The sequence below is a fragment of the Pristiophorus japonicus genome, unplaced genomic scaffold (genome assembly GCF_044704955.1).
Source record: "Pristiophorus japonicus isolate sPriJap1 unplaced genomic scaffold, sPriJap1.hap1 HAP1_SCAFFOLD_251, whole genome shotgun sequence".
Classification (NCBI taxonomy): Eukaryota; Metazoa; Chordata; class Chondrichthyes; family Pristiophoridae; genus Pristiophorus; species Pristiophorus japonicus.
Window position 1 is genome coordinate 771293 of NW_027252241.1, and position 144179 is coordinate 915471.

General features: G+C 47.2%; 1 protein-coding gene and 6 non-coding genes across 7 annotated transcripts; all 7 read left to right on the forward strand.

Annotated features, from left to right (window-relative positions):
- Positions 1-45870: 45870 nt before the first annotated feature.
- On the forward strand, positions 45871-109510 carry LOC139247009 (probable G-protein coupled receptor 139). Its single transcript, XM_070871471.1, has 3 exons — positions 45871-45947; positions 104450-104526; positions 108618-109510. The coding sequence occupies exons 1-3, from the start codon at positions 45871-45873 to the stop codon at positions 109508-109510; spliced, it is 1047 nt and encodes a 348-aa protein (XP_070727572.1).
- trnas-aga (transfer RNA serine (anticodon AGA)) lies at positions 80855-80936 on the forward strand. The gene has a single exon. It is a non-coding gene; the product is annotated as a tRNA-Ser (tRNA).
- On the forward strand, positions 93708-93790 carry trnal-uaa (transfer RNA leucine (anticodon UAA)). The gene has a single exon. It is a non-coding gene; the product is annotated as a tRNA-Leu (tRNA).
- On the forward strand, positions 96114-96196 carry trnal-uaa (transfer RNA leucine (anticodon UAA)). Its single transcript has one exon. It is a non-coding gene; the product is annotated as a tRNA-Leu (tRNA).
- Positions 98518-98600, forward strand: trnal-uaa (transfer RNA leucine (anticodon UAA)). Its single transcript has one exon. It is a non-coding gene; the product is annotated as a tRNA-Leu (tRNA).
- On the forward strand, positions 100921-101003 carry trnal-uaa (transfer RNA leucine (anticodon UAA)). Its single transcript has one exon. It is a non-coding gene; the product is annotated as a tRNA-Leu (tRNA).
- On the forward strand, positions 103325-103407 carry trnal-uaa (transfer RNA leucine (anticodon UAA)). The gene has a single exon. It is a non-coding gene; the product is annotated as a tRNA-Leu (tRNA).
- Positions 109511-144179: the final 34669 nt, after the last annotated feature.

Below are 144179 nucleotides of genomic sequence, written 5' to 3' on the forward strand. Positions count from 1 at the left end.
GTGCCATGCCTGCAGGGAGGTGGGGCATGTTCTTAAGAACTGCCCCGCCTCCAAGGCCGCCAAACCACCGAAGGCGGCCAAGGCTGGCGCCGCCGCCACCCCTCCCCCTAGTTGCGTCCGCGTGCCGGGAGCCGTAGGTGCGCGGGCATCGTCGGAGGCCTTTGTTTTCAGGGCCTCCGGCGGGGGGGAGGGAGAGCGTCCGACCGGAAAGAAGGCGCGGAAGAAGGCAAAACATCTAGAGGCGGGACCCCTCGGTGCGCCAGATAATTTGACCACCGCGCTCAGCCCAACCCAGTCACCGGCGAGCGCGTGGTGCCCCGAGCCCATGCCCGAGCACTTGAATAACACCACAGAGGGGCCCGGGCGCGGGAAAGGAAAGGAAAAGGGGGGGGCGGAGCGGGAGGCCTCGGCAGACATGGGGGTCTCCCTGCCTCCGCGCGCCCCCAGGAACAAAAGGAGGCGCGGCTCCGATGAGGCGGAGGGGGAACAACATCCCTCTGCGGAGGAGTCGGTGCCCGCCGCGTGTCCCGCGTCCCCCACCAGCGCTCCCAAATTGCGCTGCAGGCGTGAAGAGTCTGTCCCCGGGGAGGGTGAGGCAGTCGAGACTTTCCAGCCGCTGCCTCCTGGGGATGGCATGGAAGATCTGTCTGTCGTGGGGGGCGTGGGGACCGCGGAGGAATGCGTAGCTGCCGGGCCGGGCGTCCCGGGGACTGAGGCGGGCGAGGCCGAAAAGGCCGAACCTGAGCCCGCCCAGCCAATACCCAACTTCCCCCGGGAGTCGCTCGACCCGGCAGAAACACAAACTGATTTTAATGAAACTGTAGATGCTGGGCCGGGGGGTGGCAGCGGGGAGGGGGAGGAACACCCACCCTCGCCTCTTACTTTGGAGCTGGTGCACTTGGGGAGCCTGGGGATTTCCCATGGTCGGGTCTCTCCTTGTTCCCCAGTTCCTGGGGCGGCGGGGGAACCCCTTCTGCTGTCATTTCCCAAACCAGCACCATTTTTAAAAGAGCCCAGTGGGGACTCCTCTGCCGACGATCCTGGGGTGGGATCGGGGCAGAGCCAGGGCCGGTTGGAGCGGCCGGTTCATTTGCCGTACGTTGTGCGATCGATGGGCCGGCTGCTGGCGGCCACCTCCCGGAGGAGGACGGGGACTCGGTGGGGGACGCGGGAGAAGAACTAGAGACCACCGCCAGCGAGGCGGTGGATCTGCTCGAGGCCGCCGCCGAGACCATCCTCATTCCTGCAAAGGAACTCCGGGACTTTTTGGCCCAGAGCCGGGGTCGCTGCAACCAAGCCCGACTGGCCCTGGAAAAATGGTCCGAGCCAGAGCTGATCAAGGCGTCCGTCCGCGCCGCCGTTAAAACCTTGGCCGCGGGCGGGCCCTTGACAAAGGCGCAACACCTTGAGCTGCGCGAGCTCGAGGGACTCCTCGCTGGGCTGCGGAGGGAGCGGAGTTCAACAAAAGACTCCGCTCCCTCCCCCACAATAGGTTAAGGTAGAGGTTGCACTATGCTTTTGCCATGAAGATAACCATAGCCAGCCTCAACATCAACGGCGGCAGAGGGGCACGCCGTAGATTTGACAATTTTTCGCTCCTGCGGGAGGGGAAATATGCGGTGTGCTTCCTGCAAGAAACCCACACCGTTCCGGGAGACGAAGCCACGTGGCTCCTGGAATGGCAAGGAGAGGTCCGCATGAGCCACCTCACCGCCATTTCTAGTGGGGTGGCCATCTTGCTGGGCCCGCATTTTCAGCCGGAGATCTTGGGGGACGAGGAGCCCGTGCCAGGCCGCTTGCTGCACGTAACGGTTCGCCTGGGGGACGTGCCGCTCCATCTCGTGAACGTGTACGCCCCTCATCCCGGCCCGCAGCAAACGCGCTTCTTTGAAGAGGTGTCCGCTCTTCTTGGCTCCGTCGACGTCGGCTACTGCATTGTCCTCGGGGGGGATTTTAGCTGCACCCTCGAGGCGAGGGACCGCTCCGGTGCCCCGCAGTGCATGACGGCGACGGAGAAGTTGAGGGACCTGGTCGGGTCCTTCGACTTGGTGGACGTCTGGCGAAATCTCCACCCCGACTCCAGCGCCTTTACTTGGGTGAGGCCTGGAGTAGAATGGTCTAGAGTCGACCGCCTTTACGTGTCTCGGGCGTACGTTTCCTGCGTCCCGGCGGCCTCCATGCGGCCGGTGCCGTGTTCGGACCACCACCTGGTGTGGGCGGAGTTCGCTTCGCTCCGCGCGAGGACGGGGTCCGCGTACTGGCACTTTAACAACCAGCTGCTGGAGGACGTGCGGTTCCAGGACTCGTTCCGTCGATTCTGGTCCGACTGGAGAAGGAAGCAGGGGGGCTTCCCCTCCTTGAGGCTATGGTGGGACGTGGGCAAGGCTCACGTCCGCGTCTTCTGTCAAGAGTACGCGAGGGGGTCGACCAAGAGGCGGGCGGCCAGAGTCGGGCGCCTAGAAAAAGAGGTGCTCGACCTGGAAGCCTGTCTCGGTCAAGTCGTCCAGGACCCGGCCCTGCGGACGGTGTACGAAGCGAAGAAGGCCGTGCTGAAGGACCTGCAGCTCGTCGGGTCCCGAGGCGCGTTCGTGAGGTCGCGGATCCGGTTCCTGCGGGATCTGGACCGCGGCTCCCCCTTCTTCTACTCGCTGGAAAAAAGGCAGAGTGTCCGTAAGCAGCTCTTGACGCTGCTGGCCGACGACGGCTCTCTCGTCTCGGATCCGGAGGGCGTCAACAACAGGGTCCGTGAATATTACGGGGCTCTGTTCTCTCCGGATCCGTCCAGCGAGGAAGCGCGTAGAGTTTTGTGGGAGGACCTGCCGAAGGTCAGCCCGGAAGGCGCCGAAAATCTGGAAGCTCCGCTAAGCCTGGCGGAGCTGACCGGTGCCCTCGCCCGGCTCTCGAGGGGAAAATCCCCGGGGCTGGACGGGCTGACCGTGGAGTACCACAGGGCGTTCTGGGACGTCCTGGGGAGCGACTACGCGCGGGTCCTGGGGGAAAGTCTGGCGACCGGGGAGATGCCCCTCTCGTGGCGCAGGGCAGTCATCGTCCTGCTGCCTAAGAAGGGCGATCTCCGCCTCCTTAAGAACTGGCGTCCGGTCTCCCTCCTCAGCACGGACTACAAAATCTTCGCCAGGGCGATGTCTGCTCGCCTTGGTGCCGTGCTGGACCACATGATCCACCCCGACCAGTCATACACGGTCCCGGGCCGGACAATCCACGATAACATCCATCTGGTCCGGGACCTCATCCATTGTTCCCAGGAGGCTGGTCTGTCGGTCGCCTTCCTATCCCTCGACCAAGAGAAGGCGTTCGACAGGGTGGATCACGACTATCTGCTCGGAACTCTGCGCGCTTTCGGGTTCGGGACGCATTTCGTCGCCCGGATCCGACTTTTGTACGCCGCCGCGGAGTGTCTGATTAAGGTTAACGGGTCCTTGACGGCGCCCCTTCGCTTTAGGAGAGGGGTGCGCCAGGGATGCCCCATGTCCGGCCAGTTATACGCCGTTTGCGTGGAGCCTTTCCTGCGCCTCTTGCGGACGAGGTTGACGGGACTGGCTCTGCAAGGGCCGGGCGTGGAGGTCGTCCTCTCGGCTTACGCCGATGACGTGCTCCTCGCGGTAGAGGATCCCGCTGACCTGCGGAGGATGCGTGAGTGCCAGGAGATTTACTCGGCCGCGTCCTCCGCCAGGATCAACTGGGAGAAATGTTCCGGACTCCTGGTGGGTCAGTGGCGGGTGGACTCCCTGCCGGAGGAGCTCAGGCCTTTTGCCTGGAGCACGACCCATCTCCTCTATCTGGGAGTCTACCTTAGCCCCGACGAGGGAGCCTGGCCGGCGAACTGGCAGGAGCTGGAGGCCAAGGTCGCCGCTCGCCTAGGGCGCTGGACAGGACTGCTCCGAGTGCTGTCCTACAGGGGTCGAGCGCTAGTCATAAACCAGCTGGTGGCCGCAATGCTGTGGTACCGGCTGGTCACTTTGACCCCTCCCCCTGCGTTTGTCGCCAAGATACAGAAGAAGCTGGTGGACTTCTTCTGGAACAACAGGAAGCACTGGGTCTCTGCCGCGGTCTTGAGTCTCCCGCTTGAGGAGGGCGGTCAGTCGTTGGTGTGCGTCAGCGCCCAGCTCGCGACTTTCCGTCTTCAGACCCTGCAGAGATACCTTTACGTCGAGCCCCCTCCTAGGTGGTGCGCTCTGGCAAGGTATTTCTTCCGCCAGCAGCTCGACCTCAATTATGACACGCAGCTCCTGTTTGTGAACTTGTGGGGTGCCAGGACCGCCCTCCGGGAGCTGCCTGTCTTTTACAGGGAACTCATCAGGGTCTGGAACAAAGTCTCCACCAAGCGCAGCTCTCCGCCGGCTGGAGTGGCGGCCGTCCTGCAGGAACCGCTGCTCGGGAATCCGTACCTCCATGGCCGAGGCTTTATGTGGCGGTCGGAAGAGAGGGCTGTGGCTGGTGAGGTGACCAGGGTCAGGGACCTGCTCGATGGCGGAGGAGCGGGCTGGATGGCGCCAGACACGCTGGCGTGGCGCCTAAATTCTGCCAACGTCCGCCACGCGGCCGATGCCATCGAGTCGCTAAAAACAGCTCTGGGCCCTGACTCCGTTAGGTGCATCGAGGAGGCTCAAGCAGGTGGGGAGATCCCGTCCGAACTGACCCCCGTCCGGACGGAATTCCTCATCGGCGCCAAACCCCGGAACCTCCCTCGGGGGCCGGCGCCTCACAACTTGAGCCGCCTCGGGGAAATCCCCTCCGTGCCTTTCAGTTCCGCGCGGACGGGTTTCCTGTACGGGCTGCTCCTGCACACCCTCAACTTTGCCATCCTCGCCGGCCGTCCGGACACGCCATGGCGTACCATCTTGCCGTCTGGAGGAGGCGGGGGTCCCCGATGGAGGGCACTCTACGCAGGGGTCCTCCCACTATTCATCGGGGACTTGGCCTGGAGGGTGGTGCACGGAGCAGTGCCGTGCAATAAATTTTTAAGCCGGTTCACGGACTCCCAGGCCGCCTGCAATTTCTGCGGTCTGGAGGAGTCCGTGTTCCATGTTTTTATTGAATGCACAAGGTTGCAGCCCCTGTTTCATTATTTGAAGGGGCTGCTCCTGAAATTCTGGCTGCACTTCAGTCCCACTCTCCTGATCTTTGGGCACCATGTGCGGAGGGGAGCGGGTAGGTCCGAGGGCCTCCTCGTAGGACTGCTCCTGGGCACGGCCAAGGGTGCCATCAGCCGGTCCAGGCAGCGGGCGGTCGAGGGGGTCGTTCAACCTGACTGCCTGCCTCTCTTCCGCTCTTACATCCGGTCCAGGGTGTCCTTGGAGATGGAGCACGCGGTGTCCACCGGTATGCTCGCGGCCTTCCGCGAGAGGTGGGCACCGGAGGGACTGGAGTGCATCATCACGCCCGGCAACCAAATTTTAATTTGATTTTACGTTTTAAAGTTTAATTTGTTTTAATTGCCGGTGCTTTTAGTGTCCCCCTCTCCTTTTATAGGGGGCACTGGAAAAAGGAAAAATTTGATTTTAGTGCCCAAAAAAAAAAAAAACACAAAAAAAAAAAAGGGCCTTGTAAATGTCTTGTGTGTGTCATCCAGGTCGGGTGGCACGGATACATGTTTTATGTTTTACAGGTTAACTCAAAAGAGTTTCATGCACAAGGAACCAATGGTAGAGCAGTGGAGGCGTGTCCTGCTCAGTTGGAGCTGTGAGCAGTGAGAGAGGCAGCTATCAACTTGTGCTCCTGCCTGGAGAGCCCTGAGACCAGCCCAGGAAGAGAAGGAAGGAAGGGGCTTCACCTTCAACTTTTATCCAGAGGGAGAGGAGGAGAACAGAAAACTTTAAACATTTTTTACCATTCTGCAAGGAGTTGGAGAGAGGGGGAAAAGACAACAACATCCAGTGTGGAAGGAGGGAGACTCTACACTTTCTACAGGTGGGTGTGGGTGCATTTCCCAAAAAGACTTTGTTGTATCGGTGGGGGGAGGAAAGAAGACCACTGAGGGCCGGAACATCGCGGGGGGTGTGCGTGTGTGTGGGAGTGTGTGTGGGGGCCGTGCTTACAACTAGGCCGCCCCCACAATTGGAACCCCCCCCACCCCCCACATTTGCCTAGCCTGGGATAGCTGGAGCTACCAAGCTGAAGATTGTTTTCTTAATCATCCAATTAAATATCGTTAGTAGTGTGTGCCTGGTGGCTCCAGCTACCCCAGGTGAAGACATCTTCTCCCCCCACCTGAAGACCAACCCAAAGACTTTTTGTTTTGCCATCTGGGGAGTGCACCCACCCACAGCTGCGAGGGGAGACCTGCCCTCGCAGTCCCCCCCTCCTTCCCACCCCCCTCTCTCTTTCTCTGTTACACTGTTTCTCCCCTCTCTCTCTGAGAGCCCTTCCTTCCAAATTTAATTAAAAAAAAAAAAAAAAAAACAACTAAGACAACTGAGCAGAGGGAGCAAGGCCCCTCCCCAATTGCCAACTAGGGGAGAGGTACCTCGTTAAGAGCTCCTCTGCTTCAGTCTTTTAGATAAGAGGGCTAATTAAGACCATTAAGGCCTGTGACTTTGGGGTGGGTGTAGCCCTTAAAGGGACCCCGTGATGGCGACCCCATCCACGCCGGTGGCAGGGCCAGCAAGGACGTATGCGCAGGCGGTGTCCACATCCACGGCACCTCCTGCGCCACCCGCTGCCCTGCCACCATTTAGATTAATTACTAAAAAACACGGGGTCAAGAGCTACACTCACCCCACAATGATCATCGAGGAGTGCGTGCGGGCGATGGCTGGGGTAGTCGGCCCCTCGGCCATTGTCGCAGCCTCCAAGATGTCTGGGAAGGCCGTGTTCTTCCTGGGGTCGGAGTGGGCGGTGTCCCTGGCCCTTGAAAAGGGGCTCACGGTGGGCGGGACGTTCCTGCCGGTGGACCCTCTCGAGGCCACCACACAGAGGGTCATCATTTCAAACGTCCCGCCCTTTGTTCCCGCTGAGCTCCTCCTCCCTCACCTACACCAACTGGGGGAGGTAAGGTCGGGGATCAACCCCATACCGCTCGGCCTCAGGGAGAACAGCCTGCGCCACGTGTTCTCCTTCCGCCGCCAGCTCTTTGTCCGGCTGGCGCGGGAGGAGACGACGGAGGGGAACTTTAATGTGGTGCACGAGGGGACTGCCTACCGCGTCTTTTGGACGTCGGACGGCGTGCGATGCCATGCCTGCAGGGAGGTGGGGCACGTTCGCAAGAACTGCCCCGCCTCCAAGGCCGCCAAACCACCGAAGGCGGCCAAGGCTGGCGCCGCCGCCACCCCTCCCCCTAGTTGCGTCCACGTGCCGGGAGCCATGGGTGCGCGGGCATCGTCGGAGGCCTTTGTTTTCAGGGCCTCCGGCGGGGGCGGAGGGAGAGCGTCCGAGCGGAAAGAAGGCGCGGAAGAAGGAGAAACATCTAGAGGCGGGTCCCCTCGGTGCGCCGGAAAGTTTGACCACCGCGCTCAGCCCAACCCAGTCACCGGCGAGCGCGGGGTGCCCCGAGCCCGTGCCCGGGCCCTTGAATAACACCACAGAGGGGTCCAGGCGCGGGCAAGAAAAGAAAAAGGGGGGGGCCGAGCGGGAGGCCTCGGCAGACATGGGGGTCTCCCTGCCTCCGTGCGCCCCCAGGAACAAAAGGAGTCACGGCTCCGATGAGACGGAGGGGGAACAACATCCCTCCGTGGAGGAGTTGGTGCCCGCCGCGTGTCCCGCGTCCCCAACCAGCGCCCCCAAGCAGCGCCGTAGGCGGGAGGAGTCTGTCCCCGGGGAGGGTGAAACAGTTGAGGCTGCCCAGCCTCTGCCTCCCGGGGATGGAGTGGAAGATCTGCCTGTCGTGGGGGGCGTGGGGACCGCGGAGGAATGCGTAGCCGCCGGGCCGGGCGTCCCGGGGACTGAGGCGGGCGAGGCCGAAAAGGCCGAACCTGAGCCCGCCCAGCCAATACCCAACTTCCCCCGGAAGTCGCTCGACCCGGCAGAAACACAAACTATTAAATATGACACTGTAAATGCTGAGCCGGGGGGTGGCAGCGGGGAGGGGGAGGAACACCCACCCTCGCCTCTTGCTGTGGAGCTGGAGCACTTGGAGAGCCTGGGGATTTCCTATGGCCGGGTCTCTCCTTGTTCTCCGGTTCCTGGGGCGGAGGGGGAACCCCTTCCGCTGTCATTTCCTGACCCAGCACCATTTTTAATAGAGCCCAGTGGGGACTCCTCTGCCGACGATCCTGGGGGTGGGATCGGGGCAGTGCCAGGGCCGGTTGGAGCGGCCGGTTCATTTGCCGTACCTTGTGCGGTCGATGGGCTGGCTGCTGGCGGCCACCTCCCGGAGGAGGACGGGGACTCGGTGGGGGACGCGGGTGAAGACCTAGAGACCACCGCCAGCGAGGCGGTGGATCTGCTCGCGGCCGCCGCCGAGACCATCCTCATTCCTGCAAAGGAACTCCGGGACTTTTTGGCCCAGAGCCGGGGTCGCTGCAACCAAGCCCGACTGGCCCTGGAAAAATGGTCCGAGCCAGAGCTGATCAAGGCGTCCGTCCGCGCCGCCGTCAAAACCTTGGCCGCGGGCGGGCCCCTGACAAAGGCGCAACACCTTGAGCTGCGTGAGCTCGAGGGACTCCTCGCTGGGCTGCGGAGAGAGCGGAGTTCAACAAAAGACTCCGCTCCCTCCCCCACAATAGGTTAAGGTAGAGGTTGCACTATGCTTTTGCCATGAAGATAACCATAGCCAGCCTCAACATCAACGGCGGCAGAGGGGCACGCCGTAGATTTGACAATTTTTCGCTCCTGCGGGAGGGGAAATATGCGGTGTGCTTCCTGCAAGAAACCCACACCGTTCCGGGAGACAAAGCCACGTGGCTCCTGGAATGGCAAGGAGAGGTCCGCATGAGCCACCTCACCGCCATTTCTAGTGGGGTGGCCATCTTGCTGGGCCCGCATTTTCAGCCGGAGATCTTGGGGGTCGAGGAGCCCGTGCCAGGCCGCTTGCTGCACGTAACGGTTCGCCTGGGGGACGTGCCGCTCCATCTCGTGAACGTGTACGCCCCTCATCCCGGCCCGCAGCAGACGCGCTTCTTTGAAGAGGTGTCCGCTCTTCTTGGCTCCTTCGACGTCGGCGACTGCATTGTCCTCGGGGGGGATTTTAAGTGCACCCTCGAGGCGAGGGACCGCTCCGGTGCCCCGCAGTGCATGACGGCGATGGAGAAGTTGAGGGACCTGGTCGGGTCCTTCGACTTGGTGGACGTCTGGCGAAATCTCCACCCCGACTCCAGCGCCTTTACTTGGGTGAGGCCTGGAGTTGGATGGTCTAGAGTCGACCGCCTTTACGTGTCTCGGGCGTACGTTTCCTGCGTCCCGGCGGCCTCCATGCGGCCGGTGCCGTGTTCGGACCACCACCTGGTGTGGGCGGAGCTCGCTTCGCTCCGCGCGAGGACGGGGTCCGCGTACTGGCACTTTAACAACCGGCTGCTGGAGGACGTGCGGTTCCAGGACTCGTTCCGTCGATTCTGGTCCGACTGGAGAAGGAAGCAGGGGGGCTTCCCCTCCTTGAGGCTATGGTGGGACGTGGGCAAGGCTCACGTCTGCGTCTTCTGTCAAGAGTACACGAGGGGGTCGACCAAGAGGCGGGCGGCCAGAGTCGGGCGCCTAGAAAAAGAGGTGCTCGACCTGGAAGCCCGTCTCGGTCAAGTCGTCCAGGACCCGGCATGCGGACAGTGTACGAAGCGAAGAAGGCCTCGCTGAAGGACCTGCAGCTCGTCGGGTCCCGAGGCGCGTTCGTGAGGTCGCGGATCCGGTTCCTGCGGGATCTGGACCGCGGCTCCCCCTTCTTCTACTCGCTGGAAAAAAGGCAGAGTGTCCGTAAGCAGCTCTTGACGCTGCTGGCCGACGACGGCTCTCTTGTCTCGGATCCGGAGGGCGTCAACAACAGGGTCCGTGAATATTACGGGGCTCTGTTCTCTCCGGATCCGTCCAGCGAGGAAGCGCGTAGAGTTTTGTGGGAGGACCTGCCGAAGGTCAGCCCGGAGGGCGCCGAAAATCTGGAAGCTCTGCTAAGCCTGGCGGAGCTGACCGGTGCCCTCGCCCGGCTCTCGGGGGGAAAATCCCCGGGGCTGGACGGGCTGACCGTGGAGTTCCACAGGGCGTTCTGGGACGTCCTGGGGAGCGACTACGCGCGGGTCCTGGGGGAAAGTCTGGCGACCGGGGAGATGCCCCTCTCTTGGCGCAGGGCAGTCATCGTCCTGCTGCCTAAGAAGGGCGATCTCCGCCTCCTTAGGAACTGGCGCCCGGTCTCCCTCCTCAGCACGGACTACAAAATCTTCGCCAGGGCGATGTCTGCTCGCCTTTATGCCGTGCTGGACCACATGATCCACATCGACCAGTTATACACGGTCCCGGGCCGGACAATCCACGATAACATCCATCTGGTCCGGGACCTCATCCATTGTTCCCAGGAGGCTGGTCTGTCGGTCGCCTTCCTATCCCTCGACCAAGAGAAGGCGTTCGACAGGGTGGATCACGACTATCTGCTCGGAACTCTGCGCGCTTTCGGGTTCGGGGCGCATTTCGTCGCCCGGATCCGACTTTTGTACGCCGCCGCGGAGTGTCTGATTAAGGTTAACGGGTCCTTGACGGCGCCCCTTCGCTTTAGGAGAGGGGTGCGCCAGGGATGCCCCATGTCCGGCCAGTTATATGCTGTTTGCGTGGAGCCTTTCCTGCGCCTCTTGCGGACGAGGTTGACAGGACTGGCTCTGCAAGGGCCGGGCGTGGATGTCGTCCTCTCGGCTTACGCCGATGACGTGCTCCTCGCGGTAGAGGATCCCGCTGACCTGCGGAGGATGCGAGAGTGCCAGGAGATTTACTCGGCCGCGTCCTCCGCCAGGATCAACTGGGAGAAATGTTCCGGACTCCTGGTGGGTCAGTGGCGGGTGGACTCCCTGCCGGAGGAGCTCAGGCCTTTTCCCTGGAGCACGACCCATCTCCTCTATCTGGGAGTCTACCTTAGCCCCGACGAGGGAGCCTGGCCGGCGAACTGGCAGGAGCTGGAGGCCAAGGTCGCCGCTCGCCTAGGGCGCTGGACAGGACTGCTCCGAGTGCTGTCCTACAGGGGTCGAGCGCTAGTCATAAACCAGCTGGTGGCCGCAATGCTGTGGTACCGGCTGGTCACTTTGACCCCTCCCCCTGCGTTTGTCGCCAAGATACAGAAGAAGCTGCTGGACTTCTTCTGGAACAAATGGAAGCACTGGGTCTCTGCCGCAGTCTTGAGTCTCCCGCTTGAGGAGGGCGGTCAGTCGTTGGTGTGCGTCAGCGCCCAGCTCGCGACTTTCCGTCTTCAGACCCTGCAGAGATACCTTTACGTCGAGCCCCCTCCTAGGTGGTGCGCTCTGGCGAGGTATTTCTTCCGCCAGCAGCTCGACCTCAATTATGACACGCAGCTCCTGTTTGTGAACTTGGGGGGTGCCAGGACCGCCCTCCGGGAGCTGCCTGTCTTTTACAGGGAACTCATCAGGGTCTGGAACAAAGTCTCCACCAAGCACAGCTCTCCGCCGGCTGGAGTGGCGGCCGTCCTGCAGGAGCTGCTGCTCGGGAATCCGTACCTCCACGGCCGAGGTTTCATGTGGCGGTCGGAAGAGAGGGCTGTGGCTGGTGAGGTGACCAGGGTCAGGGACCTGCTCGATGGCGGAGGAGCGGGCTGGATGGCGCCAGACACGGTGGCGCGGCGTCTAAACTCTGCCAACATCCGCCACGCGGCCGATGCCATCGAGTCGCTAAAAACAGCTCTGGGCCCTGACTCCGTTAGGTGCATCGAGGAGGCTCAAGCACGTGGGGAGATCCCGTCCGAACTGACCCCCGTCCGGACGGAATTCCTCATCGGCGCCAAACCCCGGAACCTCCCTCGGGGGCCGGCGCCTCACAACTTGAGCCGCCTCGGGGAAATCCCCTCCGTGCCTTTCAGTTCCGCGCAGAGGGGTTTCCTGTACGGGCTGCTCCTGCACACCCTCAACTTTGCCATCCTCGCCGGCCGTCCGGACACGCCATGGCGTACCATCTTGCCGTCCGGAGGAGGCGGGGGTCCCCGATGGAGGGCACTCTACGCAGGGGTCCTCCCACTATTCATCGGGGACTTGGCCTGGAGGGTGATGCACGGAGCAGTGCCGTGCAACAAATTTTTAAGCCGGTTCACGGACTCCCAGGCCGCCTGCAATTTCTGCGGTCTGGAGGAGTCCGTGTTCCATGTTTTTATTGAATGCACAAGGTTGCAGCCCCTGTTCCACTATTTGAAGGGGCTGCTCCTGAAATTCTGGCTGCACTTCAGTCCCACTCTCCTGATCTTTGGGCACCCTGTGCGGAGGGGAGCGGGTAGGTCCGAGGGCCTCCTCGTAGGACTGCTCCTGGGCACGGCCAAGGGTGCCATCAGCCGGTCCAGGCAGCGGGCTTGTCGAGGGGGTCGTTCAACCTGACTGCCTGCCTCTCTTACGCTCTTACATCCGGTCCAGGGTGTCCTTGGAGATGGAGCACGCGGTGTCCACCGGTACACTCGCGGCCTTCCGCGAGAGGTGGGCACCGGAGGGACTGGAGTGCATCATCACGCCCGGCAAACAAATTTTAATTTGATTTTACATTTTAAAGTTTAATTTGTTTTAATTGCCGGTGCTTTTAGTGTCCCCCTCTCCTTTTATAGGGGGCACTGGAAAAAGGAAAAATTTGATATTAGTGCCCAAAAAAAAAAAAACCACAAAAAAAAACAATAAAAAAACAAAAAAGGGCCTTGTAAATGTCTTGTGTGTGTCATCCAGGTCGGGTGGCACGGAGACATGTTTTATGTTTTCGCAGGTAAACTCAAAAGAGTTTCATGCACAAGGAACCAATGGTAGAGCAGTGGAGGCGTGTCCTGCTCAGTTGGAGCTGTGAGCAGTGAGGAGAGCAGCTAGAAACTTTTGCTCCTGCCTGAGAGAGCCCTGAGACCAGCCCAGGAAGAGAAGGAAGGAAGGGGCTTCAACACCAACTTTTATCCAGAGGGAGAGGAGGAGAACAGAAAACATTTAACATATTTTTACCATTCTGCAAGGAGTTGGAGAGAGGGGGAAATGACCAACAACATCCAGTGTGGAAGGAGGGAGACTCTACATTTCAACAGGTGGGTGTGGGTGCATTTCCCAAAAAGACTTTGTTGTATCGGTGGGGGGAGGAAAGAAGACCACTGAGGGCCGGAACATCGCGGGGGGTGTGTGTGTGTGTGGTAGTGTGTGTGGGGGCCTTACTTACAACTGGGCCCCCCCCACAATTGGAACCCCCCCCACCCCCCCCCCCAATTGCCTAGCCTGGGATAGCTGGAGCTACCAGGCTGAAGATTGTTTTTCTTAATCACCCAATTAAAGATCGTTAGTAGTGTGTGCCTGGTGGCTCCAGCTACCCCAGGTGAAGACATCTTCTCCCCCCACCTGAAGACCACCCCAAAGACTTTGTGTTTTGCCATCTGGGGAGTGCACCCACCCACAGCTGCGAGGGGAGACCTGCCCTCGCGGTTCCCTCCCCCTTCCCAACCCCCTCTCTCTTTCTCTGTTACACTCTGTTTCTCCCCTCTCTCTCTGAGAGCCCTTCCTTCCAAATTTAATTTAAAAAAAAACAATTGAGACAACTGAGCAGAGGGAGCAAGGCCCCTCCCCAATTGCCAACTAGGGGAGTGGTGCCTCGTTAAAGGCTCCTCTGCTCAGTTAAATATACAAGGCCAAGTAAGACCATTAAGGCCTGTGACTTTGGGGTGGGTGTAGCCCTTAAAGGGACCCCGTGATGGCGACCCCATCCACGCCGGTGGCAGGGCCAGCGAAGACATATGCGCAGGTGGCAACCGCTTCCACGGCCCCTCCTGCGCCACCCGCTGCCCTGCCACCTTTGAGACTCATTACTAAAAAACACGGGGTCAAGAGCTACACTCACCCCACAATGACCATCGAGGAGTGCGTGCGGGCGATGGCTGGGGTAGTCGGCCCCTCGGCCATTGTCGCAGCCTCCAAGATGTCTGGGAAGGCCGTGTTCTTCCTGGGGTCGGAGCGGGCGGTGTCCCTGGCCCTTGAAAAGGGGCTCACGGTGGGCGGGACGTTCCTGCCGGTGGACCCTCTCGAGGCCACCGCGCAGAGGGTCATCGTGTCAAACGTCCCGCCCTTTGTTTCCGCTGACCTCCTCCTCCCTCACCTACACCAACTAGGGGAGGTAAGGTCGGGGATCAACCCCATGCCGCTCGGCCTCAGGGAGAACGGCCTGCGCCACGTGTTCTCCTTCCGCCGCCAGCTCTTTGTCCGGCTGGCGCGGGAGGAGACGACGGAGGGGTCTTTTAATGTGGTGCACGAGGGGACTGCCTACTGCGTCTTCTGGACGTCGGACGGCGTGCGGTGCCATGCCTGCAGAGAGGTGGGGCACATTCGCAAGAACTGCCCCGCCTCCAAGGCCGCCAAACCACCGAAGGCGGCCAAGGCTGGCGCCGCCGCCACTCCTCACCCTAGTTGCGTCCGCGTGCCGGGAGCCGTAGGTGCGCGGGCATCGTCGGAGGCCTTTGTTTTCAGGGCCTCCGGCGGGGGGGAGGGAGAGCGTCCGAGCGGAAAGAAGGCGCGGAAGAAGGCAAAACATCAAGAGGCGGGTCCCCTCAGTGCGCCAGATGATTTGACCACCGCGCTCAGCCCAACCCCGTCACCGGCGAGCGCGGGGTGCCCCGAGCCTGTGCCCGAGCCCTTGAACAACACCACAGGGGGGCCCGGGCGCGGGCAAGAAAAGGAAAAGGGGGGCGCGGAGCGGGAGGCCTCGGCAGACATGGGGGTCTCCCTGACTCCGCGCGCCCCGAGGAACAAAAGGAGGCACGGCTCCGATGAGGCGGAGGGGGAACAACATCCCTCCGCGGAGGAGTCGGTGCCCGCCGCGTGTCCCGCGTCCCCAACCAGCGCCCCCAAGCTGCGCTGTAGGCGGGGGGAGTCTGTCCCCGGGGAGGGTGAGGCAGTCGAGGCTGCCCAGCCGCTGACTCCTGGGGAGGGCATGGAAGACCTGCCTGTCGTGGGGGGCGTGGGGCCAGTGGAAGAATGCGTAGCCGCCGGGTCGAGCGTCCCGGGGACCGAGGCGGGCGGGGCCGAAAAGGCCGTACCTGAGCCCGCCCAGCTATTATCCAACTTCCCCCGGGAGTCGCTCGACCCGGCAAAAACACGAACAAATATTTATGACACTGTAGATGCTGGGCCGGGGGGTGGCAGCGGGGAGTGGGACGAACACCCACCCTCGCCCCTTACTTTGGAGCTGGTGCACTTGGGGAGCCTGGGGATTTCCTATGGCCGGGTCTCTCCTTGTTCCCCGGTTCCTGGGGCGGAGGGGGAAACCCTTCCGCTGTCAGTTCCCGACCCAGCACCATTTTTAAAAGAGCCCAGTGGGGACTCCTCTGCCGACGATCCTGGGGGTGGGATCGGGGCAGTGCCAGGGCCGGTTGGAGCGGCCGGTTCATTTGCCGTACCTTGTGCGGTCGATGGGCTGGCTGCTGGCGGCCACCTCCCGGAGGAGGACGGGGACTCGGTGGGGGACGCGGGTGAAGACCTAGAGACCACCGCCAGCGAGGCGGTGGATCTGCTCGCGGCCGCCGCCGAGACCATCCTCATTCCTGCAAAGGAACTCCGGGACTTTTTGGCCCAGAGCCGGGGTCGCTGCAACCAAACCCGACTGGCCCTAGAAAAATGGTCCGAACCAGAGCTGATCAAGGCGTCCGTCCGCGCCGCCGTCAAAACCTTGGCCGCGGGCGGGCCCTTGACAAAGGCGCAACACCTTGAGCTGCGCGAGCTCGAGGGACTCCTCGCTGGGCTGCGGAGGGAGCGGAGTTCAACAAAAGACTCCGCTCCCTCCCCCACAATAGGTTAAGGTAGAGGTTGCACTATGCTTTTGCCATGAAGATAACCATAGCCAGCCTCAACATCAACGGCGGCAGAGGGGCACGCCGTAGATTTGACAATTTTTCGCTCCTGCGGGAGAGGAAATATGCGGTGTGCTTCCTGCAAGAAACCCACACCGTTCCGGGAGACGAAGCCACGTGGCTCCTGGAATGGCAAGGAGAGGTCCGCATGAGCCACCTCACCGCCATTTCTAGTGGGGTGGCCATCTTGCTGGGCCCGCATTTTCAGCCGGAGATATTGGGGGTCGAGGAGCCCGTGCCAGGCCGCTTGCTGCACGTAACGGTTCGCCTGGGGGACGTGCCCCTCCATCTCGTGAACGTGTACGCCCCTCATCCCGGCCCGCAGCAAACGCGCTTCTTTGAAGAGGTGTCCGCTCTTCTTGGCTCCGTCGACGTCGGCGACTGCATTGTCCTCGGGGGGGATTTTAACTGCACCCTCGAGGCGAGGGACCGCTCCGGTGCCCCGCAGTGCATGACGGCGATGGAGAAGTTGAGGGACCTGGTCGGGTCCTTCGACTTGGTGGACGTCTGGCGAAATCTCCACCCCGACTCCAGCGCCTATACTTGGGTGAGGCCTGGAGTTGGATGGTCTAGAGTCGATGCCTTTACGTGTCTCGGGCGTACGTTTCCTGCGTCCCGGCGGCCTCCATGCGGCCGGTGCCATGTTCGGACCACCACCTGGTGTGGGCGGAGCTCGCTTCGCTCCGCGCGAGGACGGGGTCCGCGTACTGGCACTTTAACAACCGGCTGCTGGAGGACGTGCGGTTCCAGGACTCGTTCCGTCGATTCTGGTCCGACTGGAGAAGGAAGCAGGGGGCCTTCCCCTCCTTGAGGCTATGGTGGGACGTGGGCAAGGCTCACTTCCGCGTCTTCTGTCAAGAGTACGCGAGGGGGTCGACCAAGAGGCGGGCGGCCAGAGTCGGGCGCCTAGAAAAAGAGGTGCTCGACCTGGAAGCCCGTCTCGGTCAAGTCGTCCAGGACCCGGCCCTGCGGACGGTGTACGAAGCGAAGAAGGCCGCGCTGAAGGACCTGCAGCTCGGCGGGTCCCGAGGCGCGTTCGTGAGGTCGCGGATCCGGTTCCTGCGGGATCTGGACCGCGGCTCCCCCTTCTTCTACTCGCTGGAAAAAAGGCAGAGTGTCCGTAAGCAGCTCTTGACGCTGCTGGCCGATGACGGCTCTCTCGTCTCGGATCCGGAGGGCGTCAACAACAGGGTCCGTGAATATTACGGGGCTCTGTTCTCTCCGGACCGTCCAGCGAGGAAGCGCGTAGAGTTTTGTGGGAGGACCTGCCGAAGGTCAGCCCGGAGGGCGCCGAAAATCTGGAAGCTCCGCTAAGCCTGGCGGAGCTGACCGGTGCCCTCGCCTGGCTCTCGAGGGGAAAATCCCCGGGGCTGGACGGGCTGACCGTGGAGTTCCACAGGGCGTTCTGGGATGTCCTGGGGGGCGACTACGCGCGGGTCCTGGGGGAAAGTCTGGCGACCGGGGAGATGCCCCTCTCTTGGCGCAGGGCAGTCATCGTCCTGCTGCCTAAGAAGCGCGATCTCCGCCTCCTTAAGAACTGGCACCCGGTCTCCCTCCTCAGCACGGACTACAAAATCTTCGCCAGGGCGATGTCTGCTCGCCTTGGTGCCGTGCTTGACCACATTATCCACCCCGACCAGTCATACACGGTCCCGGGCCGGACAATCCACGATAACATCCATCTGGTCCGGGACCTCATCCATTGTTCCCAGGAGGCTGGTCTGTCGGTCGCCTTCCTATCCCTCGACCAAGAGAAGGCGTTCGACAGGGCGGATCACGACTATCTGCTCGGAACTCTGCGCGCTTTCGGGTTCGGGACGCATTTCGTCGCCCGGATCCGACTTTTGTACGCCGCCGCGGAGTGTCTGATTAAGGTTAACGGGTCCTTGACGGCGCCCCTTCGCTTTAGGAGAGGGGTGCGCCAGGGATGCCCCATGTCCGGCCAGTTATATGCTGTTTGCGTGGAGCCTTTCCTGCGCCTCTTGCGGACGAGGTTGACGGGACTGGCTCTGCAAGGGCCGGGCGTGGAGGTCGTCCTCTCGGCTTACGCCGATGACGTGCTCCACGCGGTAGAGGATCCCGCTGACCTGCGGAGGATGCGTGAGTGCCAGGAGATTTACTCGGCCGCGTCCTCCGCCAGGATCAACTGGGAGAAATGTTCCGGACTCCTGGTGGGTCAGTGGCGGGTGGACTCCCTGCCGGAGGAGCTCAGGCCTTTTGCCTGGAGCACGACCCATCTCCTCTATCTGGGAGTCTACCTTAGCCCCGACGAGGGAGCCTGGCCGGCGAACTGGCAGGACCTGGATGCCAAGGTCGCCGCTCGCCTAGGGCGCTGGACAGGACTGCTCCGAGTGCTGTCCTACAGGGGTCAAGCGCTAGTCATAAACCAGCTGGTGGCCGCAATGTTGTGGTACCGGCTGGTTACTTTGACCCCTCCCCCTGCGTTTGTCGCCAAGATACAGAAGAAGCTGGTGGACTTCTTCTGGAACAAAAAGGAAGCACTGGGTCTCTGCTGCGGTCTTGAGTCTCCCACTTGAGGAGGGCGGTCAGTCGTTGGTGTGCGTCAGCGCCCAGCTCGCGACATTCCGTCTTCAGACCCTGCAGAGATACCTTTACGTCGAGCCCCCTCCTAGGTGGTGCGCTCTGGCGAGGTATTTCTTCCGCCAGCAGCGCCACCTCAATTATGACACGCAGCTCCTGTTTGTGAACTTGGGGGGTGCCAGGACCGCCCTCCGGGAGCTGCCTGTCTTTTACAGGGAACTCATCAGGGTCTGGAACAAAGTCTCCACCAAGCGCAGCTCTCCGCCGGCTGGAGTTGCGGCCGTCCTGCAGGAACCGCTGCTCGGGAATCCGTACCTCCACGGCCGAGGCTTTATGTGGCGGTCGGAAGAGAGGGCTGTGGCTGGTGAGGTGACCAGGATCAGGGACCTGCTCGATGGAGGAGGAGCGGGCTGGATGGCGCCAGACACGCTGGCGCGGCGCCTAAGTTCTGCCAACGTCCGCCACGTGGCCGATGCCATCGAGTCGATAAAAACAGCTCTGGGCCCTGACTCCGTTAGGTGCATCGAGGAGGCTCAAGCACGTGGGGAGATCCCGTCCGAACTGACCCCCGTCCGGACGTAATTCCTCATCGGCGCCAAACCCCGGAACCTCCCTCGGGGGCCGGCGCCTCACAACTTGAGCCGCCTCGGGGAAATCCCCTCCGTGCCTTTCAGTTCCGCGCGGAGGGGTTTCCTGTACGGGCTGCTCCTGCACACCCTCAACTTTGCCATCCTCGCCGGCCGTCCGGACACGCCATGGCGTACCATCTTGCCGTTTGGAGGAGGCGGGGGTCCCCGATGGAGGGCACTCTACGCAGGGGTCCTCCCACTATTCATCGGGGACTTGGCCTGGAGGGTGGTGCAAGGAGCAGTGCCGTGCAACAAATTTTTAAGCCGGTTCACGGACTCCCAGGCCACCTGCAATCTCTGCGGTCTGGAGGAGTCCGTGTTCCATGTTTTTATTGAGTGCACGAGGTTGCAGCCCCTGTTCCATTATTTGAAGGGGCTGCTCCTGAAATTCTGGCTGCACTTCAGTCCCACTCTCCTGGTCTTTGGGCACCCTGTGCGGAGGGGAGCGGGTAGGTCCGAGGGCCTCCTCGTAGGACTGCTCCTGGGCACGGCCAAGGGTGCCATCAGCCGGTCCAGGCAGCGGGCGATCGAGGGGGTCGTTCAACCTGACTGCCTGCCTCTCTTCCGCTCTTACATCCGGTCCAGGGTGTCCTTGGAGATGGAGCACGCGGTGTCCACCGGTACGCTCGCGGCCTTCCGCGAGAGGTGGGCACCGGAGGGACTGGAGTGCATCATCACGCCCGGCAACCAAATTTTAATTTGATTTTACATTTTAAAGTTTAATTTGTTTTCATTGCCGGTGCTTTTAGTGTCCCCCTTTCCTTTTATAGGGGGCACTGGGGAAAATTGTGATTTTAGTGCCCAAAAAAAAACCAAAAAAAGAAAAACAAAAAGAAAAAACAAAAAAAAGGGGGGAAAAAAAAGGGGCCTTGTAAATGTCTGGAGTGTCACCCAGGTCGGGTGGCACCGTTTAATGTTTTATGTTTTCGCAGGTAAACTCAAAAGAGTTTCATGCACAAGGACCCCCAGGTCCCTCTGCACCGCAGCATGTTGCAATTTCTCCCCATTCAAATAATATTCACTTTTACTGTTTTGTTTTTCCCCCTAAGGTGGATGACCTCACATTTTCTGACATTGTATTCCATCTGCCAAATCTTAGCCCATTCGCTTAACCGATTTAAATCTCTTTGCAGCCTCTCTGTGTCCTCTGCACAACCCGCTTTCCCACTAATCTTTGTGTCATCCGCAAATTTTGTTCCACTGCACTCTGTCCCCTCTTCCATGTCATCTATGTATATTGTTAACAGTTGTGGTCCCAGCACCGATCCCTGTGTCGCACCACTAACCACCGATTTCCAACCCAAAAAGGACCCATTTATCCCGACTCTCTGCTTTCTGTTCGCCAGCCAATTCTCTATCCATGCTAATACATTTCCTCTGACTCCGCATACCTTTATCTTCTGCAGTAACCTTTTGTGTGGCACCTTATCGATTGCCTTTTGGAAATCTAAATACACCAAATCCATCGGTACACCTCTATCCATCATGCTCGTTATATCCTCAAAGAATTCCAGTAAATTAGTTAAACATGATTTCCTCTTCATGAATCCATGTTGCGTCGGCTTGATTGCACTATTCCTATTTAGATGTCCCGCTATTTCTTCCTTAATGATAGCTTCAAGCATTTTCCCCACTACAGATGTTAAACTAACCGGCCTGTGGTTACCTGCCTTTTGTCTGCCCCCTTTTTTTTAAACAGAGTCGTTACATTAGCTGCTTTCCAATCCGCTGGTACCTCCCCAGAGTCCAGAGAATTTTAGTAGATTATAACGAATGTATCTGCTATAACTTCCGCCATCTCTTTTAATATCCTGGGATGCATTTCATCCGGACCAGGGGACTTGTCTACCTCGAGTCCCATTAGCCTGTCCAGCACTACCCCCCTCATGACAGTGATTATCTCAAGGTCCTCCCTTCCCACATTCCCATGACCAGCAATTTTTAGCATGGTTTTTGTGTCTTCCACTGTGAAGACCGAAGCAAAATAATTGTTTGAGGTCTCAGCCATTTCCACATTTCCCATTATTAAATCCCCTTCTCATCTTCTAAGGGACTAACATTTACTTTCGTCACTCTTTTCCATTTTATATAATCGGTAAAAGCTATTACTATCTATTTTTATGTTTTGTGCAAGTTTACTTTCGTACTCTATCTTTCCTTTCTTTATTGCTTTCTTAGTAATTCTTTGCTGTCGTTTAAAATTTTCGCAATCTTCTAGTTTCCCACTAACCTTGGCCACCTTATACGCATTAGTTTTTAATTTGATAATCTCCCTTATTTCCCTGTTTATCCACGGCTGGTTATCCCTTCTCTTAGCGGCTTTCTTTTTCACTGGAATATATTTTTGTTGAGCACTATGAAAGAGCTCCTTAAAAGTCCTCCACTGTTCCTCAATTGTGCCACCGTTTAGTCTCTGTTCCCAGTCTACTTTAGCCAACTCTGCCCTCATCCCACTGTAGTCCCCTTTGTTTAAGCATAATACGCTCGTTTGAGGCACTACTTCCTCACCCTCAATCTGTATTACAAATTCAGCCATACTGTGATCACTCATTTCGAGAGGATCTTTTACTTGGAGATCGTTTATTATTCCTGTCTCATTTAACAGGACCAGATCCAAGATAGCTTGCTCCCTTGTAGGTTCTGTAACATACTTCTATTTTTTGTGTGTTTATTTATTTATTGATTGATTGTGGTCCATTTTTCATTTTGCTTTCTGGGTTGCAAGAAATCTCTTGAGACCCCAGTTTAAGTTCACGAAAGAGATTGTGAGCTTTCTCCGAGTTATGACTGCACATACATGCAAGTTGAGTTGCAGTCAGTCGGAGGATGAGGGTATATCACCAGGAGCAGATCGACACAGTGAGAAAGAACCGATTCGTCGAACTTTTTATTTGTTATTGATTGATTGCTTTTTATATAGAAACATAGAAAATAGATGCAGGAGTAGGCCATTCGGCCCTTCGAGCCTGCACCACCATTCAATAAGATCATGGCCGATCATTCACCTCAGTACCCCTTTCCTGCTTTCTCTCCATACCCTTTGATTCCTTTAGCCGTAAGGGCCCTATCTAACTCCCTCTTGAATATATGCAATGAACTGACATCAACAGCTCTTTGCGGTAGGGAATTCCACAGGTTAACAACACTCGAGTGAAGAAGTTTCTCCTCATCTCAGTCCTAAATGGCTTACCCTTTATCCTTAGACTATAACCCCTGGTTCTGGACTTCCCCAACATTGGGAACATTCTTCCTGCATCTAACTTGTCCAGTCCCGTCAGAATTTTATGTTTCTATGAGATCCCCTCTCATCCTTCTAAACTCCAGTGAATACAGGCCCAGTCGATCCAATCTCTCCTCATGTCAGTCCTGCGATCCCGGGAATCAGTCTGGTGAACCTTCGCTGCACTCCCTCAATAGCAAGAATGTCCTTCCCCAGATTAGAAGACCAAAACTGAACACAATATTCCAGGTGAGGCTTCACCAAGGCCCTGTACAACTGCAGTAAGACCTCCCTGCTCCGATACTCAAATCCCCTCGCTGTGAAGGCCAACATACCATTTGCCTTCTTCTCCGCCGGCTGTACCTGCATGCTAATTTTCAATGACCATGACACCCAGGTTTCGTTGCAGCTCCCCTTTTCCTAATCTGTTGCCATTCAGATAATATTCTGCCTTTGTGTTTTTGCCACTAAAGTGGATAACCTCACATTTATCCACATTATACTGCATCTGCCATGCGTTTGCCCACTCACCTAACCTGTCGAAGTCAAGCTGCAACCATTTGCGTCCTCCTCACAGCTCACACCGCCACCCTGCTTGGTGTCATCTGCAAACTTCATCTAAATCGTTAATGTATATTGTAAATAGCTGGGGTCCCAGCACGGAGCCCTGCGGCACCTCACTAGTCATTGCCTGCCATTCTGAAAAGGACTTGTTTATCCCGACTCTCTGCTTCCTATCTGCCAACCAGTTCTCTATCCACGTCAGTACATTACCCACAGTACCATGTGCTTTAATTTTGCACACCAGTCTCTTGTGTGGGACCTTGTCAAAAGCCTTTTAAAAATCCAAATACACCACATCCACTGGTTCTCCCTTGTCCACTCTACCAGTTACATCCTCAAAAAATTGAGGATTTGTCAAGCATGATTTCCCCTTCATAAAACCATGGACCGATCCTGTCACTGCTTTCCAAATGCACTGCTATTTCATCTTTAACAATTGATTCCAACATTGTCCCCACTACTGATGTCAGGCTAACCGGTCTATAATTACCCATTTTCTCTCTCCTTTTTTCAAAAGTGGTGTTACATTAGCTACCCACCAAGTCCATAGGAACTGATCCAGAGTCGATAGACTGTTGGAAAATGATGACCAATACATCCACTATTTCTAGGACCACTTCCTTAAGTACTCTGGGATGCAGACTTTAAGGCCCCAGGGATTTATTGGCCTTCAATCCTATCAATTACTTTGGTCTTGGTGCTTTAGATGCAGGGTTCCTTCTATTTTTTGTATTTGTTAATTAATGGCTTATTATTCTTGTGCTTTGTTTAGTGCTTTGTAAATCTTGGTGCTAGATGCAGGTTATCTCAGCTTCCTTGTATTTTTTATTTGTTATTGAATGTTTATTTCTGTGCTTTGTTTAGTGCTTGGTGCTTTCTTAACTCTCCACAAGGTTTTTTTATGCTGCCAGATATGCTGGCCTAAGTTAGTTTGGAGTAACTATTAGCTGTTCAAATTGGCTTCATGACATCACTGCAGTGCCTAGCAACCAACCTCCCTGAGCCCTGCTCATTATGGGCAAGGTTTAGTGTTTGATGGGACAGTGTAGAGGGAGCTTTACTCTGTATCTAACCCTTGCTATGTCTGATGAAACAGTGTAGAACATAAGAACAAATGAACATAAGAAATAGGAGCAGGAGCAGGCCATACTCCAGCCTGCTTCACAACCCAACATGATCATGGCTGATCCGATCATGGACTCAGGACCACTTCCCTGACTTCTACCCATAACCCTTTAATCCTTTATTGGTTAATAAACTGTCGATCTCTGTCTTAAATTTATTCAATGACCCAGCTTCCACAGCTCTCTGAGGCAGCAAATTCCACAGATTTACAACCCTCCAAGAGAAGAAACTGCCACCAAAGCAAGTATATCCTTTCGTAAAAATGGAAACCAAAACTGCACACAGTATTCCAGGTGTACCCTCACCAATGCCCTGTATAACTGCAGCAAGACTTCCCTGCTTTTATACTCCATCCCCTTTGCAATAAATGCCAAGATTTCATTGGCTTTCCTGATCACTTGTTGTACCTGCAAACTAACCTTCGCAATTTTTCTCCATTTAATTAATAACTTGCTCTTTGAATTTTTCTGCCAAAGCACATGACCTCATACTTTCCAACATTATACTCCATCTACCAAATTTTTGCACACTCATTTAGCCTGTCTATGTCCTTTTGCAGATTTTTTGTGTCCTCCTCACACATTGCTTTTCCTCCTATCTTTGTATCGTTAGCAAATGTGGCTACGTTACCCTCGGCCCTTTCTTCCACATCGTTAATATACATTGTAAATAGTCGGGGTCCCAGCACTGATCCCTGCGACACCCCACTAGTTACTGATTGCCAACCAGAGAATGACACATTTATCCTCACTCTGTTTTCTGTTAGTTAGCCAATCCTTTATCCATGCTAATATATTACCCCCAACCCCATGATATTTTATCTTGTGCATAACCTTTTATGTGACACCTTGTCAAATGCTTTCTGGAAGTTCAAATACACCATACTCACTGGTTCCCCTTTATCCACCCTGTTTGTTACATCCTTAAAGAATTCCAACAAGTTTGTCAAACATGACTTCCCCTTCATAAATCCATGGTGACTCTGCCTGACTGAACTGTGTTTTTTGTAAATGTCCTGCTACTGCTTCCTTAATAATGGACTCCAACATTTTCCCAACCACAGATGTTCGGCTAACTGGTCTATAGTTTCCTGCTTTTTGTCTGCCTTCTTTTTTAAATGGATGGGTTACATTTGCAGTTTTCCAATCTCTGGGACCTCCCCAGAATCCAGGGAATTATGGTAAATTACAACCAATGCATCCACTATCCCTGCCGTTACATCTCTTAAGACCCTAGTATACAAGCCATCAGGTCCAGGGGATTTATCCGCCTTTAATCCCATTATCTTGATAACACAATCACAATCACTAAGAAGGAGGTGCTTAAGTTCCTCCCCCGCCTATAGCCCCTTGACTGTCCACTGTTGGGATGTTGTTAGTGTCCTCTACCGTAAAGACTGATACAAAATATTTGTTCAGTGTTTCTGCCATCTCCATGTTCCCCATTACTAATTCCCGGTCTCGTCCTCTAAGGTATCAACATTTACTTCAGCCACTCTTTTCCTTTTTATATACCTGTAGAAACTCTTGCTATCTGTTTTTATATTTCGTGCTAGTTTACTTTCATAGTCTATCTTCCCTTTCTTAATTTTTTTAGTCTTTCTTTGCTGGCTTTTAAAAGCTTCCCAATCTTCTGTCCTCCCACTAGTTTTGACCACTTTGTATGCCCTTGTTTTTAATTGGATACCGTCCTTTATTTCTTCAGTTAGCCACGGATGGCTATCTTTTCTTTTACACCCTTTTCTCCTCACTGGAATATATTTTTCTTGAGAGTTGTGAAATTGTCCTTAAATGTACGCCACTGTTCATCAACCTTCCTGCACTTTAATCTATTTTCCCAGTCCACTTTACCCAACTCTGCCCTCATACATAGATAATCTCCTTTATTTAAGATTAGTACGCTGGTTAGAGATCCTACCTTCTCATCCACCATCTGAATTTCAAATTTAGATCATGCTATGATCACTCATTCCAAGGGGATCCTTTACTAGAAGATTGTTTATTCATCCTGTCTCATTACACGGGACCAGATCTAAGATAGCCTGCCTCCTGGTTGGTTCCGTTACATAATGCTCAAGGAAGCCATCCCTTATGCACTCTATGAACTCCTTCTCAAGGCTACCCTGACCAATTTGATTTGTCCAATCAATATGGAGGTTAAAATCACCCATGATTATTGTTGTTAACTTTTTACAAGCCCCCACTATTTCCTGATTTATACTCCAACCAACACATTTGCTACTGTTAGGGGGGCTATAGACTACGCCCACCAGTGACTTTTTCCCTTTATTATTCCTTATCTCCACCCAAACTGGTTCAACATCCTGATCATTTGAGCCAATATTGTTTCTCATTATTGCAGTGATTCCATCCTTTATCAATAGAGCTGCCCACCTCATTTTCCTTTCTGTCTAGACTTCTGCATTGTCAATTGCCCCTGAATATTTAATTCCCAGTGCTGGTCACCTTGCAACCACGTCTCTGTAATGCCGATCAGATCATACCCATTTGTATCAATTTGTGCCGTCAACTCATCTATTTTGTTACGAATGCTTCGTGCATTTAGACAAAGTGCCTTTAAGTTTGTTTTATTGCACTTTTTTCCTGCTTGTTTCCTCTCTCCTTCAAACTCACTTTCTTTAATTTTGCTTTCTAATTCCAGCTTTACTCCCCTCCCAACTGAATCTATTTTCAGATTCCCATCCCCCTGCTAAGCTTGTTTAAACTCTCCCCAACAGCACTAGCAACCCCCACCCCCGTGAGGATATTGGTCCCGGCTCTGTTGAGATGCAACCCGTCCGGCTTGTACCGGTCCCACCTCCCACAGAAGCGGTCCTAATGCCTCAGGAAACTAAAGCCCTCCCTCCTGCACCATCTCTCCAGCCACGTATTCATCTGCTCTATCCTCCTATTTCTGTACTCACTAGCTCGTGGCATTGGGAGTAATCCGGAGATTACAAGCTTTGAGGTCCTGCTTTTTAATCTCTCTCCTAGCTCTCTAAACTCTGCCTGCAGGACCTCACACTTCTTTCTACCCGTGTCATTGGTCCGGATGTGGACCACAACCTCCGGCTGTTCAGCCTCTTCCCCCAGAATGCCCTGCAGCCGCTCAGTGACATCCTTGACTCTGGCACCAGAGAGGCAACATACCATCCTGGAGTCACATCTGTGGCCGCAGAAACACCTGTCTGCTCCCCTGACTATTGAATCCCCTACCACTATAGCTCTTCCATTCTTCTTCCTCCCCCCCGTACAGCTGAGACACCCGTGGTGCTGTGAATGTGGCTCTGGCTCACTCCCCAGAGCCAGCATCGCCCTCAGCGGTACTCAGAACAGAGTTCCAGTTGGAGAGCGAGATGGACTCAGGGAACTCCTGCACTACCTGCCTAGTCCTCCTCTTCTGTCCAGGGTTCACCCAATCCCTATCTGCCTGCACATTCCTAAGCTGCGGGGTGACCACCTCTAGAAACGTGATATCCTCGTAGCTGTCAGTCTCATGGAGTCTCAGTGACTCCAGCTGTCGCTCAAGCTCCAAAACGCGGAGCTGGAGTTGGTGCAGCTGGAGACACCACCTGCAAATGTGGTCGTCCCGGCTGTGTGAAGCTCCCAGGATTTCCCACATGCCACAGGATGTGTAATCCACGGGACTGAGCTGTCCTGTCATCCCTCGAGTTACACTCGCAGCTATCAAGTAGAACTAAACTCTGAACCTTAGAGAAATACACTCAGCAACTACTCAGCAATCCGCTGATTTAACTAACCTTTATTTGCAGACTAAATACCAACTTAACAGAGAAAAAAACCTTCATGGGACGAGAAGGAGGGGAACAAGTGAGTATAGAACTGAACCCAGCCAGAGTCAGCACCTTCAGGGGTGAGGAACCAGTGAGTGTAGAACTGAACCCAGCCAGAGTCAGTAGCTTCAGGGGAGGGGAACCAGTGAGTGTAGAACTGAACCCAGCCAGAGTCAGTACCTTCAGGGGAGGGGAACCAGTGAGTGTAGAACTGAACCCAGCCAGAGTCAGTACCTTCAGGGGAGGGGAACCAGTGAGTGTCGAACTGAACCCAGCCAGAATTGGTGGTGAAAACTGGGAGTAGAGGAGAAACAGTTTAGAATTGTGTGTTGATTTGCATTTCAGCACAGCAGGCGGGACAATGTGTGGGACAGGGATTTACAGCTTTGGAAGAACAAGAGAGGAAAGAATATTCCATGGAAAGTAGATGTGTCTATCCTGAATTTGTGTCTTGTACTGGCAGTGATGAGTTTTGTTATCTCCTTTTACAGCCTATTAGAAGGGGAGATTTTCAGACAGGAAACACAAACCAAACATCGTGTCAAGATCTGACGGAGTCAATCCATTCATCAGGACCCGAATATCATCGGCTTTTGAAAGTAAAGGAGAAATGTTTGTCTGTCCTGCCTGTGCGAAAACATTTCAAACATCAGTGTGACTGGAAAAGCACCGAGACACACACACCCGAGTGAGTGTTCCAGTGCACTGCCTGTGGAAAGAGCTTTAACCAGTTAGACAGCCTGAAGAAACATCGCACCATTCATAGCGGGGAGAAACTGTAAACGTGTTGTGTGTGTGGGCGAGGCTTCAACTGATCGTCCAACCGGGAGAGTCACAAGGATACCCGTACCATGGAGAAACCGTGGGAATGTGGGGACTGTGGGAAGGTATTTAGATCGCCTTCTGTGCTGGAAAATCATCGACGCATTCACACTGGGAAGAGGCCGTTCACCTGCACCATGTGTGGGAAGGGATTCACTGGGTCATCCCACCTGCTGACACATCAGCGAGTTCACAAGTGACTGCAGGGGTTGGAATCTGCTGTTAATGCTGCTGTTAATCACATTCTGACTGAACCATGTTCATTCTGATAGTTGGGGTGTGTTTCTGCTGATGTTAATAACTCTACAACTGGGCTGGACTTTTTTATATTCTGGATATATTGCTGATTGTGTTCTCAGGGCTGCAGTGTTCATTTCAGAAACGCTGTGTGTTATCTTTTTCCCTTAATTCAGCGAATCTCAACAGAAATTCAGTTTGCAATAAAATTATGCATTTTTACTTTAATCCTACATTGATCTTTGGTACAAAATCTCCAATAGTGTCAAACTTTCCACTGAATATAATCTCCAATTAGAAAGAGCTTGCTGACAATGCTTACTGACTTGCACATTACACACAGTGGCCCCTCCATTATACACGAGAAAGAAGGGGAATGGGAATTGGTGCGGAATTAGTGTCCCCAAATGTTGCCCCTCCCGTCTGGTGTAACAATCCCCTCGGCACAGGAATGGAGACAAGTCCAGACCAAAACTGTGCGCAGTACTCCAGGTGTGGTCTTACCAACGCCCTGTACAGTTGTAGCAGGACTTCTCTACATTTAAACTCCATCCCCCTTGCAATAAAGGCCAGCATTCCATTTGCCTTCCTGATTATTTGCTGTACCTGCATGCTAACCTTTTGAGTTTCTTGTACAAGAACTCCCAGATCCCTCCGTACTGCAGCATTTTGTAATAGTCTCCATTTAAATAATTTGTGTTTGTATTTTTCCTATCAAAGGGGATAACCTGACGTTTTAGCACATTATAGTCCAGCTGCCAGATTTTTCCCCACTCACTGAGCCTGTCTATATCCTTTTGTAGATTTGTTGCATCCTCCTCACAACTTGCTTTCCCACCTATCTTTGTATCAGCAAATTTGGCTGCGTTACTCTCAGTCCCTTCATCCAAGTCATTAATATAAATTGTAAATAGTTGAGGCCCCAGCACTGATCCCTGTGTCACCCCACTAGTTACAGTTTGGCAAATCTAAAAATGACCCATTTATCCTGACTTTCTGTTTTATGTTAGTTAGCCATTCCTCTATCCATGCTAATATATTACCCCCACCTCCGTGAGCTCTTAGCTTCCGCAGTAATCTTTTGTGTGGCAACTTATGAAATGCTTTCTGGAAATCCACATATACGACATCAACTGGTTCTACTTCATCCACTCTGCTCGTTACATCCTCAAACAACTCCAGCAAATTTGTCAAACATGATTTCCCTTTCATAAAACCATGCTGACTCTGCTTGACTGCAATATGATTTTCTAAATGTCCTGCTCCTACTTCCTTAATGATGGACTCCAGTATTTTCCCAATGACAGATGGTAGACTAACTGGTCTACAGTTTCCTGCTCTCTGTCTCACTCCTTTCTTCAACAGGGATGTTACATTTGCTGTTTTCCAGTCGGCTGGGACCTCTCCAGAATTCAGGGAATATTGGTAGATTACAACCAGTGCATCCACTATCTCTGCAGCCACTTCTCTGAAGACCCTGGGATGCATGTCATCAGATCCAGGGGACTTGTCCACCTTTAGTCCCATTAGTTTGCTGAGTACTTTATCTCTAGTGATAGTGACTGTTTTAAGTTCCCACCCACCCTACAATAGCTCCTTGAATAACAACTGTTGGGATGTTTTTAGTGTCCTCTACCGTAAACACAGATACAAAATATGTGTTCAAAATCTCTGCCATTTCCATGTTTCCCATTATTAATTGTCCAGTCCCATCCTCGAAGGGACCAGCATTTACGTTAGATACTCGTTTTCTTTTTACATCCCTGTAGAAGCTCTTGCTGTCTGTTTTTATATTTCTTGCAGTTTGCTCTGATCTGCTTTCTTCTCCGTCTTTATCATTTTTTTAGTCGTCCTTTGCTGGTTTCTAAAAATTTTCCAATCCTCTGGCCTTCCACTGTCCTGCACAACATTGTATGCTTTTTTTTCAATTTGATACCATCCTTTACTTCCTTAGTTAGCCAGGGATGGTTCATCCATCTCTTAGTATCTTTATTTCTCACTTGAATAAATCTTTGCTGAGATTATGAAATGTCTCCTGAAATGTTTGCCACTGCGTTTCTACAGTCTTACCCTTGAACATATTTTCCCAGTCCACTTGGTGTCAGTGACAAGGGTTGGTTTATATCACATGGGAGGAGATTGGTGTCAGTGACTGTGGGGTTGGGTCAACCTTCTTTGACCTGACCAAGGCCTTTGACACTGTCAACCGTGAGGGATTATGGAGTGTACTCTTCAAATTCAGCTGTCCTCAAAAATTTTCACCATCCTCCACTTGCTTGGTGATAACATGCAAGCTGTGATCCTGAGCAATGGATCCACCACAGACCCAATTCATGTACGGACCGGGGTGAAGCAAGGCTGTGTCACTGCACCCACACTCTTCTCGATATTCCTTGCTGCATTGCTACATCTCACCGTCAGTAAGCTTCCCGCTGGAGTGGAGATAATCTACAGAATAAATGGGAAACTGTTCCACCTCCATCACCTTCAGACCAGATCCAAGGTCGTGCCATCCTCTGTCATCGAATTACAGTATGCAGATGATGCTTGTGTCTGCGCTCACTCAGAGGACGAGCTCCAAACCATCGTCAACACATTCACCATAGTGTCTGAGAGCATAGGCCTGACACTAAACATCTCCGAAAAACAAAGGTGCTCTATCAAACTAGCCCCGCCACACAGCACTGCTCTTCCAAGGAACCACGGGTGGCTCAGCTGCACAGGGGGGAGGGACAAAGAATAAAATAGCTGTAGTAATAGGGGATTCTTTAGTAGGAGAACAGAGAGGCGTTTCTGCGGCCGCAGACGTGACTCCAGAATGGTGTGGTGCCAAGCTCAAGGATGTGACAGAGCAGACACAGGGAATTCTGGGGGGGTGGGGAGAGGGTAAACAGCTAGAGGTCATGGACCATATCAGGACCAGCACCATAGATAGAAAGAGGGATGAGGTCCTACAGGCAAAATTTAGGGAGCTAGGAAGAAAATTAAAGAGTAGGACCTCAAAGGTAGTAATCTCCAGATCACTACCAGTGCCACGTGCTAATGCGTACAAGAATAGAAGGACAGAGAGAATGAACACATGGCTGGAGAGTTGGTGTAGGAGGGAGGGCTTTAAATTCTTGAGGGATTGGGACCACTTCTGGGGGAGATGGGACCTGTACAAACCGGACGGGTTGCACCTCAACAGTGCCAGGACCAATATCCTCGCGGGAAGCTTTGCTAGTGCTGTTGCGGAGAGTTTAAACTAGCTTGGCAGGGGGATGGGCACCTGAGAACACATTCAATAGGGAAGGAAGTAAAGCAGAAATTGGATAGCATGAATTTAGAAAGCAAATCTGTAAAACAGAGGAAACAAGGAGGTCTTCCTGTGCTAAATGGTATATACTTTAATGCAAGGAGTGTAGCGAGTAAGCCAGATGAGCTAAGAGCACAGGTAGATACTTGGGAGTATGACATTATAGCCATTACAGAGACATGGCTTAAAGAGGGGCAGGTTTGGCAGATCAATATTCCTGGTTACAGGATTTTTTGACAAGACAGAGAGGGGGGTAAAAAGGGTGTCACAGTATTGATTAAATAAACTATTACAGCGGTGAGGAGGGATATTTTGGAGAGATCATCAAATAAGGCCATATGGGTCGAATGTAAAAATAAAAAAGGGGCAATCGCACTGCTGGCTGTGTATTATAGACCCCCAAACAGAGGGAGGGAGATAGAGGAATAAATATGTCGGCAAATTGCTGTGAAGTCCAAAAACGATAGGGCAGTAATAGTAGGGGATTTTAACTATCCTAATATTGATTGGGACAAATTTAGTGTGAAGGGTATAGAGGGTGCGGAATTCTTAAACTGCATTCAAGAGAACTTGTCAGAGGGGGCGGTTTTGGATTTCGTTTTGGGGAATGAAGCTGGGCAGGTTGAAGGGGTATTAGTGGGAGAGCACTTAGGTGCCAGTGACCATAATTCAGTCAGATTCAAGTTAGTTCTGGATAAGGACAAGGATAGGCCTCGAATAAAAGTCCCAAATTGTGGAAAAGCTAACTTTGCTAAGTTGAGGGGTGATTTGGCCACAGTGGACTGGAAATTGTTTAACAGGGGTTGACACATACTTACCCGATGGGCCGACTCAGGATCCACCCCTCAAGCACCGCGATTGATTGCAGAACACGCTGCTCCCTGGGCCATCCGGCCTCTGAGCTCTCTTCCTGTTGGTTCCCAGGGCAATCAATCACCACTCGCCAACATTACACTGACAGATTTAGTTGAGATGCTCGGAGGAAGAAATAAAATGAGGCCGTGAATCTGAGTTAAGAAATAAAATTGGAAAAGCATGATTAAATGAATGAGGAGAGGCAATATAAACTAAAGAGTACAATTCTAAAGGGGATGCATGAACAGTGAGATCTGCGGGTATATGTGCACAAATCGCTGAAGGTGGCAGGACAGGTTGAGAAAGCAGTTAGAAATGCTTACTGGATCCTGGGCATCACAGAGTACAAAAGCAAGGAAGTTATGATGAACCATTGTAAAACACTGGTTCGGCCTCTACTGGATCATTGTGTCCAATTCTGGGCACCGCACATTAGGATGTGAAGGCCTTCGAGAGGGTGCAGAAAATATTGACAAGAATGATTCATGAGATGAGGGACTTCGGTTACGTGGATTGACTGGAGAAGCTGGAGTTGTTCTCCTGGGAGCAGAGAAGGTTGAGAGGAGAATTGATAGAGGTGTTCAAATTCATGAGGGGTCCGGACAGAGTAGATAGAGAGATACTGTTCCCATTGGTGGAGGGGTCGAGAACCAGAGGAGACAGATTTAAGGTGATTGGTAGATGAACCAAAAGCAACATAAGAAAAATCTATTTTATGCAGCGAGTGTTTAGGATCCGGAAAGCACGGCCTGAAAGGCTGGTGGAGACAGACTCAATCACAGCTTTCAAAAGGAAGGTGGATAAGTATCTGAAAGAAAACATTTGCAGGGGGAAAGGGCGGGGCAGTGGGACTAGCTGTGAGCCGGTAAGGGCTCGACGGGCCGAATGGCCTTCCGTGCTGTAACCATTCTTTGATTGTGTGAGCAGAACCACTCTGTTCCCTGACTCAATCTAAAGCCTTCCTGATTGTGAGCACCTCTGTTAAAACTGTCTATCTCCGCCTTAAATATATTCAATGACCCAGCCTCCACAGCTTTCTGGGGCAGAGATTTCTGCAGATTTACAGCACTCAAGAGAAGAAATTCCTCCTCATCTCAGTTTTAAATGGGCGGCCCCTTCTTTTAAGACAATGTCCCCTAGTAATCGGTTTCTCCATGTGGAAACATCCTCTCTGCATCCACCTTGTCGAGCCCCCTCCTTATCTTATAAATTTCAATAAGATCACCCCTCTTTCTTCTAAACTCCAATGTGTACAGGCCCAACCTACTTAACCTATCCTCATAAGTCAACCCCTTCATCTCCAAAATCAACTTGCATTCACTGGTTCCACTCTGTCCCTTCCCCTGAAGGTGCTGACTCTGGCTGGGTTCAGTTCTACACTCACTGGTTCCCCTCCCCTGAAGGTACTGAGTCTGGCTGGGTTCAGTTCTACACTCACTGGTTCCCCTCCCCTGAAGGTACTGACTCTGGCTGGGTTCAGTTCTACACTCACTGGTTTCCCTCCCCTGAAGTTACTGACTCTGGCTGGGTTCAGTTCTACACTCACTGGTTCTCCTCCCTTGAAGGTGCTGACTCTGGCTGGGTTCAGTTCTACACTCACTGACTCCCCTCCCCTGAAGTTCCTGACTCTGGCTGGGTTCAGTTCTACACTCACTGGTTCCCCTCCCCTGAAGTTGCTGACTCTGGCTGGGTTCAGTTCTACACTCACTGGTTCCCCTCCCCTGAAGGTGCTGACTCTGGCTGGGTTCAGTTCTACACTCACTGGTTCCCCTCCCCTGAAGGTGCTGACTCTGGCTGGGTTCAGTTCTACACTCACTGGTTCCCCTCCCCTGAAGGTACTGACTCTGGCTGGGTTCAGTTCTACACTCACTGGTTCCCCTCCCCTGAAGGTACTGACTCTGGCTGGGTTCAGTTCTACACTCACTGGTTCCCCTCCTCTGAAGGTCCTGACTCTGGCTGGGTTCAGTTCTACACTCACTGGTTCCCCTCCCGTGAAGGTACTGACTCTGGCTGGGTTCAGTTCTACACTCACTGGTTCCCCTCCCCTGAAGGTACTGACTCTGGCTGGGTTCAGTTTCAGACACTGACATCATTCGCATTGTTCCTGCAGCAAAATGGCCGCGCATGCGCTATGCTACTCACTGAATGAAGAAGGCGGAGCGCTGAAGCTGCCTTCCTGTACGAAGATGGCCGCCGTTAGCCTGGGCCTGTGACCGGGAGAAAACCCCGAAGCTGCAACCGCCGATATTCCGGTGATTATTCCGGGCTTGCGGTGAGCACCGGTTGTTTATGAAGCCTCCCCAGCTCCTGGCTGGTCCATTACTCCCCTCCGTCCCGCTGAAAAGGACACTTCTGAGGAGCCTGTCCAAAACACATCTTGTCCGCCATTACAGGTGTCGCGCATGCTCCAAACACAGCCAGGGTCCGCGCCTGCGCACTGACCTCCGTTAAACTTGGTGCGGCACATTCTCCCCCGCGGGGCATGCTGGATACATAAGACCATGAGAAATAGGAGCAGGAGTGGGCCACCCGGACCCCTGAGCCTGCTCTCCATTCAATAACATTTGACTGGACAGTCGAGGGGGAGCGTCACTCTATCTCACCCGTGCTGCACCTGCCCTGAGAGTCTTTGATGGGACAGTGTACAGGGAGATTAACTCTATCTAACCAATGCAGTACCTAACCTGGGAGAGTTTGGGACAGGCTGGAGGGAGATTTAATCTTTATGTAACCCGTGCTTTTGAATGTCTGGTGAGACCATGTAGAGGGACCTTTACTCTGCATCTAACCTGCGTTGCAAGTTCCCTGGAAATAGTTGATGGGACAATGTGTATTTAATTGTGTATTTCACCTGTGTTGTCCTGCCATGGGAGTGTTTGATAGGTCAGCTTACAGGGTGCTTTAAATTGTGACTAACCCTTGCTGTACCTGACCTGGGATTCTTTAGGACAGTGCAGGAGGAGCTTTACTCTGTATGTAACCCGTGCTGTATCTGCCGTTGGACTGTGTAGAGAGAGATTTACTCTGTATTTAAATGGTGCTGTACATCACCTCAGAGTGTTTGATGGGACAGTGTAGGGGGAGCTTTACTCTGTATCTTACCCGTGATGTACCTGCCCTAGTTGTGTTTGATGGGGCAATGTAGACGAAGCTTTACTTTGAATCTGAGTCGGGATAAATGGGCCATTTTCCAGTTGGCAAACAGTGATTAGTGGGGTGCTACAGTGATCGGTGCTCAGTCCTCAACTATTTACAATCTATATTAATGACTTGGATGAAGGGACCGAGTGTAATGTAGTAACGATTGCTGATGATCCAAAGATGGATTGGAAAACAGATAAGATAATGAGAGGGCTCGACAAGGTGAATGCAGAGAAGATATTTGCACTCATAGGGGAAACTAAAATTCGGGGACCCAGTCTCAGAATAAGAGGTCGCTCATTTAAAACTGAGATGAGGAGAAATTTCTTCTCTCAAGGGTTATAAATCTATGGAATTTCTGCCTTAGAGAGCTGGGTCATTGAATATATTAAAGGCAGAGATAGACAGATTTTTGAGCGACAAGAGAATAAGGTGTATGGGGAGCAGGCAGGAAAGTAGAGCTGAACTCAAGATCAATCAGCCATAATCTTATTAAATGGCGGAGCAGTCTCGAGGGGCAAGTGGCCTACTCCTGCTCCTATTTATTATATTATCATCGACCCTGTTCTATCCTTCCCTGGGAGTGTGTGATGGGACAATGTAGACGGAGCTTTACTCTGTATCTAACGTGTGCTGTACGTGCCTCAGAATTTTTGTTGGGGTATTGTAGAGGGAGAGATTACTCTGTATTTATCGCATGCTGTACCTGCCCTCGGAGTGTGTGATGGGACATTGTAGACGGAGCTTTATTCTGTATCTAACCCCGTATTGTACCTGCCCTTGGAATGTCTGGTGGGACAGTGTCGAGGGAGCTTTACTCAGTATCTAAGCAAGGCAAGTTTCTCATTCCTTAGATAAGGAGACCATAACTGTGCACAGTGCTCCAAGTGTGGTCTCATCAAGGCTCTGTACAATTGTAGAGAGAGATTAGAGAGAGAATTACACTGTATCTAAATTATGCTGTACCTGCCCTTGGAATGTTTATTTGGACAGTGCAGAGGGAGCTTTACTTATTATCTAACCAATGCAGTACCTGCCCTGGGAATGTCCGGTGGAACAGTATAGAGGGATACTTAGTCTATATCTAATCCATGCTGTACTTGCCCTGGGATGGTTGGGACAGAGTAGTGGGAGATGCACCCCATGTCTAACCCCGTGCTGTACCTGCCCTGGGAGTGTTTGATGTTAAAGTGCAGAGCGAGATTTACTCTGTATCTAACCCCGTGTTGTACCTACCCTGGTGCTGTTTGATGGAACAGTGTAGAGGGAGCTTTTCTCTGTATCTAACCCATGTTGCACCTGCCCTGGGAGTGTTTGGGATATTGTAGACTGAGATTTAATCTGTATCAACCCTAGTAGTGTTTGGGACAAGATGGAGTGAGATTTACTCTGTATCTAACCCCTGCATTATTGGTCGTCCTGACATCAGTCGCAGCAAAAATGCTGAAATCTACTATTAAGCACGTTGTAAGTACTAACAGGATTGGGCAGAATCAGCACGGATTTATTTAGGGAAATTGTACTTGACAAATCTGTTCGCATTTTTGAGGCTTTAACTAGCAGGATAGATCAGGGCGAACCACTGGACGTGGTGTATTTAGATTTACAGAAGGCATTCGATGAGGTGCCACACAAGAGGTTATAAAATAAAATTAGGGCTCATGGGATTGAAGGTAATATACGAGCAAGGATTAAGGATTGGTTAACGGATAGAAAACAGAGAGTAGGAATAAACGGGTGATTTCTGGGTTGGCAGGCTGTAACTGGTGGGGTGATGCAAGGATCGGTGCTTGGGCCCCAGCTATTCACAATCTATATCAATAATTTGGATGAGGGGACCAAATGTAATATATCGAAGTTTGCTGAGGTTGCAAAACTAGTTGGCAATGTAATTTGTGAGGAGGATGAAAATAGGTTTCAAGGGGATATATACAGGCTCAGTGAGTGGGCAAGAACATGGTAAATGGAATATAATGTGAAGAAATGTTAAGTTAGACACTGACAGTAAAAATAGAAAGGCAGAGTATTGTTTTTTTAATTGTGAGATTGGGAAACATTGTGTTCAGAGGGACCTGGGTGTTCTTGTACACAAATCGCCAAAAGTTAATATGCAGGTGCAGCAAGCAATTTAGAAAGCAAATGGTATATTGGCCTTTATTACAATGAGATTTGAATATTTACGTCTTATTGCAATTATACAGGGCCCTGGTGAGACCACACCAGGAGTATTGTGTACTGTTTCGTTCTCCTTACCTGAGGAAAGATAAACTAGCTGTAGAGGGAGTGCAATGAAGATTCACCAGACTGATTCCTGGGATGGGGGGATTGTCTTATGAGAGATTGAATAGACTCGGCCTACATTCTCCAGCGTTTAGAAGAATGAGAGGTGAGAGGCGACACCCACAGTCCATGAACACATTTTTAAAAAGGGATGTGCGGTGTTTAACTTTGATAAAGGACGCCAGCCAAATTATTAGAGACACTCCCTGTCCTTCAGGACATGTGTTCAGGGGAGAAGCTGATGGTTTTATCTGATCATCTTTGGGTTAAATGTTGTGCTCATCGAGCTGAGCACCTCGTGCCAGCATCAAACACTCTCCAGTCGGGCACAGCTCGGGTTATATACAGAGTGAACTCATCGGTCGCTCCCCGGCATAGATACTGAGGGACAGGCAGTGTCCGGGACACTGACATTTCTCACTCAATAAGGTATAAATTGATCCTGTACTTCTCCCCATTAATCCTGCGCTCCACACGGCTCGAATCCTGCTCCTGTTCCCTTCCTGTAACAGCACTGCGATCAACCCAGCCCATAATGAGCAGGGCTCAGGGAGGGTGGTTGCTCCGCGCTGCAGTGATGTCATAAAGCAGGGCCATTCAGGCCAGCTGGTCGTCTCCTTGCCCTTTAAAGGTGGAGAGCTGGGACATCCTGTCTCCATACACAAACCACTGTTCATACTGAGAATCCCCGGGGAAGGCCCAAGGCCCAAGGCCCAGAGTGTGGAACACAACCAAAGGGGAAAGAGGAGGAGAGAAGGAGAGGTAAATCAAGGAGTGAGGACTGAGAGCCACCAAGCTTCAGTTTTAAAGCCTGGAGACTTCAGGAGGGATCAGTGAGTTCTGTAGTTTCAGGATCCAGGGAGAGAACATGGAGCAGATGGGGAGACTGGTGTGGATTCCAGCACAGTGAGGATGTAGTGGGAGGGAGATTGTGACGGGCCGTGTATTAAGGGTGCAGGAGGGACAAGAGAGGAAAGGTCAGAGGAGCAATTACTGCAGCCGTGTCCATCAATAGTGAGAGAGAGAAGGTGGGGGTCAGTGTGTGCCCTGGACAGGCCGGGAAACTATTTGTTTGCTGTGACCAGCTTTCCTTCTGTCACAAATAGCATCCTGTAGCCCAGTGACACAAACAGCCAATTAAACTCCAGCCAATGTCCTTTGGTCGGGTGAGGTCTCCCTTTGTGAAACACGGCTGTTGTTAAAGCTTCTCATTCTGACTCGCTCACAGTGAGACAGTATCCACTGTCCCTTTTATTCCATGGGCTTCATCTTTGCTGGTATTGGTAACACGCCCGGTATCACTAAACACAAAACCCAGTCTGTCAATCACTTTCAGCTACTGGACTTAGCGTGTGCCCCACAGCATCTCTCTCACCTTCGATGTGTGAATAGGGCATCACACCTGCAAAGCTTGTTTAAGTTTGTATCCATGGAGCAAATTTATTTGAGAAAAGACTGTAGGAAGATGAGACACATTTCAGGTGCCAATGTGCTGCTGGTTTGCCCGGCATTTTGCCTGCCATGAGAAATAACTGAACATTTCTCCCAGTGTAACCTTTGCTGTAATGAAATGTGTCTTTTAATAAGCCTCATGTCCTTGCTCATGTCTGCTGCAATTGTGTAGAAAGAGGATGTGTGAAGTGATGGTGTTTGTATGGAGATGTGAAACGAGGAAATGGTATTGGCGTGTGGCAGTGACACAGCCTTGTGGTCACAGGCAGAACCATGCACCGATATCCTTGTCGTTATGGTTTGAGCAGGGTCAGTTCATGAATGCTCAAGCTAAGAGGTGCCAGGGATCGGGAGCAGCGGCAGTAAATAAAATCTAAATGCAAATTCCGATGTAGTTTATCTTCATTTATTCCTATTATAATAGCTTTTTCTGAATGTGTCCCATGCCAAGTGCCAGGATATTGGATCAGGCCCACCACAGAAAATGAGTTTGACATCTTGAGGTCGATAATGTCAACCGGATTCCGCCATCCACCAACCGAACAACTTCTTCACAAACTCAAGCTAGTTTGTAAGATGTGACCATGTTTACCAGAATCCATGTTCAGTATCTGTAATGGCCCCTTCCCTTTCCCCATGATGGAAAACAACAGCTCTCAGGATCCCTTCTAGCACCTTCCTGGTGATCAAGGTCACGTTGATGGGCCTTCAGTTCCTGAGCTCTGACTTGTGGCCAATTTGGAAAATGGGAACTACATGTGCTATCTTCCAATCTCAGGGAACAACCCATGACTCTACTGAGCTGTTGGAGATATGGGCAAGTGGCTGACAGAGCACCCGTCCCATCTCTTTAAACATCCTTGGGTGGATATCATCCGCACCTTACACCGTCAAGATTAACCCGCACGGTGACTTTGCTGACTGTGAAGAGAGATGAGAAAGACCAAAGTGCCATTTGCCCCTCTCAGTGTGACCCTGAAGGACTGTGTCGAGGCTGAAGTTCTCCCCCATACGATCTTCCCCCAGATTGTCCTCACTGAGCTCCAGCCAGGTGATGCTAAACACACGGGTGGGAAAGACAAAAATCTACAGCAATGTGTTGAAAGCAACACGAATTTATTTGTCTATATCCCAAATATTAAACTCCAGTCCAGTTACCAGAGTTATTAACATCAGCGGAAACAAACCCCAACTGTCAGAATGAACATGGTTCAGTCGGGATGTGATTAACAGCAGCAATAACAGCAGATACCAACCCCTGCAGTCACTTGTGAACTTGCTGGTGTATCAGTAGGTGCAATGACTGAATGAATCCCTTCCCACACTCCGGGTGGAGTAGCGGCGAGAGATCAGGGCTGAGAGATTGGGGCCCACAAGAGGCGAGAGTTTGGGGTGGAGAGATTGTGGCCTACGAGAGGCACGAATTCGGGGCCCGGAAGAGGCAAGGGCCCAGGGACAGCATGGGCCAGACCACACTGTGATCTATGGGCATTAGGATTATGTGCACCAGGTCTGTGCAGCAGAGCTTGGTCTCCAGTCGTCTTGTTTAACACTTGCCACTGGACCAAGACCTCGCTCTGTCCAGCCCGTGTGGTGGCTGGCGTACAACGGACACACACATTAAAAGAATGCATGCACAGGCATCTCCCACCCTTCAATATGTAGTTCGGGACCTGGAATATCAGATCTCATATCGAAACATCTGTGAACTCATCCCTTTTTGGTGTGGAAGTGGGTCATCCTCGATTCAACAGACTGTCTAATACTATACTGCACAGGAGGCCAGGGATTGACTTCCGCATCCAGCACCCACCCTGATACAGAGCGACTGGGAACTGCTGGGCCTGCTGTATAAATGCAACCAGTTGTTTTCATGGTTTGGGTGAGGCGCTGCCCCCGGTGTTTACTGGGGCCGAGCCCGGTTCTCTGACTCGGGGCGGGGGAGGGGGCCACACTCGGTGTTGCCCGGGGCCTGAGGGCCGCACTCGGTGCTGCCCGTGGCCTGAGAGCAGCACTCGGTGTTGCCCGGGGCCTGAGAGCCACACTCGCTGTTGCCCGCGACCTGAGGGCCACACTTGGTGTTGTCTGGGGCGTGAGAGCCGCACTCGGTGTTGCCCGGGACCTGAGAGCCGCACTCGGTTTTGCCCGGGGCCTGAGAGCAGCACTCGGTGTTGCCTGGGGCCTGAGAGCCACACTCGCTGTTGCCCGCGACCTGAGGGCCACACTTGGTGTTGTCTGGGGCCTGAGAGCCGCACTCGGTGTTGCCCGGGGCCTGAGGGCCGCACTCGGTGTTGCCCTGCGCCGTGCTCGCTCCGTCCGCTCTGTCCCTGGGAGCCTCTCCGCACAGGGAGGTGCTCTCTGGGAACCAGTCCTTCACACGCGTTGCCTCCCTGCTGATGGAGATTGGGTGTATTCCCCCGGGCGGAGCACTCTGGGTACAATCATTCGCTATTGTCAGGGAGTGGTACAGCACAGAAGGCCATGCGACCCATCGTGTCTGTGCCAGTTCTTCAGTGGAGCTGTTCAATGAGTCTCACTGCTCTCCTCTTTACCGATAGCTCGGTATATTCTTCCCGGCAAGTATTTATCCAATTCCCTTTTAAAAGTTACGATTGAATCTGCTTCCACCACCCTTTCGGATAGTGCATTCTGGATCATAACAATTCGCTGGGTAAAAAATGATCCCACATTTCACCTCTCGTTATTTTGCCAATCATCGGAAGTCTGACTCCTCTGGTTACCTTCCCTAATGCCGCTGGAAAGAATTTTCATATTTACTCTTTCTTCTAAATCATTCATAATTTTGTACATCTCTGTCAAATCTCCTTTTACCCTTTTTTGCTCTCTGGAGAAAACTTCACCAGGCTCTCCACATCACGGAAGTCCCACATCCCTGGCACCGCTACTTCCGCACCTTCTCTAAAAGCTTGGCATCATTCCGAAAGTTTGGAGCCCAAACTTGAACACAATTCTCCAGCTGAGGCCGACCCAGTTTTTTTATAAAGGTTTGGCAAACTAAACATCAAATGCTGATATTTCTCTGATGGGGTTTAAAGGGCGAGGTCCATCCAGTCAGTTGGATGTGTCAATGAGACTGCGATCTGAAATAAGCGCATTTGGAGTGGAGAGCCAGGGACATGCTGTGTAACTGGGCGCAAACAGTCCTGCACTCCCCCCACATCACTTGTTTCCCATTTGGCATGAAAGGAACGTGATAGTTGCAACAATTCATTTGATTTGATTTCAAATAGTTTAGTATAGAAATTGAATTATGTTTCTATGATTTTTTTGCCCCAACTCAGGTTCAAGGCCTCAATTTTTCGCTTCGACTGTGTACTGTCACAGGATTCCAATTCTGCGACTGTACATTGCAATTCCAACCCTGGGACTGTATATTGGGATTCTAACCCTGGGAGTGTATGTGGGCATTCTTACCCTGGGGGAGAGTACATAGGGATTCTAACCCTGGCACTGTACATGGGGATTCTAAACCTGGGACTGTACATGGGGATTCTAACCCTGGGACTGTACATGGGGATTCTAACCCTGAGAGAGTACATGGGGATTCTAAACTTGGCACAGTACATGGGGATTCAAAGTCTGGCCCTGTACATGGGGATTCTAAACCTGGCACTGTAAATGGGGATTCAAAACCTGGCACTGTACACGGGGATTCTAACCATGGAACTGTATATCGTGTCCAGGCATTCGGCCCCCTATGGAGCCGACCAGGCCTCTACTTCCCCGCAGTGCTCCAGGTGTGGTCTAGCCAGGGCTTTGTGCAGCTGCAGAAGGCTGGCAGTGCCCATGGAATAGTATCAAGGGAGGTAGCTTAGTCGTGACTTTCATTTTAAACTTTAAATCAACTTGGGAAACTTATAAATAACTTGGGAAAACTTTTTTAAAACTCCAGAAGAAAAATTAAAACTTCTGAAAAAACTTTTAACCAACATGGAAGAACTTTCAGGAATTCTTTTCTTTAAATTTTTTTTTATTGAGGAATTGAATACAGTACCCCAATCTAAGGAGAAAATAGTTTGGTGTGTTTTATTAGCATCATTTTCAGTCATTTGAAACCAGATTACACACGACGATGCCTGGCAAGCAGGTGTGCCTCCGACCAGGTGACCTGGACGTCAGCCTCCCGCCTCCCCCCAGAGGCGAGATTTCATCCCTCCATTTATGTATTTATTTGTCTATATGCCAAATATTAAACTCCAGTCCAGTTACAGGAGTTATCATCAGCAGAAACAAACTCCAATTGTCAGAATGTACATGGTTCAGTCAGGATGTGATTAACAGCAGATTCCACCCCTGCAGTCAGTTGTGAACTCGCTGGTGTGCCAGCAGGGTGGATGACTGAGTGAATCCCTTCCCACACTCAGAGCAGGTGAACGGCCTCTCCCCAGTGTGAACTCGCTGGTGTCTCAGCAGGCCGGATGACCGAAAGAATCCTTTCCCACACACGGAGCAGGTGAATGGCCTCTCCCCAGTGTGAATGCGTCGATGAATTTCCAGTTCTGATGGCGACCTGAATCCCTTCCCACAGTCCCCACATTTCCACGGTTTCTCCATGGTGCGGGTATCCTTGTGACTGTCCATGGTTGGATGATCAGTTGAAGCCTCGCCCAACACACAACATGTTTACAGTTTCTCCGCGCTGTGAATGGTGCGATGTTTCTTCAAGCTGTGTAACTGGTTAAAGCTCTTTCCACAGGCAGTGCACTGGAACACTCACTCGGGTGTGTGTGTGTCTCGGTGCTTTTCCAGTCACATTGATATTTAAAATATTGTCCCACAGGCAGGACAGACAAATATTTATCGTTCCGCTTTCAAAGACCGATGATATTCAGGTCCTGATGAATCGATTGACTCTGTCAGATCTTGACGCGATGTTTGGTTTCTGTTTCCTGTCTGAAAATCTCCCCTTCTAATATGCTGTAAAAGGAAATAACAAAACTCATCACTGTCAGTGCAAGACACAAATTCAGGATAGACACATCTCGGGGCCAGGTTTCGACAGGAGTTGCTCCGATTGTTTTGGAGTATCCAATAAATCACAATTCTCCACGTTTAGTTTGTTCCACTTTCAGTCAGTTAGTTCAGTTTCTTTTTCCAGCCACTGACGCCCGTTTTGGCCAGTTAAGCAAGTTTAGACAGCGAAAAGTTACTCAAAACTAATTTAGGCCTGAGTCAGTGCTCACTTTTGTACGCTCAGAAAAACCTTGTGGAGACTTTAGAAATCTGGCGCCGGTAGCCAGAGATGGCGGGTGGGGGAGGGGTTGTGGAGGGAAGGGAAGTTCGAGAATTTTCCAAAGCATTAAATACTTCACTTTTAAAAATAAAGAACCATCATCAATAATAAATGATCAATAACTCAATCAATAAATAACATTTAAAAATAAATTAAAAATCAATCAATAAATAAAAAAATAAAAGTTGCTACCTCACCTACTGCAGCACCTATCCGTTCAGGAGCACTGCGAGCCCTCCAGCAGCACACACAGCCCTGCCTGCCTCCTTACATTTTCAAGGTTGAAGAGTTCAGGCGGGGCGTGCCACTGGGGAAGAGTTTGGGCAGGGCCCGCCACCGGGAAAGAGTTTGGGTGGGGCCCGCCGCCGGGGAGGTGGTCGGGTGGGGACCCGTCGGAGAGATGGTCAGACGGCCCCATCACGGAGCTGGTGTTTGGGCGGGCCGACAGGGAGGCCTTGACGTAAGAGCAGTGGCAGTGATGCGAGGCCCGAGGACAGGCAGCGGCGAGGTGAGGGACGGTGAGGCAAGGCGAGGGGCGGCAAGGCGAGGCTCAGGCAGGCAGGCAGGCTACTCGGCCCGGGCTAGGGGAAGTGAACATCGCGTCGTTCCTTCGGCCAGTAATAGGATCGCCCACAGCCACGACACGCTGGGAGGGCCAGGAGCTACTGTGTACACACGCAGACCCCACTGCACACACAGGCAGCTGCCAACGCTCTTTTTGGCGCATGGCTGTAGCTCCGCCCCCCGCTGCTTCTCTTGTGCTCAGCCCAAAGCAGGCCAGATCACCATGGAGAATCCCGAGGTAAGTATAAGGCTCACTTTTCCTTCGAGAAAGTCGGCGGACCTCTCGGAGGTGCACCGTTTTATGGGTCAGTCGAAACTTGGCCTCCAAGTTTCCATGGAACATTCTGTCCTCTCTTGTTCTTACAACGCTGTAAATCCCTGTCCCACACATTGTCTCTCCTGCTGTGCTGAATTCCAAATCAACACACAATTCTAAACTGTTTCTCCTCCACTCCCAGTTTTCACCACCAATCCTGACTGGGTTCAGAAATACACTCACTGGTACACTTCCTTCTCCTATAGGAGTGGACTCTGGCTGGGTTCAGTTCTACACTCACTGGTTCCCCTCCCCTGAAGGTGCTGACTCTGGCTGGGTTCAGTTCTACACTCACTGGTTCCCCTCCCTCTCCTCCCCTGAAGGTACTGACTCTGGCTGGGTTCAGTTCTACACTCACTGGTTCCCCTCCCCTGAAGGTACTGACTCTGGCTGGGTTCAGTTCTACACTCACTGGTTCCCCTCCCCTGAAGGTACTGACTCTGGCTGGGTTCAGTTCTACACTCACTGGTTCCCCTCCCTCTCCTCCCATGAAGGTGCTGACTCTGGCTGGGTTCAGTTCTACTTTCACCAGTTTCTCTCCAATATATGTCCCATGTGCCCGATCTCCATGTGTGAACCTCGACAGTGAGTGTCGACAGGCTATTCCACTGTCCTCACCTGAGGCCTCACACATGCATTTCCCAGCAGGATCACTGGACCCTCCTCACAATGGCTCAGTTTCTAAACAATAAGGTGATAAGTGGTTATGGGGAGCGGGCAGGGAACAGAAGAACATAAGAAATAGGAGCAGGAGTAGGCTATACGCCCCTCGAGCCTGCTCCGCCATTCAATAAGATCATGACTGATCTGATCATGGACTCAGCTCCACTTACCGGCCTGCTCCCCATAATCTCTTATCGTTTAAGAAACTGTCGATTTCTGTCTTAATTTTATTCAATGTCCCAGCTTCCACAGCTCTCTGAGGCAGCAAATTGCACAGATTTACAACCGTTTGATAGAAGAAATTTCTCCTCATCTCTGTTTTAAATGGGCGGCCCCATATTCGAAGATTATGCCCTCTAGTTCTAGTCTCACCTATCAGTAGAAACATCCTCTCTGCATCCACCTTGTCAAAACCCCTCATAATCTTATACATTTCGATAAGATTACCTCTCATTCTTCTGAATTCCAATGAGTAGAGGCCCAACCGACTCAACCTCATAGGTCAACCCAGTCATCCCCGGAATCAACCTAGTGAACCTTCTCTGAACTGCCTCCAAAGCAAGTATATCCTTACCTAAATATGGAAATCAAAACTGCACGCAGTAGTCCAGCTGTGGCCTCACCAATACCTTATATAGCTGTAGCAAGACTTCCCTGCTTGTATACTCCATCCCCTTTGCAATAAAAGCCAAGATACCATTGGCGTTCCTGATCACTTGCTGTACCTGCATACTATTCTTTTGTGTTTCATGCAGAAGTACCTCCAGGTCCCGCTGTACTGCAGCACTTCGCAATCTTTCTCCATTTAAATAATAACTTGTTCTTTGATTTTTTTTTCTGCCAAAGTACATGACCTCACACTTTCCAACATTATACTCCATCTGACAAATTTTTCCCCACTCACTTAGCCTGTTTATGTCCTTTTGCAGATTTTTTGTGTGCTCACACATTGCTTTTCCTCCCATCTTTGTATCGTCAGCAAACCTGGCTACGTTACACTCAGTCCCTTCTTCCACGTCGTTAATATTGATTGTAAATAGTTGGGGTCCCAGCACTGATCCCTGCGGCACCCCACGAGTTACGAGTTGCCAACCCGAGAATGAACCATTTATCCCGACTCTCTGTTTTCTGTCAGTTAGCCAATCCTCAATCCATGCTAATATATTGCCTCCAACCTCCTCAACATTTCCTCATTAGTCCATCCCCTCATCTCCAGAATCAACCTCGTAAACCTTCTCTGAACTGCCTCCCCTCTCCACCGCTGAAGATGCTGAATCTATCTGGTTTCAGTTATGCACTCACTGGTTCCCCTGCCCTGAAGGTGCTAACTCTGGCTGGGATCCATTTTGCACTCACTGGTACCCCTCCCTCCCATCTGCCACTCCCCTTAGGGTGCTGACTCTTGCTGGGTTCAGATATAGACTCTCTGGTTCCACTCTCATTCCCTGAAGGTGTAGAATCTGGCTGCGATCAGTTCGACAATCACTCATTTCCCTCCCACCCATCTCTCTCCTCCCCTGAAGGTACTGACTCTGGCTGGGTTCAATTCCACACTCACTGGTTCCTCTCCCCTGAAGGTACTGACTCTGGCTGGGTTCAGTTCGACACTCACTGGTTCCTCTCCCCTGAAGGTACTGACTCTGGCTGGGTTCAGTTCTACACTCACTGGTTCCCCTCACCTGAAGGTACTGACTCTGGCTGGGTTCAGTTCTACACTCACTGGTTCCCCTCCCCTGAAGGTACTGACTCTGGCTGGGTTCAGTTCAACACTCACTGGTTCCCCTCCCTCTCCTCCCATGAAGGTGCTGACTCTGGCTGGGTTCAGTTCTACATTCACCAGTTTCTCTCCAATATATGTCCCATGTGCCCGATCTCCATGTGTGAACCTCGACAGTGAGTGTCGACAGGCTATTCCACTGTCCTCACCTGAGGCCTCACACATGCATTTCCCAGCAGGATCACTGGACCCTCCTCACAATGGCTCAGTTTCTAAACAATAAGGTGATAAGTGGTTATGGGGAGCGGGCAGGGAACAGAAGAACATAAGAAATAGGAGCAGGAGTAGGCTATAGCGCCCCTCGAGCCTGCTCCGCCATTCAATAAGATCATGACTGATCTGATCATGGACTCAGCTCCACTTACCGGCCTGCTCCCCATAATCTCTTATCGTTTAAGAAACTGTCGATTTCTGTCTTAATTTTATTCAATGTCCCAGCTTCCACAGCTCTCTGAGGCAGCAAATTGCACAGATTTACAACCGTTTGATAGAAGAAATTTCTCCTCATCTCTGTTTTAAATGGGCGGCCCCATATTCGAAGATTATGCCCTCTAGTTCTAGTCTCACCTATCAGTAGAAACATCCTCTCTGCATCCACCTTGTCAAAACCCCTCATAATCTTATACATTTCGATAAGATTACCTCTCATTCTTCTGAATTCCAATGAGTAGAGGCCCAACCGACTCAACCTCATAGGTCAACCCCGTCATCCCCGGAATCAACCTAGTGAACCTTCTCTGAACTGCCTCCAAAGCAAGTATATCCTTACCTAAATATGGAAATCAAAACTGCACGCAGTAGTCCAGCTGTGGCCTCACCAATACCTTATATAGCTGTAGCAAGACTTCCCTGCTTGAATACTCCATCCCCTTTGCAATAAAAGCCAAGATACCATTGGCGTTCCTGATCACTTGCTGTACCTGCATACTATTCTTTTGTGTTTCATGCAGAAGTACCTCCAGGTCCCGCTGTACTGCAGCACTTCGCAATCTTTCTCCATTTAAATAATAACTTGTTCTTTGATTTTTTTTTCTGCCAAAGTACATGACCTCACACTTTCCAACATTATACTCCATCTGACAAATTTTTCCCCACTCACTTAGCCTGTTTATGTCCTTTTGCAGATTTTTTGTGTGCTCACACATTGCTTTTCCTCCCATCTTTGTATCGTCAGCAAACCTGGCTACGTTACACTCAGTCCCTTCTTCCACGTCGTTAATATTGATTGTAAATAGTTGGGGTCCCAGCACTGATCCCTGCGGCACCCCACGAGTTACGAGTTGCCAACCCGAGAATGAACCATTTATCCCGACTCTCTGTTTTCTGTCAGTTAGCCAATCCTCAATCCATGCTAATATATTGCCTCCAACCTCCTCAACATTTCCTCATTAGTCCATCCCCTCATCTCCAGAATCAACCTCGTAAACCTTCTCTGAACTGCCTCCCCTCTCCACCGCTGAAGATGCTGAATCTATCTGGTTTCAGTTATGCACTCACTGGTTCCCCTGCCCTGAAGGTGCTAACTCTGGCTGGGATCCATTTTGCACTCACTGGTACCCCTCCCTCCCATCTGCCACTCCCCTTAGGGTGCTGACTCTTGCTGGGTTCAGATATAGACTCTCTGGTTCCCCTCTCATTCCCTGAAGGTGCAGAATCTGGCTGCGATCAGTTCGACAATCACTCATTTCCCTCCCACCCATCTCTCTCCTCCCCTGAAGGTACTGACTCTGGCTGGGTTCAATTCCACACTCACTGGTTCCTCTCCCCTGAAGGTACTGACTCTGGCTGGGTTCAGTTCTACACTCACTGGTTCCTCTCCCCTGAAGGTACTGACTCTGGCTGGGTTCAGTTCTACACTCACTGATTTCCCTCCCCTGAAGGTACTAACTCTGGCTGGGTTCAATTCCACACTCACTGATTCCTCTCCCCTGAAGGTACTGACTCTGGCTGGGTTCAGTTCTACACTCACTGGTTCCCTTCCCCTGAAAGTACTGACTCTGGCTGGGTCCAGTTCTGCACTCACTGGTTCCCCTCCCCTGAAGGTGCTGACTCTGGCTGGGTTCAGTTCTACACTCACTGGTTCCCCTCTCCTCCCCTGAAGATGCTGACTCTGTCTGGTTTCAGTTCTGCACTCACTGGGTAACATACGATATAGGAGCAGCAGTAAGCCATGCGGCCCCTCGAGCCTGCTCCGCCATTTAATACCATCATGGCTGATCCGATCATGGACTCAGGTCCCCTTCCCTGCGCACTCCCCATAACCCCTTATTGTTTAAGAAAGTGTCTATTTCTGTCTGAAATTTATACAATGTCCCAGCTTCCACACCTCTCAGAGGCAGTGAATTCCACACATCCACAACCCTCAGAAGAAATTTCTCCTCATCTCAGTTTTAAATGGAGGCTCCTTATTCGAAGATTATGCCCTCTAGTTCTAGTCTCCCCCATCAGTGAAACATCCTCTCTGCATCCACCTTGTCACGCCCCCTCATAATCTTATATGTTTCGATAAGATCACTTTTCTATCTTCTGAATTACAATGAGCAGAGGCCCAACATATTCAACCTTTCCTCAGAAGTCAACCCCCTTATCTCCAGAATCAACTTTGTGAACCTTCTCTGAACTGCCTCCAAAGCAAGTATATCCTTTCGTAAATATGGAAACCAAAACTGCACGCAATATTCCAAGTGTGGCCTCACCAATACCCTGTACAACTGTAGCAAGACTTCCCAGCTTTTATACTCCATCCCCTTTGTAATAATGGCCAAGATTCCATTGGCCTTCCTGATCACTTGCTGTACCTGCATACTGATCTTTTGTGTTTCATGCACAAGTCCCCCCAGGTCCCGCTGTACAGTAGCACTTGGAAATCTTTCTCCACTTTAAATAATAATTTGATATGTGATTGTTTTTTCTGCTAAAGTGCATGACCTCACACTTTCCAACATTATACTCCATCTGCCAAGTTTTTGCCAACTCACTTAGCCTGTCAATGTGGTTTTGCATATTTTGTGTGTCCTCCTCACACATTGCATTTCCTCCCATCTTTGTATCATCAGCAAATGTGGCTACACTACACTCAGTCCCGTCTTCCAAGTCGTTAATATAGATTGTAAATAGTTGGGTCCCAGCACTGATCCCTGCGGCAACCCGCTAGTTACTGATTGCCAAACTGAGAATGAACCATTTATCCCGACTCAATATTTCCTTATAAGTCAACCCTCTCATCTCCGGAATCAACCTCCTCTCAACTGCTTCTCCTTTCTTCCCCTGAAGTTGCTGAATCTATCTGGTTTCAGTTCTGCACTCACTGGTTCCCCTCCCCTGATGGTGCTGACTCTGGCTGGGTTCAGTTCTACACTCACTGGATCCCCTCCCCTGAAGGTACTGACTCTGGGTGGGTTCAGTTCCACAATCACTGGTTCCCCTCCCCTGAAGGTACTGACTCTGGCTGGGTTCAGTTCTACACTCACTGGTTCCCCTCCCCTGAAGGTGCTGATTCTGCCTGGGTCCAGTTGTATACTCACTGGTTCCCCTCCCTCCCATCTGCCCCGTCCCTGAAGGCACTAACTCCGGCTGTTTTCAATTCCACACTCACTGTTTCCCCTCCCTCCCCTCTCCAGCAGGCAGAGTTTAGGGAGCTAGGAGAGAGATTAAAAAGTAGGACCTCAAAGGGTAGTAATCTCCGAATTCCTCCCGATGTCACGAGCTAGTGACTACAGAAACAGGCGGATAGAGCAGATGAATGGCTGGCTGGAGAGATAGTGCAGGCGGGAGGGCTTTACTTTCCTGAGGCACTGGGACCGCTTCTGGGGGAGGTGGGACATGGACAAACCAGATGGGTTGCACCTCAACAGAGCCGGGACCAATATCCTCACGGTGGGGTGTGCTCGTGCTTTTGGGGAAGGGTTAAACTAGCTTGGCAGGGGGATGGGAACCTGAAAATAGATTCAGTAGGGAGGGGAGTAAAGCTGGAATTAGAAAGCAAAAATAAAGAAAGTGAGTTTGAAGGAGAGAGGAAACTAGCAGGAAAAAAGTGTAAAAAAACACTTTGTCTCAATGCACATAGCATTTGAAACAAAATAGATGAGTTGACGGCACAAATAGATACAAATGGGTATGATCTGATAGCCATTACAGAGGCGTGGTTGCAAGGTGACCAGGTCTGGGAATTAAATATTTAGCGGTACTGGACAGTCCGGAAGGACAGAAAGAAAGGAAAAGGACGTGGAGTAGCTCTATTGATAAAGGATGGAATCACTGCAATAGTAAGAAACGATATTGGCTCAAATGATCAGGATGTTGAAACGGTTTGGGTGGAGATACGGAACAATAAGTGGAAAAAGTCACTGGTGGATGTCGACTATAGGCACCGTAACAATAGCTACTCTGTTGGTCAGCGCATAAACCAGGAAATAGTGGGGGCTTGTAAAAAGGGAACAGCAATAATCATGGGTGATTTTAACCTCCATATTGAATGGACAAATCAAATTGGTCAGGGTAGCCTTGAGGAGGAGTTCATAGAGTGCATAAGGGACGGGTTCCTTCAGCAGTATGTAACGGAACCAACCAGGGGGCAGGCCATCTTAGATCTGGTCCTGTGTAATGAGACAAGATTACTAAACAATCTCCTAGTAAAGGATCTCTTGGAATGAGTGATCATAGCATGATCTGAATTTGAAATTTAGATGGTGGGTGAAAAAGTTGGATCTCTAACCAGCGTACTAATCTTAAATAAAGGAGACTATGCAGGTATGAGGGCAGAGTTGGGTAAAGTGGACTGGGAAAATAGATTTAAGTGTAGGACGGTTGATGAACAGTGGTGTACATTTAAGGAGATATTGATTGCACAACTCTCAAGAAAAATATATTCCAGTGAGGAGGAAAGGGTGTAAAAGAAAAGATAGCCATTCGTGGCTAACTCAAGAAATAAAGGACGGTATCCAATTAAAAACAAGGGCATACAAAGTGGCCAAAACTCGTGGGAGGACAGAAGACTGGGAAGCTTTTAAAAGCCAGCAAAGAATGACTAAAAAAATGATTAAGAAAGGGAAGATAGACTATGAAAGTAAACTGGCACAAAATATAAAAACAGATAGCAAGAGTTTCTACAGGTATATAAAAAGGAAAAGAGTGGCTAAAGTAAATGTTGGTCCCTGAGAGGACGAGATCGGGGAATTAGTAATGGGGAACATGGAGATGGCAGAAACACTGAACAAATATATTCTATCAGTCTTTACGGCCGAGGACACTAACAATATCCCAATAGTGGACAGTCAAGGGGCTACAGGGGGGAGGAACTTAACACAATCACTAAGAAGGTGGTACTCAGTAAGATAACGGGACTAAAGGCGGATAAATCCCCTGGAGCTGATGGCTTGCATCCTAGGGTCTTAAGAGAAGTCGCAGCAGGGACAGTGGATGCATTGGTTGTAATTTACCAAAATTCCCTGGATTCTGGGGAGGTCCCAGTGATTGGAAAACTGCAAATGTAATGTCCTTATTTAAAAAAGGAGGCAGAAAAAAAACAGGAAACTATAGACCAGTTAGCCTAACATCTGTGGTTGGGAAAATGTTGGAGTCCATCATTAAAGAAGCAGTAGCAGGATATTTGGAAAAGCAAAATTTGGTCAGGCAGAGTCAGCATGGATTTATGAAGGGGAAGGCATGTTTGACAAATTTGCTGGAATTCTTTGAGGATGTAACAAACAGGGTGGATAAAGGGGAACCAGTGAGTGTGGTGTATTTGGACTTCCAGAAGACATTTGACAAATGCCACGTAAAAGTTCACAGGGTTGGGGGTAATATATCAGCAAGGATAGAGGATTGGCTAACTAACAGAAAACAGAGAGTCGGATAAATTGTTCATTCTCTGGTTGGCAACCAGTAACTAGTGGGTTGCTGCAGGGATCAGTGCTGGGACCCCAACTATTTACATTCTATATTCAAGAACTTGGAAGAAGGGACTGAATGTAATGTTGCCGAGTTTGCTGACGATACAAAGGATGGGAGGAAAAGCAATACGTGAGTACACATAAAATCTGCAAAAGGACATAGACAGGCTAAGTGAATGGGAAAAAATTTGGCAGATGGAGTATAATATTAGAAAGTGTGAGGTCATGCACTTTGGCAGAAAAAAAATCAAAGAGCAAGTTATTATTTAAATGGAGAAAGATTACAAAGTGCTGCAGTACAGCGGGACCTGGAGGCACTTGTGCATGAAACACAAAAGGATAGTATGCAGGTACAGCAAGTGATCAGGAAAGCGAATAGAATCTTGGCCTTCCTGATCCATGTTTCTGAAAAGATATACTTACTTTGGAGGCAGTTCAGAGAACGTTTCGGGGATGAGGGGGATGACTTATGAGGAAAGGTTGAGTAGTTTGGGCCTCTACCCATTGGAATTCAGAAGAATGAGAGGTGATCTTATCGAAACGTATAAGATTATGAGGGGGGGGGGACAAGGTGGATGCAGAGAGAATGTTTCCACTGAAGGGGGAGACTCGAACTAGAGGGCATAATCTTAGAATAAGGGGCCACCCATTTAAAATTGAGATGAGGAGAAATGTCTTCTCTCAAAGGGTTGTAAATCTGTGGAATTTGCTGCCTCAGAGAGCTGTGGAAGTTGGGTCATAGAAACATAGAAAATAGTTGCAGGAGTGGGCCATTCGGTGTTTTTGTGACTGGAAGGCTGTTTCCAGTGGGGTTCTGCAGGGCTCAGTGCTGGGTCCCTTGTTTTTTCTGGTATATATCAATGACTTGGACTTCAATGTTGGGGGTATGATTAAGAAGTTTGCAGGTGAAACTAAAATAGGCTGTGTGGTTGAGAATTAAGAACAAAACTGCACACTGAAGGAAACTACAAATGTACTTTTCAGGTGGGCAGTAAAGTGGCAAATGGAATTTAATCCAGATAAGTGTGAGGTAATGCATTTGGGGAGGTCTAACAAGGCAAGGGATTACACATTAAATGCTACAACACTGAAAATTGTAGAGGAACAAAGGGACCTTGAAGTGTAGGTCCATAGATCCCTGAAAGTGGCAGGCCAGGTCGATAAGGTCGTTAAGAAGGCATATGGAATACTTGCCTTTATTAGTCGAGGCATGGAATACAAGAGCTAGGAGGTTATGCTTGAAATGGTTAGGCCGCAGTTGGAATACTGTGTGCAGTTCTGGTCATCACAATACAGGAAAGATGTGATTGTACTGGAAAGGGTACAGAGGAGATTTACAAGAATGTTGCCTGGACTGGAGAATTTTGGCGATGAGGAAAGATTGGAGATGCAGAGTCCATTTTCTTTGGATCAGAGGACACTGAGGGGAGACCTGATGAAAGTATTAAATTATAAGGGGCTTGGATAGAGTGGATAGGAAGGACCTGTTTCCTGTGGCAGAGTGGTCAATAACAAGGAGGCACAGATTTAAAGTAATTGGTTCAGAGGAGATACGAAGGAAAATTTCTTCACCCAGAGGTTTGTGGGGGTCTGGAACTCACTGCCTGAAAGGGTGGTAGAGGCAGAAACACTCAGCACATTTGAAAAATACTTGGATGTGCACTTCAACTGTCATCACCGACAGGGCTACGGACCGAGAGCTGGAGAGTGGGATTAGGCTGGATAGCTGTTTGTTGGCCGGCACGGATACAGTGGGCTGAAATGGTCTCCTGCCATGCTGTAAATTTCGATGATTTTATGATTTATGACCTAGATGAAGGGACCGAGTGTAATGTATCCAAATTTGCTGATGATACAAAACTAGGTGGGACAGTAAGCTGTGAGAACACAAGAGTCTGCAAGATATACAGAGATAGATTATGTGAGTGGGCAGCAAGGTGGCAGATGGAGTATAATGTAGGGAAATGTGAGGTTATTCACTTTGGTAGGAAAAACAGAAGAACAGAATATCTTTTAAATTATGAGAAACTTTTAAACTTTGGTGTTTGGAGAGATTTGGGGTGCCCTTGTGCAAGACACACAGAAAGTGAGCATGCAGGTATGCAAGCAATAAGGAAGGCAAATGGTTTGTCCTTTATTGCAAGGGGTTAGAATATAAGAGTAAGGAGGTCTTGCTACAATTGTACAGGGTCTTGGTGAGACCACACCTGGAGTACTGGGCACAGTTTTGGTCTCCTTATCGAAGGACGGAACCACTTGCCTTGGACACTGTGCAACAAAGGTTCACAAGATTGATTCCTGGGCTGTCTTATGATGAGATAGTGTGTAGAATGGGCCTATACACTCTCAAGTTTAGAATAATGAGAGGTTATCTCATTGAAACATACAAGGTTCTGAAGGGGACTGACAGGTTAGATGCTGAGTGGTTGATTCCCCTGGCTGGACTGTCTCGAACTAGGGGGCACAGTCTCAGGATAAGTGGTAGGCCATTTATGACAGAATTGAGGAGGATTTTCTTCATTCAGAGGGTTGTGAATCTTTGGCATTCTCTCCCCCAGAGGGCTGTGGATGCTCAGTCTATTCAAGGTTGAGATTGATAGATTTTTGTATATTAAGCGAATCAAGGGATATGGAGATCAGGCGGGAAAGTGGAGTTGAGGGCGATGATCAGCCATGATCTCATTGAATTGCGGTGCAGGCTCGAGGGACCTTATGGCCTCCTCCTGCCCCTATTTCTTATGTTGATATCCAGGGGGCTCTAGATTTATTAGTCCCACCCTTTTTCTTGAAGGTAACATACTTCCTCTGAACCCTCATTATCTCCTCATTGAATGCCTCCCACTGCTCTGAGACTGATTTAACTTCAACATAAGAACATAAGATTTCAGAGCAGGAGTATGCCATTCGGCCCCTCGAGCCTGCTCTGCCATTCAATGAGATCATGGCTGATCTTCTACCTCAACTCCACTTTCCTGCACTATTCCATATCCCTTGATTCCCTAAATTTACAAAAATCTATCGATCTCTGTCTTAAATATGCTCAAAGGCAGAGCCTCCACAGCCCTCTGGGGTAGAGAATTGCAAAGATTAATGAGTAAATAAGTTTCTGCTCTTCTCAGTCCTAAATGGCCAACCCCTTATTTTGAGACTGTGACCCCTGGTTCTAGACTCCTCAGCCAGAAACATCCTCCCTGCATCTATCCTGTCACGCCTTGTAAGAATTTTGTATGTTTCAATGAGATCATCTCTCATTCTTCTAAACTCTAGAGAATATGTGCCTAGGTCTACTCAATCTCTCCTCATAGGACAATCCTCCCACCACAGGAATTCAGTTTGGTGAACCTTCGTTGCCATCCTCAATGGCAAGTACATCCTTCCTTTGGTAAGCAGCCAAAACTGTACACAATACTCCAGCTGCAGTCTCACCAGGGCCCTATACAATTGCAGTAAGACATCTTTACTCCTGCACTCAAACCCTCTTGTAATAAAGGCCAACATACCATTTGCTTTCTTCGTTGCTTGCTGTACCTCCATATTAACTTTCAGTGATTCGTGTACAAGGACACACAAGGTCCCTCTGAACACCAAAGTTTCCCAATCTCTCACCATTTCAAATAACTGTTTCCAGTCCACTTTGGCTAAATCACATCTCAGCTTCGTAAAATTGGCTTTTCCCCAATTGAGAACTTTTATTCCTGGTCTATCTTTGTCCTTTTCCATAACTACCCTAAATCTAACTGAATTACGATCACAAGCACCAATGCTCTCCCACTGATACCCCTTCCACCTGCCCAGCTTCAGTCCCTAATACTAAGTCCAGAACTTCCCCCTCTCTTGTTGGGCTTGCTACGTACTGGCTAAAAAGTTCTGCTGGTTGCTGACCCCTCTGTGAAGGGAAATAGGTCCTTCCTCTCCACTATATCTGGGCCCCTCATAATTTTATACACCTCATTAAAGTCTCCCCTCAGCCTCCTTTGTTCCAAAGAAAACAAACTATTAAGAGGGTTGGTGGGCTGGAAGAGGTTACAGAGATAGCGAAGGGTGAGACCCTGGAGAGAGTTGAACAAGAGAATGTGTATTTTAAAGGCTGATGCCACCAGCCATCTCGCCCAGCACAGAATGTAACTCACTACTAACAGGAAGGATGTTACTTTAACTACTACGAATGCATAATGCGGGGAAATCAATCACTGTCCCTTTAACTAACAGTGTCATGGAAAGAGGGAAATGAATGACCTTTAAACACCTGATTATCTTGGCACTGAAGTGTCAGAAACTCATAATAGGAACTCCAGGAAAACAAAGTACTGAGCAATGTTACATTGTTTTGTTAACAAAAGAAATCTCGATTTAATTTTTAAAAGATAAATTGTTTAACAGGGGTTCACACAGACTCACCTGGCAGGCCGACTCAGGATCCACCCCTCAAGCACCGCGATTGGTTGCAGAAAACGCTGCTCCCTGGGCCCAACGGCCCCTGACCTCTCTTCCTGTTGGTTCCCAGGGCAATCAATCACCACTCGCCAACATTACACTGCAAGATCAAGTTGAGGGGCTTGGAGGAAGAAATAAAACAAGACCGTGAACCTGAGTGAAGAAATAAAATTGGAGAAGCATGATGAAATAAACAAGGATAGACAATATAAACTGAAGGGTACAATCCGAAAGGGAGTGCATGAACAGTGAGACCTGCGGGTACATGTGCACAAATTACTGAAGGTGGCAGGACAGGTTGAGAAAGCAGTTAAAAAAGCTTACAGGTTGCTGGGCAAGAAAGTTATGATGAACCTTTGTAAAACACTGGTTCGGTCTCAACTGGAGCATTGTGTCCAATTCTGGGCACCGCACATTAGGATGTGAAGGCCTCAGAGAGGGTGCAGAAAAGATTGACAAGAATGATTCACGAGATGAGGGACTTCGGTTACGTGGATTGACTGGAGACGCTGGGGTTGTTCTCCTTGGAGCAGAGAAGGTTGAGAGGAGAATTGATAGAAGTGTTCAAAATCATTCGGGGTGCGGACAGAGTAGATAGAGAGCTACTGTTCCCACTGGCAGAAAGGTGGAGAATCAGAGGAGATGGATTTGAGGTGAATGGCAAAAGAACCAAAGGTGACATCAGAAAATCTATTTTATGCAGCGAGCGGTTAGAATCCTGAAAGCACGGCCTGAAAGGGTGGTGGAGGAAGACTCAATCACAGCTTTCAAAAAAAAAAGTTGGATAAGTATCTGAAAGAAAACATTTGCAGGACTGGGGAAAGGGCGGATCAGTGGGACTAGCTGGGAGCAGGCAAGGGCTCGACGGGCCGAATGGCCTTCCGTGCTGTAACCATTCTCTGATTGTGTGAGCAGAACCACTCTGTTCCCTGATACAATCTAAAGCCTTCCTGATTGTGAGCACCAGTTAAACCTGCCCTGCATCTTCACTGCTCCAAGGACAACCTGACTGCCTGCCTCTCTTCTGCTCTTACATCCGGTCCAGGGTGTCCTTGGAGATGGAGCACGCGCTGTCCACCGGTACGCTCGCGGCCTTCCGCGAGAGGTGGGCACCGGAGGGACTGGAGTGCATCATCACGCCCGGCAACCAAATTTTAATTTGATTTTATGTTTTAAAGTTTAATTTGTTTTCATTGCCGGTGCTTTTAGTGTCCCACTTCCCTTTTATAGGGGGCACTGGAAAAATTTGATTTTAGCGCCCCAAAAAAAAAAAAAAAAAACCCCAAAAAAAGGGGCCTTGAAAATGTCTGCTGTGTCACCCAGGTCGGGTGGCATGGTTTTAATGTTTTATGTTTCTGCAGGTTAACTCAAAAGAGTTTCACTGCTCCAAGGAGAACCACCCCAGATGCTGCAGTCATCATCTTATTGAATGGCAGCAGGCTCGAGGGGCCAAAGGGCCGACTCATCTCCTATTTCTGATGTTCTCATGTGTTCATTTCACTGGTCCCCATCCTGCACCTGCTCCCTGCAGTAAGATGGCCGCCGCGTATGCTCCCTGCCCTGCAGCGGGACAATGGAAAGTATTGTGACGTCGAGGAAGCCCCGCCCGTGTTGCTCCCTGCTCCCCGTGGCGGGCGGACCCGTGCTGCCCAAAGATGGCGGCCAAACTCCCGGCAACCCCCGACAGTAACCAAGGCCCGTCCCCGCCCGAAGGTGCCCCACCCGCCGACTCGGCGGCAAATCTCACCGCCCGCGCGTGTCCGTGAGTCTGTGAGTCCTCAGGGAGGCTGGGCGCACTGCCCGGGCTGATCATCCATCCTCCGCGGGGGGGGCAAAACGTCGTCTGTCCGCAGCTAATCTCCCACAATAGGCTGTCCCCACGTCTGCGCACAACTCCGCCTCGCCTCACCTGGGCCCCGAGCTCAAAGGCTGCGAGCGGAGCCCACCAACAAACCCCCCAAGCGCCCGCAATCAGTGGCGGGGGGCGGGGCCGCGGCACCAATCAATCACTGGTCCCTGAAGATGCTGACTCTGGCTAGGTTCAGTTCTACACTCACTGGTTCCCCTCCCCTGAAGATACTGACTCTGGCTGGGTTCAGTTCTACACTCACGGATTCCCCTCCCCTGAAGGTGCTGACTCTGGCTGGGTTCAGTTCTACACTCACTGGTTCCCCTCCCCTGAAGGTACTGACTCTGGCTGGGTTCAGTTCTACACTCACTGGTTCCCCTCCCCTGAAGGTACTGACTCTGGCTGGTTTCAGTTCTACACTCACTGGTTCCCCTCCCCTGAAGGTACTGACTCTGGCTGGGTTCAGTTCTGCACTCACTGGTTCCCCTCCCCTGAAGGTACTGACTCTGGCTGTGTTCAGTTCTGCACTCACTGGTTCCCCTCCCCTGAAGGTACTGACTCTGGCTGGGTTCAGTTGTACACTCACTGGTTCCCCTCCCCTGAAGGTACTGACTCTGGCTGGGTTCAGTTCCTGACACTGGCATCATTCACTTTGTTCCTGCACGAAGATGACCGCCGTTAGCCGGTGCCTGTGACAGGGCGAAAGCCCCGAAGCTGCAACCGCCGATATTCCGGTTATTATTCCGGGCATGCGGCGGGCACCGGTTCTTTATGAAGCCTCCACGACTCCCTGCTGGTCGATTATTCCCCTCCGCCCCGCCGAAATGAACAGTTCTCAGGAACCTCTGAAAAAGATGTCTCCTCCGCCATTACACGCACTGCGCATGCTCGAAACACAGCCTGGGCCCGCGCCTGCGCACTGAGCTCCTGTAGTCTGGGTGCGTCACATTCTCCCCCGCGGGGCATGCTGGGTACATAGGGCCATGAGAAACAGGAGCAGGAGTGGGCTAGTTCCGACACGGTTATATACAGAGTAAAGCTGCCTCTATGCTGTCCTAAAGAATCCCAGGGCAGGGACAGCACGGGTTAGTTACAATTTAAAGCTTGCTGTACGCTGACTCATCAAACACTCCCAGGGCAGGTACAGCACATGTTAAATACATCGCAAGGATCCATCTGCACTGTCCCACCAGGTATTCCCAGGGTATGCACAGCACAGGTTAGATACAGAATAAAGCTCCCTCTGCACTGTCCCAAGAAACAATCCCAGGGCAGGTACAGCACAACTATTTTGTTGCTGACCTGTAAATCAAATGCATCCTGATTAAAGGATGGAGGGGAACTATAACCGACAAAATAAACCAATTAAACTTTGGACGGTAAACTTAAATCAAATTAAAATTTGGTTGCTGGAGCTGATGATGCACTCCAGTCCCTCCGGTGCCGACCTCTTACAGAAGGCTGCAAGCGCACTGGTGGCAGGTACAGCACGGGTTAGATACAGAGTAAAGCTCCCTCTACACTGTCCCATCAAACACTGCCAGGATATGTACAGCACATGTTAGATACAGAGTAAAGCTCCATCAACAGTGACGCATCAAACACTCCCAGGTCAGGTACAGCACCAGTTAGATACGGAGTAAATCTCCCTCTACACTGTCCCATTAAACACTCCCAGTGCAGGTACAGCATGGGTTAGATACAGAGTGAAGCTCCGTCTACACTGTCCGATCAAACACTCCCAGGGCAAGTACAGCATAATTTAGATGCAGGGTAAACGTCTCTCTAAACAGCCAATCCCAAAATGCACAGGACAGGCACAACACAGGTTAGGTACACATCATCATCATCACAGGCAGTCCGTCAAAATCGAGGAAGACTTGCTTATACTCTAAAGGTGAGTTCTTACGTGACTAAACAATCCAGTACGGGAATTACAGTCTCTGTCACAGGTGGGACAGCCAGTCGTTGAATGACAGGGTGGGTGAGACTGGTTTGCCGCATGCTCCTACGCTTGGTTTCTGCATGCTCTCAGTGATGAGACACGAGCTGCTCAGAGCCCTCCCGGATTCACTTCCTCAACTTAGGGCGGACGTTTGTCAGGGACTCCCATGTATCAGGGGGTTGTTGAATTTTATCAAGGAGTCTTTGAGGGTGTCGTTGAAAGGTTTCCTCTGCCTACTGTAGGCTCGCTTGCCATGTAGGAGTTCCGAGTAGAGCCTTGCTTTGGGAATCTTGTGTCAGGCATGTGAACAATGTGTCGAGCCAGGGTATCCCTGGAGATTGAGCATGCAGTGTCCACCGGTAGACTCGTGGCCTTCCATGAGAGGTGAGCACCAGAGAGACTGGAGTGCATCATTCCAGAGGGAACAGAATTGTAATTTTAATTCATTTGATTTGATTTGACAAAAGTTACCTTTATGTTGAATTGTTAATTTGTGTTTTTGGTTCCCCCCCAAAAAACAAGGGGGCACTTTAATGAAAGTTTATGGAGTGTGACCCCCCTCCACCCTTTAATCAGGGGGAACCTGATTATTGTTCTACTTAAAATAGTTGTGAACAATGTGGCCCACCCAATGCAGCTGGTCGAGTGTGGTCAGTGCTTCGATGATGGGGATGTTAGCCTGATCGAGGAAACACCAGGACTGGTTTGATGAGAATGACCAGGAGATGCAAGAGCTAATTAATCACAAGCACAGGGTATTTCTGAACCTAAAACTACAACCCAACTCGGGAGCAGCAAATCAGCATTACAGACGGCTTAAGGCCGAGGTCCAAGAAAAAAACCTGTGACCTAAAGCATAGATGGTGGGTGGAGAAATTAAAGGAGGCTCAGCAGCTGGCCGACAGCCATGATGTGCGAGGATTCTTCATCGCAGTCAAGGCCACCTATGGCCCAAGCACCCAAGGCACCACTCCACTGCTGGCCAAGAATGAGGAAACACTCATCAAGGACACTGAGGCCGTCAGGACTCGCTGGAAGGAGCACTTCGAAGATGTCCTGAACCAAGACTCTGCCTCTGATTCGAGTGTCCTCGACTCCATCCAGCAGCATGCTACCCGCCAACATCTCAGCAAAACCTCAGCCCTGCATGAGATAGAAAAGGCCATCCGCCAGCTCAAGAACAACAAGGCAATGGGAGCAGATGGAATCCCCACTGAGGCACTAAAGTATGGTGGAGAGGCAATATTGGCATGAATGCGTGACCTCATCTCTCTCATCTGGAAGGAGGAGAGCAGGCCTGGAGATCTCAGAGATGCAGTAATCGTGACCATCTTTAACAAAGGAGACAAGTCCGACTGTGGCAATTACAGATAAGTCTCCCTGTTACCAGCCACTGGGAAAGTCATCGCTAGAATCCTCCTCAACCGTCTTCCCCTGTGGCTGAGGAGCTCCTCCTGGAGTCACAATGTGGATTTCGTCCTCTACGGAGTACAACGAACATGGAGTAGATACAGATTAAAGCTCCCTCTACACTGTCCCATCAGACATTCCCAGGGCAAGTACAACATGGGTTATGTTATGTATGCAACCTGATGAAACCAACAATCTACCGCCATCAGAGGGCATTTCTGTTGGAGTCCCAAGGGATCCCAGCATCGCTTGGGAGCATTGTATATAAGCAGGCCCCCCATGCTGTACGTGCACTCTGGAGTTAGAAAAAAAGAGACCAAGATCACACATCCTCATGTCTACAGTACTCAATCACATTACTTTATTCTGGACATAACAATTGGCGACGAGATAATGAAACATCATGCAAAAATGCAGAGAACTGTTGGTATCCTGGAGGGGACGATTGGGATGTCTTCATGCAGCGACTCGACTAATACTTCATGACCAACTGGCAGGGAATGTGAATGCAGCCAAACAAAGGGTGATCCTCCTCACTCTCTGCGGGGCAACAACCTATGATCTCATGAAGAATTTTCTTGCTCCAGTGAAACCAACAACCAAATCGCATGAAGAACTGTGTACGCTGGTCCAGGAGCACCTAAATCCGAAGGAGAGCATTCTGATGGCAAGGTATCGATTTTACACATGTCAACGGTCTGAAGGCCAGGAAGTGGCGAGCTACGTCGGTGAAATAAGGCACCTTGCAGGACATTGCGAATTTGATGGATGCCTGGAGTAAATGCTAAGAGATTTTTTTGTGTTTGGCATTGGCCATGAGGATATCCTTCGCAATCTATTGACTGTTGAAACACTGCACCTAAGCAAAGCCATAATGATAGCCGAGGCATTTATGTCCACCAGCGATAACACCAAACAAATTTCGCAGCAATCAGATGTTTCGGCAAGTACTGTACACAAAGTAACATCGTTTTCAGGCAGGAATGCATATGGCAGAATGTACACGCCTGCAGCTGCATGATCTCAGATGACTCAGAGTCTGCCATCAAGCGTTAATGCGATGCAGTTAACAGCTTGTTGGCACTGCAGAGGTGATCATCGAGCCCATCAATGCAGCTTCAAACACTATGCGTGCAAAGGCTGTGGAACAATGGGACACCTCCAGCGAATGTGCAGATGAGCTGCAAACACTGCAAAGCACCACATTGCAGTGGAAGACCGATCCATGGTGGATCAAACTGAACTAGAGACTCAACCCGAGGAGGCAGATGTGTATGGGGTACACACCTTCACCACGAAATGTCCACCGATCATGTTAAATGTTGAACTGAACGGAATTCTGTATCCATAGAATTGGACATGGGTGCGAGTCAGTCCATCATGAGAAAACGGCCTTCGACAGGCCCAAGCTGAGCCCCATTCACACCAAGCTGAAAACGTGCACGAAAGAGCTGATCCCTATAATTGACAGCACAGCTTATTAAAAGTCTCTTATGATGGAACAGTACACGAACTACCACTAAGGATCGTGTCAGGATATGGCCCCACACTGTTCGGCAGAAGCTGGCTGAGAAAATTACGCTGGAACTGGGATGACATCCGAGCGCTTTCATCCATCGATGACGTCTCATGTGCCCAGGTTCTGAGCAAGTTTCCATCATTGTTTGAGCCAGGGATCGGAAGTTTCTTGAGGGCGAAAGTGCAGATCCATTTGATTCCCGGTACATGACCCATCCATCACAAGGCACGGGCAGTGACATATATGATGCGAGAGAAAGTGGAGATCGAGTTAGACAGGCTGCAATGAGAGGACATCATCGCACTGGTGGAGTTCAACGAGTGGGATAGTCAGATTGTTCTGGTTTTCAAGGGTGATGTCACGGTCAGCATATGCGGGACTATAAATTAACTATTAAGCATTTTTCGCTGCAGGACCAGTACCAGCAACCCAAGGCAGACAATCTATTTGCGACACTGGCAGGAGGAAAGATATTTACCAAGTTTGACCTGACCTCGGCCTACATGACGCAGGAGCTGGCGGAATATTAAAAAGGCCTCACCTGCATCAACACGCACAAAGGTCTGTTCATCGACATTAGATGCCCGTTTGGAATTCGATCGATCGCGGCTATTTTTCAAAGGGACATGGAGAGTCTGCTAAAGTCGGTGCTGCACATCGTGGTTTTCCAGGATGATATACTGGTCACAGGTCGGGACACCATCGAGCACATGCAGAACGTGGAAGAGGTTCCAAATCGGCTAGATCATGTGGGACTCAGGTTGACACGCTCGAAGTGTGCTTTCCGGGCGCCAAATGTCGAGTTCTTAGGCAGAAGAATCGTGGCAGATGGCACCAGGCGCACTGACGCCAAGACAGAGGCCATCAAGAACGCACCGAGACCACAGAACGTGACGGAGCTGCGGTCGTTCCTGGGCTCCTCAATTATTTTGGTAATTTCCTACTCGGGTTGAGCACCTTGCTAGAACCTCTACATATATGGCTGCACAAGGGAGATTATTAGGCATGGGGGAGATCAAAAGAGACTGCTTTTGAGAAAGCCCGAAATCTGTTATGTTCCAACAAACTGCTTGTCCTGTATGATCCATGTAAACGTTTAGTGCTAGCTTGCGATGCATCTTTGTATGGGGTCGGGCGTATGTTACAATAAGCAAACGAATTGGGAACATTGCAACCGGTCGCCTATGCGTCCAGGTGTTTGTCCAAGGCCGAAAGAACCGACAGCATGATTGAAAAAGAAGCTCTGGCATACGTTTACGGGATGAAAAAATACAGCAGTATCTGTTTGGGCTTTAGTTCGATTTAGAAACTCAACATAAGCCGCTCATATCGCTATTCACAGAGAGCAAAGGTATTAAAACCAATGCTTCTGCTCGCATCGAAAGATGGGTGCTCACGCTGTATGCATATAAGTATGTAATTCATCACTGGCCAGGCACAGAGAACTGCACTGATGCCTTCAGTCGGCTACTTTTCCCACCACCGGGGTGGAAATGGCACAGCCTGCAGAATTGCTCTTGGTGAAGGATGCATTTGAAAATGAAAAGTCACCCGTTACGGCCGCCAGATGAGAACCTGGACCAGCCAGGGTCCTTTACTGTCCCTTGTAAAAACTGTATCCTCCATGGGAGCTGGTCCAGCATCCCAGCGGAGATGCATGAAGAGATCAAGCTGTTCCAGCAGCGTAAAGACGAAATGTCCATACAGGTGGCCCGATATCGACTCAGATTTGGAGTCTTGCATGTGCCAATGCATCACTTGCTCGTAACTGAGCAATGCACCCAGGGCACCCAAGTTTGTGGTCATGGCCCTCCAAACCGTGGTCTAGGATCCACGCTGACTTTGCTGGCCCATTTCTAGGCAAAATGTTCTTCGTTCTTGTGGATTTTTATTCCAACTGGATTGAGTGTGTACTAATGTCTGTAAGCACGTCCACTGCCACCCTCGAAAACCTACGAGCCACGCACGGCCAGCCTGATGTCCTTGTCAGCGACAACGGGTCGTGCTTCACCAGCGCTGAATCCAAGGAATTCATGACACACAATGGGATCAAGCACATCACAACTGCCCCGTTCAAGCCCGCATCCAATGACCAGACAGAACGTGCAGTCCAAACCATCAAACAAAGCTTGAAACACCTGTCAAAAGAATCCCTGCAGACCCACCTGTCCCGAGTCCTGCTCAGCCACTGCACCAGACACCATTCTTTCACCGGGGTTCCCCAGCTGAGCTGCTCCTGAAAAGGGTGCTCAAAACAAGGCTTTCACTCGTTCACCCTGATCTCCATGATCAAGTCGAGGGCAGGCGGCATCAATAAAGCATGTACCGTGATCGCACAAATTTGTAACGCAATATTGAAGTCAATGACCCTGTATTTGTACTCAACTATGGACATGGTCCCAAATAGCTTGCTGGCACTGTCATAGACAAAGAAGGGAGGAGGGTGTTTCAGGTCAAACTCGCAAATGGAATAACTTGCAGAAAGCATTTGGACCAAACCAAACTGCGATTCACAGACAGCCACAAGCAACCAACTTCGACCCTCCGACGCACACACAAGTGGCAGCCAACATCATGGTAGACCACGAAGCTGAACTCATCATCCCCAGCAGCCCAGCAAGGTCATCTGCGCAGCAGTCCAGCGAAGAACCAACCAACTCACCTGCACCTGTATTTGTACTGAGACGATCGACTCAGGAGCGAAAAGCCCCAGATCATCTCAGCTTGCAAATAAGTATACGATTGACTTTGGGAGGGAGTGATGTTATGTGTGCAATTTATGTAACCAGAATTCTACCACCACAATAGGCCGTATCTGTTGGAGTCCCAAGGGATCCCAGCGTCCCTTGGGAGCACTGTATATAAGCAGACCTTCCATGTTGTACGTGCACTCTGAAGTTAGAATAAAGAGACAGGTCACAATTACTCACGTCTACAGTACTCAATCACATTACTTTTTCTGAACTGAACAGGTTAAATATAGAATAAAACTCACTCTATACTGTTACACCAAACGTTTCCAGTGCAAGTACAGCACAGGTTCGACACAGACTACATCTCCCTCTAACTTGTCTCAGCCATTCCAGGGCCGATACAGATCTGTTAGATCTAGAGAAAATATCCCTCTATTCTGTTCCAGCGGATATTCGCGGTACAGGTGCAGCACGGGTGAGATACAGAGTAAAGCTCCCTCTACACTGTCCCACTGTAATAAAAAGGAAAGCATGAAAGCTCGGTGCCTCAAAGTAGACTGGAAACACAGCTGAGTGGCACAATTGAGGATCAGTGGAGGACTTTTAAGGAGCTATTTCATAGTGCTCAGCAAAATTATATTCCAGTGAAAAAGAAGGGCGGAAAGAGAAGGGATAACCAGCCATGGATAACCAAGGAAATAAAGGAGAGTATCAAATTAAAAACCAATGCTTATAAGGTGGCCAAGGTTAGTGGGAAACTAGAAGATTGGGAACAGTTTAAACGACAGCAAAGAATGACTAAGAAAGCAATAAATAAAGGAAAGATAGATTACGAAAGTAAACTTGCACAAAACATATAAACGGATAGTAAAAGCTTTTACCGATATATAAAACGGAAAAGAGTGACTAAAGTAAATGTTGGTCCATTCGAAGATGAGAAGGGGATTTAATAATGGGAAATGTGGAAATGGCTGAGACCTGAAACAATTATTTTGCTTCGGTTTTCACAGTGGAAGACACAAAAACCATGCCAAAAATTGCTGGTCACGGGAATGTGGGAAGGGAGGACCTTGAGATAATCTCTATCACTAAGAGGGTAGTGCTGGACAGGCTAATGGGACTCAAGATAGACAAGTCCCCTGGTCCTGATGAAATGCATCCCAGGATATTAAAAGAGATGGCGGAAGTTACAGCAGGTGTATTCGTTATAATCTACCAAAATTCTCTGGGCTCTGGGGAGGTACCAGCGGATTGGAAAGCAGCAAATGTAACGCCTCTGTTTAAGAAAGGGGGCAGAGAAAAGGCAGGTAACTATAGGCCGGTTAATTTAACATCTGTAGTGGGGAAAATGCTTGAAGCTATCATTAAGGAAGAAATAGCGGGACATCTAGACAGGAATAGTGCAATCAAGCAGATGCAACATGGATTCATGAAGGGGAAATCATGTTTAACTAATCTTCTATAATTATTTGGGGATATAACGGGCATGGTGGATAGAGGTGTACCGATGGATGTGGTATATTTAGATTTCCAAAAGGATAAGGTGCCACACAAAAGGTGACTGCAGAAGATAGAGGTACACGGAGTCAGAGGAAATGTATTCGCATGGATCAAGAATTGGCTGGCGAACAGAAAGCAGAGAGTCGGGATAAATGGGTCCTTTTCGGGTTGGAAATCGGTGGTTAGTGGTGTGCCACATGGATCGGTGCTGGGATCACAACTGTTTACAATATACATAGATGGCCTGGAAGAGTGGACAGAGTGTAGTGTAACAAAATTTGCAGATGACACAAAGATTAGTGGGAAAGCGGGTTGTGTAGACGACACAGAGAGGCTGCAAAGAGATTTAGATAGGTTTAGCGAATGGACTAAGGTTTGGCAGATGGAATACAATGTCGGAAAATGTGAGGTCATCCATCTTGGGAAAAAAAACAGTAAAAGGGAATATTATTTGAATGGGGAGAAATTACAACATGCTACGGTGCAAAGAGACCTGGGGGTCCATGTGCATGAATCCCCAAAAAGTTAGTTTGCAGGTGCAGCAGGTAATCAGGAAGGCGAATGGAATGTTGGCCTTCATTGCGAGAGGGATGGAGTACAAAAGCAGGGAGGTCATGCTGCAACTGTATCGAGTATTGGTGAGGCCGTACCAGGAGTACAGCGTGCAGTTTTGGTCACCTTACTTAAGGAAGGATATACTAGCTTTGGAGGGGGTACAGAGACGATTCACTCGGCTGATTCCAGAGATGAGGGGTTTACCTTATGATGATAGATTGAGTAGACTCGGTCTTTACTCGTTGGAGTTCAGAAGGATGAGGGATGATCTTATATAAACATTTAAAATCATGAAAGGGATAGACAAGATAGAGGCAGAGAGGTTGTTCCACTGGTCGGGGAGACGAGAACTAGGGGGCACAGCCTCAAAATACCGGGGAGCCAATTTAAAACCGAGTTGAGAAGGAATTGTTTCTCACAGAGGTTTGTGAATCTGTGGAAGTCTTTGCCCAAGGAAGCAGTTGAGGCTAGCTCATTGAATGTATTCAAATCACAGATAGATAGATTTTTAACCAATGAGGGAATTAAGAGTTATGGGGAGCGGGCGGGTAAGTGGAGCTGAGTCCACGGCCAGATCAGCCATGATCTTGTTGAATGGCGGAGCAGGCTCGAGGGGCTAGATGGTCTACTCCTGTTCCTAATTCTTATGTTCTTATGTTCTTATCAAACACTCCCAGAACAGATACAGCGTGAGTTGGAGACAGAGTAAAGTTTCCTCTTCACTGTCTCATTAACCATTCCCTGGGCAGGTACAACCAAGCTCATGGTCTACAGGGCTATCGTAATACCCGCCCTCCTGTATGTCTCAGAGGCATGGACAATGTACAGTAGACACTTTTTCTCGCTGGAGATATATCACCAACAATGTCCCTGCAAAATCCTACAAATCACCTGGCAGTACAGGCACACCAACATCAGCGTCCTAGACCAAGCTAACGTCCCCAACATTGAAGCACTGACCACACTCGATTAGCTCCGCTACGCAGACCACATAGTTCGCATGCCAGACACGAGACTCCCAAAGCAAGTGGTCGATGCGGAACTTCTTCACGGAAAATGAGCCAAAGGTGGGCAGCGGATACGTTACAAGGACACCCTCAAAGCCTCCCTGATAAAGTGTGAGATCACCACTGATATCCCTGGCCAGGGAGTCCCTGGCCAAAGACCACCCTAAGTGAAGGAAGTGTATCCGGGAGTTTAATCGCCAAGAGCATGCAGAAAACAAGTGCAAGCAGAGGAAAGAGCGTGCTGCAAATCGGTCCCACCCACCCCTTCCTTCAACAACTATCTGTCCCACCTGCGACAGAGTCTGTGGCTCTCGTATTAGACTGTTCAGCCCCAATTAACTCACTTCAGGTGTGGAAGCAAGTCTTCATCGATTCTGAGGGACTGCCTATGATGATGATGATGATAACACAGGTTAGATGCAGAGTAAAACTCCCTCTATAATGTCTCACCAGACATTCCCAGGCAGATACAGCTTTGTTTATTGAAGGTTAGATCTCCCTCTTGCCTGTCCCAAACACTCCCAGGGTATGTACAACATTGGTTAGATACAGAGTTAATCTCCCTCTACACTGTCCCATCAAACACTCACACAGCAGGGGTTAGTCAGAGAGTAAAGCTCCCCATGGACTGATCCATCAAATACTCGCATCGCAGTTACGTCATGAATTAGATAGAGAGTACAACTCTTGCAACACTGCCCCATCAAACACTCCCAGCGCAGCTATAGCACGGGTTACTTACAATGTAAAGCTCCCCCAACACTATCCATCAAACACACCCAGGGGAGGAACAACACGGTTTAGATACTGAGTAAAGCTCACCCTACACTCTCCTATCAAACACTCCGTGGAAAGATGCAACACGGAGTAGATGGAGAGAAAAGCTTGCTCTACACTATCCAATCAAGAACTGCCAGGGCAGGTACAGCACGGGTTAGACAGAAATGTTTAGGCTGGGTTTTCCAGAACTTGGGGCCTTGGCAACAGAAGGCACAGCCACCAAAGCCATCAATGGTTGAACAATTATAATCAGGAATGCTCAGGAAGACAGATATCTCATGGGTGGGCGGGGGGGGGCGGTGTGGTGCTGGTTGGGGCTGGAGCAGTTTACAGAGCTAGGGAGGGGCGAGGCCATGGAGAGTTTTGAAAATGTATTAGAATTTTGAAAGCAAGGCGTTGCTGAACGAGAAGCCAATATAGTTCAGCGAGCACAGGGCTGATGGGTGAGCTGGACTTGGTGAGAGTTAGGGCATGGGCAACCGAATTTTGGATCAACTCAAGTTTATGCAGGTGAGAATGTGGCAGGAATGCGTTGGAATAGTCAAGTCCAGAAGTAACAAAGGCAGGGATGGCGGGTCAGCAGCGGATGAGCTGAGGCAACGGCGATGTTACAGAGGTGGAAATATGTATTCATAATTATGCTGTGGATATGTGGTCAAAAACATACTTCAGGGTTAAGTATGGCACCAAGGTTGCAAACAGTCCGGTTCAGGCACAGACACAAGTTGGGGAGAGGGATTGAGTCGGTGGCTAGAGAGCTGAGTTTGTGGCAATGACAATTACAAATATCAGAATATTTCACAGGCTATCACGTGCAAAATGTGTGGATGCATTTTAAAATTCAATCGGTTGAAAAACCAGGTTACAGAAAGTTACGGATTTCAAATCTTATGCAAGACAGTTCAATAAAGGGGCGGTTCAAAGGATTTCAGCTGAGTTTAAACTGCAGTTCAGTCTATTACAACGACAACTCGTGTACTCAAACGGAACAAGTTTGGGGTTTGATATAATAGAAGGTGAACTAGGTGAGAAGTGATGTAAGTTAGATTCAGAAAAAGCACTAAAATGGAACAGTCGGTAACAGAACATCAATTAGTCTCCTCTGATCATGGAGCAATCAAAAAGTCGACACACTGTTTTTGAAACGAAGATAATTTGTTCAACATTTATACAAGATATTAATCTCCAGCCCATATATAGGGGTTATTAAGATAATCGGAAACAAACAAGAGCAGCCAGAATGAACATGGTTCAGTGCCCAAAGCAATCCCAGTAAATCCTGTTCCATTTACAAATGCAGCTTTTCTCCTCAGACCATTTAAAACTAAGATGAGGAGGAATTTCTTCTCTCAGAGGGTTGTAATCTGTGGAATTCTCTGCCCCGAGAGCTGTGGAGGCTGGGTCATTGAATATATTTAAGGCTGAGGTAGACAGGTTTAACAGAGTTGTTCACAATCAGGAAGGCTTTAGATTGAGTCAGGGAACAGAGTAGTTCTGCTCACACAATCAAAGAATGGTTACAGCACGAAAGGCCATTCGGCTCGTCGAGCCCTTGCGGGCTCCCAACTAGTCTCACTGCCCCGCCCTTTCCCACCGGTCCTGCAAATGTTTTCTTTCAGATACTTATCCAATTCCCTTTTTAAAGCTGTGATTGAGTCTGCCTCCACCACCCTTTCAGGCGGTGCATTCCAGATCCTAACGACTCACTGCATAAAATAGATTTTTCTTCCATTGTCTTTGGTTCTTCTTCTCATCCACTTTAAATCCGTCTCCTCTGGTTCTCGACCCCTCCACCAATGGGAACAGTATCTCTCAATCTACTCTGTCCAGACCCCTCATGATTTTGAACACCTCGATCAATTCTCCTCGCAACCTTCTCTGCTCCAAGGAGAACAACCCCAGCTTCTCCAGTCAATCCACGGAACTGAAGTCCCTATTCTCGTGAATCATTCTTGTCAATCTTTTCTGCACCCTCTCTAAGGCCATCACATCCGAATCTGCGGTGCCCAGAATTGGACACAATGATCCAGTTGAGACCGAACCAGTGTTTTACAAAGGATCATCATAACCTCCTTGCTTTTGTACTCTGTGATGCCCAGGATCCTGCAAGCTTTTTTAACTGCTTTCCCAACCTGTCCTGCCACCTTCACCGATTTGTCCACATATACCCGCAGGTCTCACTGTTCATGCATCCCCTTTAGGATTGTACCCTTTCGTTTATATTGTCTCTCCTTGTTCATTTAATCATGCTTTTCTAATTTTATTTCTTAACTCTGATTCACGGCCTCATTTTATTTCTTCCTCCGAACCCCACAACTTAATCTGGCAGCGTAATGTTGGCGAGTGGTGATTGATTGCCCTGGGAACCAACAGGAAGAGATGTCAGAGGCCGGAGGGCAGAGGGTGCAGCGTGTTCTGCAACAAATCACGGTGCTTGAGGGGTGGATCCTGAGTCGGCCCATCGGGTGAGTATGTTTCAACATCTGTTAAACAATTTATCTTTAAAAGTTAAATTGAGATTTCCTTTGTCAACAAAACAGTTTAACATCTGTCAGTATTTTATTTCCATTTATGAGTTCCTATTATGAGTTTCAGACACTTCAGTTCCAAGTGTACCAGGTATTTAAAGGTCATTCATTCCCTCTTTTCATGTCGCTGTTAGTTAAAGGGAAAGAGATTGATTTCCTCTCATTATGCATTTGCAGTAGTAAAAGTAACATCCTTCCTGTTGGTAGTGATTTACATTCTGTGCTGGGCGAGATGACTGGTGGCATCAACCTTTAAAATACACATTCTCGTGTTCAAATCTCTCCAGGTTCTCACCCATCCCTATCTCTGTAACCTTCTCCAGCCCACCAATCCTCTTAACAGTTTGTTTTCTTTGGAACAGAGGAGGCTGAGGGCAGACGTTAATGAGGTGTAGAAAATTATGAGGGACCTAGATAGAGTGGATAGGAAGGACCTATTTCCCTTCGCAGAGGGGTCAGCAACTAGCTGAACCTTTTAGCCAGTATGTAGCAAGCCCAGCAAGAGAGGGGGAAGTTCTGGACTTTGTATTAGGGATTGAAGCTGGGCAGGTGGAAGGGGTATCAGTGGGAGAGCATTGGTGCTATTGATCGTAATTCTCTTAGATTTAGGGTAGTTATGGAAAAGGACAAAGATAGACCAGGAATAAAAGTTCTCAATTGGGGGAAAGCCAATTTTACTGAACTGAGATGTGGTTTAGCCAAAGTGGACTGGAAACAGCTACTTGAAATGGTGAGAGATTGGGAAATGTTGGTGTTCAGAGGGACCTTGGTGTCCTTGTACACGAATCACTGAAAGTTAACATGCAGGCACAGCAAGCAATTAAGAAAACAAATGGTATGTCGGCCTTTATTACAAGAGGAGTTGAGGATAATAGTAAACATAAGAACAGGAACATAAGAAATAGGAACTGGAGTAGGCCATACGGCCCCTCGAGCCTGCTCCGCCATTCAATGAGATCATGGCTGATCTGATCATAACTCAGCTCCACTTACCCGCGAGCACTCCATAACCCCTTACCCCCTTATCATTTAAAAAACTATTTCTGTCTCAAGTTTATTCAATATCCCAGCTTCCACAGTTCTCTGAGGCAGCGAGTTCGACAGGTTTACAACCGTCTGAGAGAAGAAATTCCTCCTCATCTGTTTTAAATGGGCAGCCCCTTCTTCTAAGATCATGCCCTCTAGTTCCAGTCTCCCCCCATCTTATACGTTTCGATAAGATCACCTCTCATTCTTCTGAATTCCAATGAGTAGAGGCCAAAACTACTCAACCTTTCCTCATAATTCAACCTGCTGATCCCTTATATCAACCTAGTGAACCTTCTCTGAACTGCCTCCAAAGCAATTATATTCTTTCCTAAATATGGAAACCAAAACTGCATTCAGTATTCCAGGTGTGGCCTCACCAAAACCTTCTATAGCTGCAGCAAGACTTCCCCGCTTTTATACTCCATCCCCTTTGCAAAAAAGGTCAAAAAACAATTGGCCTTCCTGATCACTTGCTGTACCTGCATACTATCCTTTAGTGTTTCATGCACAAGTAACCCCAGGGCCTGCTGTTTTGCGGCACATTGCAATCTTTCTCCATTTAAATAATAACTTGCTCCGAGACATCTTACTGCAATTATATAGGACCCTGCTGAGACGACACCTGGAGTATTGTGTACAGTTATGATTGCTTACCTAAGGAAGGATGTACTTACCATTGAGGATGGCAACGAAGGTTCGCCAGACTGATACCTGGGATGGAGGGATTGTCCTGTGAGGAGAGATTGAGTAGACTAGGCCTATATTCTGTACAGGTTAGAAGAATGAGAGGTGATCTCATTTTAAAACATAAAAATTCTTACAGGGTTTGACAGTATAGATCAGGGGTGTCAAACATACGGCCCGCGGGCCGAACACGGTCCCGCAAGCCTCTTCCTCCGGCCCACCACGTGTTTTAATTTATATGAACCCTCCCCTCCCCCCCGCCCCGATCTTTTGCTTGCTGACTGGAACACAACTTGAATTTGACGGCCGTCACGGAACAGGAGGAGGGTGGCGGAGGCACGGGAAAGGTCAGTCGGTGTCCACGGGGAGCAATTCTGGGACAACGAGGGCACTCACATGGACTGTCAATGGGAGATAAGTTTTGAGTGAGGCAGTGAGTAGATAAACACCAAGAGAGAGGGGGAGGAGTGTCGCTGGAACTCCAGGTGATGTAACAGATGATGGGGGTTAGTGCAGGGTAGGTAGTGAGGGGGTTGTGTTCTTGCACTTCTCCCCCCTCCTCAGCCCCAGTGAGGCGCTGATTTTAAAATTCTCAGCTTCCTGTTCAAACCCCTCGATGGCCCCGCCCCTCCCTATCTCTGTAACCTCCTCCAGCCCCTACAACTTTCCCTCTCTCTGTAACCTTCTCCAGTCCCGACACCCCTCCCTATCTCTGTAACCTCCTCCAGCCCCTACAACTTTCCCTCTCTCTGTAACCTTCTCCAGTCCCGACACCCCTCCCTATCTCTGTAACCTCCTCCAGCCCCTACTACCTCCCTATCTCTGTAACCTCCTCCAGTCCCTACAACCCTACCTATCTCTGTAACCTCCTCCAGACCCTACACCCGTCCCTATCTCTGTAACATCCTCCAGCCCTACACCCCTCCCTATCTCTCTAACCTCCTTGAGCCCCTACACCTCTCCCTATCTTTGTAACCTCCTCCAGCCCTACACCCCTCCCTCTCTCTCTAACCTCTTCGAGCCCCTCCACCTCTCCCGATCTCGCTAACGTTGTTAGGGTTAACTTAACCCACCACTAGGATTCTGTTAGCCTTAAAGTAAATGCAGGTTTTATTAATACAAGCCGGCAGGGAAGCTATCCTTGAAGGAATGCTCGAAGATAGAGCCAGAGACATATTACTTTATACAGTTTCAGATTATAGCATTACGTAAATACGTAAGTTCGAATTAATACATGCTGATTGATTAATACATGATTGGAACAGCGCTTCCTCCAATCTGGCTTCTATATGCCTTAATTGGCAATTCCAAATACATGTTGTTATGATTCTTTTTAATTAACTCTTATCTTGCTATACAATTCAAATTCTATGTTATCTGTGTCTGTGCCCAGCTCCCAAGGCCTTTGGTCTATGAATTGGAACATCTGCTCCTCTGTGGAAGGCATCCCACACATGGTTCCCACAGTCTGAAAACAGGCTGTGGGATCCATTTTAAAAACCTCTTAACTCCATTTTAAAACATCGCAATTGTTATTATTAATTGTAATTTCAATTTGTAATCTGCCCTTTCAGTCCCTCCTGTTGATCCCTGATTATTTCTAAATAATCAGCTGACCACATATATGTTCTGAGCCATCTGCTGGAAATGGTGATATCAAGTCCATATTCCTGGGATCGCTCGTAGTTCCATCTTTTGCGGAGTCTTTACACACTACCCCTGACCATTCCCCTGGGATATTGGCACGCCATTTATATTTCTTTTTGTACATACAGTGCATAAGCTCGGGGGTCTTGGTTGTTTCCCTAACGCGTTACAAAACCATTCGCCTCCCTATCATGCCTACATTACATAATTAACAAGGCTGTTTGATGTTCGGCTAGAACCACGTGGTTGTATATCTCTCTGATCTGACACATCAGATATAGTTGGATCACGATACATGTCCCTTCCAGTACCATTATTATCTCAATTAAATGCCACATCAATTTGAGGACTGCGTAGGCTTCAGGTGACCAGACCTTAAAAGTATCCCACCATGAACAACAATCTTCCTTTCCCTGCCTTATCCTAACCTGATTCCTCTGTCCCCCGCCTCGGTTTCGTTGATCAGGCGATAGGATTGGGACACTCACGACTCAGATCAGGTGTTCATGCCGTTTTGTTTTGTTTGATTAACCCTCTTTGGATCTAGCAAAGGCTTTCTGCGTTCTTGGTTACGGGCCTTGGCCAACCTCTTCTTCCTGCATCTCTTGTATCTGCCTGTGCAGTCTCCCAGGAGCATCAACACCACTATCAGCTGCACTAGGACTAACACATGGGATATAATTCGAATCCCTATCTTGTAACTTTACTCGGGTAAGCCTCGCCTGTCTTTGCACTTGTTACATAACATCACCAACCAACTCAAGGCTATTACTATCTTTACTGCCACTAGGGTATGGGAAAGGATCCTTATCCAGGGATGTATAATCTCAAGTACCAAGGCGGGTTTTTCAGGTTATCCTTTATTTCACTGTCCAGTTCTTCAGCTTTCTCCTTCAGCTCTTAATATATTTTAATGTTATTTCTTGAGCTCAGTTAAATCTTCAAGTAACAGGTGAATTGATTGTGCTTGCTCTTCCATGTAAACATCCATGCCTTGCTTAATCTCATCACTTATATTTCATGTCATTGTCTTCCTGGCATGTCATGTTTGCTCTTCCCACTGCCACCGACAGTCTTGGAGTAACGTAAGTTCCCAGGCTAGTTACCACACAATATTCTCCTCGCCCATGATAGGTGTAATGTGTGGGTTCGGTTCGGGCAGGGTTTATTCCCATGACACATCCTTCCGTAGTATTGTCAAACCCGCAGCTATCCTTGCTCCCGTCTCCCACTGGGTGAGGGCATATAGTTAGACTCCCTTCTCTCCGGCACATGAATAAAGATATTCCCCTTATATTTCCATTCTTTTTGATCTCATACTGGTCCATCGCGGATGCACTCTTCCCCTCGTATTATGTTTGTTTCCCCTCACATCCTCCTGTAACCGCATACACCCTTGTCATTCCTTTCAAAAGGGCCACATTACAGCAAAAGTCTAAAGGGACAAAGTGTGTTAAAAAGACAAGCCTGAAGGCTCTGTGCCTCCATGTGAGGAATATTCGTAATAAGGTGGACGAATTAACTGCACAGGCACCAATTAATGAATATGATATAATTGGCACCACGGAGACATGGCTGTCCTAAGGCTGTGTCCCCTGGTTCTGGACTTCCCCAAAATCGGGAACAAGCTACCCGCATCTAACCTGTCCCGTCCCGCCAGAATCCTTATGTTTCTATGAAATCCCCTCTCATCCTTCTCAACTCCAATATATAAAAATCCAGTTGATCCAGTCTCTCCTCATATGATAGTCCGGCCATCCCGGGAATCAGTCTGGTGAACCTTCGCTGCACTCCCTCAATAGCAAGAACGTCCTTCCTCAGATTATGAGACCAAAACTGAACACAATATTCCATGTGAGGCCTCACCAAGGCCCTGTACAACTGCAGTAAGAATCTGTTGAATCTGCATTTTACTGTAACTCTATGACATTCTGAACCGATAAAGAAATGGAATCGTGAAATGTATCTGTGTCTCTCAGTCTCTGCCTCACTCTCTACCTCTGTCTCTTTAGAGATCTGTGCATGTGTTTGCGTGTTTGAGTCTTTGTGTCCCTCACGCTGCCTCTCTCTGACTCACTCTGTCTTTCCCTGTTTTTCTGTTTGTCTCGATCTCTCAATCTGTCCGTGTCTTTCTCACAGTGTCCAGTTCTGATCCAAAGGGATTATCTCAGTCTCTCCGTCTGACTGTCTCTCTCTTTCCCATCATTACTGTCTGTCTATGTCTCTGCCTGTCTGTTTCTCTTTGCCTGTCTCTGTTCGATCCTGTCTCTAACCTGTTGAGTATTTCCATCATTTTCTGTTTTTATCTCTGTCTCTCGCTCTCACCTCTCACTATCTCTCTCTCCCTCTCTTTGACGCTCCCTTTTTCCATGTCTTTGTCTTTGTCTCTGGCTTTCCTGTACTCTTTGCCTCCCTCTCTTTATGGAGCACACACACACACATATCTGTGTATGTGTGTGTTTGAGTCTTTGTTTCACTCAGTCTGCCTATCCCTCTCAGTCTCACACTTGCTCTCTCTCTATTTCTCTAGCTCGCTGTCTGTCTCTCCCTGTTCCTGTTTTTGTATCTGTCTCTCAATGTGTCTGTCTCTTTCTCATGGTGTCTAGTTCTTTTCACAGCTCGATTCCTGCTGTCTCAAAATCTACACCCGTCAGTACCTCGTTAGTATAGTCGTGAGTATCCCCACCTGTCATGCGGGAGGAAGCATTTTCTAAATGTAGAATTGTACTTCTGTTATTCGGTATAGATTCATATTAAAAGTTCCAGAGCAACATAGAAGAGTAAAAATACAGCAAGACGATATTGGCTCTTCCAGATTTTTAGGAAACGGAGACTTTTTCAGGACTCTGTGGTGTTCTGATGCAGAGAGATGGATGATTGAGTTATATCTTAGTAACATTTAAAAACACACAGACGCAGTAATCGTGGCCGAGTGGTTAAGGCGATGGACTAGATATCCATTGGAGTTTACCCGCGCAGGTTCGAATCCTGCCGACTACGGATTCCAGCATTTTTCATTCAATTTCAGACTTTAACCAGGTCCCTGCAAAACGGATCCTGAGTTGGATGGAATAACGTCCCACACCTTTCAACACTGACATGTTATTCTCATTTTCATTAATCTGCAATATTTACGATACATACGGATAGAAAAACGCAAAAATCAGCTAAATTAGCGACAGTGATTCAGCCTGTCTATCCCTCTATATGTCTAAGGCACTCTGTGTATGTCCATTGGTGCATCTATATTTTTGGTTATGTATGCGTGTGTGTCTCTGTGTCTGTCTATCTGTGTGTGTGTCTCTGTGTCTGTCTATCTGTGTATATGTCTCTGTGTATGCGCAACTGTCTGCGGATATCATCACCATGAATTTGGTATGTCCTGGAACTTTAAAAAAAGATTTGGGGAAAATAATACGGTTGTGACATTTGATATCGGCTTTGCTTCAGCGACAGCATTTTCGACTTCAAGTCCCACTCCTGAGACTTGAGCATATAATCTTGGTTGAGACTCAAGTGCAGTACTTGGGGAATTTTGCATTGTTGAAGATGTTGACTTTCGGATGAAATGTTAAATTGAAGCTCCATCTGCACTCTCGGGTGAATGTCAATGTTCCGACAGCATTATTCGATAAAGAGTACTGAGTTGCCCCCATGTCACTTTTATATAAATATTCTGAAATGCTCACTGAAAACCTGTGTGTATGCGTGTGTCTGTGAGGGTGGAGCTCAAGCCCAGATTCTCACAGAGACAGAATGTGAAGGTTCACAAGTCCAGAATGGCCGAGTGTATAAGTCGTTGCATTTAAGATCCAATGGGTTTATATTTACGTGGGTTCGAACCCCACTCCTGGTAACTCTTGAATTTAACACCGATTTTCTCCCATCCTGCTCAGTGATACCCTCTGTCACATTCTCAACTGACCAAGAAATGGGATTGTGAAGTGCCTCTCACTCTATGTCTTTAGAGAGCTCTGTATATCTTTACGTGTTTGAGTCTCTGACTCAATGTGTCTGAGGACCAACAAGCTGAATTCAGGGAGCTAGGAGTTAAATTAAAAAGTAGGATTTCAAAGGTCGCAAACTCATAATTGCTACCAGCGCCACCTGCTAGTCGGAGCAGCAATCGCAGGATATCTCAGATGAATACGTGGCTTGAAGTGTGGTGCAGATGGGAGGGATTCAAGTTCTGGGACTTTGGAACCGGTTCTGCGGGAGGTGGGACCAGAACGAAACCGGACGGTCTGCACCTGGGCAGGACCAGAACCAATGTTCAAGGGGGAGTGCATGCTAGTGTTTCTGGGGAGGGTTTAAAGTAATATGGCAGGGCGACGGGAGACAGAGGGAAGTAGAATGGGCGCAGAAGTGAAAGAATAAAAGTAAAGGTGGAGGGCAGAGAAACCCACGGCAAAAATCAAATAGGGCCACTTTACAGCAAAATTCTAAAGGGTCAACGTGTGTTAAAATAACAAGCCTGGAGGCTCTGTGCCTCATTGCGAGGAGTATTCGTAATAAGCTGGACGAATTAACTGCACAAGCAGCAATTACTGAATATGAAATAATTGACATCACGGAGACATGGCTCCAGGGTGACCAAGGCTGGGAATTCAACATTCAGGAAGCATAGACAGAAATGAAAAGGTGGTAGGGTAGCGTTGCTGGTTAAAGAGGAAATTAGGGCAATAGTGAGGAAATTAAGGCAATAGTAAGGAACGACATTAGCTTGGATGATGTGGAATATGAATGGGTGGAGCTGCGGAATACCAAAGGGAAGAAAACGCAAGTGGAGTTGTGTACAGATCAGCAGACAGTAGTAGTGAGGTTGGGGACAGCATCAAACAAGAAATTAGGGATGCGTGCCATAAAGATACAGCTGTTATCAAGGGCGACTTTACTTTACATGTAGATTGGGCTAACCAAACAGGTAGCAATATGGTGGAGGTGTATTTCCTCGAGCGTATTCGGGATGGTTTTCTCACTCAGTATATCGAGGGATCATCTAGTGGGCTGGCCATCCTAGACTGGGTGATGTGTAATGAGAAAGGACCAATTAGCAATCTTGTTGTGCGAGGCCCCTTGGGAAAGAGTGACCATAATAAGGTAGAATTCTTTATTAAGGTGGCGAGTGACACAGTTAATTGAGAGACTAGGGTCCTGAATTTAAGGAAAGATAACTTCGATGGTATGAGGCGTGAATTTGCTAGAATAGACTGGCGAATGATACTTAAAGGGTTGAAGGTGGATAGGCCATGGCAAACATTTAAAGATCAAATGGATGAACTTCAACAATTGTATTTCCCTGTCTGGAGTAAAAATAAAATGGGGAATGTGGCTCAACCGTGGCTAACAAAGGAAATTAAGGATAGTGTTAAATCCAGGGAAGAGGCATATAAATTGGCCAGAAAAAGCTTCAACCTGAGGACTGGAAGGAATTTAGAATTCGGCAGGGGAGGACAAAGGGTTTAATTAGGAGGGGGAACATAGATTATGAGAGGAATCTTGCTGGGAACATAATAAAGTTCGATAGATATGTGAAGACAAAAAGATTAGAGAAGACAAACGTAGGTCCCTTGCAATCAGATTCAGGTGAATTTATAATGGGGAAGAAGGCAATTGTAGACGAGTTGAACAATCACTTTGGTTCTGTCTTCACGAAGGAAGAAACGCATAACCTTCCAGAAATACGAGGGCACCAAGGATCTAGCGAGAAGGAGGAACTGAAGGAAATCCTTATCAGTCAGGTAATTGTGTTCGGGAAATTGATGGGATTGAAGGCCGATAAATCCCCGGGGCCTGATAGTCTGCATTGGAAAGTACTTAAGGAAGTGGCCCTAGAAATAGCGGATGATCATTTTCGAACAGTCTATCGACTCTAGATCAGCTCATATGAACTGAAGGGTAAATAATGTAACACCACATTTTAAAAAAGGAGGGAGATAGAAAGCGGATAATTACAGACCGGTTAGCCTGACATCAGTAGTGGGGAAAATGTACGAATCAATTTATTAAAGATGAAATAGCAGCGCATTTGGAAAGCAGTGACAGGATCGGTCCAAGCTGCATGAATATATGAATGGGAAATCAAGCTCGACAAAACTTCTGGAATTATTTGAGGATGTAGCTAGTATAATGGACAAGGGCAACCAGTGGATGTGGTGTATTTGGACTTTCAAAAGGCTTTCAACAAGGTCCCACTCACGTATTGGTGTGCAAAGTTAAAGCACATGGTATTGGGGGTAATGTACTGACGTGGATAGAGAACTGGTTGGCAGACAGAAAGCAGAGAGTCGGGATAAACGGTCCTTTTCAGAAAAGCAGGCAGTGACTAGTGGGGTGCCACAGCGCTCAGTGCTGGGATCCCAGCTATTTACAATATACATTAATGATTTAGATGAAGGAATTGAGTATAATATCTTCAAGTTTGCAGATGATACTAACAGGATGGCGGTGTGAGCTGTGAGGAGGACGCTAACAGGCTGCAGGGTGACTTGGACCGGTTAGGTGAGAGGGCAAATGCATGGCAGATGCAGTATAATGTGGATAAATATGAGGTTATCCACTTTAGTGGCAAAAACACGAAGGCAGAATATTATCTGTATGGCAGCAGATTTGGAAAACGGGAGCTGCAACGAGACCTGGGTGTCATGGTACATCAGTCATTGAAAGCTGGCATGCAGTTCCAGCAGGCAGTGAAGAAGGCAAATGGTATGTTTGCCTTCATAGCTAGGGGATTTGCGTATCGGCGCAGGGAGGTCTTACTGCAGTTGTACAGGACCTTTGTGAGACCTCACCTGGAATATTGTGTTCAGTTTTGGTCTCGTAATCTGAGGAAGGTCTTTCTTGCTATTGAGGGAGTGCAGCAAAGGTTTACCTGACTGATTCCCGGGATGGCAGGACTGACATATGAGGAGAGATTGAATCGACTGTGTCTCTGTGTCTGTCTATCTGTATATATGTCTCTGTGTATGTGCAACTGTCTGTGGAAATCATCACCGTGAATTTGGTATGTCCTGGAACTTAAAAAAAAAGACTTGGGGAAAGTAATACGGCTGTGAACTTTTGTCTCAGCTTTGGTTCAGTGGCAGCATTCTCGACTGAATCAGGAGTTTGTGTGTTCAAGTCGCACTCCTGAGACTTGAGCATATAATCTTTGCGAACACTCAACTGCAGGACTTGGGGAATTTTGCATTGTTGAAGCTGTTGACATTCGGATGAAATGTTAAATTGAAGCTCCGTCTGCGCACTCGTTGGATGTGAGAGGTCCCAGAGCATTACTTCAAAAAGAATAGGAGAGTTGCCCCCGTGTCAATATTGCTAAAAATGATCGGAAATGGTCCCTGAAACCCGATGTGCATGTGTGTGGCTGTGGGGGTGGAGATGAAGCCCAGATTCTCACAGAGACATAATCCAATTGCTGACGGGACCAGGATGGCCGAGAGGTTAAGGCGTTGGGCTGGTGATCCAATGGGTTTTTACGCTCGTGGGTTCGTATCCCACTCCTGCTGATTGCTTAATTAAACAAAGATTTTTTTCCCATCCTGCTCAGTGATACCCGAATTTCATCTGTTGCATTTGCATTTTTCTGTAACTCGGTGACACTCTGAGCAGATAATGAAATGAAATTGTGCAATGTATCTGTGTCGCTAAGTCTCTGCCTCTCTCTCCCTTTAGAGAGCTGTGTATGTGTTTGTGTATTTGAATCTTTGTCTCTCTCAGTCTGCCTCTCTCTGATTCACTCTGTCTGTCCCTTTTACTTTGTTTGTCTCTGTCTCTCAATCTGTCTCTTTCTCACGATGTCAAGTTCTGTTCCAAAGGGATTCTCTCAGACTATCTGTCTGACTGTCTCTCTCTTTCCATCATCTCTGTCTGTCCATGTCTTTGCCTGTCTCTATTACTCCCTGCCTCTAACCTGATGAGTATTTCCATCATTTTCTGTTTTTGCCTCTTTGTCTCTCTCTCTATCTGTCTTTTTCTCTATCTGTCTCCCTCTTTGTCTCTCTCTTTGTCCCTGGCTTTTTCTTTTCATTCCATCACTATTTGCCTCCCTCTCTTTTTGGAGCACGCAAACACATCTCTGTGTATGTATGTTTTCAAGTCTTTGTCTCACTCAGTCTGACCCTCCGTCTCAGTCTCAAACTTTCTGTCTCTCTCTGTCTCTATCTCACTTTCTGTCACTCCCTGTTTCCCTGTTTGTCTCTGTTTCTCAATGTGTCTCTCTCTTTCTCACGGTGTCCAGTTCTGTTCCAATCGGATTCTCCCAGTCTCTCTTTCTGACTGTCTCACTCTTTCCCATCATCTCTGTCTGTCTATGTCTCTGCCTGTCTGTCTCTCTTTGTCTGTCTCTGTTAGTCCCTGTCTCTAACCTGATAAGAGTTTCCATCATTTTCTGCTTTTGTCTCTATCTCTCTCTCTCTATCTGTATCTCTCCTTGTCACTGTATTTATCATTGTCTTTCTCTCATTCTATCCCTCTCTCTCTTAATAGATCACACACACAGACCTCTGTATATGTATGTGTTTGAGTCTTTTTCTCACTCAGTCTGCCTCTCCTTCTCAGTCTCACACTTTCTGTCTCTCGTTGTCTCTATCTCGCTGTCTGTCTCTCCCTGTTTGTCGGTTTGCCTCTGTGTCTCAATGTGGCTGTCGACTTTTCATGGTGTCCAGTTCTATTCACAACTCGATTCCTGCTCTGACAGAACTGATGCTCGTCAGTTTCTCGTTTGTATAGTATTGAGTATCCCCGCCGGTCATGAGGAGTCCGGGGATCAATTCCCCGACGGGGAGGCAGTTGTTTCAAAATGTTGAATTTTACTTCTGTTTCTTGGAAGAGATTCATATTAAAAAGTTCCAGAGCAATATAGAACTGTAAAAATACAGGTAGAGGAGATTGCCTCTTCCTGATTTTGAGCAAACGGAGACTTTTTCATGATTCTTGGGCCGTCTGCTGCACAGAGATGGATGACTGAGTTGTGTCTGCGTAACGTTCAAGGAGGCAGAAATGCATTAGTCGTGGCCGAGTGGTTAAGGCGATGAACTCGAAATCCATTGAGTTTTCCCCATGCAGTTTCGAATCCTGCAGACTTCGATACCCAGCATTTTTCATTGCATTTAACAATTTAACCATGTCTCTCGAAAACTGATCCTGAGATAGGTGGAATAACATCCCACACCTTTCAACACTGACTTCTCTTTCTGATTTTTATTAATCTGCAATATTAAAGATACATACGGATAGAAAAACGCAAAAAGCTGTCAAAGTTTCTACAGTGATTCAGACTGCCTATCCTTCTATATGTCTAAGGCATCGGTGCATCTCCGTTGGTGCGTGTAACTGTCTGTGGAAATCACCACCATGAATTTGGTATGTCCTGGAACTTATAAAAAAGAATTGGGAAATGTAATACTGTTGTGAACTTTGGTATCGGCTTTGTTGCAGTGGCAGCAGTCTCAACTGAATCAGGAGTTTGTGTGTTCAATTCCCACTCCTGAGACTTAAGCATATAATCTTGGCCTACACTCTAGTGCAGCACTTGGGGAATTTTGCATTGTTGAAGCTGTTGACGTTCGGATGAAATTTTAAATTGAAGCTCCGTCTGCACCCTCGTATGGATGTGAAACATCCCAGAGCATGACTCGAAAAAGAATAGGAGAGTTGCCCCCGTGTCAATATTACTAAAAATGTTCGTAAATGCTCACTGAAAAACGATGTGTATGTGTGTGTCTGTGGGAGTGGGGTTGAATCCAGATTCTCGCAGAGACAGAATCCAGATTGTGACAGGACCAGGATGGCCGCGTGGTTAAGGCGGTGGCTTTAAAATTCAATGTACTTTTCCCGCGTGGGTTTGTACCCCACTCCTGGTATCTCTTTAATTTAACACGGATTTCCTCCCATTCCGATCAGTGATACCGGATTTTCATCTGTTGAATCTGCAATTTTCTGTACCTATGTGACAGTCTGAGCCGATAATGAAATGAAATTGTGAAATGTATCTGTGTCGCTCGGTCTCTGCCTCTCTCTCTCTTTCGAGAGCTGTGTATGCGTTTGTATGTTTGAGTCTTTGTCTCAATCTATCTGTCCCTGTTTCTCGATTTGTCTCTGTCTCTCAATCTGTCTCTTTCTCACGGTGTCCACGTCTGTCCCAATGGGATTCTCTCAGACTCTTTGTCTGACTGGCTCTCTCTTTCCAATCATTTCTGTCTGACCATGTCTTTGCCTGCCTCTGTTCGTCCCTGTCTCTAACCTGATAAGTATTTCCATCATTTTCATTTTTTGTCTCTATCTCTCTCTCGCTATCTGTCTCTCTCCTTGTCACTGTCTTTATCATTGTCTTTCTCTCACTCTTTCCCTCTCTTTCTTTATAAATCACACACACACACATCTCTGTATATGTTTGTATTTGAGTCTTTTTCTCACTCAGTCTGCCTCAGACTCATACTTTCTGTCTCTCGTTGTCTCTATCTCGTTGTCTGTCTCTCCCTGTTTGTCGGATTGTCTCTGTCTCTCAATACGTCGGTCGGCTTCTCATGGTGTCCAGTTCTGTTCACATCTCGATTCCAGGTCTGACAGAGACACTAACTGTCAGTTCCTCGTTAGTATAGTGGTGAGTATCCCTGCTGGTCATGCGGGAGACTGGGGTTCAATTCGCCGACGAGGAGGGAGTTGTTTCAAATATACAAAGTTTTACTTTTGTTTCTTGGTATCGACTCATGTTAAAAAGTTCCAGAGTATATAGAACATTAAAAATACAGCAAGATCAGATTGCTACTTCCAGATTTTTAGCAAACGGAGACTGTTTCAGGATTCTGTGAACGTCTGCTGCACAGAAATGGATGACTGAGTTTTATCTGAGTAACATTTAAAGAGGCAGCGGACCAGTAGTTGTGGCCGAGTGGTTAAGACGATGGACTGAAAATCCATTGGGGTTTCCCCGTGCAGATTTGATTCCGGCCGACTGCGTTTCTCAGCATATTTCATTCTGTTTGATAATTTAACCAGGTTCATGCAAAACTGATTCTGAGATAGATGGAACAAAAGCCAGCCAAAGTAGCGACAGTGAACCTGCCTGTCTATCCATCTATTTGTATAAGGCACTCTGTGTATATCTTGATCTGGGTGTCATGGTACATCAGTCATTGAAAGTTGGCACGCAGGTGCAGCAGGCGGTGAAGCAGGCAAATGGCATGTTCGCCTTCATAGCTGGGTGATTTGAGTACAGGAGCAGGGAGGTCTGACTGCAGTTGTACAGAGCCTTGGTGGGGTCACACCTGGAATATTGTGTTTAGTTTTGTTCTCACAATCTGAGGAAGGACGTCCTTGCTATTGAGGGAGTACAGCGAAGATTCACCAGCTTGTTCCCGGGATAGTAGGACTGACATATGAGGAGAGACTGGATCAACTGGGCTGGTATCCACTGGAGATTAGAAGAATGAGAGGCGCTCCCATAGAAATATATAAAATTCTGACGAGATTGGACAGGTTAGAGGCGGGTAGAATGTTCCCATTGCTGTGGAATTCGAGAACCAAGGATGACAGTGTAAGATTAAGTGGTAAGGTATTTAGGACCGAAATGAGGAGAAACTTCTTCACTCTGGCATTCTCTACCGCAGAAAGTTGTTGAGGCCAGATCGTTAGATATATTCAAAACGGAGTTAGATATGGCCCTTACGGCTAAAGGGATCAAGGGGTATGGAGAGAAAGCAGGAAAGGGGTACTGAGGTTGAATGATCAGCCATGATCTTATTGAATGATGGTGCAGGCTCGAAGGGCCGAATGGCCTACTCCTGCAACTAATTTATTTGTTTCTATGTTTCTATGTTGATGCGTGTATATTTTTGGTTATTGTGTGTGTGTGTGTCTGTGTATGTCTGTCTGTATGCATGTCTCTGTGTATGTGCAACTGTCTATGGAAATCATCACCATGAATTTGGTGCGTCCTGGAAATTTTAAAAAGCTTCGGGAAAATAATACGGTTGTGATCTTTGGTATCGGCTTTTTTTCAGTGGCTCCATTCTCGACTGAATCAGGAGGTTGTGTGTGTCAGTCGCACTCCTGAGACTTGAGCACGTCATCTTGGCTGACACTCAAATGCAGTGCTTGGGGAATTTTGCATTGTTGAAGCTGTTGACATTCGGATGAAATGTTAAATTGAAGCTTCATCTGCACCCTCGGGTGGATGTGAAAGGTCCCATAGCCTTCTCATGGTGTCCAGTTCTATTCACAGCTCGAATATTGCTTTGACAAAACCCATGCGCATCAATACCTCGTGGGAAAGTGGTGAATATCCCCATCTGTCACACGGGAGACCACGGTTCAATTCCCTAACGGGGAGGCTGCATTTTACAAAAGGCAGAATTTTGCTTCTGTTTCTTGGTATAGATTCATTTTAAAAAGTTCCAGGGCAATATAGAGCAGCAAAAATACAGCCTCTTCCAGATTTTTAGCAAACGGTGACTTTTTCACGAGTCTGTGGCCGTCTGCTGCACAGAGATGGATGGTTGAGTTTTAACTGAGTAACTTTAAAAAAGGCAGCGAGCCAGTAGTCGTGGCCCATTGGTTAAGGCCATAGACTAAAAATCCTTTCGGGTTTCCCTGCATAGATTTGAATCCTGCCGACTCCGTTTCTCAGCATATTTCATTCTGTTTGACAATTTAACCAGGTCCCTGCAAAACACATTCTGAGATAGACGGAACAACGTCCCACACCTTTCAATGCCGCCGCTATTTTCTTTCTTTCATTAATCTGCAATATTCACGATACATACGGATAGAAAATCGCAAAAATCAGCCAAAGTTGCGACAGTGATTCAGCCTGTCTATCCCTCGAGATGTCTAAGGCATGTGTGCATGCCCGTTGGTGCGTGTAAATTTTTGTGTGTGTGTCTCTGTGTATGTCTATCTGTAAAAATGTCTATGTGTATGTGCAACTGTCTGTGGAAATCATCACCATGAATTTGGTATGTCCTGGAACTTAAAAAAAAGACTTGGGAAAGTAATATGGCTGTGAACTTTTGTCTCAGCTTTGGTTCAGTGGCAGCATTCTTGACTGAATCAGGAGTTTGTGTGTTCAAGTCGCACTCCTGAGACTTGAGCATAAAATCTTGGCTAACACTCAACTGCAGCATTTGGGGAATTTTGCATTGTTGAAACTGTTGACTTTCGGATGAAATCTTAAATTGAAGCTCCGTCTGCGCAATCGGGTGGTTGTGAGAGGTCCCAGAGCATTGCTCGAAAAAGAATAGGAGAGTTGTCCCCGTATCAATATTCCGAAAAATGTTCGGAAATACTCCCTGAAACCCGATGTGTTTGTGTGTGTCTGTGGAGGTGGAGTTGAAGCCCAGATTCTCACATAGACAGAATCTAATCGCTGACAGCACCAGAATGGCCGAGTGGTTAAGGCTTAAGATCCAATGGGTTTATACCCGCGTGGGTTCGAACCCCACTCCTGGTAATTACTTAATTAAACAGTAATTTTTCCCTTTCTGCTCAGTGATAACTGATTTTCATCTGTTGCATTTGCATTTTTCTGTAGCTCATTGACAATCTGAGCAGATAATGAAATGAAATTGTGAAATGTATCTGTATCGCTCAGTCTCTGCCTCTCGCTCTGTCTTTAGAGAGCTGTATATGTATTTGTGTGTTTGAGTCTTTGTCTCTCTCAGTCTGCCTCTCTCTGATTCACTCTGTCTGTCCCTGTTTCTCTGTTTGTCTCTGTCTCTCAATCTGTCTCCTTCACACGGTATCCAGTTCTGTTCCAATGGGATTCTGTCATACTCTCTATCTGACTGTCTCGTTCTTTTCCATCATCTCTGTCTTTGCCTGTCTCTGCTCGTCCCTGTCTCTAACCTGATGAGTATTTCCATCATTTTCTATTTTTGTCTCGATGTCTCTCTCTCTCTATTTATCTTTCTCTCTATCTGTCTCCCTCTTTGTCTCTCTCCTTGTCCCTGTCTTTCTCTCACTCTTTCCCTCCCTCTCTTTATAAATCAGACAAACACATCTCTGTATATGTATGTGTTTGAGTCTTTGCCTCACTCAGTCTGACCCTAACTCTCAGTCTCAAACTTTCTGTCTCTCTCTGTCTCTACCTCGCTGTCAGTTTCTCCCTGTTTTGCTGTTTGACTCTCTGTCTCTCAATGTGCCTGTCTCTTTCTCACGGTGTCCAGTTGTGTTCCAATGGGATTCTCTCAGTCTCTGTCTGACTGTTTCACTCTTTCCCATCATCTCTGTCTATCTATGTCTCTGCCTGCCTGTCTCTTTTTGCCTGTCGCTGTTACTTCCTGTCTCTAACCTGCTGAGAATTTCCAACATTTTCTTTTTATTTCTTTGTCTCTCTGTCTATCTGTCACTCTCTCTCTCCATCTGTCTCTCTCCTTGTCACTTTCTTTATGATTGTCTTTCTCTCACTCTTTCCCTCTTTCACTTTATAGATCACACACACAGATCTCTTTAGATGTATGTGTTTGAGAGTCTTTTTCTCACTCAGTCTGCTTCTCGTTTTCAGTCTCACACATGCTGTCTCTCATTGTCTCGATCTCGCTGTCTGTCTCTCCCTGTTTGTCGGTTTGTCGCTGTCTCGCAATGTGTCTGTCGACTTCTAATAGTGTTCAGTTCTATTCACAGCTCGAATATTGCTTTGACAAAATCCATGCGCATCAATTTCTCGTGGGAAAGTGGTGAATATCCCCGCCTGTCACACGGGAGACCACGGTTCAATTCCCTAACGGGGAGGCTGCATTTTACAAAAGGCAGAATTTTGCTTCTGTTTCTTGGTATAGATTCATTTTAAAAAGTTCCAGGGCAATATAGAGCAGCAAAAATACAGCCTCTTCCAGATTTTTAGCAAACGGTGACTTTTTCACGAGTCTGTGGCCGTCTGCTGCACAGAGATGGATGGTTGAGTTTTAACTGAGTAACATTAAATAGGGCAGCGAGCCAGTAGTCGTGGCCCATTGGTTAAGGCCATAGACTAAAAATCCATTCGGGTTTCCCTGCATAGATTTGAATCCTGCCGACTCCGTTTCTCAGCATATTTCATTCTGTTTGACAATTTAACCAGGTCCCTGCAAAACTGATTCTGAGATAGACGGAACAACGTCCCACACCTTTCAATGCCGCCGCTATTTTCTTTCTTTCATTAATCTGCAATATTCACGATACATACGGATAGAAAATCGCAAAAATCAGCCAAAGTTGCGACAGTGATTCAGCCTGTCTATCCCTCGAGATGTCTAAGGCATCTGTGCATGTCCGTTGGTGCGTGTAAATTTTTGTGTGTGTGTCTCTGTGTCTGTCTATCTGTAAAAATGTCTATGTGTATGTGCAACTGTCTGTGGAAATCATCACCATGAATTTGGTATGTCCTGGAACTTAAAAAAAAATAATTGGGAAAGTAATATGGCTGTGAACTTTTGTCTCAGCTTTGGTTCAGTGGCAGCATTCTTGACTGAATCAGGAGTTTGTGTGTTCAAGTCGCACTCTTGAGACTTGAGCATATAATCTTGGCTAACACTCAACTGCAGCATTTGGGGAATTTTGCATTGTTGAAACTGTTGACTTTCGGATGAAATGTTAAATTGAAGCTCCGTCTACGCACTTGGGTGGTTGTGAGAGTTCCCAGAGCATTACTCGAAAAAGAAGAGAAGAGTTGCCCCCGTGTCAATATTCCGAAAAATGTTCGCAAATACTCCCTGAAACCCGATGTGTTTGTGTGTGTCTGTGGAGGTGGAGTTGAAGCCCAGATTCTCACATAGACAGAATCCAATCGCTGACGGCACCAGGATGGCCGAGTGGTTAAGGCGTTGGGCTTAAGATCCAATGGGTTTATACCCGCGTGGGTTCGAACCCCACTCCTGGTAATTACTTAATTAAACAGTAATTTTTCCCTTTCTGCTCAGTGATAACTGATTTTCATCTGTTGCATTTGCATTTTTCTGTAGCTCATTGACAATCTGAGCAGATAATGAAATGAAATTGTGAAATGTATCTGTATCGCTCAGTCTCTGCCTCTCGCTCTGTCTTTAGAGAGCTGTATATGTATTTGTGTGTTTGAGTCTTTGTCTCTCTCAGTCTGCCTCTCTCTGATTCACTCTGTCTGTCCCTGTTTCTCTGTTTGTCTCTGTCTCTCAATCTGTCTCCTTCACACGGTATCCAGTTCTGTTCCAATGGGATTCTGTCATACTCTCTACTGACTGTCTCGTTCTTTTCCATCATCTCTGTCTTTGCCTGTCTCTGCTCGTCCCTGTCTCTAACCTGATGAGTATTTCCATCATTTTCTATTTTTGTCTCGATGTCTCTCTCTCTCTATTTATCTTTCTCTCTATCTGTCTCCCTCTTTGTCTCTCTCCTTGTCCCTGTCTTTCTCTCACTCTTTCCCTCCCTCTCTTTGTAAATCAGACAAACACATCTCTGTATATGTATGTGTTTGAGTCTTTGCCTCACTCAGTCTGACCCTAACTCTCAGTCTCAAACTTTCTGTCTCTCTCTGTCTCTACCTCGCTGTCAGTTTCTCCCTGTTTTGCTGTTTGACTCTCTGTCTCTCAATGTGCCTGTCTCTTTCTCACGGTGTCCAGTTGTGTTCCAATGGGATTCTCTCAGTCTCTGTCTGACTGTTTCACTCTTTCCCATCATCTCTGTCTATCTATGTCTCTGCCTGCCTGTCTCTTTTTGCCTGTCGCTGTTACTTCCTGTCTCTAACCTGCTGAGAATTTCCAACATTTTCTTTTTATTTCTTTGTCTCTCTGTCTATCTGTCGCTCTCTCTCTCCATCTGTCTCTCTCCTTGTCACTTTCTTTATGATTGTCTTTCTCTCACTCTTTCCCTCTTTCACTTTATAGATCACACACACAGATCTCTTTAGATGTATGTGTTTGAGAGTCTTTTTCTCACTCAGTCTGCTTCTCGTTTTCAGTCTCACACATGCTGTCTCTCATTGTCTCGATCTCGCTGTCTGTCTCTCCCTGTTTGTCGGTTTGTCGCTGTCTCGCAATGTGTCTGTCGACTTCTAATAGTGTTCAGTTCTATTCACAGCTCGAATATTGCTTTGATAAAATCCATGCGCATCAATTTCTCGTGGGAAAGTGGTGAATATCCCCGCCTGTCACACGGGAGACCACTGTTCAATTCCCTAACGGGGAGGCTGCATTTTACAAAAGGCAGAATTTTGCTTCTGTTTCTTGGTATAGATACATTTTAAAAAATTCCAGGGCAATATAGTGCAGCAAAAATACAGCCTCTTCCAGATTTTTAGCAAACGGTGACTTTTTCACTATTCTGTGGCCGTCTGCTGCACAGAGATGGATGGTTGAGTTTTAACTGAGTAACATTAAAAAAGGCAGCGAGCCAGTAGTCGTGGCCCATTGGTTAAGGCCATAGACTAAAAATCCATTCGGGTTTCCCTGCATAGATTTGAATCCTGCCGACTCCGTTTCTCAGCATATTTCATTCTGTTTGACAATTTAACCAGGTCCCTGCAAAACTGATTCTGAGATAGACGGAACAACGTCCCACACCTTTCAATGCCGCTGCTATTTTCTTTCTTTCATTAATCTGCAATATTCACGATACATACGGATAGAAAATCGCAAAAATCAGCCAAAGTTGCGACAGTGATTCAGCCTGTCTATCCCTCGAGATGTCTAAGGCATCTGTGCATGTCCGTTGGTGCGTGTAAATTTTTGTGTGTGTGTCTCTGTGTCTGTCTATCTGTAAAAATGTCTATGTGTATGTGCAACTGTCTGTGGAAATCATCACCATGAATTTGGTATGTCCTGGAACTTAAAAAAAAATAATTGGGAAAGTAATATGGCTGTGAACTTTTGTCTCAGCTTTGGTTCAGTGGCAGCATTCTTGACTGAATCAGGAGTTTGTGTGTTCAAGTCGCACTCTTGAGACTTGAGCATATAATCTTGGCTAACACTCAACTGCAGCATTTGGGGAATTTTGCATTGTTGAAACTGTTGACTTTCGGATGAAATGTTAAATTGAAGCTCCGTCTACGCACTTGGGTGGTTGTGAGAGTTCCCAGAGCATTACTCGAAAAAGAAGAGAAGAGTTGCCCCCGTGTCAATATTCCGAAAAATGTTCGCAAATACTCCCTGAAACCCGATGTGTTTGTGTGTGTCTGTGGAGGTGGAGTTGAAGCCCAGATTCTCACATAGACAGAATCCAATCGCTGACGGCACCAGGATGGCCGAGTGGTTAAGGCGTTGGGCTTAAGATCCAATGGGTTTATACCCGCGTGGGTTCGAACCCCACTCCTGGTAATTACTTAATTAAACAGTGATTTTTCCCATTCTGCTCAGTGATAACTGATTTTCACCTGTTGCATTTGCATTTTTCTGCAGCTCATTGACAATCTGAGCAGATAATGAAATGAAATTGTGAAATGTATCTGTATCGCTCAGTCTCTGCCTCTCGCTCTGTCTTCAGAGAGCTGTATATGTATTTGTGTGTTTGAGTCTTTGTCTCTCTCAGTCTGCCTCTCTCTGATTCACTCTGTCTGTCCCTGTTTCTCTGTTTGTCTCTGTCTCTCAATCTGTCTCCTTCACTCGGTATCCAGTTCTGTTCCAATGGGATTCTGTCATACTCTCTGTCTGACTGCCTCGTTCTTTCCCATCATCTCTGTCTTTGCCTGTCTCTGCTCGTCCCTGTCTCTAACCTGATGAGTATTTCCATCATTTTCTATTTTTGTCTCGATGTCTCTCTCTCTCTATTGATCTTTCTCTCTATCTGTCTCCCTCTTTGTCTCTCTCCTTGTCCCTGTCTTTCTCTCACTCTTTCCCTCCCTCTCTTTATAAATCAGACAAACACATCTCTGTATATGTATGTGTTTGAGTCTTTGCCTCACTCAGTCTGACCCTAACTCTCAGTCTCAAACTTTCTGTCTCTCTCTGTCTCTACCTCGCTGTCAGTTTCTCCCTGTTTTGCTGTTTGCCTCTCTGTCTCTCAATGAGCCTGTCTCTTTCTCACGGTGTCCAGTTGTGTTCCAATGGGATTCTCTCAGTCTCTGTCTGACTGTTTCACTCTTTCCCGTCATCTCTGTCTATCTATGTCTCTGCCTGCCTGTCTCTCTTTGCCTGTCGCTGGTACTTCCTGTCTCTAACCTGCTGAGAATTTCCAACATTTTCTTTTTATTTCTTTGTCTCTCTGTCTATCTGTCGCTCTCTCTCCATCTGTCTCTCTCCTTGTCACTTTCTTTATGATTGTCTTTCTCTCACTCTTTTCCTCTTTCTCTTTATAGATCACACACACAGATCTCTTTAGATGTATGTGTTTGAGAGTCTTTTTCTCACTCAGTCTGCCTCTCGTTTTCAGTCTCACACTTGCTGTCTCTCATTGTCTCGATCTCGCTGTCTGTCTCTCCCTGTTTGTCGGTTTGTCTCTGTCTCGCAATGTGTCTGTCGACTTCTCATGGTGTCCAGTTCTATTCACAGCTCGAATATTGCTTTGACAAAACCCATGCGCATCAATTTCTCGTGGGAAAGTGGTGAATATTCCCGCCTGTCACACGGGAGACCACTGTTCAATTCCCTAACGGGGAGGCTGCATTTTACAAAAGGCAGAATTTTGCTTCTGTTTCTTGGTATAGATACATTTTAAAAAGTTCCAGGGCAATATAGTGCAGCAAAAATACAGCCTCTTACAGATTTTTAGCAAACGGTGACTTTTTCACTATTCTGTGGCCGTCTGCTGCACAGAGATGGATGGTTGAGTTATAACTGAGTAACATTAAAAAAGGCAGCGAGCCAGTAGTCGTGGCCCATTGGTTAAGGCCATAGACTAAAAATCCATTCGGGTTTCCCTGCATAGATTTGAATCCTGCCGACTCCGTTTCTCAGCATATTTCATTCTGTTTGACAATTTAACCAGGTCCCTGCAAAACTGATTCTGAGATAGACGGAACAACGTCCCACACTTTTCAATGCCGCCACTATTTTCTTTCTTTCATTAATCTGCAATATTCACGATACATACGGATAGAAAATCGCAGAAATCAGCCAAAGTTGCGACAGTGATTCAGCCTGTCTATCCCTCGAGATGTCTAAGGCATCTGTGCATGTCCGTTGGTGCGTGTAAATTTTTGTGTGTGTGTCTCTGTGTCTGTCTATCTGTAAAAATGTCTATGTGTATGTGCAACTGTCTGTGGAAATCATCACCATGAATTTGGTATGTCCTGGAACTTAAAAAAAATAATTGGGAAAGTAATATGGCTGTGAACTTTTGTCTCAGCTTTGGTTCAGTGGCAGCATTCTTGACTGAATCAGGAGTTTGTGTGTTCAAGTCGCACTCTTGAGACTTGAGCATATAATCTTGGCTAACACTCAACTGCAGCATTTGGGGAATTTTGCATTGTTGAAACTGTTGACTTTCGGATGAAATGTTAAATTGAAGCTCCGTCTACGCACTCGGGTGGTTGTGAGAGGTCCCAGAGCATTACTCGAAAAAGAATAGGAGAGTTGCCCTCGTGTCAATATTCCGAAAAATGTTCGCAAATACTCGCTGAAACCCGATGTGTTTGTGTGTGTCTGTGGAGGTGGAGTTGAAGCCCAGATTCTCACATAGACAGAATCCAATCGCTGACGGCACCAGGATGGCCGAGTGGTTAAGGCGTTGGGCTTAAGATCCAATGGGTTTATACCCGCGTGGGTTCGAACCCCACTCCTTGTAATTACTTAATTAAACAGTGATATCTCCCATTCTGCTCAGTGATAACAAATTATCATCTGTTGCATTTGCATTTTTCTGCAGCTCGGCGACAATCTGAGCAGATAATGAAATGAAATTGTGAAATGTATCTGTATCGCTCAGTCTCTGCCTCTCGCTCTGTCTTTAGAGAGCTGTATATGTATTTGCGTGTTTGAGTCTTTGACTCTCTCAGTCTGCCTCTCTCTGATTCACTCTGTCTGTCCCTGTTTCTCTGTTTGTCTCTGTCTCTCAATCTGTCTCCTTCACACGGTATCCAGTTCTGTTCCAATGGGATTCTGTCATACTCTCTGTCTGACTGCCTCGTTCTTTCCCATCATCTCTGTCTTTGCCTGTCTCTGCTCGTCCCTGTCTCTAACCTGATGAGTATTTCCATCATTTTCTGTTGTTGTCTCGATGTCTCTCTCTCTCTATTTATCTTTCTCTCTATCTGTCTCCCTCTTTGTCGCTCTCCTTGTCCCTGTCTTTCTCTCACTCTTTCCCTCCCTCTCTTCATAAATCACACAAACACATCTCTGTATATGTATGTGTTTGAGTCTTTGCCTCACTCAGTCTGACCCTAACTCTCAGTCTCAAACTTTCTGTCTCTCTCTGTCTCTACCTCGCTGTCAGTTTCTCCCTGTTTTGCTGTTTGTCTCTGTCTCTCAATGTGCCTGTCTCTTTCTCACGGTGTCCAGTTGTGTTCCAATTGGGATTCATTCAGTCTCTGTCTGACTGTCTCACTCTTTCCCATCATCTCTGTCTATCTATGTCTCTGCCTGCCTGTGTCTCTTTGCCTGTCGCTGGTACTTCCTGTCTCTAACGTGCTGAGAATTTCCAACATTTTCTTTTTATTTCTTTGTCTCTCTGTCTATCTGTCGCTCTCTCTCTCCATCTGTCTCTCTCCTTGTCACTTTCTTTATGATTGTCTTTCTCTCACTCTTTCCCTCTTTCTCTTTATAGATCACACACACAGATCTCTTTAGATGTATGTGTTTGAGAGTCTTTTTCTCACTCAGTCTGCCTCTCGTTTTCAGTCTCACACTTGCTGTCTCTCGTTGTCTCGATCTCGCTGTCTGTCTCTCCCTGTTTGTCGGTTTGTCTCTGTCTCGCAATGTGTCTGTCGACTTCTCATGGTGTCCAGTTCTATTCACAGCTCGAATATTGCTTTTGACAAAATCCATGCGCATCAATTCCTCGTGGGAAAGTGGTGAATATCCCCACCTTCACACGGGAGACCACTGTTCAATTCCCTAACGGGGAGGCTGCATTTTACAAAAGGCAGAATTTTGCTTCTGTTTCTTGGTATAGATACATTTTAAAAAGTTCCAGGGCAATATTGTGCAGCAAAAATACAGCCTCTTCCAGATTTTTAGCAAACGGTGACTTTCTCACTATTCTGTGGCCGTCTGCTGCACAGAGATGGATGGTTGAGTTTTAACTGAGTAACATTAAAAAAGGCAGCGAGCCAGTAGTCGTGGCCCATTGGTTAAGGCCATAGACTAAAAATCCATTCGGGTTTCCCTGCATAGATTTGAATCCTGCCGACTCCGTTTCTCAGCATATTTCATTCTGTTTGAGATTTAACCAGGTCCCTGCAAAACTGATTCTGAGATAGACGGAACAACGTCCCACACCTTTCAATGCCGCCGCTATTTTCTTTCTTTCATTAATCTGCAATATTCACGATACATACGGATAGAAAATCGCAAAAATCAGCCAAAGTTGCGACAATGTTTCAGCCTGTCTATCCCTCGAGATGTCTAAGGCATCGGTGCATGTCCGTTGGTGCGTGTAAATTTTTGTGTGTGTGTCTCTGTGTCTGTCTATCTGTAAAAATGTCTATGTGCATGTGCAACTGTCTGTGGAAATCATCACCATGAATTTGGTATGTCCTGGAACTTAAAAAAAAGAATTGGAAAAGTAATATGGCTGTGAACTTTTGTCTCAGATTTGGTTCAGTGGCAGCATTCTTGACTGAATCAGGAGTTTGTGTGTTCAAGTCGCACTCTTGAGACTTGAGCATATAATCTTGGCTAACACTCAACTGCAGCATTTGGGGAATTTTGCATTGTTGAAACTGTTGACTTTCGGAAGAAATGTTAAATTGAAGCTCCGTCTACGCACTCGGGTGGTTGTGAGAGGTCCCAGAGCATTACTCGAAAAAGAATAGGAGAGTTGCCCCCGTGTCAATATTCCGAAAAATGTTCGCAAAACTCCCTGAAACCCGATGTGTTTGTGTGTGTCTGTGGAGGTGGAGTTGAAGCCCAGATTCTCACATAGACAGAATCCAATCGCTGACGGCACCAGGATGGCCGAGTGGTTAAGGCATTGGGCTTAAGATCCAATGGGTTTATACCCGCGAGTGTTCGAGCCCCACTCCTGGTAATTACTTAATTAAACAGTGATTTCTCCCATTGTGCTCAGTGATAACTGATTTTCATCTGTTGCATTTGCATTTTTCTGCAGCTCGGTGACAATCTGAGCAGATAATGAAATGAAATTGTGAAATGTATCTGTATCGCTCAGTCTCTGCCTCTCGCTCTGTCTTTAGAGAGCTGTATATGTATTTGTGTGTTTGAGTCTTTGTCTCTCTCAGTCTGCCTCTCTCTGATTCACTCTGTCTGTCCCTGTTTCTCTGTTTGTCTCTGTCTCTCAATCTGTCTCCTTCACACGGTATCCAGTTCTGTTCCAATGGGATTCTGTCATACTCTCTGTCTGACTGTCTCGTTCTTTCCCATCATCTCTGCCTTTGCCTGTCTCTGCTCGTCCCTGTCTCTAACCTGATGAGTATTTCCATCATTTTCTGTTGTTGTCTCGATGTCTCTCTCTCTCTATTTATCTTTCTCTCTATCTGTCTCCCTCTTTGTCGCTCTCCTTGTCCCTGTCTTTCTCTCACTCTTTCCCTCCCTCTCTTCATAAATCACACAAACACATCTCTGTATATGTATGTGTTAAGTCTTTGCCTCACTCAGTCTGACCCTAACTCTCAGTCTCAAACTTTCTGTCTCTCTCTGTCTCTACCTCGCTGTCAGTTTCTCCCTGTTTTGCTTTTTGCCTCTCTGTCTCTCAATGTGCCTGTCTCTTTCTCACGGTGTCCAGTTGTGTTCCAATGGGATTCTCTCAGTCTCTGTCTGACTGTCTCACTCTTTCCCATCATCTCTGTCTATCTATGTCTCTACCTGCCTGTCTCTCTTTGCCTGTCGCTGGTACTTCCTGTCTCTAACCTGCTGAGAATTTCCAACATTGTCTTTTTATTTCTTTGTCTCTCTGTCTATCTGTCGCTCTCTCTCCATCTGTCTCGCTCCTTGTCACTTTCTTTATGATTGTCTTTCTCACACTCTTTCTCTCTTTCTCTTTATAGATCACACACACAGATCTCTTTAGATGTATGTGTTTGAGAGTCTTTTTCTCACTCAGTCTGCCTCTCATTTTCAGTCTCACACTTGCTGTCTCTCGTTGTCTCGATCTCGCTGTCTGTCTCTCCCTGTTTGTCGGTTTGTCTCTGTCTCGCAATGTGTCTGTCGACTTCTCATGGTGTCCAGTTCTATTCTCAGCTCGAATATTGCTTTGACAAAACCCACGCGCATCAATTCCTCGTGGGAAAGTGGTGAATATCCCCGCCTCTCACACGGGACACCACGGTTCAGTTCCCTAACGGGAAGCCTGCATTTTACAAGAGGCAGAATTTTGCTTCTGTTTCTTGGTATAGATTCATATTAAAAAGTTCCAGAGCAATATAGAGCAGCAAAAATACAGCCTCTTCCAGATTTTTAGCAAACGGTGACTTTTTCACGATTCTGTGGCCGTCTGCTGCACAGAGATGATTGGTTGAGTTTTAACTGAGTAACATTTAAAAAGGCAGCGAACCAGTAGACGTGGCCCATTGGTTAAGGCCATAGACGAAAAATCAATTCGGGTTTCCCCGCATAGATTTGAATCCTGCCGACTCCGTTTCTCAGCATATTTCATTCTGTTTGACAATTTAACGAGGGCCCTGCAAACCTGATTCTGAGATAGACGGAACAACGTCCCACACCTTTCAATGCCGCCGCTGTTTTCTTTCTTTCATTAATCTGCAATATTCACGAGACATACGGATAGAAAATCGCAAAAATCAGCCAAAGTTGCGACAGTGATTCAGCCTGTCGATCCCTCGAGATGTCTAAGGCATCTGTGCATGTCCGTTGGTGCGTGTAAATTTGTGTGTGTGTGTCTCTGTGTCTGTCTCTCTATAAAAATGTCTATGTGTATGTGCAACTGTCTGTGGAAATCATCACCATGAATTTGGTATGTCCTGGAACTTAAAAAAAAGACTTGGGGAAAGTAATATGGCTGTGAACTTTTGTCTCAGCTTTGGTTGAGTGGCAGCATTCTTGACTGAATCAGGAGTTTGTGTGTTCAAGTCGCACTCCTGAGACTTGAGCATATAATCTTGGCTAACACTCAACTGTAGCATTTGGGGAATTTTGCATTGTTGAAACTGTTGACTTTCGGATGAAATGTTAAATTGCAGCTCCGTCTGCGCACTCGGGTGGTTGTGAGAGGTCCTTGAGCATTACTCGAAAAAGAATAGGAGAGTTGCCCCCGTGTCAATATTCCGAAAAATGTTCGGAAATGCGCCCTGAAACCCGATGTGTTTGTGTGTGTCTGTGGAGGTGGAGTTGAAGCCCAGATTCTCACATAGACAGAATCCAATCGCTGACGGCACCAGGATGGCCGAGTGGTTAAGGCGTTGGACTTAAGATCCAATGGGTTTATACCTGCGTGGGTTCGAACCCCACTCCTGGTAATTACTTAATTAAACAGTGATATCTCCCATTCTGCTCAGTGATAACTGATTTTCATCTGTTGCATTTGCATTTTTCTGCAGCTCGGTGACAATCTGAGCAGATAATGAAATGAAATTGTGAAATGTATCTGTGTCGCTCAGTCTCTGCCTCGCGCTCTGTCTTTAGAGAGCTGTATATGTATCTGTGTGTTTGAGTCTTTGTCTCTCTCAGTCTGCCTCTCTCTGATTCACTCTGTCTGTCCCTGTTTCTCTGTTTGTCTCTGTCTCTCAATCTGTCTCCTTCACACTGTATCCAGTTCTGTTCCAATGGGATTCTGTCATACTCTCTGTCTGACTGTCTCGTTCTTTCCCATCATCTATGTCTGTCCATGGCTTTGCCTGTCTCTGCTCGTCCCTGTCTCTAACCTGATGAATATTTCCATCATTTTCTGTTTTTGTCTCGATGTCTCTCTCTCTCTATTTATCTTTCTCTCTATCTGTCTCCCTCTTTGTCTCTCTCCTTGTCCCTGTTTTTCTCTCACTCTTTCCCTCCCTCTCTTTATAAATCACACAAACACATCTCTGTATATGTATGTGTTTGAGTCTTTGCCTCACTCAGTCTGACCCTCCCTCTCAGTCTCAAACTTTCTGTCTCTCTCTGTCTCTACCTCGCTGTCTGTTTCTCCCTGTTTCGCTGTTTGTCTCTGTCTCTCAATGTGCCTGTCTCTTTCTCACGGTGTCCAATGTGTTCCAATGGGATTCTCTCAGTCTCTCTGTCTGACTGTCTCAATCTATCCCATCATCTCTGTCTATCTATGTCTCTGCCTGCCTGTCTCTCTTTGCCTGTCGCTGTTAGTTCCTGTCTCTAACCTGCTGAGAATTTCCAACATTTTCTTTTTGTATCTTTGTCTCTCTGTCTATCTGTCGCTCTCTCTCCATCTGTCTCTCTCCTTGTCACTGTCTTTATCATTGTCTTTCTCTCACTCTTTCCCTCTTTCTCTTTATATATCACAAACACAGATCTCTTTAGATGTATGTGTTTGAGAGTCTTTTTCTCATTCAGTCTGCCTCTCGTTATCAGTCTCACACTTGCTGTCTCTCGTTGTCTCGATCTCGCTGTCGATCTCTTCAAGTTTGTCGGTTTGTCTCTGTCTCTCAATCTGTCTGTCGACTTCTCATGATGTCCAGTTCTATTCACAGCTCTAATATTGCTTTGACAAAACCCATTCGCATCAATTCCTTGTGGGAAAGTGGTGAATATCCCCGCCTCTCACACGGGACACCACGGTTCAATTCCCTAACGGGGAGGCTGCATTTTACAAAAGGCAGAATTTTGCTTCTGTTTCTTGGTATAGATTCATATAAAAAAGTTCCAGAGCAATATAGAGCAGCAAAAATACAGCCTCTTCCAGATTTTTAGCAAACGGTGACTTTTTCACGATTCTGTGGCGTCTGCTGCACAGAGATGGATGGTTGAGTTTTAACTGAGTAACATTTAAAAAGACAGCGAGCCAGTCGTCGTGGCCCAGTTGTTAAGGCCATAGATTAAAAATCCATTCGGGTTTCCCCGCATAGATTTGAATCCTGCCGACTCCGTTTCTCAGCATATTTCATTCTGTTTGACAATTTAACCAGGTCCCTGCAAAACTGATTCTGAGATAGACGGAACAACGTCCCACACCTTTCAATACCGCCGCTGTTTTCTTTCTTTCATTAATCTGCAATATTCACGATACATACGGATAGTAAATCACAAAAATCAGCCAAAGTTGCGACAGTGATTCAGTCTGTCTATCCCTCGAGATGTCTAAGGCATCTGTGCATGTCCGTTGGTGCGTGTAAATTTTTGTGTGTGTGTCTCTGTGTCTGTCTATCTATAAAAATGTCTATGTGTATGTGCAACTGTCTGTGGAAATCATCACCATGAATTTGGTATGTCCTGGAACTTAAAAAAAAGACTTGGGGAAAGAAATATGGCTGTGAACCTTTGTCTCAGCTTTGGTTCAGTGGCAGCATTCTTGACTGAATCAGGAGGAATCATTTTTGATGCAGCGTGTTGTTGTGATCTGGAATGCAATGCTTGAAAGGGTGGTGGAGGCAGATTCAATAGTAACTTTCTAAAGGGAATTCGATAAGTACTCTAAGGTGGAAATAGCACGGTTCCGAGAGGAGAACAGGCGATAGCTCTGTCAAAGAGCCTGCACAGGCACGATGGGCCGAATGGTTTACTTCTGTGCTGTATCATTCTCTGCTTGGCCCTCGGCCTCCTACTTCAGATTGGAGCAACCCCTTGGTCATTTTACTGGAGCCGGTCAACCAGTGGCTCATTTGCTCCTCCATGATGTTTCCGTGTAACTCCTAATCCCATCTTCAAACCGGGAGCCAAAATCCAAATTTAACCCGACCGTTCATCATCCCTTGTGGCATGGTCCACATCTACCACCTCTGAAATGATTCACAACATTTAACGTGTCTTTTACAATCTGCTTCTTGTTGCATGTCCGATTCTGAATGGGTGGCTCCCATTAAACACTCCGTCACCACCTATCCCGCAGGCTATAAGCTCATCCCCGACTGTCACTTAGTGGCTCCCATTAAACGCTCCCTCAACACGTTTCACGCAGGTTCTAGACAGACCCCGGCTCTCACTGAGTGGCTCCCATTAAACGCTCCCTCTCCAACTATGCCGCAGGTTATAAGCTCACCCCCGGCTGTCACTGAATGACTCACATTAAAGGCTCCCTCACCACCTATCCAATGAGTTATAGACTCACCCCCAGCTCTCACTGAGTGTCTCACACTAAACGCTCCCTCACTACCTATCCCACAAGTTATGGACTAACACCCGGCGCTCACTGACTGGCTCACACTAAACGCTCCCTCACTACCTATCCCTCAAGTTATGGACTCACCCCTGGCTCTCATTGAGTGGCTCCCATTAAACACTCCCTCACCACCTATCCCACAGGTTATGGACTCACCCACGGCTCTCACGGAGTGGCTCACACAATACTCTCCATCACCTTCTATCCCACAGGTTATGGACTCACCCCCAGCTCTCATTAAGTGGCTCTCATTAAACGCTCCCTCACCACCTATCCCGCAGTTTATAGGCTCACCCCCGGCTCTCAAGGAGTAGCTTACACTATACGCTCCCTCACCACCTATCCCGCAGTTTATAGGCTCATCCCCGGCTCTCAAGAAGTGCTTACACTATACGCTCCCTGACCACCTATGCCACAAGTTACAGACTCACCCCCGGTTCTCACTGAGTGGTTCCCATTAAACACTCCCTCACCACCTATCCCGTAGGTTATAGACTCATCCCTGGCTGTCACTGAGTAGCTCCCATTAAACGCTCCCTCACCACCTAACCCACAGGTTATGGACACACCCCCGGCTGTCACTGAGTGGCTCATGTTAAACGCTCCCTGAACACGTATCACGCATATTATAGACTGACCACGGCTCTCACTGAGTGGCTCCCATTAAACGCACCCTCATCAAGTATTCATCAGGTTATAAACTCACCACCGGCGGTCACTGAATGGCTCCCATTAAACGTGCCCTTACCACCTATCCAATGGGTTATAGACTCACCCCCAGCTCTCACTGACTGGCTGAGACTAAACGCTCCCTCACCACCTATCCCGCAGTTTATAGACTCACCTCAGCTCTCATGGCGTGGCTCACACTATATGCTCCCTCACCACCTATCCCACAGTTTATAGGCTCACCCCCGGCTCTCACTGAGTGGTTCCCATTAAACGCTCCCTCACCACCTGTCCAATGGGTTATAGACTCACCACCAGCTCTCACTGAGTGGCTCACACTAAATGCTCCCTCACCACTTGTCCCGCATTTTATAGACTCACCCCCGGCACTCATTGAGTGACTCCCATTAAACTCTCCCTCACCACCTATCCCGCAGTTTATAGACTCACCTCGGCTCTCATGGAGTGGCTCACACTATACGCTCCCTCACCAGCTATCCCACAGTTTATAGGCTCACCCCCGGCTCTCACTGAGTGCTTCACATTAAATGCAACCTCACCACCAATCCCACAGATTATGTACTCGCACCCGACGCTCACTGACTGGCTCCCATTAAACGCTCCCTCACCACCTATCCCACAGGTTATGGACTCACCCCCGGCTCTCACTGAGTGGCTCCGATTAAACACTCTCTCACCACTTATCGCGCAATTTATATACACACCCCCAGCTCTCAAGACGTGGCTCACACTATAGGCTCCCTCACCTTCTATCTCACAGGTTATGGACTCACCTCTGGCTCTCACTGAGTGGATCCCATACAACGCTCCCTCACCACTTATCCTGCAGTTTATAGGCTCAACCCAGCTGTCACTGACAGGTTCTCTGCAGTGCCGCCATTACAGTGATACTGGATACCATGACACTGTCTAATGGTCAAGGAACAACTGGACCGAGTGCTGGGAGTTGTGCCCTGACCAACATTTGTCCCTCAAACAATATCACAAAGGTGCAGTTTGCTGGTCAATGATCTCATTGCCTTTTTTAACCACCCATTAGCAGAATGGCTGCTCCATTAACCAGATAGCAACAATCGTAATATGGAGTCATTCCATATGGGAATTTTACGATTCTCCTGAGGTGTAAATAGGAGTCGATCGCACTCTTTCTACCATCAATTTTCAAGGTGACATTATGTTTAGCTTGTCCTATTTAATGTTGGGATAAATTATTCATTAACTATTAGTTTATGTCTGTTCTTTACTATGGTCAGTTTCGCTCTCCTTCTCTTTTTGTGCCGAGTTCAGGCGATTATAGCTTCAAGTCTATCGAGCAAAACGCTTTACCTGCGATTCCACATTGTTCCGTATTTAGTAAAGCTCTGCTGATCTGGCAAATTGATTGGTTTCCATCAACTGATCAGGTAATGAACTCAGAAACCAAGTCCAGTCAAACTAAGACTTTGAATGGCTATGGAGGCTGGGTCACTGAAGATAATTAAGGCGGAGATAAACAGATTTTTGAGCGATAAGTGAAAGAAGGTTTCGGGGGGTTGGGCAAGGAAGTGGAGCTGATCCATGATCAAATCAGCCATGATCTTATTAAATGGCGGAGCAGGCCCGGGGGAGGGGGGTGCGGTGGGAGGCAAATTGCCTACTCCTGCTCCTATTTCATATATGCTTATGTTCTTATGATGGTAGTCTGATGTGTAATTTCCATTTTGCTCCTTTTTGCAGCGAACATCGCGGCGATTGTGATCCTGTCCCGAGGAAGGTGCGGTCTCTCCAGGTGTATCACTCGGTACCTGGTGTTCATGGCGGTGACCGATCTCCTGGTCATTATCACCGCTGTGATATTGAATAGAATTGGTGGTATCTATTTCCGGAATAGCATTCTGTCCACCACACCAGCGTGCAGCATCAGCACTGTGCTCATTTATTCATCAAGAGACAGTTCTGTCTGGTTAACGGTCGCGTTCACCTTTGATCGATTTGTGGCCATTTGTTGCCAGAAGCTGAAAACAAAATACTGCACCGAGACAACGGCGGCTGTGGTGATAGGAGCGGTCTGTGCCCTGAGTTCTTTAAAAAACATCCCTTTCTACTTCACGTATGAGCCATTATTTACTATTAATAAGGTGGCCTGGTACTGCAACATAAAACTTACTTTTTATGTTTCACCCGCTTGGACAGCGTTTGCCTGGCTGGACCGTATTCTAACCCCGTGTGCACCGTTCCTCCTGATGTTACTGCTCAATGCTGTGACCGTCAGATACATTCTAGGGGCTAGTAGGGTCCGCAGGAGACTCCGGGCCCAAAACAATGGAGCGAGTCAGAGTGATCCAGAGATGGAGAGCCGGCGAAAGTCCATAATTTTACTCTTCACCATCTCGGGAAGTTTCATCCTGTTGTGGTTGACGTATGTTATCAATTTTCTCTGTGTCCGAATTGAAAACAATAATTATTTCAATGACCCCAAATTTATTCTGCAGGAAAGTGGAAACATGCTTCAGCTCCTAAGCTGCTGCACTAACACGTTTATTTATACAGTGACTCAGAGTAACTTCAGACAGCAGTTAAAGAACGCGCTGAAATATCCATTGAATCTAGTTGTTAAATTACTTCTATAACGAAACTAGCTATTCCAGCACTCAACCTCCATTAAGCTCTGCACTGTAGTCTTTCGTTCCAATTCTCCAAACCCGCTGGTCATTCCTATTCTCCACAGTGGAAACATACACTTTATCACCCAATTTAATGTTGTAAACTGATTTATTTTATTTCCAAGTGACCCGTCATGTCCTATGGATGCTGACACTTACCTTAGTGCAGTAAGTCAGTTGTATCTTTAGGAATAACTTGGTTTTTGAGGTGGATGCACTCAGCCGTGGTAGCCCTCTTGCACCTCAGTTAGAAGAATGTGGGTTCAAGTCCCATTACAGGCTGACCCGCCAGTGCAGTACTGATGGAATGCTTCTTTGTCAGATGGTGCTGTCTTTCAAGTGAGACTTTAAACCGAGGTTCCGTCTTCCCTCTCAGGTGGATGCCAAGGATCTGAGTGTATTATTTTCAAGAAGTGAGTAAATGTTCTGCCGATGCCCTGACCAATGCTTATCGCTCAACAAATATCACCAAAACTGATTATCTGCGCCTGTATTTATTTCTCGGTAGGTGGAACTTTGCTGAGTGCAAATCCGCTGCCACGTTTCCCTGCATTACAACAGTGACTACACTTCAATATAAAGCACCTTGGAACCTCCCTGGGTGTGAAGCTCCATGGAACCTTCTTGGGAGTACATCGCCTTGGATCCTCCCTGGGAGTAAAACACTTTGGAACCTTCCTGGGTGTAAAAAATGTTGGATCCTCCCTGGGTCTGAAATACTTTGGAACCTCCCTGGGAGAAAAACAATTTGGAACCTCACTGGGTGTAAAGCTCCAGTGAACCTCCCTGGGTGTAAATCGCCTTCGAACCTCCTTGGGTGTAAAACATTTTGAAACCTCCCTGTGGGTGTCAAACACTTTGGAACCACCCCCCATCCCGGGTGTAATGCTCTTTGGAACCTCCCTGGGTGTAAAACACTTTGGAACCTCCCTATGTGTAAAACACTTTGGAACCTCCCTGGGAGTAAAACACTTTGGAACCTCCCTGGGTGTAAAACACTTTGGAACCTCCCTGGGTGTAAAACACTTTGGAACCTCCCTGGGTGTAATACTCTTTGGAACCTCCCTGGGTGTAATGCCCTTTGGAACCTCCCTGGGTGTAATGCACTTTGGAACCTCCCTGGGTGTAATGTTCTTTGGAACCTCCCTGGTTGTAAAACACTTTGGAACCTCTCTGCATGAAAACACTTTGGAACCACCCTTGGTGTAAAACACTTTGGAACTTGCCTGGCTGTGAAACACTTTGGAACCTCCGGGTGTAAAACACTTTGGAACCTTGCTGGGTGTAAATATCTTTGGAAACTCCCTGGGTATAAATCTCTTTGGAAGCTCCCTGCGTGTAAAACACTTTCGATCCTCCCTGGGGATACATCTCTTTGGAAACTCCCTGGGTGTGAAGCACTTTGGAACCTCACTGGGTATGAAACACTTTGGAACCTCCCTGAGTGTAAATATCTTTGGAAACTCCCTGGGTGTAAATATCTTTGGAACATCTCTGGGTGTAAAGCACTTTGGAACCTCCCTCGCTGTAAAGCTCCATTGAACCTCCCTGGGTGTAAAGCCCTTTGGAACCTTTCTAGGTGTAAAGCACTTTGGAACGTCTCTGGGTGTAAAGCCCTTTGGAACCTCCCTGGGTGTAAAGCGCTTTGGAACCTCCCTGGTTGTAAAGTTCTTTGGTACCTTCCTGCATGTCACACTCTTTTGGTCAACCCTCGCTGCAACGCCCTTTGGAGCCTCCCGATAGGTTGGACAGACAAGTTCATTACTGCTCCCAGATGAGAACAGCTTCGTTGTTCTATCCTCCTAGTGCCCACCGCTCAGCCGCAGTCCTTTGTCCGTACAGCTGAGATTGGACATTGCATCAGGAAAGGGAAAAAGATTGAAACTGCAGCGAGTGAGTTTTGTCCCGAAAATGGAATACTGTTACTTTGCCTCTAGCAGAGATAAGCTATAATTTTATTATCCCTCTTTCGTTCTCCTTTTTACCAAATTTGCTGTCTCCACTTTAAACACAAGTAGCTGTATCCATTAATGAGAGAGCTACAGGCCCGAATCTTAAACATAACACTGCCAGCTCACTTGGATGTACAAAATGGCCCTCGTTGTTTTCACTTGGAATAGCCTAAACGGGCAAGGAATAATTGCTCCATTACTGATACAGTAAATATAAGAAAATATATTCTCCATCGTTAGTTCTAGCGAAATTGAAAGAATGTTTGTACAATATTTCGCTAGAAATCTCCGAAAAATAAAACTGTAAAGTGTCTACACACAAAAGTGGGACTACATCTCGGTCGCAGCTTTTTCGTAATGTTGTTCTGTTGCATTAATCGTTGATTAATGTAAACAGCACGCACTTTTACATCGCAATCTCTGCCTGTTGTAATTTGAAGAACAACTCTTCAGTCTTACATGTGATGAACCTCCCCTATCCATTCCAGCTGCCTCTGTTCCAATGAAATGATAAGAATGTATACACTGAGACTGTGAAATAGGAACGTGAAGGGTAAGCGTTAGAGAAAACATGGTGATGTACTGGGCCAACTGATTACCAGGCACTGACTGGCACTTCTTCAATGTATAAATATACACTGTGAACTTTATGGCTTTAAAGGAATGTTTGCAATTCACCAAATCAACACGTTTCTCTTCCGTGTGCTATTCGCTGATACCAAAAAATAAATGCTTCGTGTTATTCTGGCTAATATATCATTCCTCTTGCGCGGTGCACAACAACAATAAATTACATTTATTCAGCGCCTTTAACATAGTAAAGAATCTCAAGGCACTTCACAGGATCTTTATCGAACAAAATGTGACAACGAGTCACTTAAGGAGATATTAGCGCAGGTGATCAAAAGTTTGGACGAAGAGGTAGGGTATAAAGAGCGTGTTAAAGAAGGAGAAGGCGTCAGAGAGGCGTAGATGTTTAGGGAGGGAATTAGAAAGCTTATGCCTTTTCAGCTGAAGGTACAGCTGTCAAAGGTTGAGCGATTAAGAACACAAGAAATAGGAGCAAGCATAGGCCATTTGGCCCGTCGAGCCTGCTCCGCCATTTATTAAGATCATGGCTGATCTGATCACGGAATCAATTCCACTTCCTTGATCGCTCCCCATCACCCTTTACACCCTAATCACTCAAAAAGCTGCCTATCTCCGCTTAAAGATATTCAGTGACCCAGCCTCCACAGCTTTCCTTGGCAGAGAAATCCAGAGATGTAAGACACACTGAGAGAAAAATTCCTCCTTATTTCCGCTCTGAATGGGCGACCCCTTATTTTAAAACTATGCCCCCTAGCTCTTGAATAACCCACGAGGGGAAAAATCCTCTCTGCATCTACCGTGACGAGCCCTCTCAGTATCTTGTATGTTTCAATAAGATCAACTCTCATTCTTCTAAACGCCAAGGAGTATATGCCCAACTTGCTCAACCTTTCTTCACAAGTCAACTTGTTCATCTCAAGAAGCAACCTAGTGAACCATCTCTGAATAGCCTCCAATGCAAGTATATCCCTGCTTGTATAATGAGACCAAATTCGTACACAGTACTCTAGGAGTGTTCTCACCAATACTTTACACAGATTTGTAGGACTTGTCTGCTTTTACACTCTTTACACCTTGCAATAAAGGTTAACATTCCATTTGCCTTCCCAATTATTTGCTGTATCTGCATACCAAATTTTTATGTTTCATGCACACGGACCCCAGTTCACTCTGTACTGCAGCATTTCGCAATTATTCTCCATTTAAATAATAATTTGCTTTTTTATGTTTCCTGCCAGATTTTCTGTGTCCTCCTCACAATTTGCTTTCCCACCCATCATTGTATCATTAGCAAACTTGACAACATTACATGGACCCTTCATCCAAATAATTATTATAGATTGTAAATAGTTGAGACACTTGCACCGCAGTCTTTATCATTTGCCAACCGGAAAATGTTGCATTATTCCAGACTCTATGTTTTCTGTTCGGTAGCCGGTCCGCTATCCATGGTAATATATTTCCCCAAACCCCGTGCACTCTTATCTTGTGCAGTAACCCTTTATGTGGCACTTTATAGACTGCCTTCTGGAAATCCAAACACATCACATCCACTGGTTCCCCCTTTTATATCCTCAAACAACTCCAGAAAATTTGTCGAACATGATTTCCCTTTCATAAAACACAGCTGACTCTGCTTGACTTTATTATTGGTTTCCAAATGTCCTGCTATTGCTTGCTTAATAATGAACTCCAGCAATTATCCAACGACAGATATTAGTCTAACTGGTCTATAGTTTCCTGCTTTCTATCTGCCTCCTTTTCAAATAGGGGTGTTGCATTTGCGGTTTTCCAATCCACCGAGCCCTCTACAAACTCCAGGATATTTTACTAGATTAGAACCAATGCATCCAGTATCTCCGCAGCAACTTCTGTTAAGATCCTAGGATGCAGGCCACTAGGTCCAGATGACTTGTCCATCTTTAGTCGCCATATTTTACCGAGTGCTTTTACTTTAGTGATAAGGATAGTTTAAAGTTCCTCCCTCCCTATACCCCCTTGATTATTTTTATTGCGATGTTTTTATTCTACCATAAAAACCGATACAAAATATGTATTCAAAGTATTAGCCACTTCCCTGTTCCCCATTATGTTTTCACCAGTCTCATCATGTAAGGGACCAATATTTACTTTTGCTACTCTCGTCCTTTGTTTATACCTGTTGAAGCTCTTACTATCTGTTTGTTTATATTTCTTGCTAATTTACTCTCATAATCTATCTTTCCTCTCTGAGTTTTTTTTTTAGTCATCCTTTGCTGTTAAAAAAAATTCCCAATCCTCTGGCCTCCCAGTTACCGGAGATATTCAAGAGGCCAGAACTGGAGCAGCGCAGAGATCTCGTAGGAGTGTCGGGTTGGAGGAGACTACAGATGTCGGGAGAGGCGAGACCGTAGAGGGATTGGAAAACAAGAATTAATGTTATAAAATCGAGCATTTATCAGACGAGGAGCCAACGTGGGTCAGCGAGCACAGGGATGATTGGTAAGCAGGATTTATAGCGAATTAAGCCATGGACAGCAGAGTCTTGGATGATCTAAAGTTTACGGTGGGGTAGAATGTAGGTAAGCTGCAAGGGGTGCATTGCAAAGTCAAGTCTAGATGTCAAAAAGCAATGGCTCATGTTTTCAGCAGCAGCTGAGCTGAGGCAGAGATAGATTTTGCGAAGTTATGGAGTTCGGAGTAGGCGGTCGTGGTGATGGATCAGTAATGTGGTAGGGTGCACATCCAATGTTCAATTATGGCACCAAGATTATGATCAGTCTCGTTCAGGCTCAGAAAGCTACTAGGTAGAGTCAGTAATTAGGGAACGGGGTTTGTGCCAGAGACCAAAGACAATGATATTTAGTACTGGATGTAGCACAGGCTGTTTGACAAATCTGAGAGAGTTGAGGTGTCAAGAGACCAGATGATGAAGTAAAGCGTGGTGTCATCAGCATACATGTGCAATCTGTAATATTGTGTTCGGATATAATCGCCGAGGGGCAGCACGGAGATGGGAAGCATGAGTTGCCAAGGATAGATACTTGGGGAACTCCAGAGATAACAGTGCTGGAATGGGAATTGAAAGAGGTCCAGAATTGAACACAATACACTAAATGTGTTTTACCTACAGTCTTATATATGTACTTGTACTTCCACCTTTTTGTATTCCAGTTCGCTTGTAATAACTTGCGATAATGGCCAATATTCCATTAGCCTTTCTGAATATATTTAGTGCCTGTCCACTGAATTGTAGTGCTTCCTGTACGTGGGAACCTCTCTGTTCCTCTCAAGTTCCAAGCTTCTCACAATTTAGTAAATACTCTGATCTATCTCTCTTAGGTCCAATTGGATGATCTCAAACATACTCACGTTAAACTCCAACTGCCACAGTTTTGCCCGGTTTTGGATTATATCTCAATGTATTGGCATTAAGTATGATCTCATTGAAAGACGTAAGATTCTCAGAGGGTTTGATAGGCTAGATGCTCAGACGGTGTTTCCCTTGCCTGGATGGTCTAGAAATAGGATGTTTCATCTCAGGAACAAGGGTCGACCATTGAGGACTGAGATGAGGAGATTTTGTTTCGCTCAGAGGGTTGCGATTCTTTGGAATTCTGTAACGCAGAGGACTGTGGATGTTCAGTCGTTGATTATATTCAATGCTTAGAGAGATAGATATTTGGACGCAAATGTAATCATGTGATATGGGGATCAGGTGGAAAATTGGGGTTGAGGTCGAAGAACAGCCATGATCTTATTAATTGGCGCTCAGGGTCAAGGGGCCGTATGGTCGACTTCTGCGCCTATTTATTATGTTCTATGCTATTCAGCATTCTTTGCCAGACTTTGCATCAATACAGTTCAATTCCAATAGAGTGCTTTCCCATTCATCTCGCATTGTAGGCGTGTGATCTCCATTGGGCTGGGAAATCATTTCCCCTTGCAGATTAGGTCAAGGAGCTATATCCAGGAACTGTGGGTTTTAGACTTTGCAACCAGACCGCATAATGCCCTCACCCCACATCAACATAAACCAGTTAACTGCTAGATTTGCATTTAAAATGTATTTCACATGGCTTCCTCCTGAATTTCGAGCAGGAATTTCCTGGATCCTAGTTACTTAACAATCACGCTGAACTATGAACCAGTATATGCCTCAATCTGGGCGCCAGTAACTTTCGCCCAATTTGCATGGATCTTACAAGAGAGCATATACCCCATCCGATTTGATTCCCATTAACAAATAAATAAATTAGGGCGGGCTGTACAATCAACCTACTGCAGGATTTGATGCCCTGTAGAGGTTACAAGTTTTAATCTTGTTTTAATAAAACTATACACCTGCAGCTAACCTTTGACTGCAGTGCATGCGTATGTAAATAATCAAACTTGTTAATAAATTAAACCTAATTTTCCACCAATCTTTGTTGGTTCTTGATAGGGGCAACTGTCAGAAACCCGAATGTGATTTTGCTACTGAAATATTTGACACCGAGCCGCATTAGGAGAAATTAGCGCAGGTACCAAAAGCTTGGTCAAAGAGGTAGATTTTAAGGAGCGCCTTGAAGGATGAAAGGGAGGTAGAGAGGCGGAGAGGTTTAGGGAGGGAGATCCAGAGCTTGAAGCTCAGGGAACAGAAGGCACGGCCAACAATGGTTGTGCGATTATAATCAGGGATGCGCAAGAGGGCAGAATTAGAGGCTGGAAGAAATTAGAGAGATTGGAGAGGCGATGCCATGGAGGGATTTCAAAATAAGGATGGTAATTTTGAAATTAAGGCATTACTTAACCAGAAACCAATGTAGCTCAGTGAGCCCAGGGACGATAGGTGAGCAGGAAACGGGCAGCTAAGTTTTGGATACCTATCGTTTATGTAGGGTAGAATGTGGGAGGCCAGCTATGAGTGCATTGGAACAGACACATCTAGAGGTAACAAAAACATGGATGAGGGCTACAGCACCGGATGCGCTGAGGCAAGTGCTGTGGCCACGTCGTCAGAAGCTCATTTCAGTGTCAAAATATGATATCAAGGTTTGCTTCAGTCTCAGACAGAAGTTGGGCAGAGGGATGGAGTCAGCTGCTCCAAGGAAATCACGTTTCACACATTTATTTGAGTTATGATATTCTTTTATCATTTCCTCAGTAATGTATTCCAGCATGTGCTCGACGACTGAGTTCAGGCTACCTGGCCTGTAGTTCCCTTTCTTTTTAATCTTTGCTCCATTTCTTGAATAGTGGCGTTATATTTATTACCTCCCAATCCACTGGGCCATTCTATTATCAGAAAAGTTTGGAAGATGACAACCAATGCATCCACTATCTCTGCACCCTAGTGTGTAGGCAATCCGGTCGAATGGATTTGTAGGCCTTTAGTCATTTTGGTTTCTCAAGTACTTTTTCTCTTCTGATATTAATGAATTTAAGTTCCTCACTCTTAATATTCCCTTGTTTTTCCATTGCTTTTTTATGTTTTTGTGTCAACTACTGTGAAGGCAGAAATAAAATATTTGTTTAAAGTCTATGCCATTTCATTATTTCACCTGTTCCAGCCTGTAAGGAACCAACACTTAGTTTTGCTAATCTCTTCCTTTTTACATACTTGTAAAAGGTCTTACAATCTGTTTTTATCTTTCTTGCTACTTACTCAACATTTACCAAAAGATGTAGTAGAAAAACATCTATAAACTAGAAACTAGATGTCATAAAGATTAATCGTTGCGGAATACAAAAGGTCCGATGTTGTCTAACCAATCTGCTTAATTTATTTGAGGAAGTAAATAAAGGGTAATGCAGTAGACGTAATGGCTCGGATTTTGCGGTTGCAATTGCAGCGAGACTGTCAGCGTTCACCACGTTTATCCTGTGAATCTGACAGCAACTTCTGTCTGATTCCTTCTCTTTCTAGACTACTCTTTATTCTAACGTGCCTTCTCTCCCAGTTATATTCTTGACATGTTTCTCCTCTCTGACACATCACCCTTGTTTCCCTCCCTCTGCCAAATAGGTTTGAACAGTAACAGTGTTACTGTGACCTCCTTTCATGTTTGGCTCTTTGTTTCACCATGGCAATTCCACAACAAGCTTTTCATAGAATCTCTTAAAATCGCTTTAGGCCTGTATAATTTCTATTTGAATCCAGTCTAATGCATCCAACCCATTCGAGTAAAAGTGACTCACATCTGCTTGTTCCATTCACTGTATTCAATTCCCATGCGTGAAAATCATTGTTAATTTGTTTGTTTCAATAACTGACAAAAATAAATTTATGATGTGATCAAATCGTCTCTCGGACGAGTAATACCAGATATAAACAAAGTTACCTTTTTATGTGTCACAGAGAATGGCTCACAGAAAATGCATGCACCACAAAAGAGCCTGATTTATACCATTTACTACATCGTTCTTGCAGCTCTCGGAGTGCCATGTAAGTTATTGTATTAATTTATTATTGATACAAATCGCTTACTTGTTGGAGTTAAGTTATAATTGTCTCGTTGTCTTAACCACCAATTCCTCCCTTAAAGTTGTATCCTTTGAGACAATAATGTATCCCAGCTTTCTGTTTTTTATTTTTTTGAAACAATTAGTTAACTTCCGATTCACACTCTTACACACACTCATACACACTCATGCACACAATGGATACAGGATTATTCTCCTTCACAACCGATTTGCAGCCTCGTATCTGAACCCGCCCAGTTTATGGAACACAGCACTGATAGCCTTGCCGTTGTTTCTACAGGAAAATCCGAGACATTGTGTCTTACTTCTGATGAGTGCCTTGAAATGAGGTTTAAAAGCTTTGGCCCTGACTTTGCTAAAACAATTAAAGGCGAGGCTATCAGCGCTTACTCTTATTAAAATTAAATCGGACATCAACTTGCGGCGTCCACACATGCAGAATCAAATGGTGAAATCAGAAAGTTGCCATCCGAGTTGCTTGGATCCTACAGGAGCTTCCTGTATCCTTTAACCGGTACTTGCCGACAGACTCGGCTTTCAAATACACTGCGTGAAGTAGGAATAGTTATGTGATAGATACACACTTTACACCGCAGAATCATTTAGGGTAAGTCAATTGATATGTAAATTATTTTTAACGGCGAGATAATTATTAACGACTGTCAAGCTATCTCTCTGGGACTGTAACATAACGTTTACATATGCAGAGTCCTGTTCCTTCAGTTGTTAATTTTTGTTGGAGATGTTCAATAAGTGTAAAAGATAAATATTTGTTATTTCTTTCACTTTTATCTGTCTCCCTTTATCCTAGCTTTCGTTGCTTCAATTTATTTCGCTTTACCTGATTGGTTTTGAAGTAACTATTCTAACTACACTTCTTGGTACAGATTCTGCGGATTGTTCGATCTGATTGGTTAATTGTGGACAGCGTTCAACGAACAACGCTAGCCGTTCATTGTACTTACACTTGCCCACAGACTTTATATGGATTTTTGCACTTCAACTTTTGGTCTGCAGAAATCCAAAACAGCGCCGATCAGTGTGTGTAGAGGACCAGTAACTGCGTATCTCCTGAACCAACCAGACTGAAAGAAATCCTTACACAGACATGCGAAGTTTGATCCAGGAAGTGTAAGTTATAATAGTTAATCAAAATCCAAGTCATGGACACAAAGCAAAAGAAAGTGATGGAAAAAAAGGAGAGGATAAAGGAGAGGCATGGATTTTGCAGTTAGCTGCCCTCAATTAATACTGCCCACAATCATCTAGCGATCACTGTGGCATGGATTGCACCTTTCCCAACATTAATTTCATTCTGGTGTTACCTATAGGGGATCACTGGCGTGCAGCGACAGTGATGTCATCAAGCAGGCTAAGAAGACGGTGACAATGAAGAATTCTTTAAACAGCAACCCAGGAAGTAGAAAGCATGGATTATCATTCACTTTTTACTCATTTAATAGCAAGCGAAAATGATATTGGGACATACTCATGGCATTAAGAATGAAGCTGAAATATAAATTAAAAAAACTTTAAATATATATTGTATTAATTTAACAATCTAGGATTTTTTTCACAATGCAGAAATCTAACAGTCTACAACGTATTTATCCAATGCAAGAGAGCGTTTTAACAGTAATTATGACTTGCTATGCCTTTAAACCCGCCGTTCGCCGCATTCAACAAGGCATAACGTTTTCAGTTTTTTAGATGCGATATTAGAGTGTAAAAGTGGAAGTTCACGTTAATTCCGATGATTTTAAGATTTCTTTCTTCGAGAGCTTCATCAGTGCATCCTATGGAGGAGCAGGGTATTACTTGCAGCAACTTCCAGATTTCGACATTTAAATCTGCGTCTTTGGACACTAGAATGTGCTGGTAGTTTCATAAGTTAATGAAGGCAAACGCTGCGAGTTTCGTGATTCTTACAAATACAAAATCCTGGCCAAATTATTTGCTTGATTTTGAATTGATGATTCATTAAATTATTAATTCTTACCTTGACGTTGAAAGCTCATTTTCTGTTTTTATATTTTCAGCATTTACCGTTACTTTTTAATTTATTGTAATTTCACAGTTTCTTATTTTCCAATTAACTTCAATGTTCCATGTACTGCAACAAACTACCTTCACTTTTAACCCATTATTTTTCACGTTATTTTACTTTCACTCAGGTCTTTTGACAAACTTCAGTTGTAATTTCAAATGTTCCTGTATTATTCCATAAAAACATAAGAATATGTGAAAAAGAAGCAGGATTAAGCTACCTGGCCCCTCGAGCCTGCAACGCCAATTAATGAGATTATGGCTGATGTGATCATGGACGTCCCTGCACGCTCCCCATAACCACTTCCGCTCAAAAATCTGTCTCTGCCCGCCTTACATCTATTCAATGACCCAGCATTCACAGCTCTCCGGGGTCGAGAATTCCTTAGATTTAGAACACTCTGAGAGAAGAAATTCCTCCTCACCTCAATTTTAAATGGTCGGCTTGATTCTGAATCTCTGTCCACTAGTTTAAGTTCCCCTATGAGTGGAAATATCCTTTTTTGAACACCGACAAATGCAAGTATATCTTTCCTTAAATACGGAGACCAAAGCTGTACGCAGTACTCAAGGTGTGGCGTCACCAATACCCTGTACAGTTGTTGGAGAACTTATCTGCTTTATGTTCTATCCCTCTTGCAATAAAGGTCAACATCCCATTTGCCTTCCTGATTACTTGCTGCACCTGCATACTCACTCTTTGTTTTTCATGCACAAGGACCCCACAGGTACCTATGTACTGCAGGTCTTTGCAATGTTTCATGTCCTCCTCACAATTTACTTTCGCACTTATACCACTTGGTTATATGCCATGCATCGGTATCAATGGACACTATGTTAGTTCTGTAAAATAAAGAGGCTACTAACTTCAGACACCATTCACACAAAGTCATATTGGAATTCTAATCTGCCATTTCTCTTACTTGCAGCGAATTTTGTGACGAAAGGGATCCCTTCCCAAGGAAGGTGTGGTCTCTCCAGATGTATCATTTTGTATCTGGTGTCGATGGGGCTGACCGATCTCCTGGTCATTATCATCGCTGTAATATGAAATAGGATCAGTATTACTTTTTCCCCAGGTAGCTTCCTATCCATTACCCCGCTGTTTAATGTCAGTAGTGTATTAATATTTGCAGCCAGTTCGGCCTGGTTCACACATCGCTTTCACTTTCGATCAATTTGTAGCCATTTCTTGCAAAATCGTAAAACAAAATACAGCATCGAGAAAACGGCGGCTGTGGTTTTTGAACGGTCTGTGCGCTGTGCTTTACATCCATTTTGATTTTATCTATAAATCATCGTATATAATTAACAAGATATCGTGTTACTGCAACGTTAAGTTACTTTTTTATACGCCTCCTTTATGGACAGCGTTTAACTGGTGTGGCTGCATTCTAGCCCCGTGGCTCCCGTTGATTCTGATCTTGCTGCTCAATGCTCTGACCGTTAGACGCATTCTAGGCCAGTAGAGCCCGCAGGAGACTTCGAGCCCACGGCAATGAAGATACTCAGAGTGAGCTAGAAACAGAGAACCGCAGAAATTCCATCGTTTTACTCTTCGCCATGTCAGGAAGTTTTAACTTTTTATTGATGGCTATGTTGCAAAGGTATTATTTGTTGAATTTACAAAAGATAATTATTCCGTGGGTTTCAATTTCAATGAGCCAAAGTTTATTTTCAGGTTATTTGTAACTATGCTCAAGCTTTTGAGTTCCTACACCAACACCTGTATTTATGCCATTATCCAGAATAAATTCAGACAACAGTTGAAGAATATGGTGACTTTTCCTCTCAATCTACTTGTTAAATGATTTACATAATTACATAGATTGTAACATTGATTCTGTCCAATATCCCACGATGCAGACCTTTACCAAACATATGCACTCACTACCTTTGCTTTCACACGGAACTCTCAGATTGCCTCTCGCTCCAAGATTGTTCCACATACACACAACGTGGGCATGTTTGAGGGTAAGTTAACTATTTCTCCCAAATCGAATCTTGTAAAAGGCTCTGATTAGGTTTTCAGTAATTCTATCCATTCTGCAGGCGCTGTCTTACTTTTGCACAGATTTTAGAGCGCCAATCACCCTTGACAATCTCGACATTAATAATTGAGATAGTCAGATTATTGAATATAAGCAGATGCACGTATAGATTATGAAATAAAATAACTTAGTTGGTATTTTGTGTAATTAAACGAAAGTACTGTAAGATTGTAAGGTTAAAACACACAACAGCGAGATGCAAAGCTGTAGAAGTGAGCTTTTATCAGAGGGGAGTGTGAAGAAGGAATTTCGATTGCCAGCTTAGAAAAGAGAAAATCAATATTATGAAATAAAGGTTTGAAGATATAAGACATAAACACATGCACAACAAATGGTAACAGTTAAACTTAGGACAAAATGAGTGCAACTGTATCAATAGCATTTACGCAGAGAGGTAGTCCTAACATATGGTACAAACATTCTTTAGAAAAATACCACTGTCTGAAGCTGCTGGAAAATCTTCAATCTGCTTCTTCTGAGGCTAGTGTAAAAAGCAAACACAACACGCATGTGATCTCCTGATGACCAATCATTTGCAAATTATTTATAAATACTACCGATCTCATATGCATTGTGCATAATTGGTGTGTATTATTATCTCTTTCAATTGATTTCCTACATTACAACAGCGATTGTACTTCAGAAGAACTTTATTGATTGTAAAGCGCTTTGGTGCATCTGCGGTTCATGAAAGGCGCTATATAAATGCAGGAGCTTTAAATAATCTTTTAATTGTTTTCCATTTTTCGAACTTGTGTTACAGGTAAAGAATGCATGATGAATTTTAATACCTTCATATTAAAGCAATAAGGATAAATGACAATATGCTATAATACGTCTAAACATAGGCAATACAGATACATGACAATTATCAATAATGCCTCTACTTAAAGTAAATAGCGATATATGACACTATTCTATAATATCTTCACATAAAGCAATAAATATACATGACAATAACCAATAATATAAACGAATTAATCCAATAGTGTGATGTATAACCATATACTATGTAAACGCAACAATGATGTGTTAGACTTTTAGTTTCATGTTAGTTTCATGATGTGGAATCTTTATGGGGAGAGCTGCGTAACAGCAAAGGGCAAAAAACGTTAGTGGGGGTTGTGTACAGACCTCCAAACAGTAGTAGTGATGTTGGGGAGGGCATCAAACAGGAAATTAGGGGTGCATGCAATAAAGTTGCAGCAGTTATAATGGGTGACTTTAATATGCACGTAGATTGGGATAGCCAAACTTGAAGCAATACGGTAGAGGAGGATTTCCTGGAGTGCATAAGGGATGGTTTTCTAGACCAATATGTCGAGGAACCAACTAGGGGGGAGGCCATCTTAGACCGGGTGTTGTGTAATGAGAGAGGATTAATTAACAATCTTATTGTTCGAGGCCCCTTGGGGAAGAATGACCATAATATGGTGGAATTCTGCATTTGGATGGAGAATGAAACAGTTAATTCAGAGACCATGGTCCAGAACTTAAAGAAGGGTAACTTTGAAGGTACGAGGCGTGAATTTGCAAGGATAGATTGGTGGATGATAATTAAGGGGTTGATTGTGGATGGGCAATGGCAGACATTTAGAGACCGCATGGATGAGATACAACAATTGTACATTCCTGTCTGGCGTAAAAATAGAAAACAGAAGGTGGCTCAACCGTGGCTATCAAGGGAAATCAGGGATAATATTAAAGCCAATTAAGTGGCATAGAAATTGGCCAGAAATAGCAGCGAACCTGGGGACTGGGAGAAATTTAGAACTCAGCAGAGTAGGACAAAGGGTTTGATTAGGGCAGGGAAAATGGAGTACGAGAAGAAGCTTGCAGGGAATATTAAGACGGATTGCAAAAGATTCTACAGTTATGTAAAGATAAAAAGGTTAGTAAAGAAAAACGTAGGTCCCCTGCAGTCAGAATCAGGGGAAGTCTTAAACGGGGAACAAAGAAATGGCAGACCAATTGAACAAGTACTTTGGTTCGGTATTCACTAAGTAGGACACAAATAACCTTCCGGATATAAAAGGGGTCAAGGGTCTAGTAAGGAGGAGGAACTGAGGGAAATCCTTATTAGTCGGGAAATTGTGTTGGGGAAATTGATGCGATTGAAGGCCGATAAATCCCCAGGGCCTGATGGACTGCATCCCAGAGTACCTAAGGAGGTGGCCTTGGAAATAGCGGATGCATTGACAGTCATTTTTCAACATTCCATTGATTCTGGATCAGTTCCTATCGAGTAGAGGGTTGGCAATGTAACCCCACTTTTTACAAAAAGAGGGAGAGAGAAAACAGGTAATTATAGACCGGTCAGCATGAACCCAGTAGTGGGTAAAATGAAGTAATCAATTATTAAGGATGTCATAGCAGCGCATCTGGAAAGAGGTGACATGATAGGTCCAAGTCAGCATGTATTTGTGAAAGGGAAATCATGCTTGACAAATCTTCTGTAATTTTTTGAGGATGTTTCCAGTAGAGTGGACAAGGGAGAAACAGTTGATGTGGTATATTTGGACTTTCAGAAGGCTTTCGACAAGGTCCCACACAAGAGATTAATGTGCAAAGTTAAAGCACATTGGATTGGGGGTAGTGTGCTGAATTGGATTGAGAACTGTTTGTCAGACAGGAAGCAAAGAGTAGGAGTAAATGGGTACTTTTCAGAATGGCAGGCATTGACTAGTGGGGTACCACAAGGTTCTGTGCTGGGGCCTCAGCTGTTTATACTGTACATTAATGATTTAGACGAGGGGATTAAATGTAGTATCTCCAAATTTGCTGATGACACTAAGTTGGGTGACAGTGTGAGCTGCGAGGTGGATACTATGAGGCTGCAGAGTGACTTGGATAGGTTAGGTGAGTGGGCAAATGCATGGCAGATGAAGTATAATGTGGATAAATGTGAGGTTATCCACTTTGGTGGTAAAAACAGAGAGACAGACTATTATCTGAATGGTGACAAGTTAGGAAAAGGAGAGGTGCAACGAGACCTGGGTGTCATGGTCCTTACTACTAGGGAGATCAAGAGGTATGGCGAGAAAGCAGGAAGGGGATACTGAAGTTGCATGTTCAGCCATGAACTCATTGAATGGCGGTGCAGGCTATAAGGGCCGAATGGCCTACTCCTGCACCTATTTTTCTATGTTTCTATGTTAACTAAATGTTCGTCCTGCGAAGGATTCAATTACCAATTATAGGAAGGTTCCTGAATTTAGAACACCTACCATGCCCATCCGCTGTCTTTCCCTCATTTGTCACCACCACTCAGGCACGCCGCTGTGTGACTGAAATGTCCTTAAATATCTTTGTTGTGCACCCTCTGTACCTGCTGCGTTAGAAGTTGCCCCATGTCATCTGCAAGGACCAACTTCGGAAGCCATCTAGACTGGAAGATGACATTCTTTGCTGCTTCGAGAAGCTTTTATGAAGGATAAGAGCATAAAATATGACTCTGACATGTTAACTCTACTTCAGTCAGGTACTCCCAAATAACCGCTTTCCTAGATGAACGATATCGATGGGAGTCACAGTGAGTCACTGAGAGACAATATTCCCATTTATTTTACCAGGGATACAAACAGCCTCAGGAACAGGATGTGTTTGGAGTCGATCCCCATCTGCGTGTAAAACAGATTCTGACCAGTGACCCACCGATTTATCAGATTCATGTCATGTCGTAGATATATATCATAACGTTGACACCAAACATCTTACCAATGTTCGTCAAACTCTTTCCATCGCTGATTCTTCCAACATGCTTCGAGTTTGCACATGTCATTTCAGTATACAGAAATGACTTTATTTCTCCAGCATGGATGATCAGTCCAAGGAGTTGCGGTAGCACTGATATTAAAGAAAGAGGTAAAGGCAGTGGGGAGAAAGGCTCTTAGCTCAGAACATCAGAATGTGGGCTCAGTATGGGTGGAGGTCGGATGAAACAAAGGGCAGTAAACAGTGGTGGGAGTACTTTATAGCTGCACTGAGAGTACTAATAGTAGTGAACAATATATAAATTGTGAATGATTATTAATCTTCATATGGACTGTGAGAAACACATTGGCAAAAAGTACTTGAAGGATGAGTTATTGGAATGCATTCGAGAGAGTTTACTAGAACAATGTGTCGATGAACCAAAAAGGAACAGGTTATTTTATATCTAGCATTGTGTGACGAGGCAGGGTTAATTAGTAATCTTCTAGTGTAGTATCATCTGGAGAAGAGTCATCAAATTATGATAGTATTCCATGTTAAGTCCGAAACATCAGTCTTAAATTTAAACAATGCCATTTAGAGGCGAGTTGGCTGAGATACATTCTAGTAATTAGATTAAAAAATATGACGGAAGATGAAGTGGAAAATATTTAAATAAATAATTCATGATTGTCAACGAGTATACATAACGTACGGGAAGAAACTCCATTGGAAAATCACGACAGCCATGACGAACTAAACAAGTTATGGATAGTACTTGGTTAAAAGAAGAGGCTTATAGTGTTTCAAAAACTACTAATAACCATAAAGATTGGAAAGGTTTTAAATATCAGCAATGATGAGTAATAACTTGATGAACAGGGAGAATATAAATTATGAGAGTTAAACAGAAATAAACTTTAAAAGATATTAAAAGCTTTTGCAAGTATGGAAAAAAACATATGAGCGAAATTAAACGTCGGTCCCTGAGAGGCAGAGACATGAGAAATGTTAATTGTAATAAGAAAATCGCAGAGGGTTTCTACAAATGTTTTTTGTGTGTCTTCACAGTAGAAGACACAAAGATCATAACGGAAATTGTGGGGAATCAAATGTGTATTTATAGTGAGGAACTTAAAGTATTTATTATCAGTAAAGTAAAAGTATTGGAGAAATTAATGGACTGAAAGACGACAATCCCCTGGACCTGACGGCCTACCTCATAGGGCTCTAAAAGAGGTAGCTGCAGAGATAGTGGATGCATTGATTCCCCAGAATCTAGAACGGTACCAGTGGATTGGAAGGTGGAAAATATATCCCGGCTATACAAGAAAGGAGGGAGAGAGAAAACAGGATACCATAAACTGGTTTGCCTGACATCAGGAATAGGGAACATGCAAGAATCTAATATTAAGGGCATAGCAACATGGCACTTGGAAAAACTCAAAAAAGTTAGGTAGAGCCAAAATTGTTTAATGAAAGGAAAATAGTGTTTGACAAATATATTCATGTTTTTAAGGGGTAGATAAGGCGGAACCGGTGGATGTAGTATATTTGCACTTCCATAAGGCATTCAATAAGTTGCCACACAAGAGGTTTTTACACAGGATTAGGGATCATGCAATTGCAAAATGTAGCATGGATTGAGGATTGCTTACGGCCAGTAAAAATGAAAAAGAAAGACTTGCATTTATAGAACACGCTTCATGAACACCGGACATCACAAAGAATTTTACAGTCAATAAAGGACTTTTGAAGTGTAGTTATTGTTGTATTGTAGGAAATACGGCAGCCAATTTCACACAGCAATCTCTCGCAAACATCAATGTGCAATGTCGAGATAATCTGTTTTAAGGGATATTTATTAAAGAATACATATTGGCAAGAACAACGGGGAATATTCCCCTATTCAGTGCTGTGGGATCTTTTACATACACCTGAGAGCACAGCAGGGGCCTCAGTTTATTGTCTCATCTGAAAGACGGCAACGCCAACAATTCAACACTGCTTCAGCCTAGAGTTTTGTGCTGAACTATTTGGTGTGGGACTTGAAGCCAGAAGCTCTGATTCATAGGTGAGTGTGCTGCCTACCGAGCCACGGCTGGAAAGGAGAGCAGGTATAAACAGGTGTTTTTCTGAATGGCTGGTTGCAACTTGTGGGTTACCAAGAAGACGAATGCTTTGGCTTGAGCAATTTCAAATCTACATCAATGACTAAATGAGGAGACGTGCAGAAATATATCCAAGTTTTCTGATGAAACAATGTGACGTGGGAAGGTAATTTGTGGGCAGGATGCAAGGAGGCTCAAAATGGATATAGACCTTTAAATGAGGTTAAATGATTCGGCAAATCGTGGCAAACCCTGCAGTTCACGGGCTGGTTCATGTTAACAGAGGCTGAGTTGTATGTTAAGTGGCCGGGTTCATTTTAGCAGAGACCGAAAACTTTGGTCAGGGGCCGGCTTCATGTTAGCTGAAGGGGAGAATTCTACAGGAGGTGCATGAATAGCGAGACCAGGGGTTATATGTGCATAAATCGTTGAAGATGGCAGAGCAGGTTGAGAAAGCGTTAAAAGATACTGGGCTTCAAAATAGAGGCATAGAGTACAAAAGCATGGAAGCTTTGACATACCTTTATGAAACACTGGTACGGCATCGACTGGATTATTGTCTCCAATTCTGGTCAACTATTTTACGAAGGCTGTTAACGCCTTAGGGAAGGTGCAGAAACAATGTACGTCAAAGGTTCCTGGGTCAGGGAATTGAGTTACATGGATAGACTGGACATACTGTGGTTGTTCTCCTCAGAAGAACATGGAAGTTGGAAAAGTGACTGGATTGAGGTGTTCAAAATTATGAGCGGTCTGTACAAAGTAGTTAGAGAGAAACTATTCCCATTGGCAGAATGGTGGAGAATCAGAGGACAGGTGATTTAACGTGATTGGCAGAAGAACCAAAGGCTACATGAGGATACACATTTTTTATCCAGCTAGTGATTAGAATCTAGAATGCACTGCCTGAAAGGGAATGGAGGTAGTTTCAATCACTGCCTTCAAAATGGAGTTGGATAAGAACCCGAAGGAAAAAAAACTGCAAAGATACGGGGAAAGGACGGGGTAGTGGAGCTAGCTACATTTTGAACACCTCAATCTCGTCACTTTTCCAACTTCCATGTTCTGAGGAGAGCAACCACAGCTTGTCCAGTCTCTCCATGTAACTCAATTCCCTCACCCAGGTACCTTCGACGTACTTTGTGTCATAGAGGTGCAGTGGTAAACATAGTTGCTTTCCAAGCAGTTGACCTGGGTTCAATTCCCAACCATCATATTTCTTATTTTTTGAGGATGTTTTCAGTAGAGTGGACAAGGGAGAACCAGTTGATGTGGTATATTTGGACTTTCAGAAGGCTTTTTACAAAGTCCCACACAAGAGATTAACGTGCAAAGTTAAAGTACATGGGATTGGGTGTAGTGTGCTAACTTGGATTGAGAAGTGGTTGGCAGACAGGAAGCAAAGAGTAGGAGTAAATGGGGACTTTTCAAAATGGCAGGCAGTGACTAGTGGGGTACTGCAAGGTTCTGTGCTGGGGCCTCAGCTATTTACACTGTGCATTAATGAGTTAGACGAGAGGATTAAATGTAGTATCTCCAAATTTGCTGATGACACTAAGTTGGGTGGCAATGTGAGCTGCGAGGAGGATGCTATGAGGCTGCAGAGTGACTTGGATAGGTTAGGTGAGTGGGCAAATGCATGGCAGATGAAGTATAATGTGAGGTTATCCACTTTGGTTGTAAAAACAGAGAGACAGACTATTATCTGAATGATGACAAATTAGGAAAAGGGGAGGTGCAACGAGACCTGGGTTTCATGGTACATAAGTCATTGAAGGTTGGCATGCAGGTACAGCAGGCGGTTAAGAATGCAAATGGCATGTTGGCCTTCATAGCGAGGGGATTTGAGTACAGGGCAGGGAGGTGTTACTACAGTTGTACAGGGCCTTGATGAGGCCACACCAAAGTATTGTGTACAGTTTCGGTTTCCTAACTTGAGGAAGGGCATTCTTGCTATTGAGGGAGTGCAGCGAAGGTTCGCCATACTGATTCCCGGGATGGCGGGACTGACATATCAAGAAAGATTAAATCAACTGGGCTTGTATTCACTGGATTTCAGAAGAATGAGAGGGGATCTCATTGAAACGTTTAAAATTCTGATGGGATTAGACAGGTTAGATGCAGGAAGAATGTTCCCAATGTTGGGGAAGTCCAGAACCAGGGGTCACAATCTAAGGATAAGGGGTAAGCCATTTAGGACCGAGATGAGGAGAAACTTCTTCACCCAGAGAGTGGTGAACCTGTGGAATTCTTTACCACAGAAAGTTGTTGAGGCCAATTCGCTAAATATATTCAAAAAGGAGTAAGATGTAGTCCTTACTACTAGGGGCATCAAGGGCTATGGCGAGAAAGCAGCAATGGGGTACTGAAGTTGCATGTTCAGCCATGAACTCATTGAATGGCGGTGCTGGCTCGAAGGACCGAATGACCTAATCCTGCACCTGTTTTCTATGTTTCTATGTTTCTATGATCTGGCAGAGACCCGGTACCGGCTTATCTGGCAGAATGGCCTCCTTCTGCGTTGTAACTATTCTATCATTTCTGATGAAAAGACGAGTCCTGTGTTAAAGGAGCCGAGGTCATGTTAACAGAGACCGAGTTCTGTGCTCAGAGGGCCGGTTTCATATTAACAGAGATCGATTTCTGTGCTCAGAGCCGCGTTCATGTTAGCGGAGACCCAGTCCTGACTTCAGGGACCGGATTCATGTTAACAGAGGCTGACTCCTGCTACCAGGGGCCGGGTTAATGTTAACAGAGGCCGAGTCCTGTGTTTAGAACCGAGTGTGTGTTACCAGCGACCCAGTCCTGAGCTCAGGGGCTGTTTTAATGTTAACTGAAGGTTATAATCCTAAAGTGGGTGCATGAACAGAGAGAGCTTGCTGTATATGTGTGCAAATCGTTGAAGGTGGGCAGGGTAGGTTGACAAAGCGGTTACAAGTCACACGAGACACCGGGCTTCAAGAATACAGGTATAGAGTACAAAGGACATTGTTATGAACACGCCCAAAACACTGGTTCCACCTCAATTGGAGTATTGTGTCAGATTCTGAGCACTGCATTTTAAAAACGATCCGAAAGGTTTCGAGAAGGTGCAGAAAAGTTTTACAAGAATGATTCCACAGATGAGGGACTTCAGTTACCTGGACAGTCTAGAGGATCTGTGGTTGTTCTTCTTAGAGCAGAGATGTTTGGCAGGTGATAGAGGTGTCCAAAATCATGAAGGTGCTGCACAGAGCAGATCGAACGAAACGGTATGCATTGGCAGAAGGATAGAGAACCAGAGAACACAGATTAAGGCGATTGGTAAAAGAAACAAAGGCAATATAAGGAACAAACTTTTTCGCACAGCTACTGGTTGAGATCTGGAATGCACTGCCTGAAAGAGTGGTGGAGTCACCGGGGCCGACCTGGTTGGGAATACCAGCAACTACAGCGGAGATAAGATGAGCTAGCCCAACGCAGGGAGCAGCGTAAGCCGTCCTGAGAGGAAGACAAAAGCAAAGTGGGTGACAAAACCGACTTCACAGCAACTCAGGTAGCTGGTTGTTGGCGTAACTTGGAGTGACATCGAGCCAAGCGGCGAGGTCGGGGCCCAGAAGAGTTTGGCGAACAATGGAAAGTTTCGGAGGTTGGCGAGCAGCGTGAGGTCCGGAGGACGGTAACCAGTGGGAGTTCCGGATGTCACCGATCAGCACGAGCTGCGCAGGTCGGTGAGCAGTGGGAGCAGTGGCAAGGTTCGGAGTTCGGCCTGCAGCAGGAGGTTCGGAAGTCGGCGATTAGGGAGAGGACAGGAGGTCGGCGAGCTGTGGACATTAGCGAGGAGCGGAGGACGGGACCAGCGAGGCCTGGAGATGGGAAGTGGCGAGGAATAGATGTTGGGAACAGCGAGGTCAGTACCCATGAGCAGCAACTTCGAGTCCCATGTATCCCAGGGAGACAGGAACTGCTGGAACGAGAGACGAAGACAGTTGGTGTATGCATGAGTGTACGTACTATACCTTTGCAGCAGAGCGTGGTCTTCAGTCACCTTGTATCCCCTTGCCACTTGGCCAAGACCTTGCTCTGCCAAGCCCGTGTGATAGCTGGTGTGCAACCGCAACCCGAGTTTAAAATATATCACATACAGGCATTTTCCTCCCTTCAAACGGAAGTGCTGGACCTGGAACGTCAGGACCCTCATGGACAACTTCAACAGTGACAGACAGAAATGTCGCATTACTGTCGTTGCCCGGGAACTCTGACGTTTTAATGGACACATCACCGCATTAAGCGAGATAGCGGCTAGGGGAGAGCCAGCTCAAAAATCAAGGCAGTGGGGACAGCTTCTTCAGGAAAGATAAACCAGAAGAAGAATGCCGGCTCCGTAGTGTTAGCTTCGCCATAAAAAAATGAGCTAGTCGGCCGTGTCAGAGACTCCCCTTGCTGGATAAACGAAAGCGTCATGATTCTTTGCCTCACCCTAGCCCAGAACCAGGGTGCTACGGTCTACAGAGCGTACCCCCCAACCCTGGAAGCAACAGACGTGACCAAAGACTAATTCTACTCCAGGCTCGAACAATACCTGTCCCTCGGCTCAGCGGGTGTATTGTATAGGGTTAATCATATAGGGTTAATGATGATATTTAGTCATCTTGAGTGTGTTTCTGTCCCAGGCCTCATGGAATGATAAGCAGAGAAACAGAGAGAGAGAGCTTGAGGTCTCATGCTTTGTGGACGAGCACCTGCGGCCTTATAGATTAGGAGTTCGCCATAAGCCACATGCACATGTTTTGCTCAATAGTATGTTATTTGATAATAAAAAGGTACAGCACTGTCCCGTAGCTCTTCGAACTTCACCTTGGACCGAAATTCGCGAGCTGTGCCGGGACCCCCAATGCTCCAGACCAGCCGTCCCTTGAGGAGTTCTGGACGGGCAGAAGGCCGTGAGCTTTGTTACTTTGTATCATACTTCTCTTTTGTTCGTAAATGTATTTTTAATGTTTCTTTTCTCTCAGTAAACGGTATGTTATTCTTTACTTCATCTGCCTTGTCTCTTATTTAACATTCATCCAGATCCCGAATCTGAGTCTATTATTATCAATCCAAAACATTTTGGCGTCACAAACAGGATCTGGTAAAATGCTTAAGAGAAAAGACGAAGAGCAGTCTCCTCCTGCGAGAGAGAAGTATAGAATACCAGGGTGGGGCACGAGGGATGAGGGTTTTGGCTCTCTTGCCAAGGTGCTAGCCCGGTTTGGACCCCGGCAACATGGGGATACGCCATTATTGGAACAGAATAAAGGTAGAGCCGTACCCCACGCAGTACTGCCTCTCCTGGATGAAGAGGGCTTCCCACAGGAGAAAAATAGTCTCCCACAAATGGAATGGATTTTGTTGATAGCCTTAAGGGCGATGTGTAAACAACTGAAGGAAAGTGAGACAGAAAACCTACCGCTAAAAACAGCTGTTAAGGTTTTGGAAAGTCAAAACTCGACCCTGACTGAAGCAGTCCACACTGCACAAGAGCGGGTGGACAAGGTCAATGAACAAACAGAATCTTTAATATGCCGTCTGGTGACAGTACAAATTAAAAAGAAAGCTAGACGACGGAAATTACAGCTGGATTCGAAATATATCGTTTGTATTTGCTGCTGCATGTGGTATGGGCTTGCTCAATCCGATCCCAGTGAGTGTTTAAAAGCCCATGCAAAATCATATGGGGAATGTATACAAGCTGGAAGAAATGGAGAGGAGGGGGGAACGGGAGAAACTAAAGACCCTCCCCCATACGCTGCGAGCACGGAAGCTAGACCACTTATGACAAATAAGACGAAACAGTAAGATGGGGAACAGCCGGTAACCACTAGAGGGGTGCATGACTTCACCACTAGTGAGTTACAAGAAATGGTTACTATTGGGGTCCAGCAAAACAATCCCTCTGCCGTTGATTGGGAAGGGGACGTAAAACCTTGAAATACTATGGCAGAGTGTGCAATACAGTTGCGCAACATGGCAACACAGGGAGGAATATATCACCAACAATCTGGGGGGCCAGATCAGGAGCTCTTTACGGCAGGAAGGCGGAGCAGCCTGATGAAGAGTGGTCCTCCTATGATGAGGGGTGCGCTACACGCATTATTGGGACCAGCCCAAGGGCAGCGGGTGGCGCACGCCTGCCTATTTTTAGGACAGTTAGAGGATGTAGAAGATCCCCTCGACTAGGGGTGTTGCCGGAATCCGGGAGCACCCCCTGTTACAACCATATCAACCCAAGCTCCCAGGGATCTGAGGCCACATATTCTGCTTACTTACATGACAGCGGAGTAAACATAATCAGCTTTGTTGAATGACGAAAGACTTTGTGAATGACTGTCTGTGAATGAAAGCGCATTTGTGTTTTTTTGACTGCGGAATGAATTTTTCATATGTCTGAAAGCCTTTTTGGAAAAATAGTGGAGCTGCCTGTTTGTTTTAGCTCCACCCATTTTTTCAAACAGAGTGAAAACATGTTTAACCCTTCGTAGTGTTGTCCTGTATGTGGGAAGTCTTCAGAAAGTGTGAACCATACAGCGGACACCATACAAGTGCTCTTGGGGGCGGGTATCATTGGACACGCAGTGTCTCCCTACAATAGTCCTGTTTGGCCTGTGCAGAAACACGACAAAAGTTGGAGAATGACTGTGGACTACCGACAACTGAACAAATTTACCGCTCCCCTGGCAACCGCTGTCCCAGACGTAGCAAATATAACAGAGCGGCTGTCTGAAGAAGGTGCGGAGTGGTATGCGGTAATCGACCTGGCCAATGAGACACACAAGGTCAGGCGAGCGCAGGAAAGCTCCATAATGCGCTGGAAATTGTATTTCGCAGACAGAGAAAGTACAGGAATAGAAGGAATCACCAGACTACATGATCATGTGGATGAGTGCCTACATATAGCTGAGATTGAACTTACGCAGTCGTCTGTCAGTTTAACCAAAGAGTCACCGATCTCCTGGGGCGTGTCTTTTGAACAGTTAACACCTGAAGAACGTAGCCATGCCTGGTTCACAGATGGCTCAGCGGTCTGGCTAAAACGGCCTTCGGTGATGGCGAGCCGCTGCCTTCAATACAAAAACCCAGACAAATGTGTATGATGAGGGCGTGGGAGGCTCCAGCCAGCTCGCAGAACTAGCAGCTGTAGTCCTTACGTTAGAAGAGGAACAGCAACAAGTAAACATATATACTGACTCATGGGCAGTAGCCAATGGCATGGCGAGCTGGATGCAAAACTGCCATGAACATAACTGGCAAATAACTGGCAAAGACTTGTGGTGAAAGCACTTATGGGAACAAATATCGTTCAAAGCCCAGAAGATGAAAATAGCTGTATATCATGTGGATGCTCACATGAAAAACACTTCAAAGACCTCTGAATATAATAACACCATTGATAATATAGCCCGGGTATGGGCTGTCAAAGAGGCGGAAGAGGAAGACTATGGCATAGGCAAGTGGACCCACCACAAATCTGGACGTTTGTGCATTCAGGGTACGATAAAATGGGCACGAAATAGGGGGTTACACTTGATTACGGACGGTGTTAAACAGATCATAAACACCTGTGAAATTTGTCAAAAGGTGAAGCATTTTCCCTACAATGACAAACCGGTGTCCATATTAAGAGAGGGACTCAACCAGCACAGATATGGTAAGTTGATTATATAGGGCCTTACCATTGCAACAAAGGTTCCAATATTTCGTCACTGCTGTCGATAACTATTCTGGACTTTTGATAGCTTATCCAGTGACTAAAGCGAATCAACAAAGTACGATTAAACGACTGGAGAATTTAAACGTATACTACGGAGAGCCAGCAGAAGTACAGTCCGATAATGGGTCGCACTTCACAGGTCAAGCAGTGCAACAGTGGGTGTTAGACAATGGGATCTATTGGATGTTTCACATACCTTACTATCTGCAAGCAAAGGGTTAATAGAACGCATGAATGGTCTACTTAAACAACAGATTAATATTAATTCCCACTAACACCTTGCAAGGGTGGTTAAAGGTCGTACCACAAGCAGTGCGCAATCTGAATCACCGACCATTAAGCGGGGGGAGCTCCCATAAGCCACATGTTAAGCAAAGTTAGTGTCCCTGCTATTGAAAAGGAAAATCAGACTCAGGACTCAGTTTGTGAAGGAGGAAAAGTGGTGGTGCAGTACCCCCAGCAACCCTTACAAGCAGGAGAAATCTTAGCGAAAGGAGAAGAAAACACTTATTGGGTGTTCCTGACTGGTCAAGATATTCCTCGCTGAGTTGACAAGGGTAAATTGACTAAACGAGGCTGAATTAACATACCTATGCTTCCTCCCGCAGGAATTCTGCCCAAAATGGCGACTTACCAACTCATGCTGGCCAGTCTCTATGTCTCGTTATCTGTGACCGTGCTACTCCATCCTCAAACACAGCATGGGATGGCTGTATAGGGTGGCGGTTAGCTAACACTGGTCGTATGCACGACAATGACTAACCTTCCTCCCACTGCAGACCTAACTCGTTTAGCTCAATTTCTAAAAGCTAACACTGATCGTCATTTGACTCGTCGTGTTATTACTGATATTACTGCTTGTAAGTATTCTTTGGTGAAGATTGCGTGTGTTGCTTGTGCCTACTCAACGTGTAACTGATGCATTACGCCTTTAACTTGATTATATCACTTAGAATGTCTAGATATCAAGGGTGGATTGTATTTTATAGGGTTAATCATATAAGGTTAATTATGATATCTAGTCATCTTGTGTGTGTTTCTGCCCCAGGCCTCGTGGAATGTTATGCAGAGAAACAGAGAGAGAGAGACCTTGAGGTCTCATGCTTTGTGGACGAGCACCTGGGGCCTTACAGATTAGGAGTTGGCCATAAGCCACATGCACACATGTTTTGCTCAATAATATGTTATTTGATAGTATAAAGGTACAGCACTCTACCGTAGCTCTTCGAACTTCACCTTGGACCGTGATTCGCGAGCGGTGCCTGGACTCCAATGCTCCAGACCAGGCGTCCCTTGAGGAGTTCCAGACGGGCAGAAGACCGTGAGTGTTGTTGCATCTTATCATACTTCTCTTTTCTTCGTAAACTGTATTACTAATGTTTCTTTTCTCTCAGTAAACGGCATTTTATTCTTTACTTCATTTGTCTTGTCTCTTAGTTAACATTCATCCAGATCCCGAACCTGGGTCTGTTATTATTGTTATGATTCAAAACAGCGGGCGACAATCTAATCCTCCTCAGCGAAATTAACGCCAGAGTTGGAAAGGACACACACCTCCGGGGATTTGTGTCCTGCAGAGAGGGAGTAGGGAAAACCAACTCCAACAGCACCCTCCTCCTGACGAAATGCTTGGAACATGGCCTTGTAATAACCAACATCTTATTCCATCAAAAAGACAAATATAAGACTTCATGGCAACACCCTCACTCCAAGCATTGGCATCTGTTAGACCATGTCATCGTCCGAGCAAGGGGCCGCAAGTTCATGCGCATCACCCACGGCATGACAGGAGCTGACGACTGCTGGACGGCCCACTTCTTAATCCGCTCTGTCATCACCATTAATGAAGCTCCATAATAGCAACGGCAACAGAAGCAATGCGGCAGGAAAATCAACACTGGAGCACTCAAAGACCCGACTAAGAAAGTTCTATTCAGCCAGCGCCTCACTGCCAACCTGACGACTACCAGTGATCCAGAGGCACAGAATCTCCACAGTGCCTGGTCTGCCTCAAGGCCTCTATAATTAGCACCTGTGAAAAGACGCTCGGTCATTCGACCAGGAAATCCCAAGACTGGTTGTACGAGAAAGATCAGAGATCCAGTAGCTAATAGCCGACAAGTTTAAGGCATTCTTGAACTCGAAATAGCAACACAACTCAAGAGCAAGAAAGCAAATCTACTGACGTCTGAAGAAGAGGTCTGACAAAAAACTCGCGACCTAAAAACAGATGATGTGTGGAGAAATGCAGGAGATTTAGCAACTAGCCGACAACCACGACATGCAAACACTCTTTATCGAAGTCAAGACCACCTACAGCACAAGCACCCAAGGATCTACCCCACTGAGGGCCAAGAACGGAGCATTACTCGTGAAGGACAGAGAGGGGGCGGGGGGGGGGTCACTGCCCGCTGGAAGTTGCACTTCGATGATTTCCTTAACCAAGACACTGTCTTCGACGAGAGTATCCTCGACTCCATAACCTCAGCACTTGCCCAGCCCGGCATGAGGTTGAAAAGGACATCTGACAACTGAAGAACAAAAAAGATTCAGGAGCAGATGGAATCCCCGCTGAAGCGCTAAAGTATGGTGGAAAAACATTCTTGGCGCGAATCCATAAACTCATCTCTCTTATTTGGAAGGTGGTGAGCATGCCAGGGAATCTCAGAGACGCTGTGATCGTGACCATCTTCAAGAAAGGTGACAAGACCGATTGTGGTAATTACAGAAGAGTTTCCATGCTATCTGTCAAAGAGAAAGTCATCGCGAGAATCCTCCTCAATCGCCGTCTTGAAGTGGCTGAACAGCTCCTCCTAGATTTGCAATGTGGATTCCGCCCACAAATTCCAGAAAAATGCAGGGACAGCACAAACCTCTGTACATGGCGTTCTTTGATCTCACAAAGGTCTTGGACACTGTCAAGTGCGAAGGGTAATGGCGTGTCCTGCTGAAATTCGACTCGCCTCAAAAGTTCGTCACGATCCTCCACCTGCTTCACAATGACATGCAAGCCGTGATCCTGACAAATTGATTCATCCCAGACACAATACACGTGCGGACCGCTCTCAAGCAAGGCTGTGTCATCGCAACACCGAAATACCCAAGCTTCCTTGCTGCAATGCTCAATGTCACATTCAATAATTTCCCCGCGGGAGTGGAGGTAATCTGCAGAATAAACGGGAAATTGTTCAACATCCATTTCCTCCAGTCCAGGTCCGAGGTTATCCCATCCTCGGTCATTGAATTACAGTAATCTGCAGAACAAACGGGAAATATTCAACATCCGTCGTCTCCAGTCCAGATCCAATATATTCCATCGTCTGTCATTGAATTACAGTAATCAGACGACACTTGTGTTTGTGTACACTCGGAGGTCGAACACCAAACCGTCGTCAACACTTTCACTGAGCGTACCAAGTATAGGCCTTACACTATACATCCGTAAGGCAAAGGACCTCAATCAATCTGCTTCCGTCAAACAGTACTGCCCCGTGATTATCAAGATCCACGAGGAAGCCTTGGACCACATGGACCTTTTTCCATACCTCTGGATCCTATTATTGACAAGGGCAGACGTGGATGACGAAGTCCAGGACCTCAAGCCCGGCAGTAAGCTTACAGTCTACCCAAAAGTAGTGATAACCGTCCTGTTATATGCTACAGAGACACGGACCGTGTACAGTAGGCACCTCAAAGCACTGGAGAAGTACGATCAGCGCTGCCTCTGCAAGATCCTGCAACTACATTGATAGAATAGACGAACCTACGTCAGTGTTCTTGCTCAGGCCAACATCCTTAGCATTGAAGCATTGACCCTGCTTGATCAGCTCCGATGGACGGGCCACAGCATCCGCATGCCCGATGCTAGGCTGCCAAAACAAGAGCTCTACTCAGAGATCCGACATGGTAAGCGAGTCCCAAATGGGTGGAGGAAATTATTTAAGGACATCCTCAAAGCCTCCTTTAAAAAGTACAAAATTCCCACCGACACCTGGGAATCCCTCTCACAGAACCGCTCAAAGTGGAGGAGAAGCATCCGGGAATGGGCCGAATACCACCAATCTCTTAGCTGCGAACACATGGAAGCCATGTGGAAACGGCGGAAGGAGCACATGGCAACCGAAGCAATCCATCCACCCGTCCCCCTAACCATTGTCTGACGCACCTGTGACAGACACTGTCGGTCCCACACTGGACTCATCAGTAACCTGAGAACTCATATTAGCGTGGAAGAAAGTCATCCTTGACTCCAAGGGACTGCCAAAGATGAAGTAGAAATACAAATAAAGAAAGTTCCACATTGGAGGCATCTTGACTTTGCGTGCTTTATTGATGTCGTAACTGAAGTCCCTCATCCCTGGAATCATTCTCGTAAATATTTTCTGCACCCTCTCTAAGGCCTTCACATCCTTCCTAAAGTGCGGTGCCCAGAATTGGAAACAATACTCCAGCTGAGGCTGAACCACTGTTTCAAAGAGGTTCATCATAATATCCACACTTTTGTAGTCTGTAGCTCTATTTATGAAGCTGAGAATCCCGTAAGCATTTTTAGCTGCTTTCTCAACCTGCCCTGCCACATTCAACACTTTCTGCACATATATATCCCCAGGTCTCTCTGTACATGCACCCCCTTTAGGGTTGTACCACTTACTTTATAAGGCTACTCCTCATTATTTCTACCTCTGTAGCGTCGCATTTTTTCTGTGTTAAACGTCTAATACCACATGTGTGTTCTCTTCACCAGCCTGTCTATATCTTCCTGACGTCTATCACTCTCCTCCTCACTGTTCACTATATTTCCAAGTTTAGTTTCATCTGCAAATTGTGAACTAACCCTCTGTACACCCACATATAAGTCATTAATATATATGAAGTAAAGCATTGCGCCTAGGTCCGACCGCTGAGGAACACCACTGTATACCTTCCTACATTCCGAAAAACAATCACTCACCACTGTCACGTAGTTAATTTCGTGTGCATGCTGCCAGAGTCTCTTTTATTCCACGGGTTCAATTTTGCTGGCAATCCTATTATGTGTCACTTTGTCAAACGTCTTTTGGAAATCCATGTACACTACATCAATCCCATTGCCCTCCTCAACCCTCTCTGTTCCTTCTTCAAAAGCCTCGATCAATTTGCTTAAGCACGTTTGCCTTTTACAAAATGCATCCTGGCTTTCCTTAATTAATTCACATTTATCCAAGTGACTGTTAATTGTGTCCCTGATTATTGTTTCTAAATGCTTCCCCACTACCGCAGTTAAACTGACTGGCCTGTAATTGCTAGGTTTGTCTTCACTCCCTTTTTGAACATGGTGCAACATTTGCAATTCTCCAGGCCTCTGGCATCACCATCGTACCTATGGAGGATTGAAATATTATGGGCAGTTCCTCTGCGATTTCTACCATCAATTCCTTCAGCATTCTGGGATGCATACCATCCACTCCTGGTGATAGATCTATTTTAGTATATCCAGCCTTTCTACTACCTCATTCTTTACCAATATTAACGTATCAAGTGTCTCCACGACCTCGTCTTTCACTATGTCTATGGCAGCATGCTCTTCCTTAGTGAAGAAAGATGCAAGTTACTCATTTAGTGTCTCAGCCATACCCTCTGCCTCCACACATATTCTCTCATCGGCTCCACCCCATCTCTTATTACCCCTTTATGATATATTTTGGCTGCCATTCTATTCTCATACTCTCTGTTTGCCCCTCAATTTCTTTTCCATTTCTCCTCTCACCTTTCTATATATATTTGCAACCTCATATCTGATTTACACGCTATTTTTCTGCTTCATCATATTCCCTATCTGTTTCCTCATCCAGGGAGCTCTGACTTTAGTTTCGTTACGAGCAAATGTACCTCGGCTGTACCGGAACTATTTCCTCTTTAAAGTCCGCCCATTGTCCCACTATAGTTTTGCCTGCCAATATATCATTCCATTTTACCCGGGCCAGATTTCGTTCTCATCCACTGAAATTGGCCTTCCCGCAGTTGAAGATTTTTTACATTAGTTTGCTCCCTGTCCTTTTCCATAGCTAATCTAAACGTTATAATACTATGATCACTGATGGTTAAATGTTCACTGACTGACATTTGCTCCACTTTACCAACTTCATTCCCCAGAACAAAATCCAGCAATGCCTCCTCTCTCGTCGTGTTGTAAACATACTGATCAAAAAAGATCTCCAGAACACACATCAGAAATTCTTCCCCTTCTCTGCCCATAACACTAACTTGATCCCAGTCTATATTAGGTTATTTGAAGTGCCCCATTATTATTAGGCTATAGTTCTTGCACCTCTCAGTAATGTATCTGCAAATTTGGTCCTCTATATCATTACCACTATTTAGTGATCTATGGATAACACCTAGTAGTGTAATGGCATCTCTATTATTTCTTATCTGTAGCCATATAGATTCTGTCCGGGACTCTCCAGACATCCTCCCTCTCCAGCTCTGTAACATTCTGCTTAACCAATATTGCCACTTCCTATCTTTCCTTCCCTATCTTTCCTGAATACCTTATAAACAGGAATACTTAATACTCAATCCTGCCTTTTTTTAGCCAGATCACATTTATTGCCACAAAATCATATTCCAATTTCTGGCTATTTGTGCCTCCAGTTCACTTACCTTGTTTACTAAACTTCGTGCATTCACATAAGAACATAAGAAATAGGAGCAGGAGAAGGCCATGCAGCGTATCGAGACTGCTCCGCCATTCAATAATGTCATGGCTAATCTGATCTTGGCCTCAATTCCCCTCCCCAGCCCGGTCCCCATAACCCTTTACTCCCTTACATACATACAATGTAAAGCCATCCTGTATTCTCTCTTATTTTGACCCCACCAGATTACTTACTATTTCGTACTTTAGTGCTCTCTGCCTCTCCCAATTCTTTGGACACTTTTTTTCCCCTTTCTAATGTTACATCCTGGGGCCTATCGCCCTGCCAAATTGATTAAACACTCCCCAACAGCAATAGAAAACCTTCCCGTGAGGATATTGGTACCAGCTCTTTTGGGGTGCATTCCCTCGGGCCTGTAGAGGTTCCACCACCCGCTGAACCGGTCCCAGATTCCCCAGAAATTTGAAGCCCTCCCTTGTGCACCATCTCTGCAGCCATGCATTAATCTGCTCTATCCTCCAGGTTCTATACTCACTCGCCGTGGCAGCAGGAGTAGTCCGGAGATTAATACCTTTTGGTTGTTATGAGTGAACCACATTGCTGTGGGACTGGAGTCCATGTAGGCCAGTCCGGGTAAGGACGGCAGATTTCCTTCCCTAAAGGACCTTTTTGAACCAGATGGCTTTTTACGACAATCATTGCGATAAATTGGGCGTTAAGTGGGCGTTAAGCAGGCAAAAAAATTGGAGGTTCCAGCCCCCTCTATACATTAGAGCATCGCAGACTTAGAGGCGATCAGATTCAGCTCTATAAGATAATAAAGAGAATAGACGGTGTTCCAGCTGACAGTTTATTTGAATTAAATAGGTTAGGCGGGACAAGCAGTCACATATTTTAATTTTATAGAATTAGGTCGAGGTTAGACGTCACGAAGTAGTTCTTTCGCCAGAAAATAGTAGACTTCAGGAAAAAGCTGCCATTTCATTTGGTGGATGCACACTCACTGAATTTCTTCAAGTGAAAGCTGAATTTGTTTCTTGCTGCGGTGGAGTTTAACTCTTTCAAAGCGTAGGTTCTGCAGGGAATTCAAGTCGACAGTGATCTCCTGAGCTAGTTTCGATCGCTTATATGGATCAGAGAGGAATTTCCCAGATTTTTCCCCACAAATTGGCCCGTGCTTTTTATCTGGTATTTCGCAGCTCCCAGGAGATCACATGATTTGTGTGGGGTGAAGTGTATATGTTGTGATACACACGCTATTGCAATTGTATGTGGAAGGCTTGATGGACCAAATGGTTTTTACCTGCCTGTCATTGTGGCTTTTTTCATATGTTCCTATGTTCTATCCAATTAGTCACACATTAGGGAGGTGTTGCTA

What these genes read in the sequence shown, in the direction of transcription:
- LOC139247009 (XM_070871471.1), top strand. Translation starts at nt 45,871, where the DNA reads ATGGCTGTAGCTCCGCCCCCCGCTGCTTCTCTTGTGCTCAGCCCAAAG. An exon ending in TCACCATGGAGAATCCCGAG is followed by an intron (nt 45,948 to 104,449) that starts GTAAGTATAAGG and finishes TTTCTCATTCAG; the next exon opens with TCTGCCTCTCGTTATCAGTC. An exon ending in CGATCTCTTCAAGTTTGTCG is followed by an intron (nt 104,527 to 108,617) that starts GTTTGTCTCTGT and finishes TCCTTTTTGCAG; the next exon opens with CGAACATCGCGGCGATTGTG.